General features: G+C 36.6%; 1 long non-coding RNA gene across 1 annotated transcript; it reads left to right on the plus strand.

Annotated features, from left to right (window-relative positions):
- Nucleotides 1–6019: 6019 nt before the first annotated feature.
- Nucleotides 6020–66772, plus strand: LOC110340800. The gene is made up of 3 exons (XR_005880359.1): nt 6020–6063; nt 25200–25288; nt 65094–66772. It is a non-coding gene; the product is annotated as an uncharacterized LOC110340800 (long non-coding RNA).
- The last annotated feature ends 77407 nt before the right edge of the window (nt 66773–144179 follow it).

Here is a 144179-nt window from a genome sequence, read left to right on the forward strand (position 1 = left end):
CTATTTCCACAAACTTCATGCCACCCTTACCTGTTTCATTTCATCTCATACAAAGGCCAGATTGTAGATCAAAGCTTGTAAGGCTGGATCAAGCAATATGCCTTTTTTTTCCTTCTTCATGTTTAGTGTCATGCTTTTCTTTTCTTGTTTTTACATACTGACTAGAATTTTAAGAAGTATGATAAGAGTTTTGGAGTAGAGTACTTCTGCCTTGTTCCTGAATTTAGTGGAAAAACAATGTTTTTTTGTTTTGTTTTGATTTTTGCTTTTAACTGGGGCATGCTGTCTTTTACAAGTTCCTAGAACTTAGGCAACACATCCTTTTGTGAGAATAGTCTTAACAAAGTACTGTAGATTGGACAGAGCAGCAATGCTTGCCTTTAATATCCTAGGATATAGAATTGGATATAGTTGTTATATGCTATGAAGCCTTTGTTCTTGAGTTGCAGTGAGCCATCCAAATGATTTGAATATGGAGTCTGCCTCAAATACTCAAATATTTGCTTCAGGGTCTTCCATGCATGATGCTATAGGGAGTAGAATCTTTGAAAGATGGTCCTGATGATGCTACTGGAATCCGATCTCCTCTTTTTCTCTCTTTCCCTCTTTGCATTCCAGATTCCAGGATGATGTCCTTTGCTGTGGAATCACTCCTTCATTGTAAAGCCTCACTATAGGTCCAAATGCAAGGGCCCTGTTGACCATGAATTGGAAACATTAAAACTATGAATTAAAGCACACATTTCCCTCTTTTCAGCTGATCACCTATGCAAAGGTTGTACTACAGTTGAAGTAGATACAAGAAGGGTCTGCCCAAGATATTTTCATAGAGTTCCTGTCTTGAGAGTTTCTGTGTGCAACCAGTTTTAAGACTCTACTTGTGCCGGGCATTGGTGGCACATGCCTTAATCCCAGCACTCGAGAGGCAGAAGCAGGTGGATCTCTGTGAGTTCGAGTTCAGCCTGGTCTACAAAGCAATTTCTAGGACAGCCTTCAAGACAATACAGAGAAACCCTGTCTCAAAAAACAAAAAAAAGACTCTACTTGTAATTCACCAGTCCAAATACCAGTGATCTTACATTATCCACAACAGCACTTGAAAGATATTTTCTCAACATACAATAATGTTCCTGAGTACTGTGGGTTAGGTAGCTGTGGCTCTTGATCTCTGTTACCAACTGGCATACCTGTGGAAAAAAATAAAACTGAAATTTAGGAATTTTCTTTATCAAATTGGCCTATGGGCATGTCTGTGGAACATTTATTTGGTTTCTGGGGAATTTTATTTAAGCAATATGCTTGAATTTAGAGTAGGAGAGCCAATCCAACTCCAAAGCCAGCTTCAGTTAAATGAATGGGGACTAACATATATGAAGAAACAAAGATAAATGGGTATTAAAAAAACAATATAGAGAGATTTAGACTTTGATACCACATAGTGAGTTATTGTTTGTTTGATGGTCCTCAGGGTAGCTATTCATTATTCTTCAGGAATCTATACATCCAGTATTCTTTCACTGAATTTTCCTGTGAAGACAAGAAAGAAAACACTTCTCTTTCCTTTCATGAGGTCACTTTCCCAGACAGTTGACGAAGCCTTAACTTACCTTTTAATATCAAATCTGAGATATTTTCTATATATGTTTTCAGTTTTTTATTTTGTTTATGTGGCAGAAATACTCATTCTAATATGATGTTGTCCCTCTGCACTAAAATTCTTGAGGGGTATTCTCTAGATGGTAAAAATAACTAGACTACAGTCCAGTTTTGGATCCACATGGTTCACATGTGCTTTTAATATTCTCTTTTCTACCCATTCTAATTCCTTTTCAGCCTCAGCTGATAGTACTTGTGGTCTATTTAGGTTTTTGTCTCCTTTTAAAGCCATTTTCATGTGTTTTAAATCATGCCTTCTATTGAGAGATTTCTCCTAATAGTTTTTGAAGATCATTAAGAGTCTGGTAACAGTCTCTTCTGATCTGTATTTTCTGCAGTATAATTTTCTAAGAGTCTATTTTATAACCTAAATAACTAATAGAATCTCCTCTTTGTATTTTTTTCTTGGGCAATTTGTAATCCCCAGCAAGGCAAAGTTTCCTTTACTGCTTCAAACACCTTTTCCAAAGTATCCTTATTTGAATCAGACAGTAATATGTCATCCATATAATGATATATTAATGAATGTGAAAATTGTTTAAAAATTATTTCTAGAGGTTTATGTACAAAATATTGACATAAAGTTGGGCTATTTAACATACCTTGAGGTAGGACCTTCCACTGGAATCTTTGTACTGGTTGGGAAATATTATAGGTAGGTACTATGAAGGAGAACTTTTCTCTGTTGTTATCTTGTAATGGTATAGTGAAGAAGCAAACTTTTAAATCTATAACTGTAATTGGCCAATCCTTAGGTATTAGAGAAGGTAGTAGCATCTCAGTTTGTAGAGACCCCATAAGCTAAATTACCTTGTTGATGACTCTAAGATCAGTAACCATTCTCCATTTCCCAGACTTCTTCTTTTTTTTGTTTTTTTTTTTGTTTTTATGAGACAGGGTTTCTCTGTATTGTTTTGGAGGCTGTCGGTCCAGCCCGGCCTCGAACTCACAGAGATCCACCTGCCTCTGCCTCTTGAGTGCTGGGATTAAAGGCTTGTGCCACCACCGTCAGGCTCCCAGACATTTTCTTGATAAGAAAAACAGGTAAATTCCATGCACTAGTTGATTCCTTAATATGTCTAGCATCTAGCTATTACTGAACTAACTTCTCCAAAGCCTATAACTTCTCAGATGTCATAGGCTATCGACCTACCCACACAGGTTCATCTGTTAGCCATTTTAAGGGTAGAGCTTTTGTTTGCTCTGTAGGGTTGGCACTAGCATCCTGTTTCTGTACAGCCAGTAATTTTGGCATCTATTTTCTGTACTGCCTTACTATATTCTTTCTACCACCAGGGGCTTGTCTATAATTCCTATCTGATACCAGGAGGAATAATAATCTGCATATTCCATTGCTGTAATAGATCACGACCCCAGAGATTTATAGCAATATCTGCAACATATGTTTTTAACCTTCCTCTCTGTCCTTCTGGCTCAATAAAGTCAATCCATCTAATGCTTTGTTTAACTTGAGATAGGGTTCCAATCCCTACGAATTGAATGTTTACCTCTTTAAGAGGCCAAATTGGGGGCCAAGATTTCTGATTTCTGATTGTGACATCACTTCAAGTGTCTAAAATCCCATTAATCACCATATTATTTACTTTAACTGGTAACTTGGGTCTATGATATTGTATAGAAGTTTGCCAAAATATACGTTTTGTATTTCTCCCTGATATAATTGCTTCATCCTCTGTAGCTAATGTATTATCCAGTGCTGTATTATTTATAATGGGCAGTGGATCTTCTAATTGTCCTGCAGAGGCTGTTCTCCACTGCTACTGGGAATGACTGGACTACCTTTGATATGGGGCCTTCATGAGGCCCCTGTACCAGTTACCCAGCTTTAAAGGTCTACCTTGTCTGTCTGTAGTTGACCAGCATTCCTTGGTCCAATGTTTTCCCTTGCCACACCTCCTGAAAACACCAGAAGGCTGAGGCCTTCTGTCTCAAGCATTCCTGGTAGAAGCATTATTTCTGGGAATGCTTCATCTACAATTCCTACTTAGATGTCCTATTTTACCACAGTCAAAGCAAGTGGCATCTTTATGTCTGTTGAAATTTTTGGAGATTGCCTCCCCTACCCAGGCCTCTCTATTGACAAGGGTAGGGCAGTTGCCATCCTCATGCCTCCTCAAACCTTTAGAAATCGCTTCTCCTACTCAATCTCCTGTCTCCTGACTTTTATATTCAAGGTTAGCTGTATATAGTACCAATTCCTGCAATGGTGTTGATCTTATTTTTAATGGCCAATGTACCTTCTTGCATTGTGGATTTGCATTCTCGTATGCCAAAGAATCTATAAGGAATGACCTAGATTCTGGATTTGTTACTTGTACTTCTATTACTCTGGAAAATCTTTCTAAAAATTCAGTGAATCTTTCCCTTGGACCCTGTACTACTTTGGTATAGGGTTGAATTATATCTCTCCTGTTTCACAAAGCTTATCCAAAGCATTCAAAGTGGTTGTATGGCATGAAGACAACATGTGCTCATCACATGCGGACTGAACCTGCAGGTCAGGGTAGGCACCTTCCACAAGAATCTTGTCTTGGGGTGATTCATAACCATTCTTTAATCACTGAATCTCTAGGGCTTTCACCTCTTGCCTCCATAAAGCTCTCCATTGAATTTGACATGAATTTTCGAACACTTCCAAGGCCAATTGGGCCCACTCTCTTGGGGTTACTCTATTTGCAGTGGCCCATGAGTTCAGGAGCTTCTCACATAGGGAGAATGAAGACCATATGAAACAATGGCTTCCTAGAGATTCCCTTTAGGTCTTTTATCTGTATAGCTTCCCACTGATAAGCAACCAAACCATGTGGGTGCTTTTTTGTTGCTGGTTTTTTGGTTACAGATACTGGGAAGACCATAGGAGAGGCCATAACAACCTTAGGGAGGTCTTTCCAGCATTTGAGAGGTGTAAGAAAACCTCTATCCTGACCTGTTGCCTATATGTCTGATTCTGAAGTAACAGATTGGATGTCTTCTGAGACCTGCAGTCAATTTATCATTGTATCTCTGAGCTCTTGAAGTTCTTGGGTCAAATAATTTTCCAAGGATGCCATGGAATAATTTATTTTTTTGCATTCATTATTTATATGTGATTCCAAATATTTAATATTCTGATCCTTATAAAGTATCTCAATAGCATGTAAACTGCCTTCCAGAAATAATGTTCTATCAGCTAGTTCGTCATTGCTCTCAGACATGGAACAAATCTTTTCTGTTAGCATTTCAATCTTATGTTCCAGTCTTTGTAGTTTGTTAGTGAAATCATCAAACACGGAACAGTTTTGTTGGTTAAACGTTTCAACATTATGTTCCAATTTTTCTATTCTGTCTGTTGAATCAATAGATATAGAACATAATTTTCCTGAAAGTAATTCAATTTTATGTTCTGTCTCTTTAAATCTGTTCATCAGATCTACATTATCATTTTGAATATCTCGAATAATTTTTACCAAAACTTCCTTACTATCCTGCAAGGAATTTTCCATTTTCTGAATTCTTTGTATTAGGACTTCATAACCATGCTGCGATGACTGTATGATCTTTATAAGTTTGTCATTTTTTGACCTATTCTCAAAGTGTTTCTTTAGTAAAATTATATGGATTATCAAACTGATAATCACCATCATGGGTAGAAAGTGCCTTCCAGGTAGGTCCTCAACCCTTTCTAATATCCTATCCATACAAAAACAAGAAAATTCTTAACATCCTGCATTGTAATGTTAGTTGCCATTGTAAAGTAGTTAAGTTTATTACCAGTGGAGTTTTATTCAGGCCAAATTTAGCAGGCTGCCAGTGAAAGAGCATGTGGCCACGAGAGAAACCTCAGATCACTTAACCTTACCAGCAGTTTGAAGGTGCTGTCCTGGCAGTGGGAATTGTGCCTTGCCCAGGAAAGTGATGGGGAACTTAACGAAAGGAGAATTCACGTGTGTCTGGGGCTGGAGGTGGTTGGGCCGAGTAGCAGCTGCTTTCAGGGCGCCTGGATCTGGGTTCTGGAACTTCCGACATGAAAATGATGCTGCAACGGTAAACTTGAGGGTATAGGTAATTATTGTAGAAATTACTCACAAGAGAAAATTGGGCAACCTTGATGAGTCGAGTAGTTTTCCGCCCCCGACCTGGAAGCCGAAAAAGGGTCAGCGCTGTGCTATTCATTTTTTTTAGTCCTTCTTCCATACACATCCCTAGCCATGCCCACAAGTGGGCCTGGCTAGTGGTGTAGTGTTGGGGAAGTCCTGTTATTTGCCTGTTATTTGTCAATAAAGTACTGTTGAGCCTATAGGAATCTAGATAGGTGGGGCTAGGAGTCCAGGAGGATTCTGGGAAGGAGAAACACAAGAGAGTCGACATGTAATGCCATGGGGGTAGGAAGCCTGGACCTATTCTCCGGTAAGAAACATACTTAGATTAACAATTATGGGATAATTACTTAAGTAAGAGGTAGCCAGTAAGAAACAAGCAAGGCCAACAGCTTCATAATTAATATAGCCTCCTGTGTGTTTATTTGGGACTGATGCGGCAGAGCCCAGGCAGCTGGCGGGGGATAAATCAAAGTGGCTAGCAAAGATAAAGCTTCTCTTAACAGTGTAGTCCCGCGGCTCTGTGTCTAGTCATGCCTAAAGTGGGTATGGTTAGCGGCGCCGTTCTGCCCTTTCGTCACCACATCAGTTTGCTTCTTTAGAGTGTCACATGGCTAATGGCAGAGTCCTTAGTTTCCCCCCTATATTACTGTAAAATTTTGCTCTTTCATATGATTGGAGTTGTTGTCTGATTTGTGAGTAGGTTACACCTGACTGTACCATGTAGATTACAGTAAGTGTGGTAAATACTGGTGATACAAACATATGTAAGAACACATTTAGCATTGTGTAAGTGTTTGATTTTGTACTACTTCCTTTGTTTCAATGTACACATTCGGCATTTGTAGATGGAGTTGAAAGATTTCTCTTTTTGAAATTGTATATGTTATATTTTAAAAATGTGTTAACTATGCTGGGCAGTGGTGGTGCATGCCTTAAATCCAAGCACTCGGGAGGCAGAGGCAGGCAGATCTCCGTGAGTTCGAGGCCAGGCTGGACTGACAGTCTTCAAAAACAATACAGAGAAACCCTGTCTCGTAAAAACCAAAAAAATAATGTGTTAATTATTTTGTGTTACTCTTTAGTAATTTTTTTCTTTTTTAAAATTTAAATATGAAATAGGCTTGCTTCACATGTCAATCCTAGCGCCCTCTCCCTTTTGATCTTTCCTGCCCCAACCAACACCCCCAGCCCCGCATCCAAATTCCACTCCACTCTCCAGGAAGCGTGAGACCCTTCATGGGGGATCTCCAAAGTCTGTCCTATCATCCAGGGCAGGGCCTAGGCCCTCCTGTATGTGTCCAGGCTGAAAGAGCATCCCTCCAGGTGGAATGGGCTCCCAAAGTCCATTCTGATGCCAGGGATAAATACTGATCTAGTACCCGCAGCCCCAAAGATTGCTGAGGTCTCCTCACTGACACCCACATACAGAGGTGGATAAGTTGCATGCTGGCCTCTCAGCCATTAGTCCGGTGTCCATGTAGGTCAGGTGTTTTACCTGCCTGATCATGACTCCTTTTTGCTCATCACTCCCTCCATTTTGTGACTTGTTTCCAGGAGTTCAGTTGAGACCATAACTGTGGGTGTCTGCCTCTGCTTCCATCAGCCACTGGATGAAGACTCTAGGGTGGCATGTAAGGTAGTCATCAGTCTCATTATCGGGGGAGGGCATTTAAGGTAGCCTCTCCACTATTGCTTATATTGCTTATATTGCTTATATTGCCAGTTGGTGTCATCCTTGTAGATCTCTGAAAATCTCTTTAGTACCAGATCTCTCCTGAAACCTATAATGACTCCCTCTATTATGGTATCTCTCATCCTGCTCTCCTCCACTCTTCCCCCAACTCAACTTTTCTGCTCACCCATTTCCTCCACTCCCTGTCTCTTCTCCCCCTCACTTTACCCCAGCTCCCTTTCCCCTCCCCGCATGCTTGGAGTTCACTCAGGGGATCCTGTTCCATTCCCCTTCTCTGGGATACTGTGCATATCTTTCTTAGGGTCCTCACTGTATCCCAGATTCTCTGGCAGTGGGATTATGGGCTGGCACTCCCCTGCTTCATGTCTAAAATCCATATATGAGTGAGTACATACCATGTTTTTCTTTTTGTGACTGGGTTACCTCTCTCAGGATGGTTTCTTCTAGTGCTATCCATTTGCCTGAAAATTTCAAGATTCTGTTGTCTATTTTTCCGTGATGAGTAGTGCTCCCTTGTGTAAATGTACCACATTTTCCCTATTCACTCTTCAGCTGATGGGCATCTAGGTTGCTTCCAGGTTCTGGCTATTACAAACAATGCTGCTATGAACATAGTGGAACAGATGTCCTTGTGAATTCTTCTTGCATGAAGATTTCTTATGAGGTTTTAATTAGAAAAAAACCCTCAATTTCTTTAGTAGTTTTGAGACTATTCCTAATATAGCTCTTTCCTTGTTGAGTTATATTTTTGTATGAGCGATGCTTCTAAATTGTACAGCATTTAGGTTTAAGATTACTCCTGGCGATCACTTCGTGTTCATTGTTCTTTTGATGCATGCAAAGTAGGTTATGAATACTCTTCCTCATTTAAATGCTGGTGATTCAAGACTTCTGCCTACCTGTAGCTGTATTCCTTAGATTTAAGTTTTTTTTTCGATTTAGCTAAATATCCATCTCTTCTTTCGACTGGTAGCTGTTACTACCTTCTTTTCATCTTTGCTTTTCTCCTTTCTGTGTATTATTTCCTCCCTTCTAGTTTCTTTGTATTTGACTTATGCTTATTGGATTTTCTGAAAAGAGAATATATATTCTTGACAAACAAAAACATCCTTCAGAATTGTTCTAGAAAAGTGATGCATTTATTTTACCATGTTTGCTTTCAGTTGTTTAATTTCTTTTGCGACTTTGCTTTAGATCTATACATTATTCTCATATTAATTATGTGTTGGTGCATATTTAGAGAATTTTGCTCCTTTCTTTCTGTTAGCCCTTTCTTAGAGCTCACATGTACTGTGTAATTTCAGCCCTCTCAATATTTTTAAGATACAGTCTATAGTGTCGCATATTCACTGCATGCTTAAAATGCACTTGTTATTTCAGTGTGGAAAGAATTTTCTCATGTCAACTCTTTCCTTGTGGCTGCTTCTGTGATTCGTTTCTTTTATCCTGTTTTTGATGATGGGCTTTGAAATCTATCAGTGGCTGAGAGGAGGTTTGAGTGTTTTTAATGCTAACAATTTGTTTGCTATTTCTCTAGTTTTTTCCATATTTTCTCTATTTTTTAAGCCTTTCATTTTATGTATATGATTTTAAAATTTTTAATTGATTAGGAGTGATTTAAATTCTTATAAGAATATATTTCAATTGGAATTAATAATAATACTGTCTGGCACATATTTTGTGGGAATTTAGGGAATACAATCTAAGTCATGTAATAGTCAAATGGAGGCACTACAAACCTTTGCCTAGTAGTAAAATGATTTGTTTGCTTCAGTCAAAATTATTGTATGCAATCTACCTATATTTACATTTATATCTGTATATTAGGGTTTAAAATAATATATGAAAGTATAAAACATCTTAACTCTGTTGCAAAAGATTTAAATTATAGTTCTTTTGTCTAAGACAAAAAATTTCCATGGACTAAATGTTTGTAAACAATAAGTTCCCCACAATCCCAGAGACTTGGATGCCCAGATCAATTTGTCACAGTGGTTGATTTTGAAGAAGGTCCTTCTCCAAGCTGCAAACTATCAACTTTTCATTGAATAGCTATGAGAAGGAAAAAACAGAGCTACTCTCTAACTACATCTTGTAGGATACTAATTGTACTTCTAGTTCTTCTACCTCTGTGATCTGTGATCAATTACACACCTTAGGCACAATGTCCTGTCACATTGAAATGCATATGTACCAGTGAAGATTGTATGTGAACTCAGCAACTTGTAAGATTACATACACTATGTCCATAACCAAGTTCTTATCTATTCAAACCAAGATAATCATTATTTTGTGTGTGTACTAATTATTTTATATGTACATATAGCAGTTTTTTAATAGAAAAGAATTATTGTAATTCATAGAGTAAGCAATAATCATCATACTTTATTTTATTACCTAAGAATCTGTTTCCCACAGATTTACAAGTAACCTTCTTGATCCAAATAGCATAGCATATAAAAACTGCTTTTGATATCAGTTTTCTATATATGTTATATGTTAATATCTGTAATAAATGTATGTTGTCTGTTATTATATGTATCTTTTTCAACAGAAGAATTAAAATTAAGTTGTCCAGTTAAATGATAGAAGCTAGGCTATTTGTATTTGTAATTAACTTTTAAGTAATATAACTCACACTAATTTTTAAAAATGCTGCTGCATGTTAGAATGTGCTTAAGGGAAAAAGGTAATGACGCTTTTATATGCAATACCATGTCCATGAAATAATGGCACAAGCCTGTAACCATGGCATTGGAGTGGCTAGGTATGATATTTATGAGTTCTAGAACAACCTATTCTACAGTGTATGTTTGATCCCAGTGTATAATATGGAACTTCTGTCTCAAAAATTGTACTAGCTTACACACACACACACACACACACACAGATAATCTAGAATTTCATGGTTTAAAACAGTAAGTACTCATTTTTTAACATCAGTCCTTAAGGATCCCAGATTGGAAGTTTTGTGAGATCCACCTTTGGAATGCTGGAATACTGCTTGAGTTGGAACAGCTGTCACCTTTGAGGACACCACTGTGTCACCATCTGGTTGTTGTTCACTATCTGGCTGTTGTTGATTTGCCTTAATTCCTCTCTTTAAGGCCTATATCCACCTCCAATCAAAACATGACAGTAACTTGCTTTCTTTACAACTGAGGGAAGGGCAAGAAAGCTCACACATGACTGACCCAGCCCACTTTAACGCCCTAGTTTTGGAAATGGTAACCCAAATGTTTGTTTTGGCATATTTAGCTACACAGCCAATTTAGGCCTGTTTAAGTGGAGAATCACAGGACACATGATTATAATCATAGAGGGATCATTTGTGGTTCATGTCACAGGCTACCAATATACACAGCATCATTATTAATGCTTGAGGTCCTCAAGTTATTCTTGACATTCCATTTCATTTTTTCCTGAGATATATAATTAAAGAAAATACATACAATACATACAATAATTATGTATGTACAATAACAATTAGTAAGACAATACACAGCAGAATTCTAATTTTGATTGTTGGTATAGGATAGCAAGGAAATTATATAAAATAATTTAATATATGTAAATTCAACATATGTGCTCTCTCTCACTTTCAAAATACCATTTCATTTCAACCTTTTAAAATAGCAAGGGTTTTTTCTAGAGTTTAAATCTAAAATTAAAAATAAGAAAAAGTAACTAGTTTCAATTTCACATGATTGCATAACTATGTCACCTTTGGTTTCCCGAACATCACCATAAGGAAGTAACAATTGTCATAGCCCGTGTTCCAAATAATTGTAAAATTATTGCCAACTATAAGTGATAAACGTTCACATTCCTCTCTATACATGTGATCCTGTTTACATAATTTTGTCTATTGTGTTTGGTACCACCAAATTATAAGGACAAGAGCTTCTCACATGTTGAACAATTATCCCCTTATTCCCTTATGGCATTATATTTGCAAGAGATTTCCAACTTTACAGGTCGTATTTAATTCTGCTAATCAGTTTTTTTTCTGTAAAGGTTTTAGTTTCATGTAGTCCCATATGGATACTGGTGTTTTTATTGCGTGAAGTTATTATTAAGATAATAATTAAATCATAATGGTTTTCCCTGTGCCTGTTTCTAGAATTTTCTATGACTTTGGTCTTCATTGCTAATTCATTAATCCATTTTGAGTTGCTTTTAATGGATGGTTGAATATTGTAGTCATTTGCATGAGAATGGTCCCCAAAACTTCATGAATTTCAATGTTTGATCCTCAGTTCGTTGAAATGTTTTAGAATGTTTAAGAGGTGTGGACATGGTGGAGGTGTGTCACTGGGGATGAGCATGGTGATTTCAAACACCCATTCCATTCTCAGTTAGCTCTCTCTATTCTGCCTCTGTGTTTTTGTTCTGCCTTTTTTCTAGTTAGATGATGCTGATGGGTCAGACATGAGATCTTAGCTCATTTCCCAGCACCAGGAATGCCATACCTGGTGAGTTCTACACCATGATAGGCATAGATTCAGCCTCTGAAATTCTGTTACCCCAATAAACCATTTGGTTTAAATTACAGCATGTTAACACCACAGTAAAAACAGTAACTAGAGCAAATGCAAAATTCACATCCCTTATTTTCAAGGTATTCAATCAGTTTTCTAAATTTGTGGAAGGTACTATGGCTTTTCTCATTTTGGACTCCTGGCCCTTGTTAAGAGGCTCACCAGACACCAGACAATGTGTATTCGCTGTTGAGTACTCCGGCACATTTTATTGATTTATGTTACAGGATTCTTCCCATCAGACTGTTCTCAGAGCCTCTTCAACCACAAATAACACACAGAGACTTTATTAGTTACAGTGCTGTCAGCCAATGTTCATGGCTTCTCCTTTGCTATTTCCTTATATTTATATAAGGACTTATCTTTCCAAGGATACCATTCTGATGTGTCTTCTCTTTCAGAGATCACATGGCGACTCTCTCCCCTTGACTATATTTACCTAATCCTGCTTCATTACTAGTCCCACCTATCTTGCCTACCTATTGGCCAACAGCACTTTATTTGTCAACCAATAAGACAAATATATATACAGAAGAACATCCCCCATCATATTTATGTGTGTGTCTGCTTTTTTCTTTTTGTGACAACACTGCATTTTTAGTGGCCATACTTTTATTGTACATTTTAAAACCAGGAAATATAATGTTACATTCTTGTTCTTGTTCAAATATTCTTGGTACTTTGTGCTTCTTGGGTGACTTGCAATATTTTGCTCTATATTTTGTTTTATTTCTATGAATTTGTTTCAAAAATTTGATTTTGCTGTAGATCATATTGATTCTTAAATGTGTTTTGTGATACGGTTGTTTAAAAGAAGACCTTAAACCCTCAAAACAACACACCTTTGCCTTTACATGTGTTTTATTACTTTATTGGACATATTTATTTACTAAATTTATTCTACTATTTGCTTAACCATATACTTCTAACATTTTACTCTTTAAACTTATCAGTTTACTCTTTGACATTTTATTTTTCTTAATTTAACTTTTGGCAATTTATTATTTTTCTGTTATATATAGGAACACACCTGACCAAAATAATTTGGTCTTTGTAACTTAACTTGATTATATTTGTTGATTTTCTCAAATATGAGGCTTTATTTACAGAGACTTTAAAGTGCTTAGTGTATTTAATGTATTGGTCTAAAGACACAAGCAATATGATATATTTATTTTTGATATGAAGTTTGTGTGTCTGTTTGACCCGTGTTTCTGATGATGAGTGCTGCTATGACATTGGGTGAAACCAGTGTAAGTGAGGGTTCCTGACAGGCACTTGATCACAGATTAAATGTATTACACTTTACAATTATTAAATTTAGTGTCTGCTTTTATTATGTATATGTCTATAATTAGTGAAGTCATTCATATTTTTAACAAATAGGTGTTGAATATTATAAAATATTTTCTTGCATCTATTGAGATTACCACAGCATTATGAGTATTTGATTGTGGTGAAGCATTATGTTCAAATTTTTGATTTATTGAACAGTTTCTGACACAGGGTCTCATTATATAGTTCAGTCTGACATGGCTCCAATCTTATTAGAAAAAAAATCTTGTTTGAACCCCAGGAGTGAAGAAACAATCCTCACTCAGTTTTGATATGGGTTCCTTTTTGAGTTACAATTCTGTGTTGTTGCTGTTGGTGGTGAGAAATTGAGCATACCACCCAATACCTTTCTTTAAACATCTTTATCAACATTAGCACAGATAATATTATATTCTTCAATGATACTAAAAGCATCCACTTCTCTGCAACTATTGAAAATAATTTGAGGTTTGGCATTAAAATATTTTTAAATGTTTCATAGAGTTCATTTTTCTTGAGATTTTATTTCTTGTGAAATTTACTATTATTATTGATTATATCTCCTTATTCAGTGGTCAAAGAAGATTCTCTACTCTATTATTACTTGGCCTAGGTAAAGTTGAAGACTCTAGAAATTTACTTATTTCTCCCAAAACTAACGTGTGTGTGTGTGTGTTTGTGTGTGTAACAATTTATAAAAACTCATAATTCCTTTTATTTCTGGATCTTGACTTGTCAACCTTCACTCATATCTAATTGTATCTGTATGAGTCCAATGTCATTCTTCATTTTGCTAAAGATTTTCCAATACATTCATGTCTTCAAAATAGCAAATCAGCTTTTACAAATCCCTTTCTGTTGTACATCATATATATTGTTCACCTATTCACAATAGCTAAGTAATAAAACTAAATGTCTGTAATATAGATACAAAAGAAAATGTGATGCATATGTGCTATATTTTATGGAACTATAAAAATTAAATTATGACATTTGTAGGAAAGTGAATATAACTGAAATTCATTTTAAGTGAAATAAACTAGACATAGGAAGACAAATTTTGTATATGTGGCTGTTAATCTTATTTGTGTGGAGGTCATGATCCTATAAAAAATATCATAAGAGAGAAAATGATAAAGGGAGAGAATAGCAGAACATATATGATAAAAAATCAAAGGAGCCTTCTCTGGGAAATAAAGAAAAAAACCAGTAGAAGACAAAATCACAATAAATGACAACTGGAGTGAGAAAGAAATGAGAACAAATTATATTCACACATATGTATGGAGATGTCATAATGACACCTATGGTTTCCATCCACCCATAAAAATCAATTAAAGGTAAATGTCCTTTTACTAATCACATTTTTAACTTACAATTTTTTCCACTGTACTATGTTTGCACCTCATTTCTATCATTCCTGTGGTATAAATTTAACTCATATATATAAGACTTTTATTTTTTGAATGACCAATAGAAGGGAAATGCATTCATAATGAGATTGTATAACAGATAATTAAATAGGTATTAGCCCCATGTGACACACAGTGGTTAAGATATTAATGAAAAGATGCTGAAAGTAATCAACATGATGATGAAAATCAAACCAATAGGACATTTCTTCAAGCTTATGAGAAGGCTTGTGGTAGGAGAAAGAAGGTAGAGTTAATGAGCATGCAGAGACAAAATGGTAGAGTCTTTGCCTGACACTGATAGATATTGCGGCATGGCAACAAGTGTGAAAAGACACATTTTCTCCATCACATGAAAACAGAACATTTTAACTGCTATGAACTTATTTGTAAGAACTCATGTCCTTACCTTGAATGACATTCTTTCTCTTTTGACTATAGGACATTCACAATATATATGTCTATAAATAGAATTATAAACAGTGTAAAATGGACTGATAGAATGTAAGATCAATAAATAATTCAGTCTCAAAATTAAGGAAATTCCACAACATGATAAATGACTGAACCTGAGACCTCATCAGTAAATGAATATAGCAGACACAGATGGACAAATGCTGCAGAATTTTCTTTATATGACATTGTTAAATATTACATCTTACAGAAGTAGCAGGTTGGATAGTGACAACCAGAGGCTTAGGAAGATGAAAATGGTGTTGCATTTCCTGGGAAAAGTTTCAGTTCTCTGTAATGAGTGTGTCCTGAGGAATAGTTGAACCTCAGAACTCTTTCTAATTATATAATGAATTAACAAAGAATTAGCAAGATGGACCCTTATCTGTGCTTATCATAACATTCAATAAGGAAGTATTTGTAGGACTGAAGAAGTCTTATTTAGTGAAGTGCCTACTGTGCAAGCATGAAGCCCTGAGTTCAGATCCCCAGCAATATTACAAATAAAATAAAACAAACTATGAACCAAGCTATTTAAACTTAAAGTAATAAAAAAATCTCAGGTGTGATGGGAAATAGATATATGCAGCTCTATAAGCTCATTGGCCAGCCACTCTAGCAATTATTATTTACACTTCAGTTAGTCCATGTTTATACTGTTTCTAAATTTTCTTATCATGGGTGATGCTGCATTTTTTAACAACTGAGTAATATTCCATTGTGTAAATGTGCCACATTTTCTTTACCAATTCTTTGGCTGAGTGGCATCTAGGTGGTTACCAGTTTATGGCTATTACAAATAGAGCTACTATGAACAGAGTTACCCTTAATTGTCAACTTCACACAGCCCAGAGTACTATGAGAGGAAAGTTGCCATTGATAAATTTTCTAGATTTCTATTTTGGCCATGGGCCCAACTCTGGGAAATTACATTAATTAATAAAGATGTGCAAGGTTCTACCCTGTATTGAGCTGAGACATCACATGTGTATGGTCATGAGCTATATAAAGAAGCTCACTGAACTCATCATGAGCCACTGAGATAGTTAACTGGGCAGTCAAGTAGGCAAGCATTACTCCTTCATATTCCCTGCCTCTAAGTTCCTGCATGTGTTCCCAGTAAGACACTAATCAGTTATAGTGTAATCTATAAATTGAAACAAACCCTTTCCTTCCCAGTTGCTTTTGGTCAGAGTATTTTCTTACATCAACAGACGGAAAACTAGAGCAGAGGAAGACAGACATTAATCTTTGTTTTCATGTGCATACAAATGTGCTTATGCACCTGCAAACACATATGCACACAGGACATTATTGTAAACACCGCAGTTTCACACAGAGACACACAAAATTACAATTAAAGGCATTGGTGTTATTTATTTGCTAAATATTTCACACCTACAGATAAATCCAAGGGAATTTCTATTTTAGCTACATCACTCTACCATATCGAAGATTCGGAAAGAATGTGGAAGAAGGACGGAAGTGAACGTGGGCTACACATGCAAAAGAACATATTCCAGCATAATATTCCCCCCACACAAAACACCACTGTATCCAGTTTCAAATGCCAGTTTATTATCAGTTTATTATAATTGTCAAACATTCCCTTACTATGTGTTACATCAGGGGATGGCTACAATTACCAACAATACCCACCACATGTGACACCTCTCTATTTTATGATTTTAGGGTTGAGAATTCAGTATTACACATATTCTGTTATTAGCATTGTGTAAAATATTAAACCATTGAATTCATTCCCTGCTGTACAATTAGATGTGTAGCCATTGTCTCATAATGAATATGCTTCCTAACAATGGGCTGCCTTATAAACATAACAATAAAATTTTGAATTTCATCATTATGAAAGATTAGAAATGTACAATTTAATTCCCAGGGTTTTAACATTAATGCAACACTAGCAAAAATATTTACATTTTCTGTGCCAGTTTAATTAAGCATATTCATTGTTTTGTATCAAAACATAATTTGCACTGGGCTTAAATATTTCAGTATTTTGTTTGTACTGAGTCTAAACAAGTCATAGAGGGTCCTCAGAGTTAATTTAAAATCCCAGCAAATGAGTCATTTTGTGCTAACCCAAGCCTCCTGGTTACTTGCAACACAGCTTTACATTTCCTGACAAATTGAATTCTAGCCAGGTGTCACTCTTAGGAATCCCCAAGGTTTATCTATGCCTTTTTTGCTCTGACATATGCTTTTGACAGACCCAGAAAATTGTGTGATAGAAACCTGTGGAGTGGTAATACCCTCTACAGCAGGGGTCAGCTGTAAAGAACCACTAATGAGGCCTCCCATAAACAAACTGTGCTGAACGGTGACAGTAGCAGGGGAAACAAAAAGATATGATCTGCTAATACATATTGCATAGAGTGCAAGGCTCTCTTCTGACCCACTCTTCAGGGAACTTTTCCAAACGTGAAAATGAGCTAATTTTGTTCCTATCTCCCAGGAGAAAATTATTTGACTTTTTTTTCCTTTTTATATATTTTATCAGATCTATGTGACATTTATCCAATATTTACCTTTAAATTGTGTGTCCATAATAGATGTATTGTATACTTCCCATATCATTACAAATGTGTGTCACCGTTTGAAAAATATAAGAGGAGCATTTGGATAGAAATAAATTACTATTCTCCTAGAGCACAGTGAATTTCACTTGGCAGGTTAATATGGTATAAGAATAGTACAGGACAATAATGAAAACATGTCAACTTACAACATGAAAGCCATAAAATGTTAATATATAGCCCTTAAGTATCCTCTCAGTAAAACCACAGACAAAGAAAAAGTACCCATCAGAAAAGCATCGAGAAATTTATTCAAATTATTCCAACCATCCCGCAATGAAATGGAGGATCAGAAATGCAGAACCTAGGCAATCATTCAGTGACTATCACAATGTAACCTGTTTGAAGAAGTTTCTGATGTTTATTTCTAGTTTGTGTTTATGAGCCCTTAATTTTGTACCTATTGATATTATGTGTAAATAAATTCTGCATTTAAAAAAACAAACTATAGTCATATAAGACATTAAAGTCAAACTTATCAAAAAGCAATGAAACACCCTAAAATATGTAGTACACATATACCTCATAATTTCATATGTGATGTATGCTTTTGCAAGTTTCCATAAAATAAGGTACACATCTATTTTAATACAATCATAATAAAATGTTGGTAGACACATCAGTTATGGAATTAATGTGAGTAATTGGTGAAATGATGTACTTAGTTTATGGAGAATACCTATTAATTAAAAATTACATACATCTGCCCCATGGATTATTTATGTTTTTCTCACTGATCCCAATAGAAATAAAGTAAAGTTAAAAAAATGGAAAAAGGTAGTCTATTTAGTTAGAAATGGATTATGGAGTCGTCCTACTCAAGGAATCTAGTCTGAGACTGCTCCGCACATCACATCTCCTGGCATGCTACAGATGACTTGTCTAGTCCTAGCTAAATTTCTAAGACCCCGAGAAGAACAACTAAAATTAATTGAAATAATCTTCATATAGGCATCTCTCCCACATCTCTCCAGATTCTAAGTCAAGATTTCTCAGGAGCATGAATATGTACCAATGTTCTAAGTCTATTGGGACCATGTACCTGAACCTGACCTTGTGTAACTCTGTGTTTATGCCTATATATGTGTAATGTCTTGGTGTGTTTATATGTGTGTACCTGTGTACGTGTGTGCATGTGTGTATGTCTATGTGCATGTGTGTGTGCATGTATGCATGTGTATTTGTGCTTGTGTGCTTTGTGTGTGTGTGTGTGTACGTGTGTGTGATGGTGAATTGGCTTCTGTATATGTTTATCTTATTGGTTGCCAAACAAAACCCTGTGGCCAATAGGGCAGCAAGATATGTGGGTCTAGGAGATAAGGTGGATTCTGGGGAAGTGTAGGCAGAGTAGGAGATGTCATGTGATCTCTGGAAGAGAGAATGTCAGGAGTTCTCCAGTAAGAGAAAACCATATAGATATACATAGATTAGTAGTTATGGGTTAATAATTAAGACAGACTAGCCAATAATAAACCCAAGCCAATAACCAAAAGTTTCATAACTAATGTAGCGTCTGTGTGTTCATTTGGGCTCAAGGCCCACAGGACCTGCTGGGCCAGAATCTTAGTGTTACACATGTGTGTGTGCATGCATATCTGTGTATTTGCATATGTGTGTGCGTGTCTCTGTGTGTGTGTACACATCATTTTTATTGGCCTATCATTAACTTCATTAACTTATGCATAAGAACAGTCCCATAGATTTTCTACCTTAGGGCTTTAAAATTTTTAATTTATCATTTGTAATAATTACAATATTTTTGGCAGGCTAAATAAACTCAATTCTCCTTTACTCTGTTTACTAATAAAAGCTGCTGCTCACTAACAAGACAATTGGACATATCATTTGAAAGTTTGAAATGACTTTTCTCTGTGTAAAACCAAATCCTTCAGTGCTAAATGGAAAGCTAAGCCCAAGTGCCATGTGAATTCTCTCCTCCAATTAATTTTCTGTATCGTTATAATTAATGTGCTATAGAATGAAAAGAATAGGAATTATCTCTTGACTATTCTCTTCTCAATTACCTACATTGAACATTTCTATAAACACAGTGACAGAGAAAATTAAGACTTTCAGAGATGTCCCTTTAAGGGGGCAAGTAGTCTCTTGGAGAAGGTTAAATATTAATTGCTTACTTTTACTTCATTCCAGGGCAGATACTAAGGAGCATAGCAATATGTTGTCAATCCTGAATTGTATCTGCTAAAGAGCAAATCTGTGGAAATTCACTGAAACTTTCATTTTTAGAATGAAAGTCTGTAAGGTAGAACATTGGAGACCAAATGTTTTGGTCCGTCCTCTTTTATAGGAATCATGATATCATTCATTTGGAGAAATTGATATAACTTTCAACTGCTAGTGTGTGTGTGTGTGTGTGTGTGTGTGTATATGTGTGTGTGTAGATAAGTGGGAGTAGTAAGGAGGTGAGTGTGTGTAAGAAGTAAAGATTTGAATTGCTGTTCATGAAGTTTCTTTTATGGTAGACCTTCTGATTTAAGTTAGAAGTGTTTCCTGAATGTTATGAAAATGAATTTAACCATGTGGGACTCCGAAGTACCCCCATCAGTTCTTTGTCTTTGATTACTCTGTGCTGGTCAGCCTAAGTTAAAAAGACAAGCTATCAGGGTAATTAGTAATTGGAAGAGAAAACGGTGTCTTCTTGCTCTGATTTTAAAGATTTTCTTGTAGGATCTCATGGATGCCTCACTTGGGGCCTGGGGTGGAGATACAGGTTGGGTAGGAAGGAGCAGAAAAGACAGCATTTTCACTTAAATGCCCAGGAAAAAAAAGATGGCACAGTTTATGGTCCAGAATCCCATTCAAAGGCTTACTTTTAATAGCTTGAACACCTGCCACAGCACCTCCCCAAATGTCCATCACACCAGGAGCAGCACTGTGTAGACAGGCACTTTAACACAGGGGCATTAAAGAAATCAGCATCTGTCTCCCTCCCTCCCTCCTTCCCTCCTTTCTTCCCCCTCCCCTCCCTCCCTCCGTCCTTCCCTCCCTCTTCTTTCTTCCCACCTTAGCACAACCCACAGTGAGACAGGGAAAGTTATGCCTTGAACCAGACCCAGCTCTGGTCACATGGATGACATATGAGGAGGAAGGTGTGGACATAAGCATTGTGCTGTGCTGTCAACAGCTATGTTCTGCTCTTTCTTCCTTTCAGAATTTTCCTAAGGTCTTTGTGGTACTTGAAAATATGTTCCATGAGAACACTTATGAAAGTCATCAAACTTAAATCTAAGTATCAGAATACAAATCTTAGATGGATTTTGTCCACTGATGTTTATGGCCATGTGTTGTCATTATTACGTTCTCCTTGCGTAGCTCTCTTTCTCTTCGCTGAAGCAGCTATTAACTGAGCTTATCCAGTGCAAGGGTCACCAAATATACATTCTGCCTGTGGATCTTAATAGTTGGTTTGCACCCTATCTGATCCACTCTTCTCTGAACATGCATTCAAGTTCACATGCATAGTAGAGCATAGTAGTCTTGTGTTCTCCATGGAGAATGAGAGTGACAACAGTGAACTACGAGGAGAAAATGAAATGTTGGTGGACTCAAATGAAACCTTAGCGTTACTATAAGATATAGAGAGCTATCACTAATGTTATCTAGACAGTAAATTATGTTTAAGAAAGTATATTGAGAAAAATGGTATTTCTATTTATAGCAGAAATTTGGAAGATTGTGTAATTAAATTGTGCCACTCAGCTGTTAAAGTTCCTTGCATAAGGCACAAGGTTTGTTTTATTCCCCTATGTCCATCTCTTTGTTGCCAAGATGAAGATCTTATAAATACTTGTAGTTTTGAGTTTAAATGTTTTTAAAATCTGTATAGCATTCATTAATATTTGTTTTTATAAACTTATAAGACACAATAGAACTTGAGATTTCATTTTTACCAAGATAAACATCAAAGAAGAGGGTCTCCCTATTATCCTCATTATATTACACGTTTTCAAATATTGGGGATTCTAGTCCAACCATAATACATGACATCTATATGTTTTATCCCAGTATAGCTTGTATTTTACACAGCACACAATTTTCCAGGGATACATCCTCCTCTCCACAATCAAGAAAAACTAACAATCTGCCCTCTTAGTAACCAGAAACAGGGTCTGAATCTTGTACTTGAAAAAATCAGGACTATATTTCGACTTTCTAAATATATATATTGTGAAATTAATCAGACACACATAAAGTAATCTGTATTAAAACAGTATTTGTGCAATGTTAGTAGTAAAATGAAATTTTAATTCATGGTATGTGAAGCTAATACCACGTTAATCCTTCAATAAAATCTTTTGGAGCCTTTATGCTACAATTAAATTATGTTAGATAATATAGTTTCAATAATTACTACAAATACCCAGAAATATGACTGAAGATTATTGAGGTCAGAGGACATCGGGTACATTGGTATATAATTCTGTAACTTATTCTCTGGAGACAATCTCTCACTGAATGCATCTCTAGTCCTGCAAAATTTCAAAATTCATTTATCTTTGATCTTGAATAATATTCATATCTATATACATATATATGTTTATATATATTCTCCATTACCTGTTCATCTGCTTCCATGAGTCTAGTTATTAGCCACAAAGAATAAATCAGCAAAAGACAGAGAGAGAGCAAACATCTCTGTGGTAGGTTATGGAGTTTTCTGGGTATAAACCAAGCAGTGCAAAGCAATTCAATGATAATTCAGATAAAACATAAGGGTGCTAAGTATTCCAATTCAAATTCTATATGGACTTCAGATTATTTTACTCTTTACTTCTATGTTTAAAGAGGTGACTGTTGTTCTAAGTGCATGGTTGAGAATAAATTGTATCGAAATATAAAGAAAAGAGACCTGAGCTTGCTTTATTAGATTTGACTGTTTTATGTCTAAGAATACGATCCTCCGGAGCTGTGTTAAGAGCACACAGAAGGAAGAACTAACGAAGGAGAGAGTGAAAGAGGGGGTAAGTGGCCAGCAGAAATGAAAACCATGTGTGATGTGTACACAGCAACACGAAGGGAGACAGGCTGCAGTTCCTTATCAAAGTTTAAAGCGTCGCACAGAGCTTCAAACATATTTTGAAAAATGTGGGAGTTTGCTTTGTTAAAGGCAAATTAAATTTTAAGCAAGTGTTCAAAAAAATCTTTCTGATGAGGCAATCTATTTGATTAAGGATTCAGGGATGAAACATTAAAGCCTGCTTGTTCAAAGTGCTCGGCTGGCTCCAAGTGGCTTTGCTCTGAGAGCATGCACGGGCTTCATTCCATGCACCCTTTCCTTCCCCGGTTTTTATGATGTTCATTTCAAATGAAGGTAAAGAGATACTCATGGCAGGATCTTTTATTTGTCTTGATGGAGCATCAGTGAAAAACATAAGCTACCCACTACAAGATTTAAAAGTTTTAAGCATCTAATTGCCTTAGTATTCCTTCCTTTATTTTTGTTTTCTGTTGCATTATCAGAAATGTAAACTTTCCATTTCTTAAGAGAAGCACCTTTTTTGGGTGTAACATATGCTTTTCCTGAAGGAGAAATAAGAAGGGACTGCACTATCAAAGAATCTGGGGTTATGGACCCTATGAAGGTCTCTAGTGCCTCAGTGCTAACATGTCATAGTGTGAATGCCTCTTAAGACAGAACCTATCACATCCCCTCTTCTAACAAAAAGACCCAGAAAGAAGAACAAGGCCACTTTCTCAGGCTGCAGTGAGACGCTTAGGTGCTAATGTTTCTGGATGGAAGGGCTTTAAGTGCAGGGCTATTTTAGGAACATTAATGCTCAAAAAGCCAGTGTATTATTAAGGCTTCAGTGACTCACTTTTAATACAGTTAGTCATTAAACAAGACACGCTTTGGAGTTTTCCATTTTTAAAAGCAATTTATAGCTTGGTCTCTAAAACTGAATGCATTGATTCTGAGAAACCACAAAGAATTGTCTCTTTTTAAGTTTAAATTTTCTATAACGCTGATTAAAACCAACAATGATTTCGCTGGAAATCATAATATATTTTATTCCATTATCAACATAAAATGCCACCTGAGAAAACCAAGAGTATTGTATTGTTGTTTTTGTTTATAAATAGCACAACACCTCAAGTAGCATCCCACCTGTTAGTTACTTTAAATATATTAACACATAATTTTAAGCATCTACTTATAAAATGAATGATGTAAATAATTTATTACTGCTTGTTTCAAAGGCAAGGAATTGCAATCTTGTAAATGCTAAGGATTCGGCCAGTAGGTGGCAGCATAGCTCTTTGATTGCTTCCAAGAACTGCCCCAATTTTAAGGCAAGTAGGAAGAACACTTTTTATAGGTAATAAAAAAGAAAAGAGTTTTTCTGTAGACTTATATACTGCCTTTATTTCCAAAGAATTACAATGCATAGTTGTGTAATATTAAGGCACTCAGTTTGTGGAACATAACCAACCTACAAAGACTTTTCTAGTATTTTTGTGTGATATGTATTCTGTTAACATCATTTTCATTTGAAAATTACACTTTAGAACATATAAGGAAATGCACTGATACTCTACTTCATTCATGGTAGTTTACATATTGACAAAGCCTAAAAGACAAGGCCAAGTGAAGCAATGTATCGTCATTAACCTACAATAATTTCAGAAATCAAATGTCCTTCAATTAAAACTGATATGGTTTGATTTTGCTGGTTCACATACGGCGAGAAACTGAAATACAAAATATAGACAGCTGTTTGCATTTTAGTTTTCGTTTTGATGATTTTAATGTCATTTCCGATCTTGTAAAGTTGTGGGAAACTATCCAAAGGTCATTGATAAACAAGCAGGTACTTTTCTCACTGCTTGGTAAAGTTCTCACCAGAAAAAGGCAGTGTAATGCGCCAACAGGTAACTGGATCACTTTAAATGACGGTGTTTGATCCTGTTCACTCTGGGTCCTTCAAAACACACTGCTCAAAGCAGAAAGACTAAGCTGCCATGCTGGCTGGAAAGTGTGCCTTCCCTGTTCCTCCCACCTTCCTCTGCACTCTCTGCAGTCAGTTCTCTTCCACACACACCCTCCTACTTCTGCACTCTCCTCTGTTAGCTCTCCTTCCCTGCATCTGCCTTCCTGTGCACTCTCTGCTGCCAGTTCTCTTTCCCATGCATTCAGACTTTCACAGCCATGAACACTCAGGGCACAAATATTTTCAAGGATTTCTGACCTCATTATCTTTAAGACTTGACACAAATATCCTCATTGCCGTCAAAGTTCCTGATATCCCTGCTCATCCTCAATTAAATTACAGCTATCGTTCCTTTTGGCCATTGTAGTTGCCTAAGCTCTCCACGTTACTTTCCCCAATACTTACCAACATCGATACAACACTTTTAATCAATTATTTTACTGATTTAACATTAATTGTTTTCATGTTTTCTTTGTCTCCTAGAATGTAACTCTCCGGGGTTCCAGATCTGGTTTCCTTCTGCTTCTTTAATACCTACAACAGCCTTTGGCAAATAACAATAACTCAATAAGGTAATCACTGACTTTTTTTTCTTAATGAAGTCCATGCAGTACTTTTGTGTTGCAGCAAAAAGAAGAGCTGCATTTAAGATCGGAATAGCATATAACGTTTTCTTAAGCTACCTGTAGTTCATGCAAAGTATTCTTATTGTTTGTTCTGATGAGTTCCTATATCTTAGTAAATGATGATCATGGTTCAGAGAAATACACAGGAATATTAATAACACGAATAAAGCAGTATTGCCCTTCCTCTTCCTCCTCCTGCTTCTCTTCCCATTCCCCATATTTCTGTGTTCTTTATTCTTTCTATTCTCTATTCACTTTATAATTTATAATTAAGTACATGAATCTAACCAGTGAATTACAATCTTGAAATTTTATCGACTTTCACTAAGAAGAGAAATAAAATAAAAGATTTGTTTTTAAGCTTGGAAAATTGTCTTGACCTTGACAAGAAAAAGCGATTAATTTACAACCTAGTCTGAGATAAAAATGTCTTATATACAATTTTTTTAAGCACTAGATCATTACTGCAAGTGGGATACATTCATGGATAAACAATTATCCTTGATACCTCATGATTTTTTGATGATAAAAAATGTGCTTTAGCTGAGAAGTCAATGAGAAGGAAGCTAAAATTCTTAATTATAAGACATGGGAAATTCACAAACAAGTTCTCTATCAGCATTTATCTACAAGCCTAACATCAGTTGAGAAGGAGAGTTTTGCTACAATTTAGGTAGAATGCCATTTAAAAAATACAGACAGCAGATCTGAGAAGATAAGGTGACTCAATACTGGAATGATTGCAAACTGCTAAAATCTTTAATATGACTATAAATGGTGAACACCAACTAACTCTATGTTAAGCTCATGTATTTTATGATGTGTTTGTAAGGATACACCACAGGAGCACAAATGATAGACTTGTGTACATTCAAAGACCACTTATTAAAGTGGCTTAAAAACTATGGTATGTGTAATTCAACAATTCTGGTCTCCCGAAATAAAGGCAAATAATCTGGTGTGCTCATTTCAAGAGACTGGATGTCTCTGCACTCCTAATGTGGTCCTAAAGTCCCAAGGATTCTTAAGGAACTATTGATTCAGTATACTGTGGATTTCTGAAGAGGTAGGTTGCAGTATCAACTGAGAAAAATGCCTTGACAACTGAATAGATTAACTTCCCAATGAAAACTAGGGCAAGCAGGCAAAACCAAAGCTTTCTTCTCTTACATTCTTTTGTGTGGGCTGCCACCAGAAAACGTGGCCCATATACAGAATGGGTCTTTGCACCTGGAATGATCCAATCAAGAAAATCTCTTTCAGGTTATCTGTATTTAGTTGATTATATATGGAATGAAGTTGACTACTAAGACATCACAAGAGGTTGCTAGGATTTTTGTTTAGAAGAAAAGAAGCTTCATATGGATATCAACTATGAACAAATCATTTGCTGTGCCTTAGATACTGTTTTATTGCTGTGCAGAACACCATGTCCAAGGCAATTTTTAAAAGGAAATATTTAATTGGAGGCTTGCTTACAGTTTCAGAGGATTAGCTCATGATGCCATATTCACAGTCAAGGGTACACAGAAATGAATGAATGCATACAATTTGCTTCCAGTGCTTGATATTCTCTCTAGCTTTTTGGAGTCTAGGAAAGTCCAGGGAAGAGTGTCACCCAAAATGGCTGTGTCTTTTCACACCAATTAGTATATTAAAGGGAATATATTTTCTGCATAGTTTGGTCTCAGAGGCAACATTGGTCTATAAAAGCCTTCATTGACATTATGTTCCCAGTTGAAGTGTTGTCAAGGTGACTATTAATTCTCATGATTGCTCAGAATAATTACTTTTTAAATTAAGAAGAAAGATGAAAAGATAAATGAATGGGATGGACAATTTCACATCCACATGCAGTATAGATTAACTATTTTAATAATATAGGGAGAGAATACAATATCTAAATATCCAAAAATCACCTATTATGTTGTTCCTAAATAGATCTAGATAGTTTAATAGGTGCTTAATTTCCAATCAGCCACTTACAAGAATAGAATAAGTATGATGAACCAAAATATAAAAGCTAAAGATTTCAATTTTATCAAAAATTCATTTTTTTCTGAAAACTGAAATTGAATTCACAATGAAAATATTTCCATGACAGAAATATCTGAGTTTTATAGTGGTGTTTATGCTGTGAGTGATCGTATGGTATATTTTGACTTTAAACATTTTAATAGGAAGGTCTGTGCAAATCAACCATATAATGAATAAATAAACAAATAAGACACTTGTAGTCTTGTTTCCACAACAATGGGAAGCACATATAATTGATCTCTTGATTTTAGACTTTACAATCTGTGACACCTCTAAACAAAATATGAGTACCTGAAGACAGGCTTATTCAGTTCCAGATATGCAAATGTGGTACTTCGTAGCATCTAGCTCAAATAGATCTAGGACTCTGCATGAATGTGGTTATTCACAGGGCTTCCTAGTACCTCCTGGGTGCTTAAAATATGTTCCTAAGCATGTACTGTGAAATTGTCTCATATATGAAAAATAATGTGTTTCTTACACTGAGAATTTTGACATTAAGTTTCAATATGACAAATCCATACGGATAATACAATTAGATACTTTGTTTTTGAGCAAATGTATAAATAAGTTTTTTTTCCATGTGTGTATTTCTCTGTCATGCTTTAAAGGATATGATTTCCTGCTGTTTTATTTTTCACAGTGACATATGTTTTGCTTCTGTCTTCTCCCTATGGAGTATGGGTTCTTGGCATAATAATGATGATGATATTAGTTTCTGCCATTTTATGGTTTCAATACACAAGAAAATGGCTGATATAATGAATTATCCAATAAGTATTTATTGAATTATCATGTGTGGTATGCATTTTCCCTGTTAAAGCTGTAGGAGTTTTATGAATGAGTGACAAGTTACTATAGACATACACAATATATTTTAGTTTAAGCAATACAGTTTTATAGTCATAAAATATATTTCCTTGGACTTCAACTGCTTTTTTGTTTTTCTCATTATATTAAATGAAATGATAATATGAGGGCATTTTGATTAAGATATCCAGTTTTAAGATTTGCTTTACAGTTGTCTTGAAAAATATGTTTAAAAGCGAAAATCATTATGAAGTATCTCAGTATAGCTCTGGAAAATGAATTGATTATGTAAAGTTGTTTTGATGGAGAGTGAACTCAGGGCCCTGTGTGTGTTAGATATTGCTTGCTAAAATTATATCAATATAAAAATGGATTCCTGTCTCCATTTTCTCCCTAACAACAAGGCGTTCTGTCATGATCCATTAGAACACAAATATCCTGAGTGTAGAAATAACTACATTTCTGAATACATCTACAGTCATGGGTGAAAATAAAATATCTTTTTCTTACCTTTAGTTCATTAAAAAGGTTTTAAGAACAGAGGAGTTTGGGAAAAGAGAAGATAAATAAACCAAACCATTGTGGCCTTAGCCATCCTTTAAAATAGAACCATTTATTTCATTTATTTATAATTTTGTGTGGGTGACCTGTGAGTATATATGCACTATGTACATATAGGTGTCCACGGCAGGCAGAAGAGGGCATTGGATATACTGGGACTGATCTTAAAAACAGGTATGAACTAACTGATGTGGGTGATATGGATCAAACGTAGGGCCTTCTCAAGTGAACTTTCTGCAGCCTCTTTTTACCCATCTTTTGTGGTATTATCCTGTATTTCCCACATTTTAATGCTGTTATCCTGAAAATGTCCCTTATTCTCTCCCTCCTCCTCCTCTCTCCCCACTTTTCTCACTCTTCCTGTCTCTTTTCCTTCTCTCTTGCTCCTCTTTCATTGTATCCAGGAACATCCCTGACTTATGCTTGATAGGCAAGAATTCATCCCCAGAAACACCATCTTTTTCTATATCTGAATCATTTTGACAAGAGTAGTCATTCATGAATGAGTCACAAGTTTCCATTGTGTGACTCATTAGGTAACTTGCATCATTTAAGTCAATTATAGTCTATAAGCTTTAATGATATAGTTCGATTTCCCTTCATTTGGCTAGAAACATGATTGAAGTGACAACATACTTCTGTAAAATCCTGCCAATTTTGACTTACCTAGGATTAATTGAAATTTTTATGCAGAACCAAGTGTAGTTTCTGCATTTTATGTAGATCAACTCTACAACAAATCATTGTAATGTTTATACAAATCCTTAAGAATTAAAAATAGTACACAATAAAAATTACTTTTTCTAAACATACAGTAAGCGTAAATATGTTTGTACATATCTCCGCACTATGTATATTCAGATGTCTTGTAGATAGTCTCCTGAATATGTGTCCACCTCTGTCTGGGTCTGGTGGAATGCACTGTCATTAGGGTTTTACTTAGTTTCTCCTGAATGTCCATCTTTTCTTAGCTCCTGCTTCTGTCCTCATTCGGCCTCTGTTTATCTGAGTTTGGGGCAGAATGGATACGTATGTGAAGTTTGCACATAGCTATTTCAAGACATCAAGAAGAGCCAGGCACTCACTTCTAAATAATTTCATATTCGTATTCCTAGTTTCATTGAAGAAATATGAAGAATTCTAGAAATAATAATAGTACTTTATATTAATTACATCAAGACCTTTATCTTAAAAGGCTTTAGCTTATGTATATTACACTTAAGGAACACAGTATATGTTATAAGGTAGTAACTAATTGTAAATCATTGTTACTATTTTCTTACCTGATTTAAACTCATTTGGTTTCATAACAAATAGATTTTTACATACAAGTTCATACAATGGCAGGTAAGGAATATTGCAATATAGATTTCCAAGTGCTATCATGTCATAAACTGATGCTGTGTTATTTTAACAAAATCACTCCAGAGATTAATTCTAAATGCTTTGTGTATTCATAGAGATAATATGTAAAAATAATTCTGGTATATTATGCCTTTTAATAAATTGCTTCAAGTGCAAGAATATTTAGGTCACCTCTCTTTAGTCAAGGATCTGATTTTGTTTTCAGGTCCCCTATATTTTAAGGGGTATATTTATTTAGTTATTTCATCTTCTTAGTTGGTGTTACATCAATGACTGATTGATGGTCAGTGTGATCTTGTAATTTGCAGATTGTGTCAAGTTGTGTCAAAGGAAATGGAAAGAATCTTCTCATCAGCACTTCACCTTTGCTTCAATGCTGCTCTTATCTGGCTGCCAGTTGGGTTGGGGAAGGCATTGAGAAATACGCTGCCTGCCCTCAAATTACATTTGGAATAAAAGGAAATAAAGGAAGGATGCGTTTTTCTTAGAATAGTGTTTGCCTATGAGCTATAGTTATCCTTAACACCTTTGTTTTCTGTTCAGAAACATATAAAAGAATTATTATTTTCTGCAAAATCCTCTATAATGATAGTTTTATGTTACTAGTATAAAAATGTGATGCTATAGCTAGATTCACAGTAGGCTAAAATAGCAATGGTGCCTATAAAATAGGCAATATTGCTATAAAAATGAATTGAGGCTCAGAAATAATTTACCTTTATATGTTGAAATGCAAGTGGCAGGTATATATATTCACTTTGATTCACTTATTCATTTTCAAGTTTTTAAATAGTATGAAGTAATCAGTTTATTGGGGAATAAATTTACGGATGGGTTAATTCTGAAGTTAATATAATTGCATTAGTTAATAGACACAATCATGCATATTTTCATTTACATATATCAAGTAGTAATGAATGAAGTGAGTCCCAGATTCCTTAAGTCTTTGCACCCAGTTCTGGATACTGTAGTCCAGTAATATTGACACAACATCTTCACAGAGAATACAGTCATGTTTAGCTCAAGGGTAGTGGTTAAAACCCAAGAATCCTGGAGAGACGATTAGAGCGAGGAACTAGAATGTGTAAAGGACATCATGTGTCCATAGTGAAGGGTTTATTTGTAAGTGTGGGTATCTAAGGTATAGGGGAGAGTCTCTTTACGGGTGTTGTAAGCAATAGGAATTATCAGGAATTTTGAAGCTGTGGTAGTTCTAATTGTCCAAGTGATTAATAATGTATAGGAAAGAGAAAAATAATGAAGAAATACAGGCATTATGACTTAAACTTGTATGAATTTAAGTAAATTGAAAAATATACCACATCTGAATATGTGCAGATTGGATACCTGTAAGACCACAGAAAATGCAAAGATAAACAATATTTAAATTATTTATAACCTAAGCACTATCTATATACATTTATATATGATATATTATATATCATGTATATTAGTTATATTGTTCCCAAACACATTTGTTTAAAGTCCCAGAAGTCATAGAGACCATGGAAAAATAATGAATTAATTGTTACCTTCTGTTATTTGATAAACGTTGCATACTTACAGATCCAAGATACTAAATAATGTCCAAACAGAAACAAGAAAGTATAACTCCACCATAAAAGATCATAGTTAAACTGATAAAAACTTGAGATGAAGAGTATCTTTCAAGCAAACATTAGAATTGTGACATAAAAGGGAATAGGTGCAAGAGTAATAGCAGATATTTCATGAGAGTCTACATCAGATACAAACAAACAAACAAAAGCAACAGAATGCCAGTTTTTAAACCTAGCAAAAGTAAACTATCTACCATATATATATATATATATATTTCAGTGCACTTCCTGTTAAATTGTTAGGGGTTATTTTTCAAATCTTATAATTTAAGGCCTATGAAAATGTTCCATAAAAATTGAATAAGAAAATCTAAGTCTATAATAACAGAAATGAGTTTGTTATGCTCTCTGTACACAAACCACTAAATTCAGTAAAGCAGAGAAAACCTTCAAGTTTGCCAAGTTCAGAACACACGATTGCCCCTTTTTCCTGATTTCTAGTTAAGTTTTTAGCAAAAGGAAGAATTCACCATGTCTTCTAACATTCCCTGGTGATGAATCAAGCACAAGTGCTGTCGAAAAATAGAGATTCCATTATTTTTCCAAATTCACTCATGGTATAAAGACACAATGTTGATTTTAGATTGCTTCATATAAAGTGTCCTTAATGACCCTTCATCTTGCTTGGGAGGTGTCAGAGTTTTAAAAGGAAATATAATCTAACACCACAGGAAAGTTCTACCTGCCTATCTACAAAACTTTCATCTCTAAAGTAAAAGTTTTGCTTAGAAAGAAGTCAACAATGTTGTCTTTCCACACCCGCCTCCAAAGTCCTACCACAAGGCTCTGGGGTAAGTGGAATGTTGCAAACATAAGTCTCAATCTTCTTCCATAGAAATCAGTCTCTTTTGTAATCGAGAACAGAGAAGCTTAAATCTAATAGCGTTTTTAACAGCAATGAAAGTAATTCTGGAGAGATATTTGTGGAAGATTGATGCAGCCAATGAATACTCACTCTGTGCTGTAGGCAAATCATTTGCATGGGAGACATGCAGAAAAAGGCTAGGAAGAGCCATTAGAGAAAATGTAAAATACTGAATATAGAAATATAGAAATCACTCCCTTAAGAGTTTAACAGACAAGCAAGTTTCGATGTTAAGCACAAAAAATAAAGATAGAACCAAAGCATACACACAGGACATGCCGTATATGAAAGTCCTGTTTTAACCAAACAAAAATAATCGTGGAACTGTGACACGCCATTTATAATCGAAAAAGATAGGACAGCATCCATCAATGTATACCCAGAAAAGTGGGACCAAGGAAGTAGAGAGGAATGCATTAATAGTGACCAATCAAGCAGAAAAATTCATTTTTAATAATAACAGAAAACCATACATTGTAAAAATAAATGGTGACAAGGAGGGCCCAAAGAAGGATGCATATATTTCACAGGGGAGGGGAATTAAAAGGGATCTCCTGGGTAAATTGGGCCAAGAAAAGAAGGTGTGAACATGAGGGTGTTTCATGGACTGGGGGCAGAATGGATGGGGGAAGGGTATTGAAAGAGATATCTGCATGGGAGGGCATCTCATTATTAGGGAGAAACCTGACACCAGGGAAACCTTCAGGGATATACAGGTTAACTCCAGATAAGACTCCTAGCAATAGTGGAGAGGGTGTCTGAACTGGCCTTCTCCTATTATCAGACTGATGACTATTCTAATTGTCATCAGAGAACCTTCATCCAGTAACTGATGGAAGAAGATCCAGAGATCCAAAGCCAAACACTGGACCAAATTCCTGGAGTCCTGTTGAAAAGAGGAACTAGAGATTATAAGAGACAGGGGAATCCACAGCTACAGCAGACTTGGGCTCATGGGAACTCATGGAGTCTGGACCCACAACGAGGGCGCCTGCATGGAACTGACCTACCACCTCTGCTTGTGTGTGACATCTGTGCAGCTTTGTCTGTTTATGGGACTCCTAGCAATGGGATCAGTACCTGTCCCTGGAGCTTAAGCTGGCATCTGGCAACTTATTCCTCATTCTGAGTTGCCTTGCCCAAACTTGATGCAGGAGGCAGAGCTTGGTCCAGCCTCAGCTTGATGTATCATGCTTTGTTGACTACCGTGGAGGCCTGTTCCTTACTGAATGGAGATGATATGGAGGAAGAGTGGTGGAGTTAGAAGGGAGGGGGTGAGGGTGATGGAATGTGAGAAGAGGAGGGATGGAAACTGCAGTCAGAATGTAATACACATTAAATGAAAAAATTAGCTAATCAATAAAAATGTAATATTAAAAATAACAAAATAAGCCGGGCAGTGGTGGCATACGTCTTTAATCCCAGCACTTGGAAGGCAGAGGCAGGTGGATCTCTTTGAGTTCGAGGCCAGACTGGACCGACAGCCTCGAAAACACAATAGAGAAACCCTTTCTCGTAAAAACCAAACGAAACCAAACCAAACCAAAACAAAACAAAACAAAAAATAAATGTTGACATACTCGTTGTGGAAACTCAATAAATTATAAAAAGTTAAAATAAAGAAACCAATAAGTAGATAAATTAAAGGAAAGAAAACAATACAAGTAGATAAGACAGGAAGATATCTTGAAAGCAACAAAATGAAAATGATTTATTGTATACCAAGAAACCTTAGTGAGAAAACAGCTGACTCAAAACTGTGCACTGAGAAAAGTAGATAGGGCCTCAGCATTCACAGAAAGAATATATGCAGCCAACAGCCCTGTAGTTAGTGGAGATTAAATAAATATGCCAGTCACACCTTTTGATTCTTCAAAATTAAAAGCAACCATATATATATACCTGGTTTCAATTAATTTCTTTTCAAAATTGATGAAGTTAACACTGATAGAAGCAAAAAGAAGAAACACAAAATTCCCAAGAATGTAATTGTCAATTTGAAAAGCATTTTCTCATTAACTTAAAGTAACTAATTTGAAAAAATACATATCAAATATATAATATATATTATATGTATATATAATTTCAGAAAAAAATCTTAGTCATATGAAGCAACCTGAATGCTGCATTAAACAAAGGAGAAAATGCATTATCCTCATGTATGTTGGCTGTTCACCAATATAAAACATATTGTTTATAATAAAATAAATTGATAAGTCGAGAGGACTGAAGTCATGTAAAGTCTAAGTATTGTCGACAGAGGAATTGTTCTGATATTTAGTAACATAAACAGAACTGGAAAATTGCCAAACATGAAGAAATTAATGATTTCTTTTATAAAGTATGTCTATAGAAGGCATTCACAAAGTTCTAGAAGTAGTGTAATCTGAAATTAAATCATGAAATCATGGGGTTGAGATAAGAAGCTAAATAAGAATATGAGTAGAAATTGATAAAATAGAAAAGGGGAAATAAAAATTGTGGAAATTTTAATATTAATAAAATATATAAGCTTCTAGCTCAGTAGAATAAGAAAGAATGTAAGATAATGTAATTTTCAATATTAATAATAAATGAAATTCTGTTATCTATCTATCATTACATCACTAAGTGAAATGTTAAATAAAATTGAAAATCTTCTTAAAGGGAAATTGCCACTGTTTTCCAAGGAAGAAGGACTTATGAATAACCTTCTACATTCTAAAATGATATTTGATATTTAAAACATGAGCAGGGAAACTCCTGACTCAGGTGTGTTTAATGGTGAACTCTACCACACCCTCAACAATGAAGATTAACAGATACAGGAACACATTTAGAAAAGCAATGTGGCAGCTACTCAACATTGTTCATCATGTATCATCATGGGAATAAGCTAAATACCCAGTTCTTAAATCAAGGATGCTAGCAATGAATAGCATCTTATTCACAGAATTCTTAACTGGAGGTTCAGGTACAGACCTGATGGGGGAAGGACTTCTGTGTATATGTTGAAAAATAAAGCTCTGTTGGCCAATAGGGAAGCAAGATAGGTGGGACTAGGAGGATTCTGGAAAAAGTAGTCAAGCGTGGAGAGTCACTATGGGATTCCAGGAAGAGAGGACACATGAGGTTGCCTCCTCGGTAATATAAGGCCTTATAAAAATATATATATTAGTAATTATGGGTTAATAATTAAGTCAGAGCTAGCCATTATGAAACCATAGCAAATGGCTAACAGCTTGGTAATTAATATAGTGTCATGCATGATTATTTGGGACTGACACGGCTCTGGAATCAGGCTGGTAGGAAGAATGCTCGTTACACTACAAATGATTCAATCCATCCTTCTATCTCCTCAGGTCCACTGTTTACTTCATAACCCTGCTAATGAGTATTGGCTTCATTATCAGAACTGCTTTCTTGAAAACAATGTTTTCTGAGCCAAACTAAAATTTCAGTCCAGCTATAGAATCCCATTTCTTGCAAGTAACTCCATTCCTCTCCAAAATTGTTACATCCCTACAAGTGAGTTTACTAACGACTTGTCAGTAAGGTTTGCACACTGCAATCTCCATTTTAAAATTTGTTTTCAGGAAACCCAGTACTAAAACACTCATGAGCAATATAGTGATGCTTGCAAGAATTTTTTTTATGGAAAAGCAGTGTTATAGTTGAAAGGCTAATTATTTCAATAGATTTAATGTTGGTCAGAAGTTTACAGACGAACATGAAATGAGCAGAATGACCATGGACTTAGCTGAACTGCTGAATACCAGTCATAAACACTTTTGAAAAACATTTCTCAAAATTGACTTGAATTCACTAGATAGAAGCAAATTTCTATTGCAGAATGAATAAAATTTAAAAGCAAGTGGCCGATAATTATCTGATTATTCAATACCAAGATGTTGATTGCCAAGTGTGTTCTACTGGTGCTGGCAATGAAGTAAGGGCAAATGTGAAGGGTGCCAATAGAGAGAGCTGTGCCAAGCTAATGCTAAGAACTGTTTAACTTAATTGCTAATGCCAAATTTACATCATAATAAGGCAAAAGTAAAGTTAATGCTCACTTTGACATGATAAACTTGTTATATATGGCAATTATTTTTGAGATCCACATTCATTTTCATTATTATTCCTTTCCATGTTCATCATACATCCTCATGGGAAATCATCTAAACACATAGTTTCTGAAACAAGAGATTTAAAATCTTATTCACAAAATCATTCCATGGATTTTCTAGTGTACACCTGCTGTCTAATACTTATTCACAAATGATTTAACATATCCTTCTATCTCCCCAAGTGCCCTCTTGACCTTATAATCCTATAAATGAATATTGTCTCCTTTATTAGGACTGCTATATTGAAAACAGTTTCTCCAGAGCCAATCTAAAATTTTATCGAAAATGAATGTTCTAAGTATAAGTTCAATCACCCATTTACTTACAAATATATTTTAGTTCCTTCTGAAGTCACTTCTTGGGTTCCTTTATTTTTCATTAATGACCTTCCAAACTGATATCAATTGCTTGTTAGATACTGGTCTTCATACCAGAGCTTGTGTCTTAACTACCTTTCACAACTTTCTGTGGAATTTCCAATTTCCAGCCTATGTGTAAAAATTTTAACGAGATATTGATTGACTATGAAAGCCTTGGGAGGCAGAAACAGTTACTTTTGTTTTCAGAACTCTTTTCATAATAAAACTACAACTCAGCATATTGTAGGGACTGTCTAGAAAAATATACATATAACTCTTCTTTATTCTTTTCTCATATATTATATTTGGAACCCAGTTTTCCCTCCCTCCTCTTCTCCCAGACTCCCAGACGCCCCCATTGCTCCCCTCCCCCAGATTCATGCCTTCTCCATTTCTGTTCAGAAAAGAGAAGACCCCCCCATCGATATAAACCAAACATAGCATATTAAGTTACAATAAGAATAGGCACATCCATTCATATTAAGGCTGGACAAGGCAACCCAGTAGGTGGAAATGGATCCTAAAAACAGGTAAAAGAGTTAGACAACCCTCATCCTCACTGTTAGGAGTCCCACAAGAAGACAATTTACACAACCATAACATATATTCACAAGGCATAGATCAGACCCATGCAAACTTCTTGATTGTTGCTATACATATATTTCTTAATAGTTAATGATATAGAAACAGTAGATCATTAATCTTTGAATAGTGTTTATTGAAGACTGAGTGGTATAAATGGTTAATATTTATCAGCATTCAAATGATTGAATTTGATTTCAAAAATCTTCTCTTAACTAAAAGCTTCTGCAGCTGATACATATTACGCAACATATATGCTTTCAACTCTAATTTGTAGGCATTAAGTGATAGATGAATTAAGCCAGGTATTGTGGTAGGTATCTATAAACCCAGCACTCATGAGGCTTGAGTACGCTGATGATGAATTTGAGAACAGCCTAATCTATACAAAAAGATGGTAACTCAAAATTCAAAATAAAATTTAATTCACAGTCAAATACTTTACCAATAAAGCAAAATAAGAATTATAAGACTATTTGAATATGTGTAGGAATTTATTTGATATGATCATTTTCAATATTAATGTTGACTTCCAAATGAATAAAACTTTACGATAAACTTGTAAATTTAAATAGGCAGAGTCCAGTTGGTTTCTGTCAATTGTAAGAGTAGAGAAAAATTAGCATGCCTGCACATTAAACCACGTGGGAGCACTGGGAAACTCTGTGGCTTAGGCTTTCTCAAGGCCATTTAAGACTGAAGATCTAACTGTGAGGCTTGGCATTGATATTTCTGGGAAAACAATGTCCAGCTGGAGTGAGGAGTAGCCAGATAATCCCTCTGCTCCTGGATATTCAGGCTGACAGTGCCTCCCCACTGTGCCTTGTCTTTACCATTGGCAAAAGATGAACAGAGAGTGAGCAGAAAAAGTAGTGGGAAGTCTCTTCAATTTATATACCTAGGAAGTATGTTCTGCTTAGCCCTTATGAAGTGACCAAAGGATCTTGAAGAATAATTGCTTTCTACATCACTTCATTTGAACTGCACAGCATTTTCCATGTGATACATAAGTATGCAGAATATTCACAGAGAATGAGGAAGCTATCTACTATTATTGTTACTATTATCTTTATTCTGGGGATTACACTTAGGGCATTGTCTACATCAGGGCAGTGCTTTAGCACTGTACTAAATTATAAAAACCTACGTGTTATTTTAAATTTTCCCTGATTGTATAAACAATATCTACTCACTATTGAAAACTTATCAAAACAGAAATACTGAAAAGAAGTATAGATAAATGAACATTTTTTAAAATACAATATAGAACTTTATTTGTCTACAGACACAGGACATGTCTAGGAAAGAGATTGTAATGTTTTGAAGATAATACTCTGTAAAAATAGAAGAAATGATCAATGTGAAAACAACCTAACTTTTCTACATATGGATATACACAAAAAAAAGTATTTGAAATGGAATGAAGAAAAATGAGGTATTTTTGGCTTCCCACACTTTTTGAGTTTAATAATGGATTTTCAGTTAGCTTTTCATTTTCCCCAAATCCCAGAACTCTCTGAGGAAAGCCAGTTGCTGTGCTCTAGGAGTGGGGCATGAGTGCAGGGAAAGGCCCTGTGTTAATGAACAAAGGCCATGGAAGTAACAATTAAGGTGCTGTGATTTCCTCTCAGAGACTATGTAAGTAAGCCATGATGCAGTATAACCCTTCCATCTCAGTCTACCCAATGACAGCACAAGCTGACAGCTGGGGCACAGATATATGGGAAACTATGAATCAAACTACCCAGATATGCTACTCCTTAATCTTGATTAATGCATTCAAAAACACTTAGCACATGTAATATCAGATGACATGTATGCATGCATGGATAAGATAAGCACATAGGAGCAGAGTCCACTTTTGATCTTTTCACTCATTTGATACATATTCTCTGCACCTAGGCTAGATATTTATTCCAATTCTAAACACCAATGCCTACATGGTATAAATCCAGATTTAGAGAGATGGCTCTTCAGTTAACATAGAAATTTTACATGTGTTTTATATATTTATGTGATATATATACATATATATCTCACAGCTAAAATAATTCTTAAGAAGATTATGTAAGCACCCAGGAAAACAGAATAATTATTAATCTCTCCCAGAAGAGGCAATTTTAAACCTTGAGTGTTCTCTCCAAAATTCATGTGTGGGAACCTTGTCTCCAAAACAACAGAGTTGTGGGGTGAAGCCTCACGGGATGTTTTTAATGTTCAATTATTATACATTCCTTAAGGATTAAATTCACTACAATGACAGTTATTTTCCTTTGATCTTCCTGTGAAGAACACTGTGAACCCTTGGGAGCATGGGCAGAGGGTGGAGGGAGGGAGGTGAAAAAGGAGGGGAGAAGAGAAGGGGAGAGGAGAACATGAGGGATCAGGAAGATTGAATGGGGAGAGGAATAGAGGAAAGCAAGAAAAGCGAACATCAATAGAGGGAACCACTATAGGTTTAAAGAGAAATCTGGCACTGAAGAATAATACACAGATCCACAAAGATGACCCCAGCTGGGAACCTAGGCTAAAGTGGAGAGGCTACCTTAAATGCTCTTTTCCTATAATGCCATCATTGAGTCTTTGTCTAGTGTTGATGGAAGCAAAGATCCACAGCTAAGCACCAAGCCAATCTCCTGGATTCCAGTTTCAGAGAGAGAGAAGTGACCAACAAAAGGATCAAGACCACACTGAGAAAACCCCCAGAAACAGCTGACCTGAGAAAGTGTAAACTCATGGACCCCAGTCTGACAGCTGGGGAACCAACATAGGACCAAACCAGGCTCTCTGAACGTGCGTGCCAGTTAGGAGCACTGGGCAGTCTATGGGCCTCTGGCGGTGGAACCAGGATGTATTTGTAGTGCATAAAGGAACTTTGGGGGCCCATTTCCCATGAAGGGATACTCTCTTAGCCTAGAGATACACAGGGAAGGGCCTTGTTCCTGCCCCAAGTGACTTGACAGATTTTGATAATTCTTCATGGAAGTCCTCACCCTCCCAGGGGAGTGGATAGGGGATGGGATGGGGGTGTTGGTGGGGGCCATGGGAGGATGGGAGGGAGAGGGAACTGAGACTGATATTTAAAATAAGATTGTTTCTAATTTAAATAAAGTTTATAAAAATAATTTACATTTGAATTTTTACAATAGTCTTTATCTCAATATTTTGCAAATGCAAACAATTAAATCATCTCACTTTCATACAACTTTTAATAAAATATGAGTAAATTTATTTACTTTACATCTCAGGTAATTTCCCCTTCCTCTTCTCATCCCAGCATTCCCCTTCTGTTCTCAACCCCAATATACTCTCCATTTCTGCTTAGGAAAGAGTATGTATCAACAAAATATGGCATATTGAGTTGCAGTAAGACTAAGCACAGCCCCACATATTAAAGCTGAGTAAAATGAACCAGCATGAGCAATATGGTCCCAAACGCCAATAAAAGAATCAGAAACAGCCCCTGATCCCCCTGCCAGGAGTCCTACATGCAGACCAAATGCCTCTGTGATTGAGGCGATGCCATGTATGGGCTTGTTTCTACTTTCGCATTCCATAAAGACAAAAGAACCTAACAGATGAAGCAAAACTGAACTTTACTTGACGTTCCATTCATCTTATGCACAAGTCCATGCAGCGAGGAAGCCAACTTGACAGTTTAATTCCACATTAGGATAATGCTTGGAAGGGTAATCCTATTCACACTGCAGGATAAGGATGCCTGAGTAGTGGCTTTGGCCTATAAAATTGTTAGCTATAAATTCTGAGCTGGCATTATGAACTTCTTAACTCCTAAAGCAGCCTTTTCTTAGCATCCGGTTGCCAAGAATCTGTTATTTATCCATAAGTCTACCTATCCCATTATATTTTTCTTTTTGAAATCATTTGACAAATACCCAAAGTAATGCAATCTGCATTTAAAACGGATTATCTTAATCTGTACACAGTGGTTGCTTGCATGAAAAAATGGGAAATGAGTGGTGAATTCAAACTTTTCTTTGTCAGTAGATTTAAAGAATATTAAAACAGGCAGCTTTCTTTGTTTATTTAAAAAAACTCATTACTTAGCTTTCCAATTTTAATAAACTAATACGAAGATGAGTGTGCTAAGCTTTGCATTACTGTCATGCCATATATAACAGATATGATAGTGTCTGTTTTTTGATACATGACTGCTATTTCACAGAATATAGGAAGCTGAACTCCAGGGACCTTAGAATGTATCTACCTGAAGTTCTCCTTTGAAACACTCAGAAATTATGTCTTTTTAAATGTTTCTGATAATTACAAGGGGATACCATCCACTATCTAAATATCTGAGGTTCTTAGCAACCACTGCAAATGCAAATGTTATTTCAGATAGATGTTTTTATTCTTGATCTTCAGTTTTAAAAGGTCCATACTACATGAAAGTAGGGAACAGGCCTGAACTGTTTTCCAGCCAACATGAATCTGGTAAGGAAAGAGACACCCACACTAAGGCACTGAGAAGTAGTAGTCCACCACTAAGGCACTGAGAAGTAGTAGTCCACCATATGTAAGTGAGGATTCTCTAGCAGTCACATGTATGCTTGGAGCCTGTCAAAAATAATCTCACTTCTTTATCTGCCAGGGCCACAAGCCTTTCCTGTAGGCCCTTTGATGGGATTCTTTAACTATTCTACTGTGAGTTTTGTCAATATATAAATAAGTATTTTTCTAATAAGCTCAATACATTTTTATTGTGCAATAGTCTCTTATTTTTGTCAGTTCTTCTCACATATATTCCATCTCTGAAGACCACAGTTTCCTCTTCTCCCTGCTCTCAGTCACTGCCTATCTACTCCTCCTCCTTGCCCTTCTGTGAATGCAGCATTAATAATAATAATAATCATATGTCTAGGATCCAAACTTTTGCCTAGATCTTAAATCTCACACTCAGCAGATACTCCATGAGTTCTTGATCAAAGCTGATTGTCTTGGAGAACCAAAGATTCTCAATCATGGTTATTTGTAGCTACTTTGTTGAGGTTTTTCAAGTATTTACCTGTAATTATCATACTACTTTGTTTTTTTCTAGCAACACTCAATAATTCATATATATCTTTAAGGCATATTGGCATTAATTGTGATTTATATGAGTCTCACACAAAATCATATGTTTATATTTAGTCATATTAATAAACAATACTTGCATGATGTCACCAGTAGTATGAATAATAAAATCTTAGAGACAGATGTCGGGGTTTAAACTGAAGATCAGAAAGACAAAGCAGTCAAGCCAACAGAGAGCTATCACCTCTATGAAGGCTGGGGTGATTCTTTGATCAACATGGCTGGAGACTGATTGCCTCAGACTGAATGCCTGCTCTGAGACCCTGGGATTAAAGCATGAGCTCTGTTACTCTTTTGGACTGATTTACTCTCATGTAGCTCCGCTTAGCCCTGAACTCACAGAGATCTATCTGCCTCTGTCTGCTAAGTCTTGGTGTGCCACCACTGCTTGGCCTCTATGGCTGTGTCTAGCTTTGCACTGATCTACAGGCAAGCTTTATTAGATCATAAGCAATGTGTCACCACAGTCACTTAATATATGACTAAGAGTATATTTTCCTACATAGAAGAATTAAAGAAAGCATTAAAAGGTGTGTTGCCTCATACCTCAAGTAAGTAATAATCTATGTAAATTAATTATTCACTCACATTTCTGATATTTGCACTTTCTAACCCTCCCTTCAACTACTGGTATGTCATTTGTTCTTTGAGTCCAGTAGATGCTGGAATTGATAAAGGTCTTATGAATGCTCATCTCATATCAACCAATCTCAACAATGGATTTACATAAAAAGTGAAAACTATACAATTCATATGGTCATCACATGATCATTGTCCCAACTACACCATGTGTCATGATAATTTTCAACACTTTCTCTTACAATGGCTTTAAGCAAACTACTTTCGGCCATGAAATAGTTATCATTTGCTGCATAGCAAATCGATTGTTGCAATGATAGATGAAAAATTAAAGTTGACATGTAAACTGTGCAAATTTTGAAGTTCCCACTAAGAAAAAATGAGAGAAGAAACAAACCAAATTAATAAAATATAATATAAAACTCACTGGAAATTCCACTGGATAGAGATAGAGATAATTATAGTAATTTATTATTTATGGGAGGTAAAATCTGAGATATAGTCAATTCTGAAACAGTATGAAACTGATGTCTCCCAATATTGTCTTCCTTTAAGTAAACAACTTTGATAAAATTTATCTAATATTTGGCACAGTAAGACCAGCAACACATAACGAAATAAAGTAGGTATGATAGTATACAGTTATCAAACTTGTACACAGGTTTTGCTCTCTCTATTTCAAAAATGGTAGTGTACGTCATGTCGACTTCCCGTGTTGTTGATACATGTTTAGCATACATTGCAATAGCATGAGAAACCATTATGTAGTAAAAGAAAGATAACTTGAAAAAAAATACTTAGCCACAAAACAGTTTCTCTGATAAATCCTGCACAGTTTGTACAGAGTCAGTTCACTGAGTTAAGGGATGACGTGTGTCTCAGGCAAGATGATTTTATCTTGCCTTTCACAAGATAGCTTATTTAAATTGTATAAATTGTTTATTTCTGGAAGTTCTCATTTAGTATTTTCAGACTGTGAATGGCAGAAGGTAATAGAAACTTCAGAAAGCAAAGCTCAGAGCAGGAAAATTGTAACTGTTATACTTTCATCTTTATGCAGATACTCAGGTTTATATAGATGCTTCTCTGTAAATTTTACTATAAATTGATTTCTTATCTCATTGTAGCTGTAGACAGCTCCAAGATAAATAGTTTTTATCATGTGCAATTCTTCATTTCCCTTTCTAATTCTTCCAGTAAGTATCAAGGCTGATTAATAAATATGTGACATATGAAGAGTTTTCAAATATTTAAAGTATCTAGTAAAAGCTGATTTATAATTTAGCATGAGTAATCTACTTTGTTTCTTATATCCCTCTTCATGAGGAAACTTACCTCTCACTATGTGAAATCAATAAAGTACTGAATACACTTCATGTAGAATTCATATAAAATTTTGTTCAATTCATTTAATATATGCAAATCATGAAAGAACATTAGCAATGAGCACTAAAAGTCAATAACAAATGCTTGAAAAATAAAATACTCTTCATTCCACAATAACTAAACCATTTAAAAGAGCAACCACAAAATTAAAGATTTTACAAACCCCAATGGCTTCTCAACAGCACAATAATATTCGCATTTTGCAGCCAAGACCAAGCTTGAGAAATTGCTGTTTCTATTTCTAGTAAACTTTTACTTAAGGGACTAAGGCACGAAAGCTGCCAGAGCAGCCTGGGGGATGTGCTGAGGATGGTTCTGTGTTCCTAAGAGCTACTGTGAAACTACAGCTACTTAGGTGACTCCATGAATATCATGAACACTTCCGGATCTCCAAGCTGACAGAGTCATTAGCCCCTCCACAAGGGCACATTTGAAAACAATATCGCTTAATGTAGAAAGCCATACTCCTTGAATGTGTGGGTTCTCTCCCCTACCCAGGTTTCTCCCTTCTCTGTAGGACATCAGCTGATCCTGCCAGGGAGAAACGTTTAAGGACAGCTATGGTGAGGATTACAAATGGTGTTGTTTAGTTTGGTAAAACACACTTAACTCAGTTTGCAGAGAAGACCATAGAGAAGGAAAGCTGTGATATTCCAGTGCCACACAGAAGTAACAGAAGCAGCTTCAGCTACAGAAGCTGCGTAAGATAAGTAATCAAACTCTTTTTACAGCTAAAATTATTTTGTGATTTTGCATTATTATTAAGTATTAGTATTAGTATTATATTAACATCAGTTAGGGCTGAATTCAAGTAAAAGTTCAAATGTGCCATTCACTTCTAAGTCTTCTAGTTTCCTACATGGGATTTTTGTCTTCAAAATGATCCCTTAGCCTGTCAAACACATGAAATTAGCAAGTATCCAACAAAACATTTGAAAGTATTAAAATAAGAGAACATTTTTAAAAATACATAAGGTTATATAAAGCAAATGGTAAACCATGATGTGTGAAATTAAAGCAAGTGAGATAATTCTTTAAAATTGCTAACACATTTTTAGTGCTTTTTAGAATACTTGCGTGAAAATAGGTACATATAACACTTAAACATAAATGTCTTTTCAATGTTATATTGTTGTTTATAATCAGTGTGTAAGAGATTAAATGTGCTTGAGTCTGGGACAGAGGGATTAAGTATAGACTATGAAAGACATAATCAATAAATTTGCTGGGTGATATGTTGACTGGTACAATATCTTCAAAATATATAAATTTCAATTTATATGAAATTGAACATATGATCCCCAAATCATATTCTTACTAATGAAGATGACACTTCATTTTAGAAAAACATTATATATATATGTATATATATATATATATATATATATATATATAGAGAGAGAGAGAGAGAGAGAGAGAGAGAGAGAGTGTGTGTGTGTGAGTGTTTGGGTGTGCCACTGATGACATAAATTTGTATTAAACTATCTGACCAAAGGGTTCACATTAAATCATTTTCTTACTAAAAGATTTATTTTTTAGAACAATTTAGTATTATATCTCACTACACATGAATAAAAGAAACAGCAAGTAAAAACATGAAGAAAATTAATAGGTATGTTTCAAAATACATAAGATCCCATAAGGAAAAGTTTGTAATAGGCTAATTGGTTAAACTTTATAAAAACAATGGGAGAAGCAATGCTGTAGCATTAAATTATACATACACATACATACATACCTACATATATATATATACATATACATATACATCATATAGTTTGAAAAGGACTGGAGGAGGAAGGGAGATAATAGGCAGGAGATCACAGATAAATACTAGGGAGACCAGGAATGCTAATTTTGCAGGCCTAACTCTTCAATATAATGGGTGTATACCTGTTTTCAACCAGAAGACTGGAAGTGGATGTACTTATAGCTTGGTGAGCTTTGTTATCTGTCAAGTTTGGCCTCATTTGAAATGCCCTAGAATATTTATCTCAGGGCCTTACTCCCTAGACCTTAATCTTTGTCTTTGTTTCTCACATAAGAGAAATCATCCTATATACTTTATCTATGTTATCTGAGTCAGATACCACAGATACCACACATGATCCTAGGCCCTTAACTATAGAATATATGGTAAAGGTACCATGTAATTTGCAAAATAATTTCCACATAGCCATACCTTAGGATTATTATGAACATGAGGTTGAGAAAATTGTTACCAGAAAACTTTATTCCAAAACTATGCTACACTGGTATGTCTAAAATAAACTCTGGAAGACTCTCGAAGTTTGAACCAGTTTGGCTAACTAAGTCTGCAATGAACTGAGTTTCCTTCTTTCCTCTATGGTTCATTTCTCTGCCAATAGTACAGTTTGTGGAGACCCCTACCAACACTCTTTAATTAAAGCAATAAGCTAGTCTATATAAGAAATTGATATGGTGGGAACACTCTCAAGGGATGTAATACTTCATTTATGTGGCTTGTAGCATTTTACATATTACATGCATAATATTAATTTTTTTCTTTACAGTCAAAAGACTGGGCAGTAACACTATAGAAGCTGGGTATTCTTAAGGACATATAGATTACATTGCATGTTTCCTAGTCTTAGGTGGCAGAAATCAGCTATGTAGCTTTTTGTCTTTTAATTTTTGCCACACACATATATAAATGTTTACATCAAATCTCACTGATGAGTTGAAAATTAAGAGCTCCTGAGTTATAGGATGCTCCCTGTAATATTTTGCTTGCACTAATATAAACATCCCACATTCCATATGGCTAGAAAAGAAATCTCTAGAATTACTGTAACTATCTATGATGGACTCAATATAATTGCTTTCTTTTTGTGAAAGAGAAAACTGTGTGGATGCCTAGGGTGTATGGATCCTTCTCTGCCACTCATCTTTGCTTTGATTCCTGACCAGCATACAGTTGAATCCCATGCTATATCCAAGGGCTCCCCCTCAGTTTACAGATGAATCTCCCCCATTGCTCCATGCCCTATTTTGGTACTACCAGGACACAGTAAGACCTTTAAGAGGTTGAGCATTGGGTTATTTTTAAGATTTCATCAGTGGAAATTTCAGGATGTGGGTTTTTAAGGTTATATCTCTTTTGCTTCCTGAATATAACATGGTCATTGTTGGTTCACAGTGTATTCCCAACTTAATGTCTGTAAGACAGCCCAAGCATTCCAGCAGTCCATGGGCTGAAACATCTAAAGATGTGAATACCCTCAAATACATTTTTATTTATAGGTTAATTTTCTCAGTCATTTGTTACAGTAACAGATGACTGACTAACACAAGTCATATTTTCCTTTCATTTAATTTCTTATGAGTTCCTTTCTACCCACAATTCAACATCCCATTTCTTTCTAAGGTCCATGGTTCTGTCTGTATATCACAGTAGAGACTGAAACTGAAAATGTCATTGTATAATCACTAGTACAAACAAATCTATTCCTGTTAAGTTTTTGTTTTTTCCAAAATAGCTGCAAATGTTTTTTAGTAATTTGACATTTGAAGTCCACTAACTATTTTCCTTAAAGTCTATAATCACTACACATTTTCAAACTTTTAAAAGTGGAATTATAACTTTTAATTTTCCCTATGACCTACTTATTTTTAGTAAAACCATGACATACATGTTAAATTGTAAATTAGTCATTCCAAAAACTGTGTTGTCAGAGCTTTCTGAACCTTCATATAAATAAATAATCAACACTGCAAGTTCATGATCATGACTAACAGCTAAGGAGAACCAGAGAAATATACAACCATGTAGTAGAATCATTTTATTAAAAATTATAATGTTTCATATAAAATCAGTAAGACATTAATAGTTTTAAAAACATATCTGTGAACAAGTTCTTGTGAACTTTTTAAATAAAAATTTAAATTTACATTATACCAATATTATACTACTAAGGACCATTAAATAACTGTATCTTATTAAGCAAACTTTTTAATATTAAGGTCCATTTAATGTTTTCCTATTTGTTCCAACAGTTACGCTTCTGAGGCTAAATATTTAAGGAAGACTTGCTTCTCTCTGGGATATGCTTTCTGATGGAAGCCAATATAATGAAACAGAAGAAGGAAGTTTTGCTCTTTACCTGTTTGCTCTCACCTTGGTAACAAGCCATTTCCTTTACTGGTATTAGAGCCTACTTGTTGGCATTCTGGCGTATGTCAAAGACCAGCTGAGACATCCAGCCTTTCTTGGACATTGAATTCATAGGCAACCATTTTTGAATAACTGGTCAATAGCCTGTAACTCATAATAATTAATCCCCTTTCTATATACAGAGAGATTCATTCTATAAAATCTGTTATTCTAGAGAAAGCTCACCCATACACCCAGGGAACAAAAACAAAAAAAAATATAAACTGCAATATACAACTACAGCTTTTTTCTCAAAGTTATATGTTCATGAATTCCTGACTTTTAAAATTGTGTCTGTCTGTCTGTATACATCTATATAGATAGACCCAGTATCCTATCTTTACATTTTCACAGAATGTTCAGTTGACATTATGTGCTTAACAGCTAATAAAAGCTAAGTACATTGGCGGCTGGTGAGATGACTCAGTGGTTAGGAACACTTCCTGCTCTTTCAGATGACCTGGGTTCTATTCCTAGAACCCAAGTGCTACTTCAAAACTTACTGTAACTACAATTCTATGGGATTTGAGATCATTTGGCTTCTTATAGCATGAGACAAATGCACGGTACTCTCAGATACATTCAGGTATGGTACTCATATACATAAAAGAAAAACAGCCTTTAAAAGAACCCCAAAGCACATTTTTAAACAGACAGTATTACAACTGTGCCATAGATTCTGAAGTTAGACCACCTGTGTGTACAGTGCCTCTTCAGAGTTTCTGTGGCATGCCTTGCTACATACACCTCCTCATCACTGTAAAATGGGAATGACATTAACACTTTTCAGAGCTGCTGTGATCACTAAATGGGATGATTGATTTTAAGTGCTTTGAAAAGGATCCAGCATTTTCTTAAAGCTGAATCTTATTATCGATTCTTCTCTAACACTTCTATTCAATCAGCATCTGTCTGCTATCTATCACATGGAATGCATTAAACCAGGCCTTTCACAGAGCTAGCCTTGCTTAGCAAAGTAAGTAAGCAAAATAGCAAGCTAGCAAGGTTCTAAGAATTCAGTTTTCTTTTGCATTTTAATTGATAATTTTCTTAATATTATCTCATAAGAATTCACTCATTATTACAAATGATGTTACTATATTAGCTCCAAATATTATGTGAGCAACTGAAAAAATAGGGTAGGAATACTTAACAAGTTCTTCAGTCTCTCATAAGAATTGGAGGCAGTATGCTTGTTATATCACATTAGCAAACAGACTGTTTCCGTGTCAGTTCAACTGTTTTGACTAAGTATAAGTAAGTGATACAACAGTACTTCACGTCAAATTGTAGAAAAGTTTTTCAAATTCTAGAGGAGGGGGGTGTACAATGTAATTCACTCCAAGTTTTCTTTCCATCTATCATTCTTTGGCTAGGGAATGGATCAATAGTAGTACGTACTCCATGTATCTAATAATGGAAATGACTTAATGAAGGCAAAAATCAATCTCTTGTTAAGAAAAACTGAAGGAAGATCATACTTGTGGCCAAAAGCTTGATATGGGTGCAGGTTCATGATTGAAAAATGAAAATACACAAATGTGATGGTTTAAATGTAATTGGCCCATAAGTTCATAGAGAGTGACACTATTAGAAGGTGTGGCATTCTTGGCATAGGTATTGACTTGTTGGAGGAAGTGTTTCACTGTGGAGGTGGGCTTTGAGGTCTCACATATGTTCAAGTCATGCCCAGTCCTTCAGTTCTCTTCCTGTTGTCTACAGATCAATATGTAAGGCTCTCAGCTCCTCCTCCAGCATGCAGCCATGTCCTGCCTTGATTTTAGTGTACTAAATCTCTGAATTGTATGCCACACTAATTAAATGTTATTCTTTATAAGAGTTGATATGGCCATGGTGTCTGTTCACAGGGTTAGAAACCCTAAAATAAGAAACAACAATCTCTTGTAATTTCAGTCTTTAATCAGCATATTTTGTATGTAATTGTCAATCCCAGGAGCCACTATGAAAGAAAATTGTTTAGAAGGTATGTCTAACATGATCACTGATGACTGAAATCTCTATGATGTTCTCATTGATATTTATTACCCATGGCTTAAAAAATAAGTCTTGTAATGCAATTATTTCCACAATGTCCTTGTTACAGTACAAATGTTGCATGGCTTATAACATTTGAAATATGACTATCTTAGGGTTAGCACTGACACATGTGATCAAAATTCTCTCTAACAAGTATTTCAGCAGAGGAATTTTTGATGAAAATTCTGTCTACCCACAGAATGAATACAAGTCCAGTAAAATTTATTACTCATTTCACTGTCACACAATAACTTTATTCACATAGGCAAGCTTTTAAAGTTTGCATACTTTGTGGGAACAAATAAGTGAAATATTTGCTAATATATGTGAAATGTATTAAATCTGCCTTTTTTGTTATGTATCTGTGAGACTGATGCTAAAATGTACCATTCTGTATGTCACTACTCTAGAACGTCAATACAAAAACACTAACCTCAAAGTAGATAAGGAAGGTTTTAACTCTGGAACAAATTATATGTGTAATGTCCCAATAATACATAATTTTCCCCCAAAGTTACAGCTTTAAATATTATAATAATTGCAGGACAGTTTTATAGTAACAGAACAAAGAAAGTTATAAATTAAAACACATTTAAAATCTTGTGTTGTAAACAACAAGTAGAAGGATAGTGGAAAATGAGAGAAATCTCAACTGTTGGTTTCACAAGTCATCAAATGGTCACAAAGATATTAAGTCCCAAACAGTGGTATCAAATACATGGATATTAATGAGCTAAAGATGACCCAAGGTGAATTATAACTGGACCATGGTGATGTTACATTACAACTTCTCCACAATCAGTTAATCAACCTTGCAAAAGGTATATGATGTGGTTCTCTCCAAGAAATTACCCTCATAATAATTTAATGTAAGATCTTCAACAGTGTAGAAACAATTTTCTACTGGCCAAAAGTAAAAACATATTCATGGAGCTTAATTTCAATGAATCAACCTTCATGCATCAGGTAAAAATAACAAAACAAAACAAAAACATTGTTAACCTGCAAGTAGTTCAGAAAATATCATATGTAAAGGTTTCTATGGTTTGTCCCTGACCAACTTTTCATGATTTTATGTTTCCTGCCTCACATAAAGTTGATGTTGCTTCCTCTAGAAATGGAATTTTTGCCCTTAGTTTATAAATCTTTTACAATTATAAGGGAAGGTGAAATAAGTTCTTCACCATTAACACTATAATCCAATAATGCCTCAGAACCTAGAGATAGGTCATTCAAGACAGTCAAGCTAGTATGAGGTCATTAAGGTAGACAGGATTCTGCATGAAATGCTTCCTTATTAACATGGGGAATTGAAGAATAAATACTCTCAAGATGATGTCATGAGTAGGTACAGCAAAGATGAGAATGATCTATCTATAAAGCACAGGACTACACAGTCTTCCAGCAAAGCCATAAGAAGCTAAAGGCTGGGAGCAAATGATTTCTCATTGTCTTTAGGAGAAACCACAACTGAACCTCACAGCCTGCCATACATGGTGTCTGTATGGTTTCAGTCTCTTCAACAAACCAGATGCACAGATGAAATGGAAAAAGAGCATGCCTGGTTTTGTTCTTATTTTGCCTTTCACAAAACCACTTTGTTTCCACTATGGATTCCGTTTCTTAACTTTAAGTGGTTCCCTTCAAAAATCAATTAATGATTTGGGTCACTTCAGCTGCTGCTTAAAATTACCTTCCTCACTTCTTTGCAGGTGGGGGCTGGCAGCCATGCCTCTCAACCTTGTTGACAAGCTCACTAACTGGAGCTTTTGAAGATTAATCTACTCATCAGGTAGACTCCTTCCTGTTCATGTATCTTAAAGGTCTCCCGCAGTTCCCAGCAGCATCACACTAATTCAGTACCCTAGCAAAATTAACAGCAGGAAACAGACCTTTGTAATTTCCTTCCTTTATAAATAGCATTGTTCATCCAGTAAAGGATAGCAGTTCCTGCTGTAATTGCTTCTTCACTGAAAAGATCCTTTCTTACCATGGATGTTTAAAAAAACGAACCAGTAAAAATGAATGTACTTGCAATTAACCAGGTTACTGAGAAAGGCTACATTCGTTTTATTTTTGGATTTTTCTAATTTCAACACAGTGCTATGGGGAGTGACTCAGTGTAGTATCATTGTTTAGGGAGTATACAAGTGTGTTTAGTACACTCTGCTCTTCGAGAGACAACTGGGGACAAAGGACTCGGAAGATTAAAGAAACAGTGCCACTAGGCTTCCCTTCCTTGGTGCCTTCCCCCTTTCCTTGTTTCTCCTGCCCTCATTGCTGTCTTTCTTGCCTTCATTCTTGCCTGTCCTTGTGTCTTCCTGCTTGCTTTCTAGCTTTCTGTCCTAAAACAAACAACTGTTTTCTCTCAGAAGACAAAGGGTGGTGCTCAATATATTTTGAAAGCAAATTTCTTTGCGTTAAGATTTCCAAAACAAATTTAGCAATTGTAAACCAATAATAGGGAGCCATATATAAATATGGTATAGACCCATAATAATCACAAGACCCTAGTGTGCAAGAAGTTGACAGTAAAGGTTCTCTGAATAGTATAACTTATTCAGGAGCAATATAAAACAGAAAACAAGGAACTGACTACCAATTTAAGTACCTTGGATCATAATAATTTAAGAATTTAATTTTTTTATGTTATTGCAAATGTTGTAAGGATAATAAAACAAATAAACTTCTCCTTATTCTAAAGTCCAAGTGAAAACATTGATAAAGATCAAATATATACACAAGGAAAGTAATAAATGTGATCTAAAGAAGTATTTCTTTCAGTTATTTATAATAACAGTAATTAAACACAAAATATTTGCAAATGGTAGTGATTGAAAGAAAAAAGCAACATATAACCACAAATTCTTTCAATTTCCAGTGTATAAGAAATTGCCCTAAAATGTTACCTGTGCTTTAAGCTTACCAGTTTGTGGGGACAGAGAGAGGGTACTATAGTGCAAAGGACATTGGATCCCCAGAGAAATAATTACTCTCTAAGGTACTGCCTTGCCTACAAGACAAGAATTAAAAGTTCCTAGTTTTCCAGTTCTCTGTGTTGCACATTTTCTTTTTTTTGTGTATTTTTTTATTTTAATTTTAAATAGCTTGTTTTACATGTCAATCCCAGTTCCCTCTCCCTCCCCTCCTCCCGCACTCCCCTTCCACCCTCCCTCCCACCCTATTGCCAAATCCTTCCACATAGGGGATGTCTAGAGTTTATCATTTTACTCTTGGTAGGGTCAAGGTACTCCCCTAAGAGTCCAGGCTGAGAGAGCATCTCTCTTTGTGCTATAGGCACATGAAGACAGATTGTATACCAGGGATAGATACTGATCCACAGCTCAGGGCCCCATAGGTTGTCCAGGCCTTCTCACTGACACTCACATTTGGGGGGTCCAGATCAGTCCCATTCTGGCCTCCCCACTGTCGGTCTGGGGTCCAAGAGCACTCCCCTGTTCAGATCAGCTGTCTCTGCTGGTTTTGCCAGCCCATTCTTTGCCAATTTGCTCATCATTCCTCTCTCTCAGTCACTGGGTTCCTTGGGTTCAGTTCAGTGCTTAGCTGTGTGTTTGCCTCTGCTTCCATCAGTCCCAGGATGAAGGCTCCCGGATAGTTATAGACATCAAGTTCATTATTAGGAATGGGCATTCGAGGTGGTCCCTCCACTATTGCTTAGCTTGCCAATTGATGTTATACCTTTAGATCACTCGAGGTCACTCTGGTGCTTGATCTGTCTTCGATCCTATGATTCCCTCTCCCCCCTATTCTACCCCCACCCCCTCAACTTCCTGTTCCCCCATGACCAACTCCCTTCCTCTTTACCCCCTCTATTCTTCCCAGGTCCCACTACCCCCCTCGCCCTGTTCCCCATCCATTCAGAGGATCTTGTCTCCATCCTCTTCTCTTGGGTACTATGCATATATGCATATCTTTTAGGTTCTTTCCTGTTTCCCAGACTCTCTATCTGTGGGAGTGCAGACTGGCACTATCCTGATCCATATCTAAAATCCATATATGAGTGAGTACATACCATGTTTGTCTTTTTGCGACTGGGTTACCTCACTCAGGATGGTTTCTTCCAGTGCTATCCATTTCCCTGCGAATTTCAAGATTCCATTGTTTTTTTCTGCTGAGTAATACTCCATTGTGTAAATGTACCACATTTTCTCTATCCACTCTTCAGTTGAGGGGCATCTAGGTTGCTTCCAGGTTCTGGCTATTACAAACAATGCTGCTATGAACATAGTGGAGCAGATGCCCTTGTTGTATGAACCTGCCTCATTTGGATAAATGCCTAAGAGTGGAATTGCTGGGTCTAGTGGTAGATTAATTCCCATTTTCCTGAGGAATCTCCATACTGATTTCCAAAGAGGCTGTATGAGTCGGCATTCCCACCAGCAGTGGAGGAGTGTTCCTCTCTCTCCACATCCCCTCCAGCATAAATTGTCTTTGGTGTTTTTGATTCTAGCCATTCTGACAGGAGTAAGATGGTATCTCAGAGTTGTTTTGATTTGCATTTCCCTGATGGCTAAGGATGTTGAGCACTTTCTTAAGTGTCTCTTGGCCATTTTAGCCTCCTCTACTGAGAATTCTCTATTTAGCTCTGTACCCCACCTTTCAAGTGGATCCTTTGGTGTTTTGGAGACTTGTTTCTTGAGTTCTTTGTAAATTTTGGAGATTAGCCCTCTGTCAGATGTAGGGTTAGTGAATATCTTTTCCCATTCTGTGGCCTGCCTTTTTGTCTTTTTGATTGTGTCCTTTGCCTTACAGAAGCTTTTTAGTTTCAGAAGGTCCCATTTGTTAAATGTTGATCTCAGTGCCTGTGCCACTGGTGTTATGTTTAGGAAGTGGTCTCCTGTACCAACTCGTTGAAGAGTATCTCCCACTTTCTCTTCTAAAAGTTTCAGTGTGGCTGGATGTATGTTGAGATCTTTGATCCATTTGGACTTAAGTTTTGTACAAGGCAATAAACATGGATCTATCTGCAGTCTTCTGCATACCACTACCCAGTTATGCCAGCACCATTTGTTGAAGATGCTTTCTTTGTTCCACTGTACAGTTTTAGCTTCTTTGTCAAAAATCAGGTGTTCATAGGTGTGTGGGTTAAAATTAGGGCTTTCGATTCGGTTCCATTGGTCTACCTGCCTATTTTTGTGCCAATACCAAGCTGTTTTCAGGACTATAGCTCTATAATAGAGCTTGAAGTCAGGTATGGTGATGCCTCCTGAAGTTCCTTTATTGTATAGGGATGTTTTGGCTATCCTGGGCCTTTTGTTTTTCCATATAAAGTTGATTAATGTTCTTTCCAGGTCCTTGAAGAATTGTGATGGAATTTTGATAGGGATTGCATTGAATCTATAGACTGCTTTTGGCAAGATTGCCATTTTTATTATGTTGATCCTACCAATCCAAGAGCATGGGAGATCTTTCCATTTTATGGTATCTTCTTTGATTTCTTTCTTCAAAGACACAAAGTTCTTGATATACAGGTCTTTCACTTCCTTGGTTAACATTATCCCCAGATATTTGATGCTGTTTTTGGCTATTGTAAAAGGTGATGTTTCTCTGATTTCTTTCTCAGTCACTTCATCATCTGTATATACTAGGGCCACTGATTTTTTTGAGTTTACCTTGTATCCTGCCACATTGCTGAAGGTGTTTATCAGCTCTAGGAGTAACCTTGCGGAGTTTTTTGGGTCACTTATGTAAACTATCATATCATCTGCAAATAATGAAAGTTTGACTTCTTCTTTTCCTATTTGTATCCCCTTTATCTCCTTTTGTTGTCTTATTGCTGTAGCTAGAACTTCAAGTACAATATTGAAGAGATATGGAGAGAGTGGACAGCCTTGTCTTGTTCCTGATTTTAGAGGAATTGCTTTGAGTTTCTCTCCATTTAGTTTGATGTTAGCTGTTGGTTTACTGTATATTGCTTTTATTATATTCAGGTACGTTCCTGTTATCCCTGATCTCTCTAGGACCTTTATCATGAAGGGGTGCTGGATTTTGTCAAAGGCTTTTTCAGCATCTAGTGAGATGATCATGTGGTTTTTCTTTCGCAGATTGTTAATATGGTGGATTACATTGATAGATTTTCTAATGTTGAACCATCCCTGCATTCCTGGAATGAAGCCTACTTGATCATGGTGGATGATTTTTCTGATGTGTTCTTGAATCCGGTTTGCAAGTATTTTATTGAGTATTTTTGCATCAATGTTCATGAGGGAAATTGGTCTATAGTTCTCTTTCTTAGTTATGTCTTTGTGTGGCTTGGGTATCAAGGTAATTGTAGCCTCGTAGAAAGAGTTTGGCAGTGAGCCTCCTGCTTCTGTAGTGTGGAATACTTTGACGAGTATTGGAATGAGCTCTTCTTTGAATTTCTGGTAGAATTCTGCACTGAAGCCATCTGGGCCTGGGCTTTTTTTGTTTGGGAGACTTTTGATGACTGCTTCTATTTCATTAGGGGTTATAGGTCTGTTTAGATTATTTATCTGTTCTTGATTTAGTTTTGGCAAGTGATATCTATCCAGGAAATTGTCCATTTCCTTTAAATTTTCAAATTTTGTGGAGTACAGATTTTCAAAGTATGCCCTGATGATTCTCTTGATTTCCTCAGAGTCCGTTGTTATGTCCCCTTTCTCATCCCTGATTTTGTTAATTAGCATGTTCTCTCTCTGTCTTTTGGTTAGTTTGGACAGAGGTTTGTCTATTTTGTTGATTTTCTCAAAGAACCAACTCTTTGTTTCATTGATTCTTCTCAATGTTTTCCTGGTTTCTACTTGATTGATTTCAGCCCTCAATTTGATTATTTCCTGGCGTCTGCTCCTCCTGGGGAGTTTGCTTCTTTTTGTTCTAGAACATTCAGCTGTGCTATTAATTCTCTAGTATGACTGTTCTCCAGTTTTTTCATGTGGGCACTTAGTGCTATAAACTTTCCTCTCAGCACTGCTTTCAAAGTGTCCCATAAGTTTGTGTATGTTGTGTCTTCATTCTCATTGAAATCGAGGAAGTCTTTAATTTCTTTTTTATTTGTTCCTTTACCCAGGGATGGTGCAATTGTGCATTGTTCAATCTCCATGAGTTTGTAGGGTTTCTGCGATTTGTGTTATTGTTGAATTCTAATGTTAATGCATGGTGGTCTGATAAGATGCAGGGGATTATTCCAATTTTTTTGTATCTGTGGAGATTTGCTATGTTTCCTATTATGTGGTCAATTTTAGAGAAGGTTCCATGTGGTGCCGAGAAGAAGGTATATCCCTTTGTATTTGGGTGGAATGTTCTATAGATGTCTGTTAAACCCAGTTGGGTCATAACTTCTATTCTTTTGTTTCTTTGTTAAGTTTCTGTCTGGAGGTCCTATCTAGCGGTGAGAGCGGAGTGTTGAAGTCTCCTACTATTAGTGTGTGAGATTTTATGTGCATTTTGAGCTTTAGTAATGTTTCTTTCACGAATGTAGGTGCCTTTGTATTTGGGGCGTAGATATTTAAAATCGAGACTTCGTCTTCATGTATTTTTCCTTTGATGTATATGAAGTGCCCTTCTTCATCTCTTTTGATTGATTTTAATTTGAAGCCTAATTTGTTAGATATTAGGATTGCTACGCCCGCTTGTTTCTTGGGGCCGTTTGATTGGAAGATCTTTTCCCAGCCCTTTACTCTGAGATAACGTCTGTCTTTGGTGTTGAGATGTGTTTCTTGTATGCAGCAGAAGGAAGGGTTCTGTCTTCGTATCCATTCTGCTAGTCTGTGTCTTTTTATAGGTAAGTTGAGGCCATTGACATTGAGGGATATTAATGACCATTGATTGGTGATCCTTGTTTGCGCTTGATTTATTGTTAGTGAAGTTATTTTGTGTAGTTTTATTTTCTATCTCTCCCTCTTTCCATGTCACTCTGTGAGTACTATTTACATAAGTTGCATATATGTGTGTGTGCATATATGCATATGTACATATTTATCTGAAGCCAGTTTATAGATGTGGAATTTTTGTTATTGTTGTTGTTAAACTTCCAATGATGAATCTAGGGAAAAGTAAATAGCTCAACATGATATAGCTGAAAGGCCTGAGAAACATCACTCACATGTGGCATATAACCCATGATGCTTTGTCCAAAATTTGGCATCTGAAAGCACAGAATGTTACTGTCGCAGAGAAAGCATCTCCAATTCTGTTGACACACATGCAGCAAAGATGCTGGATCACTGAATAGTTTAGTATATGTTTTAGAAAGCCACCAAGTGCAGAGTGACACTTATCTTCAGAAACTTTCCATGAGTGGTTGCCTAACTGAATAAGTACAGGAAAAAAAGAAAGAAAAAAAGAAAAACAGAGAAGAAGGAAAATATCATAAAATTTTGGATGCAAATAACTGCTCTTTGTTGAATTTTATTTGTTGAGAGTAAATGCAAAGATTATTCATGGGACTTGATATTGTTCTTCATAAAATGGCATCTAAAATTATAAAAATAGACCTACATTCAATAAATGCTAAAATAATAAACTAAAAGGGCCAATAAAGATAGGCATGAAGGATCACTGGTATTATCTGACAACCTTGTATTTCTGAGAGTTATCAAAGCAAGCCATTTATCTTACCTACCTGATGATTTCAGTACCTGCAAAGGGATAATACATACTTTCTCATGATAGCATTGGGTTGTGCATATTTGTTTATTATTTCTCAATACATGGGTAATTGCAAAACTTGATTTTATATACAGTGATAAGTCCTGAATTTGAAATATTTTAAAAATGTGGCTTCTTTTTTATTCAAATGCAACATCCATATTTTAACTGCTGTTTCTTGTCCATTTATAGGTATATAAAGGCAATATTATGTATATTTATGTATTATGTATTTATATTGAATACACTCTAAAGAAAGACAATTTATTTTAGAAAAAATATTACTTAAATACAAATGCTGCACATTTAAGTTATACATATGATAAATCGTAAATAAACCTTTGTAGACTGACCAAAATGGCATGCTATTAATATTGTTCTTATTCCATCTGGTTGGTGCTGTTGAGTTGAGTAAAATGGCATGAATGAGATCCTAGCTGATATTATTTATTCAAGTGAAAACAGAATTAGAAAGGGCGGTGACACATACATCATTGCCACTGTAAGAAACTGCTTTGGAAATTTAGTCTCAGTCGAGTGTATTAAAGTCTATGAATGACTGGGCAGGGAAAATTATAGTCTCCTAGGATAATTACAGTTCACAGTTGTGTCTAATGGGATCTGCATAAATCAGGGTATTGTTTGTCTCAAAAGTGTATTTATACTTGTCAAATGATTGTAATTGGACATTTACAAAAGACCATTTCAATTTATAAACATGACTTTCTAAATGAATATTTATAAAGCACTTGTTAAAGAAAATAAATTTACTCAGGTAATTTTGAACTGTGTTTTACAACATGTAATATAAAACCATCTCTTACTAAGAAAACCTCTCCGAAATGTCTGTTGATGATAAACTTAAAATTAAATAGAGATAGATAGGATGCTCTCAGCTCTTCCAGGCAAAAGAGTTTCACAGAATGTAACTGTGATAACGAAGGAAACAATAGCTTGAGTTCTTAGCTATGCCTCTCAGTTTGGTGAAGTGAATGGACCTCAGGCCACATGGATTTGCATGCAGATATTTAGCTGATACCTGGACAACATACATAAAACTTCCCACACTATTCTATCTATACTGTAGATATTTCAAAAAAAATAAAAAATGATAACTTATTATAGAGTCAGGAATTTTAAACTGAAACAAAGCTTGCAGATTTTACCTTCCTCACCTGAAAAACATCATATTGTTTATTTTAACACTCCCATAACTCAATCAGTAGCATATTTTCATTAATAAATTAGTATTAGACATTTGACTTCAACAAACAATAACAATTAGAGGGCATAAATAATCTCTATAAAGTTGCAGTCCTTTTCCATTGGACAAGGTACCTAGTCCATGGCAACAATCTTTGGTGATGTTTGTACACCTTAAAGACATTTCTGAAAACTACAAATTGTCTTTTATTGCTAGGACATGATACATTAACAATATTGTAAGTTTTTCTCTTCCGTTAAGTTGGAGTAGACCATCTCAAGTAAAGTAACTCCTACGAAAAATTTGTAACAATCTTTTGTGGCATGTCCTTGCCTCATGTGATCTATTACAATTATCCAAGTCACTTCTTTTAAATACTTAGGACACTGCAAATCCTTTCAATTGCTTGAGACGATATAACATCCTGACAAGTGATAATACATAATTTTTATTTCTGTGTGCAATACTTTAGTTGCAAAATTCTGTCTTCCAACCAACACTACACTTGGAGAAATATGTAACTATGTTTTTTAAAATTAACATTTTTTTCCAAGTGCAAACTTCTGCTTAACTTCTTTAGCAGGAGCAGTTTTGAGGATTTTTTGGAGAGTGGGATTTCACCACACGTCATCTTCATATCTGGATTTTATTATCAGTTACTGGCTGCTCACTGATGGGAGCAGGTGTTCTCCCAGATGTAATTAACAACTACTTTCTCCTTAGTCTATCTGCTCCATTGTTTTTGATTGCCTAAATTATTCTAATCAAGATTCATGCAAACCTTTTTGTACATGGTGATAGATATGGATCTATCTGCAGTATTCTACATGCCAGCATCTAGTTATGCCAGCACCATTTGTCGAGGACACTTTCTTTTTTCCAGTGTATAATTTTTGCTTCTTTGTCGAAAATCAGGTGTTCATAGGTGTATGGGTCCATGTCTGGGTTTTCAATTAGATTTCATTGGTCTACCTCCCTATTTCTGTGACAACCCCAAGCTGTTTTCAAGACTATAGTCCTATAATACAGCCTGAAGTCAGGGATGGTGATGCTTCCAGAAGTTCCTTTATTGTATGGGGTTGTTTTGGCTATCCTGGTTCTTTTGTTTTTCCATAAGAAGCTAAGTATTGTTCTTTCAAGTTCTGTGAAGAATTGTGCTGGGATTTTGATGGTGACTGCATTGAATGTGTAGATTGCTTTTGGCAAGATTGCCATTTTTACTATGTTGATTCTACTTATCCAAGGGCATGGGAATCTTTCCATTTTCTGGTATCTTCATTAATTTCTTTCCTTAAAGACTCAAAGTTCGTGTTATACAGGTCTTTTACTTCTTTGGTTAGCATTACCAACAGGCATTTTATGTTGTTTGTGGCAATTGTAAAGTGTGGTGTTTCTCTGATTTCTTTTTAAACACTTTTATCATCTGTATATAGTAGGGCTAACTAACAATCTAAGCAGTAGTGGAGAGGCTACCTTAAATGCCCTTCCCCGATAATGAGATTGATGACTACCTAATATGCCATCCTAGAGCCTTCATCCAGTAACTGACAGAAACAGAAGCAGACACCCACAGCTAAACACTAAGCTGAACTCCTGGAATCCAAATTCAAAGATGTAGGTATGATGAGCAAAGGGTTCAACCTACAGAAACAACTTGACAAGAACAAGGGGGAGCTCATGGACTCAAGATTGATAGCTGGGAAACCAGCATAGGTCTGATCCAGAACCCCTGAATGTGGATGTCAGTTTGGAGGTCTGGACAATCTATGGGGCCTCTAGTAGTAGATCAATATTTATCTCTATTACATGAATGGACTTTGGGAGCCCACTCCACATAGAGGGATACTATCTCATCCTAGACACACAGGGAAGGCCTGGGCCTTGCTCCAAATGATATGAAAAGTTTCGAAGATCCCCATGGAAGGCTTCACTCTCCCTGGAGAGCAGAAAGGGAATGGAATAGGGAGTCATTGGGGGACAGAGGAGGAGGGATGGGAGAGGGAACTGGGATGGACATGCAAAACAAGCTTGTTTCCAAATTAAAATAAAAAAGAAAGTGGCTCAAATGAAATGTTTGTTGATATTCAAAATGTCAAAGATGAGTTATTGATGAATTTAATGAAGAATGATAATGATTCAGAATCAAGGCAGTGGCTCATACAACTTTGATTATGATATTTATGTTTGAAGGGGAGGAAGATCTTTGTGTGAAAAAATAGTTCCAGTAGAAAAATTTATTTTGTCTTTGGTTCAGTTGTTTGTAAATATTTGTATACTTGCATGCTCCATGCAGAGACTTAAAGTAATAGGAGTTCCTTTCTATGAATCTCTGTACGTTTATTCATCTGAGTCATGTTTTCTCACTGAACGTGAAGGTACTAGGTAATCAAGAGCCAGAATCCCTTCTGTTTTGATGCCCATACAACCATAGCTGACTTTTAACTTGGGTGCTGGGAACACAAACTCAGGTCTCAGATTACACAATCTCTCCCTAGTTCAGTTGAAATTTTACTACAGTGTAGGTTATTTACTCTTCAGCACCAGTGTTAGTTTTAAAATTCTCTGTGCTCCTTTTTATCTTGTGCGGTGGCAACCAGTTAACTAGATTTTCCAAGACTCTAAAATGTAGAATCAGCACAGGCGTCATCTATAAAGATGTCTTTCTTCAGTTTTTTTTTGTGTCTTTAAATCCCTATCATTATTTATCAAAAAAATGCATTTTCCTTGCTTATTTTCAGCCTTCAAACTAAAATAGCACCAGTAGGAACCCAGGCTTTTTGTTTATCTTGTTTAGAGTTAGTGTTTTGCTGTTTTTCAGAATCCTTCAAAATTCTACCTTACATGCCTGGAACACGTTCTGAAACAATAGTTTCCCAGTATTTTATGAATGAATGATTTATAAATGAAAGACCATCCAACATAAAGAAAATGTAAAAAAAAGTATCTGACTTTGCATGTGTTTTACAGAGGGATTTTAAAAAAGAGCAAATATCATTTCAATGCTTGAACTGGTAATATATTAAAAATTGGTGTGGCTAAATTTTCAGCTGTATTATTTGGTAAGATTTCAAATTATATCATAGAATACATTATAGAAATCCAAAAATGGGCAAAGCATAGTCCAAGTGGATTTTTCACAATAGCTGTTTCTAATATGAACAAAATTTTTAAGGAAATTATTCACACGAACAACATGTGTCTGTGATGAAAATGTTTACCACCTTTGTCAAAGTGACATGCTGGTTCTGTGTACTTTGCAAAAGAAATAATCAGCTCCTTGAGAGCAATATTCATAAATTAATTAACTTTGTACCTCTTAGGATAGAATGCAACTCTTCTACATAATTTAGGAATATTTTACTGAATTGATTTGAAGGATAATTATTGGTGTATCTCAGTAGCTAGCCAGAACCTTCTACACATATGAAATTTAATTTTATAGGTGCTAAAGCACTTCGACTAAAATCAGGTAAAAATAGAAAAAAATGAAGCTAAGCAAAAGTGTGTATTTTCTAAAAGGCGTCATGATTGGGGAGTGGCTGAGTGCTTCTCCCTGTGGAGACTTTTTAAACATTGCTTTCTGTATTCTACCTTGGCCAAGCACAGCTCTGCCCAAAGATTCATAATTTATTTCAAATGAGTTCAATGAGTCACATCACCCTCCAAAATGTTGTGTGCCATAATAGCAGTGTACAATACTTGAAAATTCTAATAGTTAAAATGAATATGTCCTATTTTAATGGAACTTAAACCTAATATTTCTTATCAAAATTTAATGTTCCCTGTTGGAGCTTTGAATAGCTAAAATTTGCGGGGAGGGGGGCGCGTTTGTGCGTGTGTGTGTGTGTTTGTCTGTGTGGGTGTGTATGTGTGTGTGAGATAGATGTCCTGTTTAAGATTGAGGATTTTCAGTCTCTAGTTCTCTGGACCTAGCTCAGTCTTTGTCAGGGTCCATAAAAATGCCTTCACTTCATTTTTGTTTAATGTCAGAGTTTGAAATTACCCTTTCTCTTAGGAGTTTAAAGACATAAGGCCTAAATGTCTGGGGTGTGGCTACCACATGTTGTTTGTTGTAAAGTATGGATATCTTATCTATATAACAAGAATTTTGGTCTAAGGTGTGGTTGCTCTTAACCCTCAAGGTCAGATAGCATGAGGTTTAATCTACTGAATGTTTGAAAAATTAAGGAAGTGTGATTGTTCCTTGTATCTTGATAAAGAAATCTCTTGCCTTTTCTCCCTTTTTGGTTTGAGTACATTACAATTTTGAAGAATAAACTTGGGGCATTCAGTATTCACTGAATTGTCCTCCTGACTTTATTCTATGTTTCTATCTTTTCCTTAGTGTCTTCACCTGTCATTTTCACAATCCATCCTCCCTCTCCCAAGTACAACCAAGGAAAATAATCTGGATCTGAATGAAGCACTCCAAATATGGGTCCGACAGATGATACCTCAACATGGGACACAAACAAACAGGGGCAACTACAGATTGGTGCTGTAATGTGGGGACACAACAGATGGCAACTAGATTGGTGCCCAACATAGGGCTATTACAGATGGCAACTACAGAACTTGGACATGAGTACACCAGGACAATAATGATAGATGGCACAAATGGGCACCATAGGTGAAATGTGAAGTGAGAAGTGAGTGCTCAGAAAAAAAGTGAAGTGAAATATGGTGAGTCAATCTCAGGATTAAATTGCATATAATTGTAGATATGAAGCAGAAACATATTGGTTAGCTGATTATAAATTTGTTTATGTATATTTTAATAGCCATGAGAACTAGAATAAAGCACAATCTAGGACAGTAATTTTAGAATTTGTAAATTTCCCTTCCCCATGCTAAAGCCACCACTGTAGCTGTCTCAGAGTGTCACTGGGGCTCAGGGAAGTGAAGGTATGGCCCTACACAAGCTCTAGGTCAGCAGGACATGCAGGTTCTGTGGTCTCTGAGATGCTACAATGGCAGCCTTTGACTTTGCAAGGAACCACAGCAACCCATGACCTGTCATGGGGTCAGCCCAGGCCCAGAGGACAAAAGCGAGCTGAGGCCTCCAGGTCACCCAGTCCCTAGTGGGAGGCCTGAGCCATGAAGTCTGCATGCAGCTTTGGGAGCTGCTGTGGCAGTCACCCCCACCCCCAGCAAAGTGTATGTGAAAATGCTAATTAATGTAGCCTGTCAGAAACTGCCTTAAAACCTTTTAGAAAGGAAGCATATATAACTGATTTATTCAAATTTGTTCATATATTGGATACTTATACATTCAGTGGGTAACTATGACTGCTTTATTACAAAGGATTTCAGTTGAAGATGTTTAATTCCAACAAGCTAATCATGCCCTAGTGAAAAGGAGGGCTGAAGGGAACTCGTTGGAATTGCTCAAGTCAAGTGGAAAGATCCTTGCACTGGATTATGGAAAGGACCTGATCCTATTTTAACATGGGTTCAAGGCCATATTATTGTTTTCTGGAAAAAAGGAAATGAGGCCCAATATCCATCAGAAAGTCTGATGAGGTGTGTGGAGCAGAGGAATGCCAGACCTGATGACACTGTGACTGTTGGAGCCCCGCTCCCCCAGCAAAGGAATTTGAATGAGATCTGCTGAATCTGTGTTCCTAACCCTCGGATGTAATCATTATTCAGTCTGAGAAAGGAAGGAGATTATAATGATGGCTAGTGATTTCCAGTTTCTCTACAAACCTGCTGCATCAACTTCCCAGACCTCTGTGAGTTTTAATTATCCTGGATCTGGTTGAGGACTGAGTGTCTATCAGTTTATTCACACTATATCTTGAGATATAGAGCTCATTTTTGCCCATCAAAAATTATTTCTTCTGTTGCCTATGAGACTTCCTGTTGTAATTTAAGTAAAGCAGCTTGTGAGAGAAAGAGGTCATGAGACAGGGTTAAAGCAAACAAGTATTTTATTAGGGAAAGGGATCACAAAACGGCAAAGGGACAGGAGAGGCCAACCTCTGGAGAGGAGTAGCACACCAGAGAACAGAGGATAGAGGAAAGAGGCAGAGGGAGAGAGAGAGGGAGAGAAGAGAGTAAGGGAAAGGGAGAGGGTGATGGAGAGGAAGAGGGAGAGGCAGAGGCAGAGGGAAAGGGAAAGGGAGAGGGAGAAGGAAAGGGAGAGGAAGATCAGAATAGAGAGGGAGAGAATGAGAGAGGGGAGGATGGGAGGTGGGCAGGTCCCTTTTAAAAGAGAACATAGTGAATATGTACAAGTGATGCTCTCAGTGGCTGCAGTTGAGGACCTATCTTGTCAGAACCCCAAAGACAGGCCAGTACAGATGCTTGAATACTAACACTACCCTTTTGCAGGGAAAGGACTCATTTAAACAACTCAACACTATTACAGAGGTGATGTGTGGCTAAAGCCCCTCTTTCATATATGACAAAAATTTGAACAATAGCTTTAGTGCTGGTATTCAGTATTCAAGGACTGTAGTATCTCAAACATATCTTTGGAAATTAGAAGCAGCAAAGCACTGGACTTTAGGAACGGGAAAAAGAAAAGGTTCATAGTTGTAGAGTTACTCGTACTTCACCCACCATGAGAACATTTTATTGTACTTTGATTCAATTGAAGTTAAGAGAATTGTAATCTAGTCAATGATATGTCTATTGTTCATAATAATATTTGCAACCTTTGTTATGCTATGTAATAAGTGTTAATGGATGAAGAATTCTGATAAGAATTTGACATGAAAGCAAAAACAAAAAACAAGACAAGAAAAAAGAATAAAAAGCCTGGTATTGGTGGCATACGCCTTTAATCCCAGCACTCGAAAAACAGAGGCAGGTGGATATCTGTGATTTTGAAGCTAGCCTAGTCTATTGACCGAGGACCAGGACAGCCTCCAAAACAATACAGAGAAACCCTGTCTCAAATAACAAACAAAACAAAACAAAACAAAACCAAAACAAGAATTTGGCATGATGCTAAAAAGTTTAGATACAGTGTAATTAAAAACGGCAGATTTTGATTTTGATACAGGTAAAACTACTGGAGACATCCTAGACCATTTCATCTTGATCATTTTTATTCCTTTAATAGGAGATATTATAACAATAAAAGCATATGACTTAGCATTGTGAAACTTGCATATGAACTCTGAATGAAATGTTGGATAAGCGGTACTAAGTTGGCTATGCTACACACTCCCAGCTAACCTTTATTGCAGAGGCTGGTACTCAAAGATGGGTAACATCTTTTTGCCTCCAGGTGACTTCAGACAAATCACATATGACAGAATGTTTGTTCCAAAGACAACTAAGGCTGGAAGGCTAAAGAAGACAACCTAAGACAGATACAGTCATCTATCCTGTGTCAGAAGCACAGCATTAATTAATTAAATTTAGAAGGGGCAATTCTTGGGGGTCTATAAAAATGGCTTTGCTTCATCTTGGCTTGAGTTCAAAAACGCCAAAACTATTCTTACTCTTCCAAGGTTAAAGTCATAAGACCTAAAGATCTAAGTTGTAGCTACCATAGAATGTTTGATCTAAAATATGGATGCCTTTTCTAAATAACAAGAGACTTGTTTTAAAGTGTGGTTACACTCAATTCTCAAGGTCAGATGGCCAGAGATTTAGTCTACTGAATGTTTGGAAAATTAAGAAAAGTAAGTAAATGTATTTGTTCCTTGTATCTTAACAAAGTCTCTTGCCTTTTCCCCCCTTTTGGGCTTGGGTATATTAGAATGTTGAAGACTAAACCTGGGGCATTCAGTATTCACTGGATTGTCCTTCTGACTCTATTTTGTGTCATTATCTTTCCCTTACTATCTTTACCTGCCATTTTCTCAATCTGCACTGCTCCTCTCAGGTGGGAAGTAGGTAAATCTATTGGATCTGACTGAAGCCCCCCCAAAGACTGGGCTCCTAAAAGTCTTTCTCCATGTTACTTATTGTTGAATGAAAAAGAAGCTCTTCATATAAGAGTTGTGGGATGATCTAATCTGTGAGTGTAACTATAAATCATGAGGAGTCAGTTTAATACAATGTTCATTTAGTAGAATAATTATTAGTAAGTTCTTACCTTGGTGTAACGAGATTTCTGCCTGGGTCCTGTTGCCGCTTTAGCCCCCAAAATAACACATGAAGAATCTATTTGTTACAATACTGTTGGCCAGTGTCCAGGCCTTATCTTTGACTACTTCTGTCTTAAGTATTAACCCATGACTACTAATATGCATTGCTATAAAGCCTTGTTTTACCAAGAACTCAAGACTCATGAGTCCTCTCCTCCTGGGATCACATGGTGACTCTCCACCCTTGACTACATTTCTCAAAATACTCCTTGACTCCTATTCTCATCTATCTTGCTTCCCTATTGGCTATAAGTGCTTTATTTATCTATCAATAACACAAACATATACACAGAAGGACTTTTCCCATCACCTAGGGCTTAATTTTTAAAAATTATTCAATAATGCATTACTCTGTATCTTTGGAGTATACAAATTAATTTGGAGTATCTGTTGACTTATTTATAAATTATGTATAATTCTCTCAACTTTATTAAAATATCTTGTCAAACTAGAGGAATTTTTCAAAAATGATATTCATCTAAGAGAAAAAGCTTAGCTGTTAATAATTTATTGAGTATTAAAGAAATTATGTTATAAATCTCCATCTATTTTTATCTATAAAATATACTTATCTACCTGATTGAGTCATGCTACACACATAGTAATTCTTATTTATCATTGAATCTATCTATCTATCATCTATGTACCTATCTACCTATCATCTATCAGTCTATTGTATGTGGGTGGTATATGCACAGATTAACAATGTATATGCAGTTGTAAATTTCTACTTAAAAAAACAAAATATTTGTGTCGTTTCATGGAGAGGAATAGATGGGTAAGTATATTTGCTTGCATACTTAATTTCTGAAGTCTTCTGAAATTTGACTGTTGAACAAGAAACCAAGAATTTACACTTACCTTGATTTGGTACATGATGTTTAATTTAGAAGGTCACTATGTCATGAATATAGCAATAGACATTTACAGGCAAATTCCATCAGGCCATTGCATGAACTTAACAAGTGATAACTTTGGGACAGCTTCATTTTTATCTGATTAAATGCATTTCTAATTACTATTGTGATGAATTTCAATTAAAATTTTTCAAATTTAAATATATGAGCCTAATTTTGGAGGAAAATATATCCTCTAAATTTTAAGTGTTTAATTCTTCAGTACTATTACATTAAAATGTTGAAAATTCCTTTGGATGCACCTTGCAGCTGACTGATTAATGTGCAGATTTAATCATAAAAGCATTCAAGTGTGTTGTAAGCTATGATGAGTAAGATAATTCAGATGACTATAAAAATAATTGCATTGTGGTAATCTGGATTAATAATCATAAACCACTTGAATTTGGATTGTTCTCTTACAATTTAAAAATATTATGATTCATTTAATACCTATTTTAATTGCAGATTTTAATAATTTGTTCTCTGTGATTGAAGAGCAGCAATAGTATCCTTATGCTCTTTCTAAATCCCCTCTTCAGGACTGACCAAACCAATCACTCTAATTAGAGGAAATTATTTTGTGTCCTACTTGATTTTTTACATCTGGAGAGTCTCTTTCTGCTTTGTACTCTTCCATCCCCTTTAATTTGTATCTACTTGCTTCACAAGTTTGCTGTAGATGTACTTCAAAATCATTCATTCGCAAGGCACTTCTGTTTCTCTGCCACTCTCTTAGAACCTTGTTTTTATTCACTCTTGCTGAAAATCTCTTTTAAGTTTTTCTTGACATCTTAACTTAAAAACATACATACACTTTCTCACATGTGCATTTGCATGTTTGTGGGAACAAGAGACCTTGGCCAGAGGCCCACTTCCCCATCAGCCTGGGAGCAGGCAGCTGTTATCGGTAGAAAACATGTTTACCAAAAACAATATGGTGTCCATAATCACAAAGAAAAATATGTTTACCTGAGCAATAAGTTCCTGATGTTTTTGGAAGGGCTCACCCACAAGAACACCCTGACCCTGACCTTTCCGATGACTAGACTAACCATCTTTTCCTGATCCCCCCACCCCTCCTCTGGTGTCAGGATATATAACCAGCCTGGGTAAGAATAAAGCAAGCCTTCTTTCACCACCGACTTGTCTCTGTGTCATCAATCCTGACACCCTTTGCAGTCTGTGTGGGCACGATATTTGGAGGTCCCACCGAGATCTGAAAGCGAGTTAAGTAAGGCCAGGGACAGATTGGGGAAAATAAGAAGAGAAACAATGTGGAATAGTTCAGCAAAACTTGAATTACAAGTAAAGTATCAAGCAAAAAATTTACTTGAAGGACAGGGGACTACAGTCAAGGCTAAAACCCTAGAAGGCTTTCTAAAAATCTATCGAATGAGTGAGTCCATGATTTATTACTGGGGAAGGCTTAAATGTCCCAGATTGGAAGGAGGTTAGCTGTGATTTTCAGAGGCTGGGTGTTGGTGGCACACACCTTTAATCCCAGCATTCAGGAGTCGGAGGTAGGTGGATCTCTGGGAGTTCCAGGCCATCCTGGTCTACAGAGCAAGTTCCATGACACCCTCCAAAACAATACAGAGAAACCTGTCTTGAAAACAAAATAAAATAAGATAAAAATGTCGCACCGGGCTGTACCCATATCTGCAGCAGGTCTCCAATGTGAATAGCCTCTGGCATGTTGGAACAATGTAGGTAAAGAAAGTCAGCAAGCTGGATCTGTAACTTCTGGCTGAAAATCTGGGGGAGAAGATGTATTGAATTAATCTCCAGCCTTTTGCCTGATCCGCTGAGGTCAGGAAAGTAAAGGGGAACTGAGAGATCGCCCTCAAAGGCTGGCCAACAAGTAAGTCTGTGAGGGTGTATTGGAAAGGGGTACCAAGTTAGGGGTACCAGGTTAAATCTCCAGGCCTTTGCCTGTAACCAAGGTCAGGAAAGAAAGGGGAACATGAGAGATCACACTCTGGTTAAGAGGGTGGATTGGATTAAATCTCCAGGCCTTTGCCTGACACCAAGTTTAGGTAAGAAAGGAGAACCCGAGAGATTGCCCTCAATTGGAGGCTGGATTGAGTAAATCTTAAGGCTTTTACTTGAGGGATCATCCTTGGTTGGAAGATGGATTGAAAAATGGGTGAATTGAAAATTGGTAACAGTTAGTAAACAAGGTAATGGTATTAAGTGAAGGAAAAGGAAAAGCTAAAAGTATGTGGAATGGAAAATACATGGAGAGTCTGGATACTGTGTGCTGTTGTGTTGTCTTTAAATTGTTTAATTGCTAAGAAAAGAACAAAAACTGCTAAAAGACATTTGATTATCAATGCTGCTAAATTAATCCAACTTATGTATTTTGAAAATGCTTTGACTTCTAAATTTAAATATAAGGACAGGCTAGTATGGTTTGATGAAGCAAGACCACCTGAAGCAATGACCCGGGTGATCCAACATCTAAAATAGCTGAGATGATGCAGCCTTACAGATCACAAAACCAACAAGTACTTCAACAGGTTTCTGTTTTTTGTCATGATCCCCCTGGTATTTCAGCACCCCTTAACAGCAGAAGTAGTTTGGAAAGTATGATGCCCATATTCCCAAATATTGTTTAAAATTTTTGTTTGCATTTATACAGGGATCGTTATTGATACCTATTTAAGATCAATTTTGTGAGTCATCTCTAAAAACTTTTTACAATGAATGGGTATGTCTGTAGCCCCTGAGTGTAGCTCAGAACTTCTCAAATGGAGGAATGATGAGGGGCATTCAAGACTTTTTCAACCTTCTGTTTTAATTCAAGGATTGACTGGAGTTGTTCTCTTATAGAGATTTCAATTAAAGAAGTTTCATTTCAACAATCTAATCATGACCTAGGGAAAAAGGATGACTGAAAGATGCATGGATGTTCTGAATGTATGGTGTGGCCCCACTGGCATGTATGAAATGTGATTGTGAATGAGTGAATGTGAACTACTTGAATTGCCTTGGATTTGATTAAAAGGATACTTAGGTTGCTTTGGAGATAGTTAAAAAGCTACCTCAATTGCTTTGGATATAGTCAAAAGGAACATCCAGCCAGTCAATGTCTTAAGAGGAAAGGTTGATGACTTGAGTCCTCAAAGCCAGTCAGTGGAAAAATAGCAGAAGCCTACAACATGGCCTGAGAGCCAAAGAAATCTGTATGGAAGAGTCTATAGAGTTTAGCAGAGGAGAGGATACAGAAAGTCTCCTAAATTTTCATGGTTGGAAAAAGAAATCAAGAGAAAGAAAAGTTTTCTGAGAAGAAGACTCAGAAAAACTGCTGCCCTGTTAGAGTCTACCTACAAAGGAGTCAGTGTAGATTCAAATTAAATGAGAGGTTTACAAACTAGATTGCAGATTGGATTAGAACGAATACTCACAAACTTAAAATAATTTTCAAAAGTTATTTGGGACATAGTATAATTTACAATCTTTGAGTGATTTTCAGAAGATTTTGGGAAATACTTAATGGTTATGTCCTTTTTAAAGGGCATCTACTAGTAATTTAGATAGTGATCCCAATTCACTTAGATAGTTAACTAAGGACCAGCATCAACAGATGTTAGCAAAGGTTTCAAACAAAATTTCAAAAAAATAAAAAATGAGGAGTAATGTCCCCAGTCCCTAAATGATTCATTAAATAATGCACCCCTCATTTTAAAATTTTTAAAATGTGGATGCCAGTGAGCAATCTGCTACAGACAGATTCTGGCATGATGGAACTTGAACCACTTTTGTTCAGGTCAAATGGAATCATCCCTGCACTAGGCAGTGGAGAAGACCCGATTCTGCCCTAATTTGGGGTCGAGGGCATGTTTGTGTTTGGTTGCAGGAAATGAATAAAGTTCAGCAGCTGTCAGAAAATTTGGTGAGATGCATGGAGCAGAGAAAAACTGGAACTAAAACCGTGGGAGCCTGCCCAAGCCAGTTTGAGTCAGATCTCCTAAACTAGTGTTTGTGACCCTTGATGTCATTGAATCTACAGCCAGAGAAAGAAAGGAAACAGTAGTTTCAAGATTTCCAGTTTCTCAACAGGCCTTCTGCATCACCCTCCCGGTCCCGTGAGTTTTCATCTGGAAGCCAACAAAGAACTGGAAGATTAGCAGTTTGCCCTTGACACACCTTGAAACAACAGAATTCATTTTGCCAGTTTTTCCCTTTGGGGAAAAAAGGACCTATTAAAAACAATTGGACACTGGTATGGACCATGATGAGTGGACAAAGCCCCCTTTCAGTATTTGAACAGGACATAGACAATTGAAATATCAGCCTTAGTGGTTCCTGTTTCTGGAGTCATGCTTATACCAGTGCATTTTTTCTGGAGAAATGCAACTTGTCCTAATGTGGCAAAAAAGAGACTTTGGCATGATGGCTGTTGTTGTCGCAGCCATCGCCATATCAGCCACTGTGGCTGCTGTGGTGAGAATTGTCATTGCCCAATCTTCCACCAAAGCAGAGACCATTAACAACCTTGCTGGTAGAATTAGCAAAGCACTGTCCACCAGAATGTGCTCAATTTGCATATTCAGCTGTGGATGCTGACCTTAAATCAACAAACTGCATCACTACAGGAACAAATTGATGCTATGTGGATAGTGCAACAAGCCTCTTGTCCACATTTTTAGCATGCTACATGTGTAACTTCAATGTATCTTTGCAAGTGCAACTTCTAAATGCTTTCCTGAGTGGATCCTGGAATGATATCTTTGTAAACTTTATCACTGTTTTGGCCCATCAAAATGTAACTGTAAACCATACTGGGGTTACCCTTGTAACAGATGAAAGCTGGTAGAACTCTATGGCCCAGATTGGGGAATGGGTATACTGATGGTATACCGATGGGGAGGCACTTTGTCAATGGGGATCCTGGGAGTGGTGGCAGCAGTGGTAGGCATTCTGGCCTTATGCCGAGTACAAATGTGCCTTGTTCCATAGGTAACAGATCAATCACCAATTATTGCTCAGCTTAGCCCATGGCAATCCCGGTAGCCATGAAGTCTGGTTACAGATAATTAAAGATGAGGTTCTCTGATGATGGGCAACCTGTGGGGAAGAGACCTCCCACCTAAGACAGGGGTTCAAGGTCCCCCAAAGCAGGTAAGGGAAGGTGACCCTACTTGACCTAAGACAGGAGTGCTTCATTAGAAAATAAAAAAGGGGGAATTGTGGAAACAAGAGACCTTGGCCGGAGGCCAACTTCCCCATCAGCTTGGGAGTAGGCAGCTGTAACCGGTAGAAAACATGTTTACTAAAAACATGTTTACTAAAAATAATTCAGTGTCCGTAATCACAAAGAAAAACATGTTTACCAGAGCAATAAGTTCCTGATGTTTTTGGAAGGGCTCACCCATGGGAATACCCTGATCCTGACGTTTTGGATGACTAGACTAACCACCTCTTCATGACCTCCCACCCCTGCCTCTATGTCAGGGTATATAACCAGCCGGGGTAAAATAAAGCAGGCCTTCTTTCATCACCAACTGCTCTCTGTGTCATAAATCCCGACACCCTCTGCAGATTCTTGACCCCGGGCTGCATGGGCACGACACATGTTTGTGTGTGGTTATAATCAGTTTCTAGTTATTCCCAAGCCATATATACACACGCATACACACATACATGCACACACATATATGCACACAGATAGATGATAGACAGATAGATAGATGATAGACAGACAGACGGACAGATGGATAGATGGATGTAGAGAGAGTCACAGAAGAAAAACAGATATATAAAACAATGGAGAGAGGGAAGAAAACAGAAGAGAGATAGACAGACACAGAGACAGAGAGAGAACAAAACAGTGAGACAATGAGAAGGAAGAGAAATGCAGGGAGACAGACACAGAGAGTATTTGAGATCACCTTTTCACAGCTGACTTATGACATAAGGCATCATATAAACTGATATTCCCATTATTCTTTAATCATACAATAGAGGGGAGCCGGTGTTCCACAAGAAACTGAATTTCGTCATTGCTTTATTTTGCTGAGTGGATACTAATGCAAAAATGCCTTTTCTCCTTATTCCTCTTTGCCCTCTGTCTATCTACGGATTTGTGCTCCCTGTCTAGAGAGAGTCAGTAGAGTAGATGTTTCTCTTCACACAGTTTTCTCTGTCTTTGGGTATTAATTTCCCCTCCAACAGTACTTAGCCCATTCTGCTTGAACCAGGGTCAAATCCCCTGCAGCATTGTTTTGTCTACTCGGGCATGGGCATTTGTCATCAGCAATCTCATGCATACTGTTTTCCTCCTCTTCCTCCTGCAGCTTTTCCTGGAGTATAATATAAACATGTATTTTGGAATAAGAAAGGATGGAAGGGAAAAGCAATGCTTCCCTATTTCCTTCCATGTTATTTCCTTCTTGAACTAACAGTATACTCTAAAATTCTAATGATTCATAGTTTTTTGTTATTCATAAAGATTATTTGAGGAATATGGTTATTAAAAGCCATATTGTTGCCTCATACCAATGCTTTTCTCTCATGAAGTTTAGTGTGACAGAGAGTTTGGCTGGGTGGTTCCAGGATATTGATCCTACTTGCCACAAGTCAACTCTGATTTGTTAATTCCTCTCTGTCCCTTCTGTCCCATTCATGTTAAACTCACATAAATACTTCATCTTTTTCTGCACAGCATTTAATCCAAAGGCAATTTTACCAGAAAGAAAATAGAGAAGTTGCTTTGATTTCCTCATGAATATTAAATATATACTGCTTACCCAATCAAACCTTTACTAAGAATTTTTTTAATTATTGTTATTTGTAGATAGCTTCTGTAATGGGCTACATAATGGTCCCTTTAGGTAGCTCTTAAATTCTTTTCTTAAATACTTTGGATTTTGCTGTATAGCATATATGAAAGTGAGCCTCAGCATTCAATTTTTATATTCAGCAATATATACAACAGTTATAACAAGTGGATAAATAATTTAATAAAGGCTTATTATTCCTCAAATTTAGCTAACCACTGAAAATTTATGCAAGAGATAGAAATGATTTAAATAATTCATTCATAATTCTTAACTCATTTGGGGGACATTATATAGAACCAATTAATTTTTTAAAGTCTCTTTGCTAAAAATTATATCTTATGAAATATGATGTCTGGCTATTTCTATTCTTTCCAAATCTTAAGAATCCCCATTTAATGTGAAAAGAGTCAAGAGTGACCCCAGTTAGTGTGATTTCAACAATAATTTCATTAATTGGGAAACTGCTGGCAGGAACATTTATAGACCCTGTAATCACTGGAAATAGTTCTACCTCTTATATTGCCAAACTAATTATATGTGCAGTGAAGGGTTACCACATCTTTAAAGTTTAAAAGTAGTCTTGCCACATGATATTACTGAGCAGAAAATTGTTGTCAGAATCTTAAATAGTCACTCATTCCACTGTTGGGAAAATGACAAATCAGGGGCCGCTGGTGCAGCACAAAATGATAGTGGCATTATACAATTATGTGGTGTAGTCCTAGGTAAACCTGAGTGATGGTCAGCAAAAGACCAATATTTGTGACCCACTAACTTGTTTTGAAATGTGAGCTAACAATTCATCCAGCTATCCTCCTGGAATTGTGAAATTACTAATAGGGTTAATAAAGTGATAAATACTAGAACAACCGAGCCAATGATTGGAAATTTTAACAGTAATTATATTCCAGTTACTGCTTTTAACATACCATTTTCACTATTAAAAATTTTATGCATATGTGTGCAATGATTTCCAAATTTCATGACTTTTCCGGATTAAATGTATCTGTTTCTTTTTATTACTTTAAAATTTTTTCTGGTTTGATTTACAACTACTTTTCCATATTCAGTGAAGTTATAACACTTCTAATTTTATGAATGTATACCTAGGTATATGGTCATGAATAAGCAAATGAATCAGGCACAAATATAGTTGTTAGTGCATGCACATGTGGGAAAACATAATCACTACAATTATAATTCCATTGCCTTTCCAGCTTACACCTTCATGTACTGCTCATCTTACCCTCTCTTACCTTGGGAGAACACTTCCATCCTCTGTTTTGTAAATCATATCATAATCTCAGTAGACTTGACATGAAGAATATAACCATTTGAAAAATGTATATTCAAACCAGAGCAAATATAGCTGTCAAGACTGCAGTGGGATATGCCTTCGAATGAGAACCTGCCTACTTCTGTTTGATCATTGTACATATTTAATGAGCGCATAGATAAATGTTTAGGTGGATTTGTATGTTTCCTTTTTACTTTTGAGCTAAAAATAATGCCATGCACTTAAATTATTGAATTGTATCACTTGATAAGGAAAATTCTGTGTACCATATGACAGACACATACAAGAAGCTACTTCTTTGCACTTCCATTTCAGATATTTCCTTATAACAATATTTCCAGTGTTGATTAAAACTCTTTTCTTATATCCACCAGGCTCCTTCATCTTCTGGCCTTCTGCCAAATGACTGAAATTACTGGGGAGTGGGAGAGGGTTGGTAAATCTCCAGTTGAGGAGGAGAATCTAATATAGGGTTTCATAGGTTTGGCTTTCCTGTTCTCCCGTGCTCAATGCTGTGGATATTCTTAGGTAGTAGTACTGGCCCCCATCCCACACTTTTAACACTGCCAAGTCATAGAATAGGTGGTACCTTAACATCCTCCAATGTGACATATGACTTACCCAGATAGAATCTTGGCATGAAAATGAGAATCAACCATTTTGCAGGAGAGACTCATTTTTTGGTAGATGGTTTGTTTCTTTTTAAAATTGAATGAATTTTTATTTTTCATACATATGAATAATGCACCCTGATTACCCTCTCCCCATATACTCTTACATTTCCAAAAAACAAAGAAAAAACTTTTTCTTTTTTTGTTCTGTTATCCACTGACTTTGACCAGGTTTGCTTTGTGATCACTGGTTGACAACCATCAATTTGAAGACTACTAGGCTCACCGTTGCGTATACAACTTAGTACACCAACTGTCTTTGCCTAAGAATCCATCTCTATCCCAGAACTCAAAAGGAGAGGTGGGGGCCCTGAGTGATTAGCTATAGACAGCCAATCTGCACACTCCCAGTATAGGCAATATCAGTAGTTGTGACGTCATTTGCCATTGAACTGGCTGTGCTATGGCCTGAGGATAGCTTTTAACATTCTTTCTTTTTGACTTCTGGTACTTACATCCTATCTTCCCTAGTTCACAAAGGGAGGTGTATGAATATACATCTTCAGAGATAAACCATCAATCATCACATATTCACCGTTTTACTAGAAAGACAATGATCTCTGATTAAAATTGGGAGTATCATTTTTCTATGGGCACAAACATTATTTAGAAGGCAGTTTGGCACCATGTCAATTTATCTAAACAGCAGGATTAAATTCCCCACTAGGGTCTATAACATCCTTAGCTGTGGGGTTTTGCCTAGATTTACCGAACCAGGCATGCATTCCCTCCTGTCGATCAGGTCTCAAATCCAATCCAGGAACAGCTGGTTACCCCCATGCCAGTAGCTCCAAGATTGTTTCAGTGGATATATCAGTCAGAATTATTAAGTATCAAATGGCAAAAGATAGAATTCTTATTCATTGTTAGTGGAGGTATAGACTAATATAGCCACTGTGGAAATCAATGTGAAAGTTCCACAAAAATCTGGAAATAAAACCACTATATAATCTGGCCATACCACTTCTTGGATACACCCCCAAATGCTATATCCTACAAGTACAGCTATGATAAATGCTTTTCTATTTACAGTAGTTAAGAAATGGAAGCAGCAAAGTGTTTATCAGCAGAAATATCAATGATGAAAATGTGGAAAGTATACATGTTGTAATTATATTTAACTGTAAAGAAAAAATGAAATTTGCATGTAAATGGATGCAACTGGGGCTAAAACCCTAAGAGACAAACACCACATGCTCTCTTTCTTATGCAGAGCCTTGCATTGACTTTTTAGACTTGCATATTTGTCTTGGAGAGCACATGTGTAAAATTCTAGAGACTAGAAAGTGTCCGTGAAGGGAAGATGTTTATGGGGCGGGGGTACTAGACTACAGGCTATGGAAAAGTACAGAGTGGGATGCTGGATATGGAAAGATTTATACAAATCAGGGAGGAAGAATGGAAGTCAACAAAAGAGGCTGTGGTAGCTAACCAAAATAAGGGGTGTATGGAAACCTACTACTTTGTGGCCCAGTTAGAAAATATAAGGTAAATAAATTAAGATGCTAATGAGATGGTTCTACAGAGAAAGTATGTATTATTCTTGTAGAACACTTTACTTCAGCTCCTAGGACCTACAAGGAGTAGCTCACAATGAGCTGTGAATCCAGATCCAAGGGATCCAACACTATCTTCTGCCTTCCTCTGGTACCAGTGCACATCTGCACACACATAGGCAGAAACATTGCATAGCACATAATTAAGAAAAAAAGATAACTTTAAAATGTATATGAATATGAATATGAATGGAAATATATATGACTGTAAAGTGCTATTCCTAGAAGTCAATATGTATTGATAAAATTCCAGTGCCAGTTCTGCGATATTTCCTTATGAGTTGTTGATTGATCTGGGAGTACCATTAACATCCATAGCAATGCAGTCTCTTTTGGTTGCCCATTAAAATTAACAGTAAGACCCTACTGCTGAAAATATCACAGGCTTCAATTGGAAATTCAAAGAAAGTTGGAACTGAGCCAGAAGCTTCCAATGTGATTTTCATACTACCAAACTCAATCTGCTGGGGATACGGGGCACCAATGCTTTTAACCCAGTTATAAGCTCTATGGTCTGTAAAGTACGTGAGAATCTTATCTTAAAATCCCACTCAGTTTCTATCCATGCCCTGCCAAATTGCCTGAAATGATAAATTCTTGGAGCTTTGGTTTTTCAATTATCAATCACTAAATATTCAACCTATATTTCACAGCCTTGGATTTTCTGTGGAACTTAGGAAGAGGGCAAATGTAAGGTTATTGAATGTTTCTGTTCATATCCAAATTTCAATGCTTTTTTTTTGGTAGTCATTCTTGAATCTTTTTGACTCATTTCTTTTTTTTCATATTTGAACAAAATTTTTCTTTTTACTTTATTTCCCAGAGCTCCACTGGCACAAAGATGTTGGATTTAGGAAGATTTTCATGAAGTGTGGATAATAATATAGTCATGACTACATGAAACATACAACATAAAGCTTGGTATTGAAAACTAGATATTACTCTTTCTAAAGTCAAGTATGTCGCATACCAGGAATCCATTCTGTTTTTCTGTTTTTTTTGATGCTGTTTCTTGTTCATTTGTGTTTAAGATTCATCATAAGGAACTCTCCTGTTATCTGAAATATCCTACTTCCATTTTCTCTGCTTCTCTTTTTCTACATTCTCTGTGGAGGATCAAATGGAATACACATTGATTAATTTCTATACTACCTAAAAGTAATGTTTCCATAACTAAAAGCTTTATCCTCCCCTTATATAAGTTACCCCTCTCTTTAGTTTGGAATTGCTGTAACTATTTGCATTTCTTCATTTTTCATCCTGCTAAGTTGATATATTATTACCACATAGGATTCCTAAGACAGCACACTCTGATAACAATAGAAACATCAATAGCAAAATTCTTGGAATGTTTTATGCATTTTCAAATGCATTTTGAAACGTGAACTAGAAATATAGATTAAGCAGGATACAGTACTTGTTTACTGCTCTTCTAGAATCTGTTTCTTGTTATCATCAGTACAAAATTGGATAGGAGCAAATCATCCTTGCAAAAATATTGGTAATGGTTGAGTCTACAGTTGCTTTCTTGAAATTTCTTTCTGTCTCATGTCCTTTCCTCCAGCCTCAGAATTTTGTTTCTTACTTTAGGACTCTTGTCTCTGATTCCATGAAGGAAGCATTTTATCATAAAAGTATTCTGAGTTTTAGTCCTTGCAGCTGCAAGATTACAAAAATAATATAAAATGGGAAAATTGTCATTAACATATTACAGACTAGATTTATTGCTCTAATGTGTCTCCTCCTCTAACACATGTATGCATTATGCATGTGTACATACACTTAAACAGATTAATGACTAGAATTTTTTTATTTTTAGATGCTGCAAACACCTCACATTAAAAATACACATGAGGGGAAAATTATCGCAAGGTGAACCTGCATACATTTAAGGAAGGTGTTGGAGACTTTAGTGAAGTCGGCAAATTGCAATAGGAAACACTGAAAACTGTGCATCTGGATGAGTTCACTTGTTTAAAATTAAAAGGACCACTGGCAAGAACAGTGACAAGGTGCTTTAAATAGTGAATGATTTAAATATCAAGTGATGTTGATAGGCTTGAGGAAAAAAAACACTTTTTTCTTAGGACCATGCATTTATGATGTCATTTTTCAGGCAGACATTAAATGAAAATGATCATATGAATGCACACTACAGCATTAAAATGAAAATTATGCATGTAAAATGTTAATAATTGAATCCTTTCCAATCAATCTTAGATTTAGTATATAGCACAAAACAAAACGAAATCTAGGAAATAATAATAGAGACTGGAATAGCACACAGTGAGGAATGAAGAGTGGGGGCAAGAGAAGGTTAGCTATGATTTACACACATGTGACTTTGAACTAACTATTTAGTTTACTACACAACATCACTTCCTCCCCTGGGATGACTTTTTGAAATGAGACAATTCTACCCCTAGGTAGACCTATTGGAGTTTTATGTATATTAAACAACTGTAGCCCCTATATTTCTGTTTGCTTCTTGCATATGACATATATAAATTTACTAAGACTGTCACCTCAAAAATATAAACCTGCAATTCTTTCAAGTTTGTTAAGGAGGTGTTATATGGAAACTTCTAGACACAGTATCTAAATCATAGTAAAAACTCAAAATTTTAGTTCATTTTAGTCAAATTACAATATGCTTGGTTATTTAGTGACTTGGTCTCCATAAGAAATTGATTGAGAACATGGAAATTTGAAGTTCTCAGGTATTTATGGAGGGGAAAGCCAATTAGTGCTCTATTTTTCTCACTTCTTTACTTCTCTCTGTCAGTCAACAACTGTTTCCAAGAGTTAGTGGATGAATCCTCTCTGATGACAATTGTGCTAGGCACCAATCTGGGTACAGGAGACATAACTGCTTGACCTTTCATCATTTCTGTTCAATTTTGGTCTCAAGTTTGTTTTGAGTATGTGCTGTTATGAAATATAACGAGTTAGAATAATTTCTGTATACCTTTCTGTATTGTGGTTATTTTACATTGTAGTTTCCTTTAAATATAAAATTAATTTAAACCATCACTTTAGCAAGCAAATATCTATTGTGAACTGAAGCATTTACTTAAAAGCAATGCAATAATGTTTTCGTGAAAAACATTCACATATCAGAGAACAAAATTCAAAGTAGAGATTAAAGAAATACAGAAAAGCTATTCACAGCAGCAGCGTAATATTTTGTTGTCGTATATTTAATTCTATACAGCAGTGGGAACATACTTTCCCCATTCAAGGTAGTTGGTGTTACAAACCAGCATTTCTGTAAGAGTATTGAATTTGCTAAAAACAAAACAAAACAAAAAACCCCAAACTGGAAGAGTTTCTTCAAGGCACAGATAATACACAAGTTATGTGATAAGTGAAAATGACTACCTGGTTCAAATTGGCCATCTGCTGAAAGTTTTTGCTTTTGATACGACTACCTAGCTATTAACATGTGGGAGATGCATTGAGCTAAATTATCACTATCCGACATCATTTTGGATGGAGTTGATTGTGTTCAGGAGAGACATTTTACAGAATTCATACTTTCCAAAACTGCTGACAAAATCAACATCTCACATCATTGAAAAACTTATGAGATTGCTCTGTGACAAGCTTTGATTGGTGAACCCATTTATTTAATATATGTCCCTTGGTCAATGGGCTTCTTTTGAAATTATAGAGCTATATCTGTTCCTAGTTATTCTTAATAATGTTATGTTGGAGTCATTTTTTCACTTACATGGAGGAAAACTGATCTTATGAAACTGTTCAAATTATTTCAGCTAGATATATAAAATTCCCTGTCATTAATACCTGAGATGATTAAATCCCCCACCTACCACTTCTGTTTAGTCTGAACAACTAGAAATGCTGAAGTCATTTCCTGCCTGTGCAGTATGTAAGCACAACTGAGAACTTTTTCATTTTCCCTTGGTTCCTACCCATTCTGAACTTTAGGACAAAGAGTCTTCTGGAAACCAAACCGGTCCTCTCAAGCATCCTCCCTTCACAAATGCATAGTCTCCGTGCTGAGCTGTAATGGTGCTGAGGCCATGCAAGCACATCTGAGGCATCATGGTCCTCATCTTTGGATCTTTTCCCATGCTACTGGCAATGCGGAATCACATCAACTGTGCTGACGAGCTGGATATATAATGCAAATCCTTCTTCCCTCTTTTCTATTTCCAGTCTTTGGCCTGAACGTGAAGGAAGGTTTTCATAGCACTTCAGCACTGGTAGAAGTTCCTGAATCCCATCAGTAGATGGACTTGGCTTGAGCATGGTCGTGACCCATCAACCCTCTAAAATAGCACTGAATCTCTTTGACTGACAACCATGAGAAATGCAGAAGTTGGTTCCCAATGCTAGATGTTCACTAAGTAAGAAAGTTCATTACCTGGGTGGTGTGTTTACAGTTATAGTTAATCACTGTTTCATGATGGCAGAGGAAACAAGGAGTTTTAGCTCTATTGTTTTCTGGCATCATTTATGAATAGGAAACCCATCAAAATAATTTATTTGTAATTTTTCTATTATTTAAAATATCTTCATTATCTTAACAATTTCTATGCACATTTGGCAAAAACATCTCGCTACTTTGTCATTAATGAATGAAATTGCTTGACTGTGTCATGTTGAAGAAACTGAATTTCCAACTGTTTGCTTTTTATTTTTCCTTGTACTTTGATATGTAGGGGACAATGTTATGTGAATTATTAGATATAATCCTATGAAGTGTCTGAGTCAATGGTATCTTTCAAACTTTCAAAAATAGTAACGTATTTGTAAAAGATACTGATTTTTATGGAAGACAATATTACAAAGTATGGGAGTAAATTGAGTAAACTGTGCCAAATTCCATTCATTTTCACCACAATTTGTTTGAAGGCTTGCCTCAAACTCCTAAATGTAGTTTATCAAACTAACCACTGTTAACTGTGTGGTGGTGAATCGATCAGAGAGAACAGAAAAGTTGAAATAATTGAAACCAGTCACTCAGAAGTCAAAATCATAGACAGTCTGAGAGCGATTGAGCTAGAAAATATGTTTATAAACTTTTCCAAACCTTTGGATGCTTCTTCCTTTAATCTTATGTGTGGGAAGGAGGAGTCAGGATATGTTGTGATGGTAGTAACTGACATCTTTTAGAGCTGAGGATTCATTTTTGCTTCATTTCACCAGGTGAAATGGGGTTTAGAAAAAAAATACCCAAACAAAACAATAACTAACTGAAAGAAAAACTAACTTTTGTCACAGTAACATAAATGAAGGCTGTCTAGAAAATATTATTTAGAAGTATAACGTTAATAGAAACCATAGAACACAGAAAAGAAAGAATAGAGAAACAGGAACACAGAATTTATAGCTAAGGAAGAAAAAATATCTACAGAAACCGATCCCAAGATGACGAAGTTGCCAGTAAAAGAGATGAGCATGACCTACTTAAAATATATGTAAGAACCTGGTGAAAATACGTAATTCATATTTATTTCATGTACAAAGATTTTTTTTAAAGAAAAGGCTACTATGGATCTAAAAATAATGGAAATAATAGAAATTATTTCAAAGCGATAGTTGCTGAGTAGAACTGACAGCAGCACTTATAGTAGTACAAAAAGGATTTTCCAATGAGCTTGAAGACTACAGCAAAAATTACCTATGTCCAGCAGCAGAGACTCACAGAACTATTGGACTAAATCAAATGCTTAAACTTCACAGTAAATTTGGCATTTCGTATTCATGTACAAATCAAAAAGCTCAAGCGCCTGCCAATTCCAAGAATTACTTAGAACAATTAGCCTAACTGTTTAAGTTTATCTGGATTTCTAAATGTTGTGCTTCAGTTTCCATTTGCTTTTCTGGATTTTTGGAAGGTTTCTGTTATTTATTTAGAAAATTGTTAATGTTTCTATGTTTTGTCTCATTAGCTTTCCCTACTCCATGGAATCCTAGGCTCTGCCTCTTGAGAAAGTTCTTGGATGTGTTGGTCTGACTTATTTTTCTTTCCATAGATCTAATTGTTTTTTAGTCAATGAAATTTGTTTGCTTGGCATTATCACTTCATGATGTCATGTGCTATGTCTGATTAGTTCACTCTTTTTACCATTTCTTTGGTCATTTATCATTCTCAGTTTCCTTGCTGCTTTGTTCCTCCTTGCTTTTATACTTTTCCTTCAAGTTGCTGACTTTTGTGCCAAGTTTAACAATATATTTCTGGTAGTTTTCTATTGCTAATGCAGTGGTTGAGGTCATGCCTTCTCATGATACTACCTCCATCTCCCCCTTGCACTATCTCAGCTCAGGTTCACAGCATATACTTCTTGTCTCTTCAACTGTATCTCTCAGCATAGTATACACAACTCCTGGTCATAGGTCATCAGGCCAATCGTGTTCTGCAGTTCACTATTCTCCAAATGTCCAGGTTAGAAGAGATCATTTCCTTGACAATGACTTCTGATGCAACCGTTACAAAGCTCATGAGTGCAGAATGATAGCTACTCCTGCTTCTTTGTAAAAAATATTTCATATAGGCTACTTTGGTTTTTTAAAAAGCTCTTTCCCTTACAAGAGTTGTGTCTGTTGGTTTTTGTTCTCATTCACAGGCCACACAGAAATAGCTGCTAATTTGCCTTCGAATGCAAAAATAACAACTACTGGCTATTTTTGAAAAAGATACAATAATTATGAAAATTTTGTAACTCATATTAATAAATTGAAAAAATCAACCCATAAGAATTTCTGTAGATTTCAAGATGGTTTTCTTCATGGAATCGAACTTTAGGACTGATCATGGTTGCTTTCTTGTACCCCTTGAGTATTTTCAGAAGTTTGAAAGATTCTCTGGAAATTGCATATTCTGAGACAGTAGGAAACACATATCAGATGGCAGAATTCAGGAAGATAACTAATAATTCCCAGGAAGATGATACTTGTCAATTTCCCATCCATTAGTGGATTATCTTTTATTTACATATTTATTTATTTCTCTATTTATTTATTATGCATACAGTGTTCTTCCTTCATGTATTCCTGTAGGCCAGAAGACATCACCAGATGTCATTATGGATGGTTGTGAGCCACCATGTGGTTGCTGGGAATTGAACTGAGGACCTCATAATAAGAGCAGCCAGTGCTCCTAACCACTGAGATATCTCTCCAGCCCTAGTGGTTTGTCTTTTTATAAATGACTTTTATTAGTAAACATCCTGAATATTGATAATAATACTCTTGACCTTAGCTGAGGTATTAACCCACTTAAATAGCATAATTAAAATAAAAATTACTCAACTTGTTAATTTTTAATTATCTTCATGGGGATAAGTTCTTTCTAAACAAAACACCAAAAAAATGAAAACTAAAGACAAAATATGAAGCTGTACTATATTATAAGCTTTTTTTGCCTTTATATATTAGTCAGCTCTTTATGATTACTTTGAAAATTCCCAAACCAGGGCTGGAGAGATGTCTCAGTGCTTAAAAGCATCAGCTGTTCTTCCAGTGGTCCTGAGTTTGAGTCCCAGCAATCACAAAGTGGTTCACAACCATCTATAATGAGATCTGGTGTCCATTTCTGGTGTTCAGGCATACATGTAGGCAGAACACTGCATATGTTATAAATAAATGAATCTTTCAAAAATCTTTAAAGCAAGTTGTAAATTGAGTTCTTAATTGGTCTAGATAATAAAAAGCCCCAGAATCAGATATAGTGGAAACTGCCAAGAGACCAGAGAGAAGGAGCAAGCCACAATATACCTTACCTCCTATTTCAGCAGTTGAAATAGCAATTTCCTGTTTCTCCATGCTTATATCCTGCTTATGTCCAGCAACTTCAGTACCTGTCTGTCTGGTTAGCTAGTGGCCAACTCCTTTCTCTGAACCCAGACAGACTTTATTTGTACAAGCAAGATATCACCACATCAAATTATTGCAAAATTTAATATTTCATTTGTTGAAATTTGTTTTTAAGTTAGTAGTTCAAGTCTTCATTTACTCTATCATATATAGAATACACACACACACACACACATATATATGTATATATAAACAAGTAAAATTATCCTGGATATTCAAGACTTTCAAATTCTCATAATATCAAACTGTATTGGGATAGGATACATTTTTTTTAAGGATGGTTTCACTGCAAGGACTTTTGATTGCTGTCCACTTATTTTTTAATTCATTTTTTAAATTTATTTTTCAGTTTAAATTTAGATAAGAAACAAGGTTGCTTCACTAGTCAGTTCCAGGTCCCTCTCCCTTTCCCTCCCCTCCTTCTGAACTCTTGGGGGAGGGTCTATGGCCTGCCCTGTGTGAAATGACAGACTATGGACACCCCCACGGGGGGCCTCACCCTCTCTGGGTAAATGAGGGGATAATGGGGATTGGGGAAGGGCCATAGACCCTCCCCCAAGAGTTCAGGCTGAGAGTGCACCTTACATTGTTGGATGGGAGTCCAAAGTCCATGTGTATACTCGAGATAAGTACTGATCAACTGCCCAAGCTAAGTAGATTACCTATGCCTCCTCACTGACACCCACATTCAGGGGGTCTTGGTCAGTCCCATGCTGGATTCCCAGGCATCAGCCTGGGATTCAAGAGTTAACCTTTGTCAGGTCAGCTGTTTCTGGGGGTTAAACCAGCCCAGTCTTAACCCCTTTGGTCATCAGTCCTCCGTCTGTTACTGGCTTTCTTGAGTTCAGATCAGTACTTAACGGAGGGAGTCTGCCTCTTCTTCCATCAGCCACTGAATGAAGTTTCTGTTTCCCAGACTCTCTGAGGCTGGCACTCCCCAGATCTATGTCTAAAATCCATATATGAGAGAGTACATGCCATGTTTCTCATTTTGTGACTGGGTTACCTCACTCAGGATGGTTTATTCTAGTGTCATCCATTTGCCTGCAAATCCCAGGATTCCATTTTTTTTCTGCTGAATAGTACTCGATTGTGTAAATGTACCACATTTTCTCTATTAACTCTTTGGTTGAGGGACATCTAGGTTGCTTCCAAGTTCTGCCTATTACAAATAATGCTGCTATGAACATAGTGGAAAAGACATCCTTGTTGTATGAATGGGCATCTTTTGGATATATGCCTAAGAGTGGAGTTGCTGGGTTTTGTGGTAGGTTTATTCCCATTTTTTGAGGAATATACATACTAATTTCCAAAGTGGCTGAAGCAGTTGGCACTGCCACCAGCGATGGAGGAGTGTTCCCCTTTCACCCCATCCTCTCCAGCATAAATTGCCCTTGGTGGTTTTGATTGTAGCCATTCTGACAGGAGTGAGATGGTATCTCAGAGTTGTTTTGATTTGCATTTCCTGGATGGCTAAGGATCTTGAGCACTTTCTCAAGTGCCTCTCAGCCATTTTAGACTCCTCTATTGAAAATTCTCTATTTAGTTCTGCAGCCCACTTTTTAATTGGATCCTTTGGTGTTTTGGAGACTTGCTTCTTGAGTTCTTTGTAAATTTTGGAGATCAACCCTCTGTCAGATGTGGGATTGGTGAATATTTTTTCCCATTCTGTGGGCTTTTTGTCATGCTGACTGTGTCCTTTGCCTTACAGAAGCTTCTCAGTTTCAGGAGGTCCCATTTATTAATTGTAGATCTCACTGTCTGTGCTAGTGGTGTTATGTTCAGCAAGCTGTCTCCTGTACCAATTGGTACAAGTGTACCATCCACTTTCTCTTCCAAGAGGTTTATTGTGGGTGGATTTATGTTGAGGTCTTTGATCCATTTGGACTTACGTTTTGTGCATGGCGATAAACATGGTTCGATCCGCATTCTTCTACATGCCAGACTCCAGTTATGCCAGAACCATTTGTTGAAGATGTTTTCTTTATTCCATTGTATATTTTTAGCTTCTTTGTCAAAGATCAGATGTTCATACATGTGTGGGTTAATATCCGGGTTTTCAATTCGATTCCATTCGTCTACCTGTCTATTTTTGTGCCAATACCAAGCTGTTTTCAGGACTATAGCTCTATAATAGAGCTTGAGGTCAGGGATGGTGATGCCTCTTGACATTGCCTTGTTGAACAGGGTTGTTTTGCCTATCCTGGGTCTTTTGTTTTTCCATACAAAATTGATTATTGTTCTTTCAAGGTCTGTGAAGAATTGTGCTTGTATTTTAATGGGGATTGAATTGAATCTGTAGATTGCTTTTGGCAGGATTGTTGTTTTTACTACATTGATCCTACCTATCCAAGAGCATGGGAGAGCGTTCCATTTTCTCAGGGCTTCTTTAATTTCTTTCCTTAAAGATTCTAAGTTCTTGCGATACAGGTCTTTCACTTGTTTGGTTAGCGTTACCCCAAGGTATTTTATGTTGTTTGTGGCAATTGTAAAGGGTGATGTTTCTCTGATTTCTTTTTCAGCCCTTTTATCATCTGTATATAGGAGGGCAACTGATTTTCTTGAGTTGATCTTATAGCCTGCCACTTTGCAGAAGGTGTTAATCAGCTGTAAGAGTTCCCTGGTAGAGTTCTTTGGGTCATTGATGTAGACTATCATATCATCTGCATACAGTGAATTTTGACGTCTTCCTTCCCAATTTGTATCCCCTTGATCCCCCTTTGTTTTCGTATGGCAATGGCTAGAACTTCAAGTACCATGTTGAAAAAGTAAGGAGAGAGTGGACAGCCTTGTTTTGTTCCTGATTTTAGAGGAATTGCATTGAGTTTCTGTCCATTTAGTTTGATGTTGGCTGTTGATTTACTGTATATAGCTTTTATTATGTTTAAGTATGTCCCTGTTATCCCAGATCTCTCCAAGACCTTTATCATGAAGGGGTGTTGGATTTTGTCAAAGACTCTTTCAGCATCTAGTGAGATGATCATGTGATTTTTGTTTTGCAGCTTGTTTATATGTTAGATTACATTGTGGATTTTCATATGTTGAACCATCCCTGCATCCCTGGGATGAAACCTACTTGATCGTGGTGAATGATTGTTTTGATGTGTTCTTGGATCCGATTTGCCAGTATTTCATTGAGTATTTTTGCATCAATGTTCATGAGGGATACTGGTCTGAAGTTCTCTTTCTTAGTTGTATCTTTGTGTGGCTTTGGGATCAAGGTTATTGAAGCCTCATAGAAAGAGTTTGGCAAAGACCCTTCTGCTTCTATTGTGTGGAACACTTTGAGAAGAATTGGTATAAGTTGTTCTTTGAATTTCTGGTAGAATTCTGCACTGAGACCATCCGGACCTGGACTTTTTTTGTTTGGGAGACTTTTGATGACTGCTTCTATTTCCATAGGTGTTATAGATCTATTTAAATTGCTTATCTGTTCTTGATTTAGTTTTGGCAAGTGATAGCTATCTAGGAAGTCGTCCATTTCCTTTAAATTTTTGAATTTTGTGGAGTACAAGTTTTCAAAGTATGACCTGATGATTCTCTGGATTTCCTCAGAGTTCGCTGTTATGTCCCCCTTTTCATTTCTGATTTTCTTAATTTGCATATTCATTCTCTGCTGTTTCGTAAATTTGGACAAAGGTTTGTCTATCTTGTTGATTTTCTCAAAGAATCAACTCTTGGTTGTGTTGATTCTTTGTATTGCTTTCCTAGTTTTTACTATATTAATTTCAGCCCTCAATTTGATTATTTCCTGGCGTCTACTCCTCCTGGTGGACTTTGCTTCTTTGTGTTCTATAGCTTTCAGCTGTGCTGTTAATTCTCTAGTATAACTGTTCTCCAGTTTCTTCATGTGGGCACTTAGTGCTATGAACTTCCCGCATAGCACTGCTTTCAAAGTGTCCCATAGGTTTAGGTATGTTGCGTCTTTATTCTCATTGAATTCGAGGAAGACTTTAATATCTTTTTCTTATTTCTTCTTTGACCCAGGAATGGTGCAGTTGAGTATTATTTAATTTCCATGAGTTTGTAGGTTTTCTGCAATTTGTGTTGTTGTTGAATTATAATTTTAAACCATGGTGGTCTGATAAGATGCATGGAGTTATTCCAATTTTTTTGTAGCCGCTGAGGTTGGATATGTTGCCAAGTATGTGGTCGATTTTTGAGAAGGTTCCATGTGGTGGTGAGAAGAAGGTATATTCTTTTTTTATGTGGCTGAAATGTTCTATAGATGTCTGTTAATCCCAGTTGGGTCATTACTTCTATTAGACCCTTTGCTTCTTTGTTGAGTTTCTGTCTGGTATTCCTGTCTAGTGGTGAGAGTGGTGTGTTGAAATCTCCCACTATAAGTGTGTGGGGCTTTAGATGAGATTTAAGTTCTAATAATGTTTCTTTAACGAATGTGCATGCCTTTGTATTTGGGGCATAGATGTTCAGGATAGACACTTCATCTTGGTGGATTTCACCTGTGATGAGTATGTAATGACCTCCTTCATCTCTTTTGATTGATTTTATTTTAAAGTCTAGTTTGTTAGATATTAGGATTGCTACCCTTGCTTGTTTCTTGGGTCCATTTGTTTGAAAAAAATTTCCCAACCGTTAACTCTCAGGTAATGTCTGTCTTTTAGGGTGAGGTGTGTTTCTTGTATGTAGCAGAAGGAAGGGTTCTGTCTTCAAATCCATTCTGCTAGCCTGTGTCTTTTTATGGGTGAGTTAAGGCCATTAATGTTGAGAGATATTAATGACCATTGATTTCTCATCCTTCTTCGATTTGCAATGGTTGTTGTTGGTGGAATTATGTGTGGAATTTCACCCCTTTGTTCTTTTGGCTGTTGGTAGAGAGGGATTCTCTAATGTCTATGTTTTCCTGGTTGTAGTTAGCTTCCTTGGGTCAGAGTTTTCCTTCCAAAACTTTCTGTAGGGCTGGGTTAATGGATACGTATTGCTTGAATCTAGTTTTGTCATGGAATATCTTGTTTTCTCTGTCTATAGTGATTGAGAACTTGGCTGGGTATAGTAGTCTGGGCTGGCATCCATGGTCTCTTAGTGTTGGTAGAATATCTTTCCAGGACCTTCTGGCTTTCAGAGTTTCCATGGAGAAGTCAGGTGGAATTCTGATAGGTCTGTCTTTATATGTTACTTGCCTTTTTCCTTAGCTGCTATTAACATTCTTTCTTTATTCTGTATATTTGGGGTCTTGATTATTATGTGGCGAGGGGACATTTTTTGTGGTCCACTCTACTTGGTATTCTGTAAACTTCTTGTACCTTCATTGGCATGTCTTTCTTAAGGTTTGGTAAGTTTTCTTCTATGATTTGTTGAATATGTTTTCTGCCCTTTGAGGTGGTTTTCTTCTACTTCTTCTATATCTATTATTCTGAGGTTTGGTCTTTTCATGGTGTCCCATATTTCCTGGATGTTTTGTGTTAAGGATTTGTTGGACTTCAGGTTTTCTTTGGTTGATGAATCCATTTCTCCTAGTGTATCTTCACCACTTGAGATTCTCTCTTCCATGTCTTCTATTCTGTTGGTAATGCTTGTATAGGTAGTACCTGACTGTTTGCCCAGCTTTTCTATTTCCTGCCTTTCTTCAGATTGTGTTTTTTTATTGTCTCTATTTCAGTTTTCTACCCTTGCAGTGTTTGTATTGCTTCTTGAAATTTTTGGTTTATCTTTTCGTCCATTTGTTGCCTTTTATGAATTTTTTGGTGTGTTCTTTCTTCCATTTCTTGCATTTTTTGGTTTGCTTTTTCTTCCATTCCTTGCATTTTTTGCTTTGTTTCTTCTTCCATTTCCTGCCTTTTTTGGTATGTTTCTTCTTCGATTTCTTTCATTTTTTGCTTTGCTTCTTCTTCCATTTCTTGCATTTTTGCTTCATTTCTTCTTCCATTTCCTGCCTTTTTTGGTTTGTTTTTTTCTTCCATTTCTTTGAGGGATTTTCCTATATCCTCTTTTAGGGCCTCTAACATTTTCATGAAAGTGGTTTTTAGGTCATTCTCTTCTGCTTTGTTCGCATTGGAATGTTGGAGTCTTGCTGGTGTGGAGTCTCTAGAATCTGGTGGTGTCATATTTGTTTTTCTGTTGCTGAGTGTGTTTTTGTATTGTCTCTTTCCCATCTCTTCAGCTGATTTCAGATTATATAGTGTATGGTTTGAAACTCAAAAGCAAACACTTGCTTTTTTCTCATTGAATGTAGTGAGATTAATTTCACATTTTAATTATTAAGCTACACAGTCCTTTATCCAGTATATAAATTCTATGCCAACTGTGTAAGTGGTAGGGACAGAATAATGGCAGTCCTGTCACTTCTAAAGACATGGTCCCTAACAAAACTTCTCAGATATGATTAATCTAAGGCAACTGTCACTTACTCTGTGTACTAAGTCAGAATCCATTGAAAATTATAAAACACCAAGATCAGCTGTCTTCAAAATTAAGAACTTTTATTACAATGTCTTAACATAGCTGGTTGTGCTAGCCCATGCCTTTAGCTACAACACCCAGGAGTGATAACTTATGCTGATCTTGGTGTGTCTGAGGCAAGCCTTTTCTATACAGGAAGTTCCAAGTCAGTCAGGACTATATAATGTGATACCATATAGGAAAAAAAATGTCTAGAGATGAAATTACTGCTACCTTTACCCACATGACTTAAGAACATCATTCGATGTCACTGTTTCATCAGCATGTTGGTTCTTTTTTATTTTGATTCAATATCACAGGTAGCATTCCAGGCATTTGATCCTTACATACCTGTGCAGACATAGACCATCGCTATATGCCTTGCTTGTTACCCAATCACATTTTCCTTACGAGAAAATGACTAAATTATTTTGCAGGCATATAGCATATCCATGAAAATAAACATATAATGAATTCTTCATACATTTGACAATTCTAAATTATAAAATACCTTATTTATATGGGTCTTAGTGTTTAATAGTTGAAGCAAAATCTACTGCTAAAATTTTCTTGTGGTTGATTCTTTCAGAGTTGACTGATTTTTTTAAGCAATTATTTTTGTCTACTTGTTTGTTTTTTGGCATTTCCATGTTGAAGCCATCTATTATTTTTCTATAACTTTTCCTCTTTGGCTATGGGAATATTTTTCTTATTAGTTCTATGGACATTTACTAATATGTGGAGTCTTGAATTTCTCCATGTATAAATTTGAGTATCTTAAGAAATTCATGAATGCCATCTGCTACATTTCCTTGACAATCCACTTATTACTTATTCATCAAACTGAAAGAGAAACATAGATGATCAACAGAGGATCATGACACCCTGACCACAGTTTTACCTCCCTCCCTTCTTCCCAGTGACTCCCCCAATATCCCTTCCCTCTTCAGTTCCCCTCTTAAAAGGACAGGCCTCCCAAGGATATTAATCAAATATGACATATAGAGTTGCAAAAAGAGGGGCTGTGTTTAGTCTAATTGAATTTTAGTATAGGATTTTGCTGTGCAAGAAAGGTGGTTCTAATTAATCAGAGTAAGTGTAATCACAGACATTGGCCACCAAATGGCATATGTCAGCTTAATGTATCACATTTATCTAATCAAAATAAACTGCCTAGATAATAAATATCACATAAGTTTTGGGTAAACCTTTCACTTTGGTTGCAAACTCTAAAATTGATTGTGTATCTTGAATATAACAGGTTAGCTAACAGATACATGACTATACCTAATGTGTTCTTTACAAGACTAGGAAATAATTGATTCAATGGGCATCTGCTCTTTGTTCTTACTAGTTTTAAACACTATGGAAGATGTTTTTTAAATTAATATTTGTATGCTAATCAGTACTAATCACCATTTAAGAAAACAAGAGTTTCAAAATGTGTTTTCACATCTATGACATGATGTTCAGCAAATGCCCTTAAATGTGACTGTTCTCATAGAAAGTGTTGATATATTTAGAGACATTACCAATATCACCTACATACCTATACCTTTATTACTGGTATATACAATCTCACACCGGGTTTAGCTGAAGAGCTTTGGGGTCCACTGTTTCTATGGCATAATTTCCTGAGGGAGTGGTGTTTGGCAAAGTGAAGTGATAGTGATTAGAGTTCCTCTTAACTGGGAATGCAAAATTTACTTTCACAAAAGCACTTACAAGACATTATCTCATTACCTTCATAATATCTCACAGAGTTGGCCAGTGGAATAAAGTCCCCATCTGATTGTTGGATAGAGTTGTGCACATTATTGTTTTATAATTTAGCAAAGCAGTGAGTGTGCCTTGACTGGAGAACGTTAAGCTTTACTTCATCTTGGTAATGTGTGTCATTTATGTCTCCTCATTTCCAGGGCAGACTTGACCATACTGTTCCCAGAAACCAAGTATTTAAGTGGCCATTTGTCCATAGAGTCTTTAATGTATGTATAATTTAACTGAGAAAGTGTTGCCAAATTGTATTTTATTTCATTTTGATATGAAGGACAAATGAAGAGTGTTTTGGATAACAGAGAGCAATTGATTTGTGTTATCAATGAGTAGAAGGTTTTGTTATTATTATTATTAATTACATTTTTTAAAATTAGAAACAAGCTTGCTTCAAATGTCAATCCCAGATCCCACTCCCTCCCCTACTCCTGCACCCCCCACCAGCCCACCCCAGTCCCTTCCCCATAGGGGATATCAAGAGTCTGTCATTTTGTTCAGGGCATGGCCTATGCCCTCCCCCATGAGCATCCCACTTGATGGTATGGACACAAAAAGTGCATTTGTATGCCAGGTATAAATACCGATCTACTGCTCAGGGTCCCATAGATTGTCCAAGCTTCTTCACTGAATCCCACATTGAGGAGGTCTGGATCACTCCCATGCTGGCCTCCAAGCTGTCAGTCTGAGTAGAAGATTTAAGATATTTTTGCCTAAATATCTTCAGTTCATTTACAAATACTTGCTTTTATGAAGCAATCTCATGCAATTCTTCATTAGTCATTTATGGAATTAAGTTTTTGTGTGTGATTTCTTTATGAGACAATGAGAGCTGCAAGTGTTTGATCTAAACCAAACAGGCAATGTCTTGATTACTGACGAGCTTTAGGTGGTAGAAGGGTGTTACAAAACTATTTATTTAATTGATACGTTATTCCTTTGCTCATATATTGCACCCTGACCACTTTCCCATTCCTATTTCCCTCCCAGTCCCTCCTCCATCCCTCTCCCCAGATCCACTTCTCTTCCACTTGCCCCCATAAAATATCAAGCCTCTGAGGGACATCAATAATTCATGGCATATTAAGTGGCAATATGAGGGGCTGTGCCTAATCTAATTGTTTGAATTTTTGAGATAGGATCTTGCTGTACAACTGAACCAAGTAGAGAATGTATAATATTTCTATCTCATCAGTGTAAATGTAATCACAGATATGGGTCACCACAGAGTATATGCCAGCTTAATGTATCATGTTTACCTAACCAAAAATAGACTGGCTCATTAGTTAAGAGCTCTGGCTGCTTTTCCAGAGGACAGAGGTTAGATTCTCAGCACTCACCCACATAGTGTCTTACAACCATCTATAACTTCCGGGGAAGCTTATGTTCTTTTTTTTTTTTTTTTTTGGTTTTTACGAGACAGGGTTTCTCTGTATTGTTTTGGAGGCTATCGGTCCAGCCCGGCCTCGAACTCACAGAGATCCGCCTGCCTCTGCCTCCCGAGTGCTGGGATTGAAGGTGGGCGCCACCACTGCCCGGCTCAGCTTATGTTCTTTATGACTTCTACTGGCAGTGCATATACATAGTGCACAAATAAACATACACCCATAAACTTCAAATGCAAATAAAATGCCTTCCCCTGTATCAGAACATGGTTTTAGAATATGTGTGAGAAAAATTCTGAATTCTTGTGAGAAAACCTCAAGATAACAAGACAAGAACCTTTCGCCCTCAGTCCTCCAAAGCAGAGGATTGGTCTTGGAATGTCCCTTTGTGCCCCTCACAGGGGTAGCTGGTACAAGTGGATTTGCTTCAGTTTACCCATTGAGTTTTGCTAGTTATTCAGCCATGCACTGCTTGGTCTTTGGATTGTGTACAGCTGGAACTCATGTAAACTTTGCTCATAGGACCATACTCAACCCTCAGAATATAAATCGTCTGATGCTCTGAATAAAGTGGTCATTGTGTCAGACTATAGTCTGCCTCATCCATAGGCCCCATTCTCCCAGGCCTCACTGTCTCTAGGGCAGTGGCCCTCAAGTTTAGCCGTGTTGTTTCTATTTTTCAATAAAAATTTAGATATCCAATTAAAATAAATGTTGCATAATGATAATTTCACATACTTATAACAGATAAGATTTCCCTGACAGAAATATTAAGGATACATTACTTAGAAGAGTGAGTTATGAGAAACTTGACAGACTGTTGAACTGGCTGTCCATACAGATACATACTGTGGTGATTTCAAAGTAGAAGGTAGGAACAGAGAATCTCTAGGGCTAAATCTGAATTCCCCACAGATGCGACTCTGATTGGGGTGTAGGTGGCCCCTGTAAATCAAGCCGTTTTTCCCCATAGACATTAGAAAAATCCATGCTCACATATCCTAAAACCTAGAGTTCATGCTGAAAACCACATATATGAAATTAGAACAGTCATGGTTAACATAGTTTCCCCACAGCATCATCAAGGTCTCTTCCTTGCCCCCCTCAAGTGCATGTAGTACAGGATGAGCTTTTATGTGACGCATACATAAGAAACCATATGTCCACAAGCAAACATAAGACTTAATACAGTAGGGCTGGGGAAGATAGGCCAGTGGGCAAAATACATACTGCACAAGCACGAGGCCCAGATGCAGAGGACCATGGTACTATACAGCAGTGGCTATTCACAGGCATGATCCCACTCCTGATAACACAGGAGTTCTGACATGTTCTGCTTCTGACTTGGGCTAGGCCACTCCTCCATAGGCAATTTGGTAACTCCCTGCTTTTGGGAGGTCACCATACTGATTCCAAACTTAGTGAGGACGCTTGATGGGCCTAGTGCACTACAGTACAGAACTTCTGGACTCCAGACATCCTCCTGCTCCTGTCTCAGTCTCCTGAGTAGCTGGGTTTACAGGCATGCTCCACCACATTGAACTGTATAGCTCACGGAGCTCATATGGAAGTACTCACACAAAGCTGTGTCTGCATGCTAGGCTTTCTGTATTCCCAGTTCTCAGGATTTGGAGACAGGCTAAACTAGCAAATCAGAGAACTCTGAGTTCATGTGGGAGACTGTCTTAGGTGAGAATTTGAGAAACATACCCAATATTAACCTTTGATGTTTACATACATATGTACTCACAAACATGTGTTCAGCACATGCATACCCATGTAAAATACAATTACACTCAAAACATAGTGTGAATCTATTCTTAAACATATATGTAAATGCATGTAAATTAGTAATCAGTAATCACAAACTGTAAAAAATAATATAAATCTTCACATAATTTTGCTTCTTCAATTTCATTTCTGTTTATCAGAACCTATTTGGAACCTGCAGGAACTATTAGATGTTTGGAGATAATAGAACCTATAGAAACTATTGCATATTTGAGCATAATAGACAAAATGTAGAATGCAAACAGGTAGAAGACAGTGCCCTCCTTAAAGGTAACTTTGGAGTCTCTTCTTCATGATGAAAGCTTTTTATGGTTTTAATGATAGCTCTGGGCTTCACTAATGTATTACCAAATGCTGGAAGTATTTTAACAGATATTAAATTTTGACAGATAAATTACGATTGAATTCTAAAAACTTTGGGACTTTGATCTATTATTAGAAAAATGTATTCATATTTTTATTTCATGATGCTCAAATTATAATGGATTCTTTTCCCACTTCAGAAAGCCATCCAATTAATGTTTAAATTTCAAAGACAGTTTGTAACATTTTGATTTAGGTTCAAAGTAGGAATATGCAATTGGGTTATTTTAAAAGTCATTTAGAAATAACCATTCAGTATATTTCTCCTTTCTCTTATTGAAAAGGTACACGTGAATTTTTATATTATTAGAAGTACACTCAAATAGATCTAATTTAATATAATTCCAATATGCTAAATATTGTTTTTCATAGGATAAGTCATGTGATGTTGTTTATGGAAGAATTGTTTTTGAATAAACACCACATGAATTCTATAGGTTACTATATTTTTCATTTAAACATTGTCTTCTTTACATTATGTACAGAACAAAATGTATTATTCATTGAATGCTTAAATAGTAATAATAGTTACCAAATATCTTCACTTGAAGGAAATACACAAAGCTCTGCAATGCTCAGTGTGTTTTAAGCTAAGCCAGTTTGAAAGTAATATTTGTTTAGTGCCTGGAGTGTTAAGGCAGCTCAAATCCCTTTTCATACAAGGACAGCCAGGGGATTCCAATGTGACTCTAGCTTCCAAAGTGTAAATCTGGGAGCATTTTGACAGAAGTACTATAGTTCTGACCTTAGGCCTTGCTGAATGTCTTGTTCCTGTGAGAAAAATACCTTTTTTTCCTTTTAACTGTTCAAAATTCATTTCCAAGTTACATTTTCTGCATTCCACCCTGTCAGAAAATATATGCAGACAAAGTTGATTGACAGTTTTTCTGGTTATCATACTATGAAAATGGAAACCATAATGGTGACAGCTCTAATTCACTGACAGCCAGAATCTACACAACCTAGTTTCGTAAGATACATTCTTAAATCTCAATTCATATTCTCAAGAAGAAAACAAATAATGTGGGTGTGGTTATGGTGGTTTGAATGTGAATTTTCTCCCCAGGGTTATATATATGCATTTTGAATGATAGGTCTCTAGTAAGTGGAACTTATTGGGAAGAATTATGAGATGTCTTGTTGGAGGAAGTATATCATTGGAGGTGATATTTAGTTCTATACCCCACTTTTTAATTGTGTCATTTGGTATTTTGGAGACTCACATCTGGAGTTCTTTGTAAATTTTGGAGATCAGCCCTCTGTCAGATGTTTGTCTTTTTGTGACTGGGTTAACTCACTCAGGATGGTTTCTTCCAGTGCTATCCATTTCCCTGTGAATTTCAAGATTCCATTGTTTTTTCCTGCTGAGTAATACTCCATTGTATAAATGTACCACATTTTCTCTCTCCACTCTTCAGTTGAGGGGCATCTAGGTTGCTTCCAGGTTCTGGCTATTACAAATAATGCTGCTATGAACATAGTGGAGCAGATGCCCTTGTATGAATTTTCCTCTTTTGGATATATGCCCAAGGCTAGAATTGCTAGGTCTTGTGGTAGATTAATTCCCATTTTCCTGAGGAATCTCCATACTGATTTCCAAAGTGGCTGTATGAGTTGGCACTCCACCAGCAGTGGAGGAGTGTTCCCCTCTCTCCACATCCTATCCAGCATACATTGTCTTCGGTGTTTTTGATTTTAGCCATTCTGACAGGAGTAAGATGGTATCTCAAGTTGTTTTGATTTGCATTTCCCTGATGGCTAAGGATGTTGAGCCCTTTCTTAAGTATCTCTTGGCCATTTTAGCCTCCTCTATTGAGAATTCTCTATTTAGTTCTGTAACCCACCTTTTAATTGGATCCTTTGGTGATTTGGAGACTTGCTTCTTGAGTTCTTTGTCAATTTTGGAGATCAGCCCTCTGTTAGATGTGGGGTTAGTGAATATCTTTTCCCATTCTGTGGACTGCCTTTTTCTCTTGTTGACTGTGTCCTTTGCCTTACAGAAGCTTTTTAGTTTCAGGAGGTCCCGTTTGTTAATTGTCGATCTCTGTGTTTGTGCCACTAGTGTTATGTTTAGGAAGTGGTCTCCTGTGCCAACTCGTTGAACAGTATCTCCCAATTTCTCTCCTAAAAGTTTCAGTGTGGCAGGATTTATGTTGAGATCTTTTATCCATTTGGACTTAAGTTTTGTCCACGGCGATAGGTATGTGGGTTAAAATCAGGGTTTTCAATTTGGTTCCATTGGTTTACCTGCCTATTTTTGTGCCAATACCAAGCTGTATCAGGACTATAGCTCTAAGATAGAGCTTGAAGTCAGGTATGGTAATGCCTGCTGAAGTTCTGTTATTGTATAGGGTTGTTTTGGCTATCCTGGGCCTTTTGTTCCAGCACCCCTTCATGATAAAGGTCCTAGAGAGATCAGGGTTAACAGGAACATACCTGAATATAATAAAAGCAATATACTGTAAACCAACAGCTAACATCAAACTAAATGGAGAGAAACTCAAAGCAAGTCCTCTAAAATCAGAAACAAGACAAAGCTGTCCACTCTCTCCATATCTCTTCAATATTGTACTTGAAGTTCTAGCTACAGCAATAAGACAACAAAAGGAGATAAAGGGGATAGAAATAGGAACAGAAGAAGTCAAATTTTCACTATTTGCAGATAATATGATAGTTTACATAAGTGACCCAAAAAACTCCGCAAGGGAACGCCTAGAGCTGATAAACACCTTCAGCAATGTGGCAGGATATAAGGTAAACTCAAAAAAATCAGTGGTCCTATTATATACCGATGATGATGTGACTGAGAAAGAAATCAGAGAAACATCACACTTTACAATAGCCATAAACAGCATCAAATATCTGGGGATAATATTAACCAAAGAAGTGAAAGCCTTGTATATTAAGAACTTTGATTCTTTAAAGAAAGAAATCATAGAGGATACCAGAAAATGGAAAGTTCTCCCATGCTCTTGGATTGGTAGGATCACCATAATAAAAGTGGCAATCTTGCCAAAAGCAGTCTACAGATTCAATGCAATCCCTATCAAAATTCCATCACAATTCTTCAAGGACCTGGAGGTGTATTTCTTGTATACAGCAGAAGCATGGATTTTATGTTCATATCTATTATGTTACCCTGTGTCTTTTTATAAGTAAATTAAGACCATTGATATTCAGGGATATTAATGACCATCGATTGTTAATTCTTGTTTGCTTTGGATCCATTTTTGGTGGTGTTTTTTTGTGTGAGTTGTTCCCCCATATCTGACTTCTGGGAAAGTAAGATCATCTGTTGCCCTTGCTACTTTGAGCATAGTTAACTTCCGTGGGTTGCAATTTTCCTTCTAGAACTTTCTGTAGGGCTAGATTTGTGGATTGCATAAATCTGGTTTTGTCACTGAATATCTTGTATTCTCCATCAATAGTGATTGAGAGTTTTGCTGAAAATAGTAGTCTGGGCTGGAATCTGTGGTCTCTTATTGTTTGTAGTACAACTATCCAGAACCTTCTGGCTTTCATAGTTTCCATGGAGAAGTCAGGTGTAATTCTGATAGGTTTGTCTTTACATGTTACTTGGCCTTTTTCCTTTGCAGACTTTAATATTCTTTCTTTATTCTATATGTTTGGTGTTTTGATGATTATGTGGCAAAAGGAATTTTTTTGGTCCAGTCTATTTGGTGTTCTGTAACTTCTTGTACATTCAGAGGCATCTCCTTCTTCAGGTTGGGAAAGTTTTCTTGTATGATTTTGTTGAATATGTTTTCTCAAACATTGAGCTATGTTTCTTCTCCTTCTTCTATACCTATTATTCTTAGGTTTGGTCTTTTCACAGTGTCCCATATTTCCTGGATATTTTGTGTTAAGGATTTGCTGGACTTAAGACTTTCTTTTGTCGATGAATTTATTTCCTCTAGTTTATCTTCAGTGCATGAGATTCTGTCTTCCATCTCTTGTATTCTGTTAGCTATGCTTGCATCTGTACTTCCTGATTGTTTATTCAGCCTTTCGATTTCCAGTTACCTCACTTTGTGTTTTTTTAATTGTCTCCATTCTGTTTTCAGGTCTTGAATTGTATGCATTTTTCCTTCATCTGTTTGATTGTTTTTTCTTGGCTTTCCTTGCTTTCTTTAAGAGATTTGTTGATTTCTTGCATGTTTTGGTTTGTGTTTTCCTCCATTTATTTAAGCGAATTTCTCATATCCTCTTTGAGGGCCCCTATGACTTTCAGTAGGTTGTTTTGAAGGAGGTATGTTCAGGTTTTGCTGGTGTCGAGTTTCTAGAGTCTGGCGGTGTTATACTGTTCTTCTATTGTTGGCTGTGCTTTTGTGTGTGTGTGTGTGTGTGTGTGTGTGTGTGTGTGTGTGTGTGTTTATATTGCCTTCTTCCCATCCCTTCTTTCAGTAGGAGCTCTGGCTTCACTTCCTCTCCTGGTGGTTTTGGGTCTAATGATTCCTTCCAGTGCATTCAAGCAGGTCCAATACGCCAATGGGTGCAGGTGGATCTGAGATACTCTCAAGCATAATGCAGAGACCAGAGGGAACTGAAGACTCAAGCCCAGGGGAGAGGCTCAAGCACAGAGCAGAGAATGGAGGGCACTGAAGACTGAGGTGTGGTGAGACTCAGGGTGATTCTTCCAGGCAGGGCAGGTCCTCTCTAGGCTCAGAGATTGCCCAGGGAAATAGAATCAGAGGGATATAGGGTGTTGGGGGCTCAGAGCAGGGCCCACACACACCTCAAGTACATGGCAGGGACCTGCTAGTTAATCTTTTATTTTTATTGGAAGATACTTTGCTTTGGAATATTTTTTTGCTCAGTGAAAGAGTCAACACATTAAATTCTGTCACCCTCAGGAAGAGAATCCAAATGATAGACATTTGCTCCTTCCCTTCTAATTCTCCGTCTCTCTACTGTCACCAAAATCAGGAAGAATTGAGGGAATCTTTGCAATTCAAGTTTTTTCCAAGATCTCTGAACTGTGAATTATGATTGTACTTCTATTAACTTCTCATTTAGCATTTGGGGAGTGTCTCCCTTATTTTCCATTTGTTTCACAAGAATTTCGTTTTATATTGTTACATCTGGAAATGCCTGACAGGAATATAGAATATTTTTACTGAGCTATTTCTAATTGTTTAGTCAATCTAACAGTGCAACTGACATGTCCTTTTGTACACTGTTAGTCATTTTTAGAGTATGGGGATTGAACATTTACTTACATTTACTTTCACATCTACAAAACCAACCAAGAGGCTAGGCCACTCCAGCTACCACTCAGAGCAGAGGTGAACTCCAGGCCTTGCCTCAAGCCCCACTTCTGCTTTCCTACTCTGGGATCTCCTGTCTTGGGGATTACAGGCTAGTTGTCTCACCCCTGGCTCAATAAGCAACTTCTAGCCTTCTGAGATTGCTTGCTTACTTCCACCCCAACTCATGGCAGAGGTGAACTCTGCCCCACCTTGGGAGAGACTCCAGGCAGTTAAACTCCCCCAAGCAACCTCAAGTCTGCTGAAGACACTGAGCAAAGACAGCTCGCAACCACTGGGAAAGAGTTCCTCAGATCTCCCTGCATCCACCATGAGACCCATCAGAGTAATGGACCTACTTGCAAACACTGGAAGAGAACCTTTGACCCATAACAACCAGGAGAGGAAGAGACTCCACTTGTACACACTGGAAGAGGGGGTGAGAAGATAACAATATAAGAACACATTCAATAATAGATAAAAACCAATAGGCTGTCACCAGTGTTTAGGGGCTTTGCACCAGTAAGACCTGAATATCCCAGCACTGATGAATCAGAAGAGAATGGCCTTAAAAATAAATTCATGAAGATGATAAAGACACAAAAGAGGAAATGAGACAATCCTTTAAAGAAATGGAAGAAAAGATAAGCCAAAAATTGCAAAACAATTCAAACAGTGCATGGTTTGAGAGCTGAAATAGAGATAATTAAAAAACACAGTCTAAAGGAATATTGGAATTAGAAAAGGTGGGAAAATGTTCAGGAACTACAGATGTAAGTGTAACCAAAAGAATGCAAGAATTTGAAGAGAGAATCTCAGGCTTTGAAGATACACTAGGAGAAATAGATTCACTGACCAAAGAAAACCTTAAATCCAACAAATCCCTAATAGAAAATATCCAGGAAATACCAAATATCTTTCAAAGGCCAAACATAAGAATAATAGGTACAGAAGAAGAAGAGGAAACTCAACTTAAAGGGGCAGAAAACATATTCAACAAAATCATAGAAGAAAACTTTCCTAACCAAAAAAAAAAAGGAAAAAAAAGACTTGCCAATGAAAGTACAGGAAACCTAAAGAACACCAAATAGAGTGGACCACAAAAACCCTTGGCACATAATAATTAAGGCAACCAAGCATGCAGAATAAAGAAAGAATACTAAGAGCAGTAAAGGAAAAGGGCCAAGTAACATATAAAGGCAAACTTTTCAGAATGACACGTGAATTCTCCATGGAAACTCTGAAAGCCAGAAGGTCCTGGATAGATATTCTACAAACACTGAGAGACAATGCAAGCTAGCCCACACTACTATTCCGAGCAAAGTTTTCAGTCACTATAGATAGAGAAAACAAGATATACCACACACACACAAAACAGATTTAAACGATACATATCCACTAATACAGCCCTACAGAATTTTCTACAAGAAAAATTCCAACATAAGGATGTTAACTACCCTCACAAAACATAGGCAATAGATAATTCCACTTTATCAAAAGCCAAAACATAAAGCAGGGTAAATACACAAACAATAGCACCATCAACAACATATCAAAATTAAACAAGAATTAACACTCAATGTTCCTTAATTTCCCTCAAAATTAATGGTCTTAATTTGCCTATAAAAAGACACAGGTTAACAGATTGGATAGGATGACAGAATCTATCCTTCTGCTGCATATATGAAACACACCTCAACTTCAAAGACAGACATATTACCTCAGAGTAAAAGGTTGGGATAAGATTTTCCATGCTGGTAAACCCCACAAAGACAGCTGACTGGACAAGGGGGAGCTCTTGAACTCCAGACTTATGGCTAATAGGCCAACATGTGACTGATCCAGACTCCATGAATGTAGTGTAAGTGCGAAGGCCTCAGAAATCTCTGGGGCCTTGGGTAGTAGATTAGTGTTCAGCATGACATACGAATGAACTTTGGGAGCCCACTCTATGTGGAGGGAAGCTCTCACCCTGGATACATGAGGAAGGGCCTAGGCCCTGCTCTGGATGAAATGACAGACTCTGGAGATCTCCCAAGGAGGGCCTCACCCTCCCTTGGGAATGATGTGGGTATTGGGCTGGGGGTGGGGGTGGAGCTGGAGGAGAGAGAAGAGGGGAAGCTGGGATTGACATTTGAAGCATGCATATTTCTAATTTAAATTAAAAAAGAAAAAATAAGAAAGTCAGATGAAAGTAGATGGAATAGATTATGGTACATTCATGCAGATACATTAATTTTATAATATGTTAATATAATAAATTTATGTTCTGGAAAAAATTTCCAATCAAATGAGCCCAAGAAACAAGCTCATGTAGCTATCCTAGTAGCTAATAAACTACACTTCAAACTAAAACTAATCAAAAGAGATGAAGAAGGTCATTTCATAATTATCACAGGAAAAATCCATCAGGAAGAAGTCCCAATTCTGAACATTTATGCCTCAAATACAAAGGTACCCATGTCCATAAAAGAAACATTACTAAAATTCAAATCAAACATAAGACCTCACACAGTTATAGTGCGAGACTTTAACACCACAATGTCACAACTAGACAGGAACACCAGACAGAAACTTAAAAAAGAAACAAAGGAACTAACTGAAGTCATGACCCAACTGGGTTTAATATACATCTATAGAACATTCCATCAAAACACAAAAGAATATAACTTGTTCCCAGCTCCACATGGGACCTTTTCTAAAACTGACCACATGCTTGGCAACATAGCAACTCTCAACAGGTACAAAAATTTGCAATAACCTCCTGTATCATATCAGACCACCATGCTTTAAAATTAGAATTCAATAGCAACACAAATTGCAGAAGACCTACAAACTAATGGAAATTGAACAAAGCACAATTGTACCATTCCTAGGAAGAAATAAAGACTAAAAAATTCCTAGAATATAATGAAAATGAAGACACAAGATACCCATACTTATAGGACACACTGAAAGCAGTACTAAGGAAAGTTCATAGTACTAATTGTTCACATGAAGAAATTCTAGAATAGTCACACTAGAGAATCAAAAGCACAACTGAAAGCTCTGGAACAAAAAGAAGCATACTCACCCTAGAGCAGTAGATACCAGGACATAATCAAACTGAGGGCAGAAATCAATAAAGTCAGAACAAATAAACAAACAAAAAACAATACAAAGAATCAATGTAACAAAGCATGGGTTCTTCGAGAGAAAATCACCAAGATAGACACACTGTTATTAAAACTAGCAAAAATACAGAGAGAGAACATGCAAATTAACAAAATCAGGAATGAAAAAGGGGACTTAACAAAGGACACTGTGGAAATCCAGAGAATATTAAGGTCATACTTTGAAAACCTGTACTCCACTAAATTGGAATATCTAAAGGAAATGGACGATGATTCTCTGGATAGATATCACTTACCAAAATTAAATCAAGAACAGATAAACACTTTAAATAGATCTATAACCCCTAAAGTAGTAGGAACTTCAAAGGCTCATCAGAGTTCACTGTCTTTGGGCTGCCCACCAGTCTCTGCAAAATGTATCTTACTTCCACTGAGTTTCATTAAAACTTCTTTAAATTTGCCTATGATCTGCAGATTATTCTTGGTCTTGAAGGGTGTTTGACTTGATTCCCTTTATCCAAGGACTAGGGTGAGTTTCCAGCCCTCTTGTTAGAAAATAGTACTTGATTTATCTGAGTACCATCACTGTGGTAGAAGTTTGGAATTAAGAACACTGAAAATTTGCCTTTTAAGTTTACAATCTTTTTAGATTATAAACGTCATGTAAGTATCAAAAGGAAGACCTAATATAGTTCCTGAGATGTATAAATACAGTATAATACATTAAGAATTCACTGACTTTCAAGGAGTGAAATCATTTTGCTTATTAAAAATATGTGGGTATTGATTATAGTCATTGACTGCCCTGTGACAGCTGCTTATACAAGTAGCCATGCTTCTTCATCTTCCTTGGGCAATATCCTTTTAAATTTGACATTGCATTCCTTTGCATAAAATGGCAGAATTTATTGCTCAATGTTTAAATCTCAGATGGACATGCAGACTGCTTTTCCCAACATTAATACAAAAGAACTGAAGACGCTCTAGTGTCATGCCTCAGCAAGAAACAGCCTGTGTGCCAGTCTTTGTTCTTTGTGTCCGGTCTCCTGAGCAGAGTGCTTTCAGTCTTCGCTTGAGACCCTGGTCAGTTGTAGCAGCTGAGGCCCTAGATAAGTGAGATATAAGTTGGCAAGACGAAGCTATTCAAAGCTTCCCATACAGCAAAACCAGTTTGTGGATCCCTAACCTGATGAGGCAAGATAAATATTTATCCCTGTTTGCCAAGGAAACTTTGTTGTTAACTAGTAACTAGGATTATATGTAGCAAGTATTTTTTGATGGACCTATCAACTTAGGTCACTGAATACAGAGAAAATCTCTGCCATCTCATAGAAGCTCCAGGGAAACTGGACAATTTATCATGTATCATTCTGTTAGTATTTTCTTATGAGAAAGGGAACAGCAGCAATAGAGTCTGGCTCACGGAATCATTTTGAGGTTTAACCATGTTAATACATCAAACTACACAGTAGAGTGTTTGGCACTTGGAACATGCTAAATAAATTACCAGTGCTTTCCTGTTCATTTAAAATAATTTTAAGCTGTTTCTGTATAATAATAAAACTTTTAAACAGCATCTTAGCATTAAAATTATATGGTATAAACATATTATTATGTGTCAAATTTTTACTTATAAATGATTATTTTAAAAATATGTAACTAAAAAACAGGCTCTACAGTGCCCTGTAATTTTTTCAAGGGTAAAGATGATGTTATAGACAACTTTTTCATTTCTATCACTTAGCATATGTGTGGCCAGATTGTAGGTGCCTTAAAGTGTTTGTTGGATTGAACCTGTGCATAATAACATAGAACAAAGTCTTTATTTTTCGCTGCCATCACATTTCTGGTTGAAGATATAATTAATGCAAGCTAAATAGCAACATTAATTAAATAAACGTATTACCTAACTCATGGTGGCCACTCACTAAGTGTTTATGAATTAGCTATGAAACCAAATAGAAAAACATGCAAAGGTCATAGAAATTAGGTAATTAGCTTTGCTGAGGTGAAGAGGCCAGAATGAATTATTCAACATGGCTTCTGTATTTCTAAATAATTATTACAGGATTTACAGAATATCAGCAAAAAAGACAACTGAAGTTTGTAACTAAACACAACTAGCAGGAAGCTCAGTTTGTCAAAAATTTAAACATATTACAGAAACACTGAAATAAATATGCTTATGTTCTCACTTCATATTTTCACTATCCCAGGAAAGTAAGAAAATAGACAACAACTTAGTATGTGTTTTTCATTTCATGTGCCGGACATCATCACACAGTGATTTTAGTGTGATGTTTTAGTATGTGGTTTTGCTATATGTAATTACAATCAGTCATTGGAAAATTTTTCTTTGAATCAAATATGTCATGTTTCCTCATAATCGTGCCTGGTTATAGAAGAAACTCAATTTTTAAACTGATGTCTGCTTTCATATTCTAATATCTTGAGGGACCTTATTTATTTCCCTCTAAAATAAGAATGAATCATCTATAGATTTAATCAAACACACAACTAAGTAAGCACTATACCCTGGCCATTGAATGGTTTTGTGGTTAGGTATATTTTCAACATGACCCAACCAAGGACCATCAGATAAGAAAGACACCCAACGAAGGGATTGCCAGACCAAACTGACCTGTGGCCATGCCATGTCTATGGAGAATTCTTTTGATTTCTGGTTGGAGTGGGAAGGACCAGTGTACTGAGGGAGGTGATTTTCCTGGGCAACTGTTTCTGACATTTTAAGAACAGGGCCTGTGCATGAGTGAGAAGGGACAAGGCAGTTAGCATCATTCCTCCTTCGTTTCTGTTTTAGTTTTAGCTTGAGTCCCTGCTACTGACTTCTCTCAGTGACAGATTATGTCCTGATATTAGAAGTCTAAAGAATCCTTTCTTCCTCTAAGTAACTTTTGGCTATGTTTACCTTTACAACATGTAAGCTCAAAGGAAGGTGATACCTTGCCCTCTGCCCTGCCCTGTTAGGATGGATGCCTTTTGACATCATCATTTTTTGTTGTTGTTAAACTTTTGGTTCTAAGTGCTACATTTTGATTATTCTTTATTTAAAACTGTAAATTTGGAAACAGTACTTTCTACATGTCATCCAAGACAAAGGCATTAACCATGGTATGTGCCCTTTCTAAAAGGAAGTAATTTTGTGGGAATACCTCTTAGAATAACTTGTAATGAGTGATGATGAGTGATATAGTCCCAATAGCTAATCAAAAGCAACAGTAATATATTTTAAAACATTCCATTTCCAGAAGACTCATCTATTTTAAATGCCCAAGTAGGATTTTCTATCAAAAAGAGAAAGTACCGTTGAGTTATTCCAAATCTTTTGATTCCTGCAACAGGCAATTGTACTCCGAATATTACAATTTAGTTCCATTTCATTTCAGACTTTCCAAAGTCAAAACTTTTAGATTATTGAAAGAATCTTAGTCTGTGTGGATTCAAGTAACTGACTTGGAGCAGGGGAGATAGCTCAGTGAGTAAAATATTTGCTTTGCAAGCATTAGCACTTGAGTTTGGGTCCCCAATGCCTCCATAAAAGCTAAGAGTGACAGCATGTCATCTGTAACCAAGGTGCTGGTGAGGCATCATGACAGGCTAATCCTGGGGCTTCCATGATCATCCAGTGGGATACCTTGTCTCAAAAACAAGTTTTGGCACACCCACACACACACCCACACACAATATTGGCTGCAATGGAGGGAAATTCCCAATATAGTGTTCACAGGTACATATACATTTACACAACACACAGACACACACACACACAAAAAAAATACTGGCGGTCCTTTACTGTTTTCGCAAGGAGAGCTTCCTGCCAATGGAATGGAACTTTGAGGTTTGCCTTTGTATACTGCCATCTTATTTAAATAAATGTTCTTTAACAGGTGATATTTGGGATGTGTAGTAGCCTCAATAGCTGAAAACCATTAAAGCTGCTATATGTACAAATACAGATTATGTATTCTGTCTATCTAAAGATAGTTCTTAATGTGCTATATTCCCCTCAACCATTAAAATGAGCAGATATCTTAGCAGCCATCTCCACTGTCAACATTGAAGACATATATAAATTTCTTCTCTTTAGTTATTTCCATATGATTGTTCACAGGTACCTAAAATTCTGATCATGTTGCAGTGAAAAAGTCCCCTGATAAAAGCAATTTAAGGAAATAAGGGTTAGTTTTGACTCACACTTCGAAGGTAGTCAATCAAGGCAGGGAAGTGAAGGCAGCAGGCCATGGAAACAGCTAGCCACAGTGTGTCATCTGCAGGAAGCTCAGGAAGGTGGTGTTTATCTTACTTTTACTCTTTTCTCCAGTCCAGGACCCAAGTACAGAGAATGGAGCTGCCCTCTATTAGGGTGTCATTTCATCCCTCACTACTCAAGATAATCCCTCACAGAGAGGTGCCTCTCCTGGGTGACTCTAGATCCTGTCATCTTGACAACTGGAACCATCACACCGTCAGCATTAGGTCATGAAAGACTGATTATATAAATACACTCTCTAGATCACTGAATAAGCAAACTCAATCTTTAGTAAGTTTTAGAGATTTTTTTTGTTTTTTCAAAAGAGAGGTAGTTTATTTTCCATATAAATATTGAAGTACCATTCTTTTTATTTTTTATTTTTAAATTTAAATTAGAAACAAGGTTGCTTTACATGTCAATTCGGGGGGGTTGGTCGGAGGGTACCGGAGGAGGGGAGGGAAGGGGAGAGGGACCTAGAGATATTTTTATTATGTGTGTTTTCTGGACATTTTTGTTTGTTTGCTTGTTTGTTTGCTTGCTTGTTCTTTTCAAGGCAGGGTTTCTGTGTGTAGCTCTGGCTGTCCTGGAACTCACTCTGTAAACAAGGCTGGACTTGAACTCAAAGATCTGCCTGTCTGGGATTAAAAACTTGTGATACTACTTCCCCCCCCCAAAAGCAACAGTACTATAATAAAAATTAAAAATGTAATTGGACAAAGTTTTAAATACCATAAGGAACCCTGTATTGCGTCATTTTAACCCTATGAAAATGTCAATTTTTGGTCTACTTTACAAACATGAAGATTTTTATTTGGGTCTCTTTCATGACTGACACTTGCTACTCTGCTGTTATAGAATAATGACACAATGAATCATTTCATGTCCTTGCTTCAACTAGAAAAACAAGCTATTTTAGAATGGAATACTGACATAGAGTAAGCAGTCTTCTTATTTGGTAATTCATGTGATAGAATGTTCATAAAAATGAGTAAACACGCCCAATATTGTGGAACCCAGTACACAGCCTCCAGAAATTGACTGTGGCTTCTGGTAACACTCATAGACTACAACTCTCCAGAGACATACTGCTCACATGGCTGACTTCACAATACCTGCTGTTTGTAAGAAACACAATACAAATCTCTTCTCATCTTCAGAAGGAGGAACCATTGTCTCAGAATAACTGAAAACACAAACAAGACTTGGCAATTTTTTAAAAATTATATATTGAATTTAGAAACAATCTTATTTTATATATCAATCCCATGTCTCTCTCCTTCCAATCTTCCTATGTCCCCACTGACCCCCTATTTTATGCCCATTCACTCCCCAAGGAGGGTGAGGTCTTCCATGGGGGCTGATCAAAGTCTGTCACATCATTTGAGGGAGGACCTAGGCCCTCCTCTTTTTATCTAGGTGGAAAGAGTATTCCTCGATAGGGAATGGGTTGCCAAAGTCCATTTGTGCACTAGGAATAAATACTAGTCCCACTGTTAGAGATTCCATGTACTGCCCAGGCCTCCTAACTAGCACCCACATTCAAAGGGATTGGTTTGGTTTCCCAGCTTTATTACTGGATTCCACGTGCTCTTACTTGGTCAGATCAGGTGTTTCTGTTGGTTTCTCCAGCACAGTCTTGACCACTTTGCCCATTCTCCTCCCTATCTACAACTGGATTCCAGGAGTACTACCATAAATGCCATCATAGCTGATGGAAAAAGAAGTAGAAACCCACAGCTAAAGACTTGCTAATTCTAAGCTACACAATTCAAAGGGTCAGGCTCCTTTAAGTTTTCTGTGTATTACCTTACTATTTTTTTCCTTCACAGAATTAATGCTCCTTTTTGGGTGCATTTGATATACTTGTTCAAGGAATTGTATTTTCTCGCTCATGTTATTGGGAGTGGTAATTTTTGCAGGTTCAGCCAAAGTGCAAGTTAATAGAATCTCCTGCCAAGGAGCTCATTAAGTGATGAGACTGACATTCTTGCCATTCGTTTAATGCCTTATTGTTTACAACTTGTATTGATGCCTTAGGTGAAATAAGCAGTTATGGGACCTTGAGCTTAAGGTGAAAGCTCCATGCTCCAAATAAAAAGAGGGAAATCCTGCTAGTAACAACTTCTAGATGCTTTTGAGACTCAGTGTGAATATTTGAACTTTGTCTTTGTGCAGAGAGCAAAAGTTGGACTTTTATTTTAATTTTAATTTTTCCTGAGAAAGGGTTTCTCGGTAGCTTTGGAGGCTCTACTGGAACTAGCTCTTGTAGACCAGGCTGGTCTTGAACTCAGAGATCTACCTGGCTCTGCCTTGGGAGTGCTGGGGTTAAAGGCATGTGTCACCAATTCCTGGGGGTTGTTTTTAATTATTAATCCACAGATATATTCAATATTATTTGATAGATCCATATTTGATGTCAACAAGTAAGGAGAATATGTATATTCATATATATCCAGAAGAGATAGAGAAAAATAGGCAGGAAAAGAAAAAGGGACAGAAAGTGGCTCAGGAAGGAAGGGAAATTGGTCATCTATAACTTGATATGAAATAAGAGGTAATGGGGATGTATGGTCTGCAACCTCGCAACAACACATGAGAACAGAATTTTAGGTTTTGAGTCAGCAGGCATGAGTTTTACAAATGTCCACAGTATTACCAATGGGATAACTCAGTTGAAAAAACAACTTTCTTCCACATCTAGCAATGTTCAGTTTGATCACTGTAAGTCACATGATAGAAGAAGAGACAAATACTCCAAAGCTTTCCTCCAGTCTATATGGACATGGTATTGTATAAATGCACATGGATGAATGAACACATAGATATGCATGAATGCACACACACAGATAAATAAGTGTAATTTTTTAAAGAAATAAATGGATCATCATCAAAAACTGAAAAGGAAATTTTGACTATTTCATAGAAAGTTTATTTTTTAAGAGGACAGTAATTAACTACCTTATAGGTTTCACAATTCTGAAAAAAAACTATAGCTGGAAGGTTTAAATCTCAATCATTTGAATGGAACTAGTTTGTTTCATGCTCCCAACAAACTCAGGATTTGCCCAAATGACAGCAGTGGATACTATTATTATGAAATTAGTAATTTAAAAATTAAACAAGAACCTTCTAGTCAAATGTTAATCAGAAATGTAAATAACCTTCTGATAAAGTTAAGTGAGCATTATGTATTTATTTAAAGGACATTTCACATCTCAAACTTTATTCAGATATGGAGGTAAACTGGAAGTATGGTCACACGCCTTTAATCACAGCACTCAGGAGGCAAAAGCAGGTGGATCTCTGTGAGTTTGAGGCCAGGCCAGTCTACAGAGCTTGTGTCTGGACAAGCAAAGTTAGTCATAATAATCCTGTGTGGTTCTTTGCTGCAACTTTGGGTAATGAAACAGGATACACCAAGCTCAACAAACCCACATGGAGTTTATGGGGAAAGGCAGGGAAGGGAGGGGTAGGTGTTAGCTGGGTGGGGGCACAGAAATGGAAAGAGAGAGAGAACAGGCTGGAGGCACTTTCTTAAGAAGGGAAAGGAAGCGGTTTAGAACAAGGCTCAGCAGCTGGGTCCATTGAAACTGGAGTCATGGAGCTGCTGTTGACCCAGGTCCATGTGGCCTCTGCATGCAGAGTCCTTATGCAGTTACTTAACACATGCACTGTGCAACCATTCAACCTTTGACAGCCTTTGAGCTGTCATTGTGGAGCAATCACCTTTAACGACAGATCCAGGGACAAGGGAAGTTTGCCTGCAGAAGATTGATCCCAGGGTAGGCAGAGAACCTCAGGATCAGAGAGGCCACCCTGACCAAGATAGTTTTCCTAAGGAGAGGTGCAGCCTGGGAGAGGGCTGGTGCCCAGTGACAGGCTGGTGCTGAAAAGAAACCATGGGGTGGGAGAAGGAGAGGAGTCAGGATAAAGAACAGGGCCAGGTTGCCCAGGACCCTGAGAGAGGTAAAAGCCACGATATCAAAACCCTGTCTCAGAAGAAATATTGGATTATTTTTAAAAATTTAACCCTCAAATATGAATATTACTGATTTGATAACTAAGTATGAACAATGTTGTTGAAATGTTTAAACATTAATAGTGTTCTGGTTTTGATAACTTAAAATAGATTAAATTATACCTACCTCTTAGTTAAGGGTATGGTCAGGTATAAGAAAATAAATGATGCTGGGACTAGGAAGAAGGTTCAATGTGTAAAGATTTTACCATTCAAGTGTGAAAACCTGAGATTGAATCCTTAGGAGCCACATGAAACCAGACTGGATGCAATTTTGTAGATATGTAAACCTAATGCTCTTACAGAAAGAGGGAAGTTGACATGAGAGTCACCAGAAAAATCAGAAGTCCCTGTCTCAGTGTAGAAAGGAAGGAACAAGACTGATCCCCAAGGATGTTCTCTGTATGATGTCTAGGCATACAACTCGGCACATAAGCATGCACACAGTGTCGCATACACATACTGTAGTCATCCTGATCATCATCACTGTTGTAAATTATTGTTAGAGTTCTCCCTGAGTCCTATTTTTCAATTGACTACTCATAATTCAACAATTCACATTCTGATGTTATTTTGATGAGGTATATTTATTTTATATCTGCATCAAAATATCAAAAGAGCAAAATGGTGCAATTGTTATAACAGTTGACCAATTCAGTGAACTGCTATAGGCAAAGTTGTACTTAGAAATGTGTATGATGTCTTCTGTGCTCTGTACTTACATCATGTCACTAACTAAGGGTTGTGTAGTAAGCATGCAGAATAGAGTTAGAAAATAAGTAGACGAAAAAAGTTAATTCATAACTTTTATACAACATATAATATATAATTAAGTATATTATAGACCTTATATGCATATTAGGTAATATTTATATAATATGCATATTTTATATGTAATATATAATAAGGTATTACACATCAGTAAAAGAAAGGCAATTGAAAATTGTTTATATCAGGAATGCAGTACATGAAAATGTATAACTACACCTTCTTGTCATATTTACAGAACACTCTTTTCTAAAAGGACAGGTGATATGAAAACTTTAATTTCAAGGTCCTGTAAATGTGCTTGAATGTATCCTTGCAGAGTTGTCGAACACTGTAGTCTGTAAATGACAGACAGGATGACATGGAAAATAGTGCTTCTGATGCAGAAATAATTGTTTTGAATTGTTTCGAATGCTGAGAAGCCAAAGGACAAAGAGGACAAGGTATTAAAATAAAAATTTATCATTCTAACATGTATGACAAATACTTTTAGAAAGCAGTCAGTAGGAGGCACAGGTGTCATTTCACTACAGAAATTCTTCACATGTTATATAGTTAGACTTAGAAAACAAGAATGTATTGGGCTGTATCATTCCAAATTCTCTATCCCATAGAGGTTCTACTTTATCACAATTCTTCAAAGACAATTTTTCTGCCATGGAACTGGAGTTATCTCATTTATAGAACATTCAGTGTTCATGTGGATGACCTGCATATGGTTTTAGCAACAACATAGTAGTTCCCTACAATCTATTACTGTCATTGAGACTCAGTACTCTGCTGAACTCTGTAGGAAGCATACATTTACACACTTGCAGGCAAAACACTCATGTGCATAAAGTAGATAAGTCTAAACAAATGTGTCTTGTTTATAAAACATGTTATCTGATCCTCAAGAAACATATGTTATGTAGAAGAAAGGCAAATGTCTGTTATGCTTGCATACAAATAGGTATTATTTACAATTGCAGAAATAGATGTTTGCCAATACTTTTAAGTTATTCTCTAGAACAGTTTGAGAAAGGTGCAAATTAAACTTCACTTGAAGTAAATAAAACTGTGCACTTCACAATGTAATTCAATTAATGTGTGCAATCAGCATAACCATGAAGTCCCCAGACTAATCACAGATTGACATTTAAAACTACATGGAAGAAATGTCTCAATGTCATTTCTAGAGCATCGTACTTAAGTTCAAATGAATGGATCTTGAAATAAACCTCACTGAATTGTACACTTTAATTTAGTGGAATCTATATATATTTTTAGTGATTCCACTGTAGGTACAAAGCAGTTCTTTACTACAGCAGATACCAAGCAGATAATCATGAACCAAAGCAAACAACCATTTATTTTTTCAGAATCCAACCATAAACTCAACGATGTGAAAACCAAAAGAACAGCTCCTAAAGTTACAAAGGATTTTGAAGACTTCTAGGCAGCCTAGTTGGTGGAAATGGTTATTCTTCCTATTAAATAAGCTTCTATTTCTTCTCTTCCTCACCATCTCCTTTTATTTCATTCATGTATGGATTTCACACTTATTCTAAATAATTTTTTACTTACCATATTTTACTACTAAAATAATTTTGGCATTATTTATATTTATGGTGATTTGTAAAGTATTAGTGTACTATGAGTTATTTTTAAGTGGCTATCTATAATGCTTCCCCAGTTCCCCACCTAATCCCCAAGCAGCTCCCCAGGGAGGGTGAGGCCCTCCATGGTGGACCTCAAGAGTCCGTCATTTCATTTGGGAACAGGGCCTAGGCCCTCCCCTATGAGTCCAAGTAGAGAGAGCATCAATCTATGTGGAATGGAATCCCAAAATCCATTTGTATGGGGGTGATAAATGCTGGTCTACTACTCAAGGCCCAATAGATGACCAAGGCCTCCTCACTAATACTCAAATTTAAGGGGTCTGGATCAGTCCCATTCTGGCCTCTCAGCCATCAGTTTGGGGTCCATGAGCTCCCCCTTGTTCAGGTGAGCAGTTTATGTGGGTTTCACCAGCCTGGTCTTGACCCCTTTGTGTATAACTCCTCCCTTTCTGTAACTGGGTTCCAGGAGTTCAGTTCAGTGCTTAGCTGTGGGTGTCTTCCTCTGCTTCCATCAGCCACTGGATAAAGTCTCTAGGATGGCATATAAGGTACTCATCAATCTCATCAGGGAAGGGCATTTAAGGTAGCTTCTCCCCTATTGCTTAGTTTTTCAGTTGGTGTTATCCTTGTAGATCTCTGGGAATCTCACTAATTCCAGATCTTTCCTTAAACCTATAATGCCTCCCTCTATTGTGGTATCCCTAGTCCTGCTTTCCTCTATTCTTTCCCCTACTTAACTTTTCTGCTCCCCCATGTCCTTCTCTCCCCTCCTCTTCTCCCCCTTTCTTTTTCCTAGCTCCTCTCCCCAATACTCTCAATCCACTCAGGAGATATTGTCCCATCCCCCTTCTCTTGGATACCATGCATATCTCTATTAGGGTCCTCCCTGTTTCCCAGACTCTCTGGCAGAACATCAAAGTTTCCAATTAAAAAGGGTGGTATAGAATTAAATAGAGAATTCTCAATAGAGGAGTCTAAAATGGCTGATAGATACTTAAGAAAGTGCTCAACATCCTTAACCATTAGGGAGATGTGAATCAAAACAACTCTGAGATAACATCTTACTCCTGTTAGAATGGCTAAAATCGCAAACACCAATGATAGTTTGTGCTGGAGAGGATGTGTGTGGGGGTAACACTCCTCCACTGTCCATGGGAGTGCAAACATATACAGCCATTTTAAAAAGCAGTATGGAGATTCCTCAGGAAAATGGGAATCAATCTACTGCAATATACAGCAATTCTACTCTTAGGCATATACCCAAAAAGCGCACACTCATACAATAAGGACATTTGTCCACTGTATTGCTACCAGCATTATTTGTAACATTCAGAACCTGGAAGCAACCTTGATGCCCCTAAAATGAAGAGTGGATAGAGAAAATGTGGTACATTTACATAATGGAATACAACTAAGCAGGATCTTGAAATTTGTAGGCAAATAGATGGCACTAGAAGAAACCACCCTGAGTGAGGAAACCTGTCACAAAAAGACAAACATTGTATGTACTCATTCATATATGAATTTTAGACATGGATCAGGGGAATGCCAACCTACTATTGCAATTTGATTTCTTTTAGCAGAATAGTTTCAAATATTAAGATTGGAAGACGAAGTTGCTTAATAAGATAATCCACAAGTAGCAGAATGATAACTTTACCAGCAATGGGCAAATCCTGTCACAGAAACAGGAAAACATGAGAAGACAAAGCAACATGATGCTGCCAAGGTCATAACTACTCGACTGCCAAAAGCAAAGGAACCAATGTAGTTAAATTTTCAAATAAATATTTTAAACTTTCTTGGTAAAAATCATCAGTAACCTCAATGGGGATATAAGTAAGCAGATGAAGCCAATGCAGGTTAATATCATGAAAATTAAGGAAAAGTTCAGCAATGTGGGAGAAAATTTCAGTAAGGACAGTATTTTATATGAAAACAGCAAATGAATATGTTAGAAATGAAAAACAAATGAATCAAATACAAATCACAATAGGAATCTTCACCAATAGATTTTACTAAGCAAATGAATTGAGTATAAGGGATAGGCCAGAAAGTCAAGAAAACACTACATGAAAATACTGATAAAAAACTAACAAACAACAAAGGAAGATGTGACCACAACATCAAGGAATTCTGTAATGTAATTTAGACACCAAACCCCAGGAACCCCAACTAGAAAATGTGAACCTTAAAGCCAGAGAGAGACCTGGATAAACTAATTGATAACATTTAAAAAAATTAAATTTAAATTTAAATTTTACTTTACATGTAACTCTCCCCATTCCCTCACATTCCCATAGTTCCATGCCACCGTACGACTTACCCAACACATTCCCCAACCACTCCCCAAGGATACCAACATCTTCCATGGGCGACTGTCAAATTCTGTCACATCATTTGGGGGTGGGCCTAGTCCCTCTTCCATGTGTCTGGGCTGCAATAGAGAATAAGCTTAGGATTGTGCATTAGGGATAAACACTCCACTGTTAGAGGTCCCATAGACTGCCCAGGTCTCCTAGCTGGCATCCACATTCAGAGGGCTTGGTTTGGGCCAATGCTGATTCTACAGCTTTGCACCTGGTTTCCCTTTGCTCTCACTAGGTCAGGTCAACTCATCCCTCCTCCCTCCCTAAAACTAAATTCAGTTCTTAGCTGTGGATGGCTGCATCTGTTTCCATCAGCTACTGGATGAAGGCTCTGAGATGGCAATTAAGGTAGTCATCAATATGATTATAGGAAAAAGACATCAAAGACAGTCTCTCTACTACTGCCTAGATTATTAGTTGGGATCATCCTTGAGGATCTCTGAACATTTCACTTGTGCCAGATATCTCTTTAAACCTATACTGGCTCCCTGTGTTAAGGTATGTCTTTTGCTGATCTCCTCTATTCCTCCCCTGCCTCAGTCTTCCTAATCCTTCTTGTTCTCTTTATCCTACCTCCCTCCCCTCTCCTCCCGTGTTCCCAATTTACTCAGGGGATCCTGTCCTTTCTCACTTAGGGTCCTTCTTGTTTCCTAGTTTGTCTGGTGGTGTGTATTAAAGACTGGGGGTCCTTTGCCTTGTGTCTAAAACCATATATGAAAGAGAACATACCATGCTTGTCTTTCTGTGACTGGGTTACCTCACTCAACTGGTTTCTTCCAGTTCTATCCATTTGCCAGTGAATTTCAAGATGTGATTTATTTCCCAAAAAGTAATACTCCATTGTTTAAATGTACCACATTTTCTCCATCCATTATTCAGTTGAGGAACACCTAGGTTGCTTACAAGTTCTGGTTATTACAAAACATGATAATATACACATAGTTGAACATATGTCTTTGTTGTAGGAATGTGCATTCTTTGAGTATATGCTCAAGAGTGAATTGCTGGATTCTGAGGTAAACTGACTCCCAGTTTCCTGTGAAACCATCAAGCTTATTTAAAAAGTAGCTGCACAAGTTTGCACTCCCACCAACATTGGAGGAGCATTCCCCATTCTCCACATCCTCTCCAGCATAGACTGTAATTGATGCTTTTGAATTTAGTCAGTCTGCCTGGTATAAGATGATATCTCAGAGTTGTATTGAGTTGCATTTTCCTGATGGCTAAAGAAGTTGATCACTTTAAGTGACTTCCAGCCATTTTAGATTCATCTATTGAAAATTCTCTATTTAGTTCTACACCCTACATTTTAATTGCATTGTTTGGTGTTTTTGTGACTACATTTGTGTAGTCACATATATTTGTATATTTTTGAAATCAGCCCTCTGTCAAATGTGGGGTTGGTGAAGATCTTTTCCCATTCTGTGGGCTGAAATTTTTTCTTGTTGACTTTATACTTTGCCTTACAGAAGCTGTAGATTGTTTTTGGCAATATTGCCATTTTTACTATGTTGATCCTATCTATCCAAGAGCGTGGGAGATCTTTCCATTTTCTGGTATCTTCTTAAAGACTCAAAATTTTGCTATATAGGTCTTTCACTTGTTTGGTTAGCATTATCCACAAGGTTTCAAGTTGTTTGTGGCTATTGTAAAGGTCAAGTTTCTCTGATTTCTGTCTCAGCCCTTTTATCATCTGTATATAGTAAGGCTACTGATTTTTTTTTAGTTTATCTTATATCCTGCCACTTTACTAAAGTTTATCTGCTGTAAGTGTTCCATGGTAGAGTTTTTCAGGTCAATTATGTAAACTATCATATCACCTTCAAATAGTGAAAGTTTGCCTTCTTCCTTTCTAAATTTATCCCCTTGATCTCCATTTGTTATTACTCTAGCTAGAAATTCAAGTGCAATATTGATGAGATATGGAGAGAGTGGACAGTCTTGTCTTGTTCCTGATTTTAGAGGAATCACCCTGAATTTTCCCCCCATTTAGTCTGATGTTGGCTATTGGTTTGCTGTATATTACTTTTATTATATTTAGATATGTTCCTGTTATCCCTTATCTTTCCAATACCTTTATCAAGAAGGATTGGGTGTTGGATTTTGTCAAAGACTTTTTCAGCATCTAATGAGATGATCACGTAGATTTTCTTTTGTAGTTTGTTTATATGGTGGATTACATTGATGTATTTTCATATGTTTAACAATCCCTGTATCCCTGGATGAAGCCTACTTCATCATGGTGGATGAATTTTCTAATGTGTTCTTGGATTAGATTTACCAGTATTTTATTGAGTATTTTCGCATCAATGTTCATGAGGGATATTGTTCTGTGGTTCTTGCTAATTGATAATAATATAGTAGTAAATTTTCCAAAAAAAAGAAATTGAATTAGGCTTCCAAACTCATAAGTGATGCAGAATCATCTCAAATAAGCTAATGAAATATTTTACTTAAATTACTTCCAACAAAGATAAACAAATATCCAAAATATAATGGTGAGTAAACCCAAAGGCAGTAAATGGAAAAGTGAAACAAAAATTCAGGTAAAAAATTAATTAAATAGAGCTTTCAAGAAAAATGTAAAGAATTTACTAAAAAAGGCAAAACAATATTGGCAAACCCTTAGATAAACAAATCAAAGGAGAGAGCAAAACAGTAAATAGAGAGTCTATGAATGGTGAGTAACCTATTTCAAAGTTGTGTATTATCTAGATGAAATTATTAAATCCTAGACATATTTGAATTGCCCAAATTAAATAAAGAAGTTATAAATAACTTGAATACATATGAAAGAATAGGCAAAAGCAATAGTTAGTTTTATTTCAAAAGAAACTCCAAGGATGGAAGGATCCACTGTAGAATTCTACCAAAGTTTTACAGATATCTATGCTTCCCAAACTGATCCATAGAGCTGAAAGTGATGGAACATCAATAAATCAATCCTATGTAGTCAGCATTACCTTAATACCAACACAGACAATGACAAAACCCAAAGTAGAAAACTATAGCTCAACTTCAATGATGAACCCAGACACAAAATGGAATTGATCTCATTTCCTAGTTCCTAAAACTGAAATTATAAAGACAATGTGGTGCATACACACAGTGGATTTTTATTTGGCAGAAATACAGGGAAATAAAATCGTAGCATTTCCAGGAAAATGAAAGGACTGAAAATCAGTATGTTGAGCAAAACAATCCAATGTCAAGGAGAAATATACTATTTTATGCTTATATGGTTAACCCACGTTTAAAATAACACACATTCACAACACACACAAACATCACATGGACTCACACACTATACGTACCTTTAAAATAAATAACTTGGCTTTAATATTTCAGGTATTTCAATGTTCCACCTTTTTGGAGAGGAGTTTGAGACCAGACAAGGGCATTCAATTAATGCAGAATACTGTTAAAGCTTGTGATTAACATATTACTCAAAATTAATATTAGCAGAAAATTTGAGCAAAAACATATTCCGCAAATGGAGTAGATCAGCCTCCAGCTACTCTTTGAACTATTTCAGACTACATAAACAGCAACCCAAGGTTTCAAATCTTACTTAAAGACAAGAATAGCTCTTGGCTACAGGGAGTAAATTTATAGGAATCAGGAGATAAAAATGGGTGGGCGTGAAGTAACTATGAAATAGTGAAAAGGGCACTTGTCATTTGGTTTTTCCAGAAAGCATCAGTTCCTCACATGGCACCATGAGTCATCGAAAAGTAAAAGGAAAGTGATCCATGTCTACCTTCAGCTTGTGCCCATTCTCTGCTTGATTCTGAAGGTGAGGCCATTAAACACCCATTGCCTTAAAGCACTATCCACCTTGGGTTCTGGAAAGAACATCTCAAATTCAGAGGACAGATGCCTCTGGAGGATGTAGTGAAGGTGAGACTCTGAGTCTACATTTTTTCAGCTGCCAGAGTCATCTATTTTCCCCTAGAACTCCAGTTCTAGTGACAGATGAGGAAATAGTTATCGGTTTCTTAGTGAAGAAGAGACCTAAGTATCAGAAATGGTTCAAACAGAATCAATATTATCGCTTCTATAGAAACTGATATGCATATGCTAGTCTTATATTAGTGAACTAGGGAAAAGTAAACGCTATATATTGCTTTCTAAGAAATCTATAAACAATGGTACTGTTATTAATGTTCAATAGAAAACATGAATGCAAAGTACCTGAAGAGTACAGTTCTAGTGTGATTTTAGTTGTGTTTCATCCCAGGGACTATGCCTTTACTAGATCTAACCTGTAATTCTAATAGGAGAATATAGAGGCAAGGTTGTTAGGGGCAGGAGAACCTGCCCTGTGAAAGACAGGGTAAACCAGGCAGAGAAGTGGGAACAGGCACTCTAGCTTACAGGAAGCAGCATTGCTTGCATCCTCTCCCTCAGGCTTTCACGTGCAGCATTTGCTATATTAAAATAAAGCAACGGGAAAGATAAGGCAGGAGAAAGATAATACAAAATTAAAAAGTAAAATGAAAAATAGATAACATAAAGGGAAATAATTAAAGCAAATCCTGAGGTGATAAGAAGAAAGTAGGTAAATAAATAATATGAGAACAAAGTAAACACAAGATAAAAGTCTTGTACCAGGGTAAGGAAAGATAAATCAACTTAGAACAATTAACTTTGAGATTATAAAAACAAAAATACTAAAAGATTAAAAGGAAAAGATAAATATGCAGAAAATATTTTACATGAACTAAATAAGAAAAGGGAGTAAACTAGGGCACAAAATGTTAACCAGGACAACATAAATAAAATACATGTGTTCCATTTTCATACATGTGTGCATGTGTATACTCAGAGCTGAAACTGATGACTGTATTAGGCAGTCTCCACATAAACATAAACGTTTTCGCTTGAGAGCAAGTGCATTGCATCACAGTGTTTTGCAATTCCTTTGGGAAGTATCATGTGATATCCTGGCCACTGACTTCCTCTCTGAACTCTCTCTGCATCCCAGCCATGCCATGCTAAGATTCCCTTATCAGCTCTCAGATTGCTTCCTCACCATGTGCTTGCTGGGTACCCACAGAAACACAAATCCATGCATCCTTTGGGGTATTCTCTTTCAGCCAAGAGAGTGCCTTTTGCCAAGAGGAGTTAGCATAATACCATTTCAGAGTTTATCTGAGAAATGCAATACTGTTCCTCTTGGCTCCAAATTGTTGCCTGAATTTTGCTGGGTTTGGGGAGGTTTATTAATAATTCCTGTTGTAAAGTCAATCGTTTATGAAAACAGCCTGTGAAATGACATACTTAGCTATGCATTTGTGTAGAGAAAGAAGAAATGCAAATATGGAAGAATAATGTGGTGTTACAGAAACTGACTTTTTCTTTCCTATAACTTGACTCTCCATGTCTCTCACCTCTAACCTTTGTTAATGAGGCATGAATCCAGTGTAAATTGTCAGAAGGAATTTTAGAACATATGTAACAATCATTTCCCTTCTAAGAGATAATTGTTTATCTATATTTAAATATGATATACTTTAGTGATGAACAAAATAGGGATTAAACTTTACTATGACTACTGTTTTCCATTTCCTAGTTATTTTAAGCCTCACTTGATCCCGAAAGAGAAGGTCTTGGTGATGTACAAATAGGGACATCAATTTTTATGGGGAAACTCTCCAGCAATTTCTTCTGTCAAAGAGGCTGCTTTCCATTTCACAAATGATATACTGCAGAGGGTAGAACTCAAGCTTCAGAACTGGTTAATATATGGGGTATGGAAGCAGTGATTATAGTAGAGAGAACTCTTACTATCATGTGTATGATAATTATAATGTAGAAAATTGCAGACCCAAGAAGACTTCTCTCTGTCTCTCTGTCTCTCTCTCTCTTTCTGTGTGTGAGTGTGTGTGTGTGTGTGTTTGTGTCTTAAATTGGGTCATCCAAAAGGGGCCTTTTCTGTGCTTGTGAGGCTGAGAACCAAGTAGCTTCTCATTACCAGAAAAAAAGCCTCAGCAGTCACATTCTAGCATTGACAGCCTAGAAGATATATGACTTACTGGTTTTCAGTCTATTATTGGAGGTTGAAGATGCTGGATATTGAAGACACTATGGATGGAAACAGGGCAACAATGGAGGGATGCATTCATCAGCACCATGGTGGATACATATGCACACACACACACACACACACACACACACACACACACAGACACGTGCACATGCATATGCACTCAACATAAATATTCCTTAAAAATCAAAACAACATTGGAGGCTAAAAGTATTATATTCAAATATATTGTGCTAAGTCAGGTCTTACTATATTTCTAATAGTTAAATATATGATATTGCTGGAGGTTTGAGAGATGATTCAGTAGTATGAGCACTTACCATCTACTAGAGGACCTGAGTTTGCTTTTAAGCACCTATATAATGCTGTAATTCCAGTTACAGGAGAGCCAGGAGCCTCTCTTTACATCTGTGGGCACATACACACAAAAATTGGCCATATGTATATTCAGGTAAAACCCTCAAGTAACATAACAATACAAAAATAAATAAATCTTTGACTTATACATATATTACACTTTAGTCATCAAAGAAAACATCTTCTATTGGAAAATTATAATATTTATCAAATCTTATACTTTTCAAGACACAGATTCAAGGGGATAAGTGGTAGTAATTTAGTTTAGTTACTCCTAAAAGGGGAAAAATAAAGCCTGTAATTGCATTTTTGGCAACAATATGTAGCATTGCTAGTAGCAGAAAAATAGATTAAAACATGACATAGACAAAAAAATTCCAGCAGAATACCCATTTATTTCTTTAAGAAATCACCTCAAGAGGGATATTTTAGATTGAAATCTTTTGCTGATAATATTACTTGGGAAACCCAAAGATATAATTTATAAATGAACATATTAATAGATCATCTTTTATAAATGTTCTCAATTGGGTTAAAGTAAACTAAGAAATGGGAGATACTTATGGCTATTTGACTCAGTCTGGGAGCCATAGGAGCGGGGGTCTGCCAACAAATTATATAACACATTATCACTTGAGTCACTGGAAACACCCCATGGAGAGGTCCAAGATGCTCCTACTTGCCTGTTTGATATTTAGCACTATTTGATTACTTACAGATACAAGCTAAACACAAGTGCTCAGCTTCTCCATTAACAGAACAGTCTGGGCCTCTCTTGCAGTATGGAGGTGTGATCTGGGTACCATTATGCTCATGGAGAGAATTTTTTAAGGAACTGAGTGACTCAATCCACATAGTTCTCCATGGTAACAGATAAGGCAGGTGTCACTGGGGGATCCAATCATATCTGTTGTCTCATTTTGGTACTGATATTATGTTTTAATATTTTTCTGTGTTCTTTTTTGTTTTTGTGAAAACTTGCTTTCATTTAAAATCAGAAGCTGTACTTCACAGTTAAAATCCCATTTTTGTCCTTATACACTTTAATTTCTTCCTTTGATTTTAATTTTCCTAAGAAGAAAAATCTCCAATAGGAATTTCCACAGAACTCCAGCCAGGTTGGGTAGAAAATATTGCTCCCTTCAGAAGTCAAGCACTTTATCACAAGCAGATACAAATTACTTAACATTTTTATTTTCACTTACATATATATATACACATATATACATATATAATTTTGACTTTATAATTTAATTAAAAATGTCTCTGTTTACTCCCTCCCAATCCTCCTACATTCCTCTTCATGTCATTTTTAGATGTATGGCCTCCTTTTTAACCAATTGTTACAGCATGCATGCATGCATTTATGTATACATATACATTCCTAAATCTATCCTATAAAGTTCCCATGATGTTCCTTGTGTATATGGTTTCAGAAATGACTGTTTGGCACTGGACAAACAATTGGCAAGCTCATCCCCGGAGAAAGCTAACTCTTCAGCACTGTCAGCTTTGCTTGGTGGACCATAGTTCTTTGTGTGGGGTTTAGGCCTCATAGACTCCCACCCCTCCACACACTTTGCCATGTGTAGGAGGAAGTTTGTATGCTGCCATTAAACATGTGACTTATTAGAGGCACATACAGATGAGGTCATAAAAGGGCGGTTTACCACACCGCTAACCACACCCACTTTAGGCAGGACTAAAGACTTATACGGCTGGACGTAAAGACGTATATGTACGTAGGCAGAACTACGTCACTAGCCAGGCCCACTTTTGGGCATGGCTAGGGGGCGTTACAGGGGAAGGTATAAAAGACAGCACACAGGAAGTCTCGGTCTCTTTTCCCGGAGTTCGGCTTCCGGTTCGGCAGCGGAAAACTGCTTGTCTCGTCTGGGTTACTTGTTTGGTATCTTGTGAGTAATTTCTACAATAAATACTTAGTTTTACTTCCAGTAAGTGTCGCTTATCGTTACAGCGTCCTTTGGAGCCTACAGTTTGGTGTTGGAAGCGGGATTGGAATCCGGATCCAGACGCCCAGAAAAGCGGCTTCTCTCGGCCCGACCAGGCACACGTGGACTCTCCTTTCGCTAAGTTCCTCACCACTTCGCTTGGCAAGGCACGATTTCTGCTGCCAGGAACCAGCACCTTCTACCTGCCGGTAAGGTTAGGCAGTATTCCAAGATTTCTCTCACGGCCATGTACTGTTTTACTGGCGGCCTGCTGACTCCGGCCATGTGCTCTTTCGCTGGCAGCCTGTTGATTTTGGCCTGAATTACTCCACTGGTAACAAACGTAACTGCTTTATACAATGTCAACAGCTAACATTATGATGCAGGATGTTAAGAATTTTCTTGTTTTTTGTATGGATGGGATTTTAGGAAGGGTTGAGGACCTACCTGAAAGGTACTTCCTACCCACGATGGTGATTATTAGCTTCATAATCAATATAATTTTGTTAATGAAATGGCTCAAAAATAGGACTAAACTTATGCAGGTCATACAGTCACGCAGGATAGTTTTGAAATCTTAATACAAAGGATTCAGGAAATGCAAAATTCATTGCAGGAGAGTAAGAAAGGGTTGGTAGAAAATATTCAGGATATTAAATATGATAATGTAGGTCTAATGAACAGGTTTAAAGAGACGGAACACAAAATTTAATTACTTTCAGGAAAAATGTGTTCCACAGATAGAATTGAAAAATTGGAACATAATGTTGAAACATTTAACGAAAAACACGGTTCCATGTTTGATGATTTCACTAGCAAATTACAAAGACTTGAACATGAAATGCTAACAGAAAAGAATTGTTCCATATCTGAGAGCAATGATAAACTAACTGATAGAATATCATTTGTGGAAGGCAGTTTACATGCTATTGAGGTACTTTCTAAGGATGAGAATATTAGAAATTTGGAATCACATGTAAATGATGAATGTAAAAAAATGAAAGATTCCATGATGTCCTTAGAAAATTATTAGTCCCAAGAACTTCAAGAGCTCAGAGAAACAATGATGAATAGACTGCAGGATCTAGAAGACGCTCAATCTGATACTTCAGAATCAGAAATACAGGCAACAGGTCAGGACAGGAGTTTCCCAAAGCTTCTCAAATGCCGGAATGATCTCCCTAAGGTTGCTATGTGTTCCCCTATGGTTTTTCCAGTATCTGTAACAGAAAAACCAGCAACGAGAATACAATCAAATGGTCCCATTGCTTATCATTGGGAACCTATACAGATGAAGGATCTAAAGAATATTAAGGAGGCCATTGTCTTGTATGGTCTTCATTCTCCCTTTGTCAGGGAGCTCCTAACCTCATGGGCTACTGTAAATAAAGTAACCCCAAAAGACTGGGCCCAATTAGCCTCTGCAGTGCTCGAAAATTCTTGTCAAATTCAATGGAGAGCTTTATGGAGGCAAGAAGCAAAAGCTATAGAGATTCAGGAATTACAGAACGGTAATGAAGTACCCCAAGACAAGATTCTTGGGGAGGGTCCTTACACTGACACGCAGGTTCAATCTGCATATGATGAGCACATGTTGTCTTTGTGCCATACAGCTGCTTTAAATGCCTTGGATAAGGTTTGTGAAACAGGAGAGATAATGCAACCCTATACCAAGGTATTACAGGGCCCAAGGGAAAGGTTCACTGAATTTTTAGAGAGATTATCCAGAGCAGTAGAAGTACAGGTAGCGAATCCAGAATCCAGGCGTCTCCTTATAGAATCTTAGGCGTATGAGAACGTGAATCCTCAATGCAGGCAGGTAATTTGGCCATTAAAAATAAGATCAGCGCCATTGGAGGAATGGGTCCTACATACAGCAAACCTGGAATGTAAAAGTCAGGATACAGGAGCTTGGGTAGGTGAAGCTATTTCTACAGGCTTGAGGAGGTACCAGGATGCCAAATACCCTACCTGTGATGACATAGAAGCCTGGGTAGGGAAGGCAATCTCCAAGAATTTTAATAGGCATAAAGATGCAACATGCTTTAACTGTGGTAGAATAGGACATCTTAGTAGGAACTGTAGACAACGCATTCCTAGAAATAATGCTTTTACCAGGAATGCATCAAACAGAAGGCATAAGCCTCCTGGTCTATGCAGGAGGTGTGGGAAGGGGTGCCATTGGACTGATGAATGCTTTTCCAAAATAGACAGACAAGGTAGATCCTTAAAGCCTGGAAATGGGGTTCAGGGGCTCAATGGAGCCCCAAAAAGGAAGATTATCTGGTCATTCCCAGTGACAGTGGAGGACAGCCTCTCCCAGGACAATTAGAAGATCCACTGCCCATTGTAAATAATACGGCACTGGATAATACATTAGCTCCAGAGGATGAATCAATTACATCAGGAGGAGATACAAAACATATATTTTGGCAAACTTCTATACAATATCATAGACCCAAGCTACTAGTTAAGGTAAATAATGGGGTGATTCATGGATTATTGGACACCGGAAGTGACGTCACTATCATTAATCAGCAGTCCTGGCCCCCCAACTGGGCTTTAAAAGAGGTTAATGTTCAATTCTTAGGGATTGGAACCCTATCTGAAGTTAAACAGAGCGTTAGATGGATTGACTTTATTGGGCCAGAAGGACACAGAGGAAGGTTAAAGCCATATGTTGCAGATATTGCTATAAACCTCTGGGGTCGTGATCTACTCCAGCAATGGAATACGCAGATTAACATTCCTCCTGTATCAGCTAGGAATTATAGACAAGCTCTTAGTGGTAGAAAGAATATTGTAAGACAGTACAGAAAACAGATGCCAAATGTACAGGCTGTACAGAAGCAAGATGCTAGTGCCAAACCTACAGAGCAACCAAAAGCTCTACCATTAAAATGGCTGACAGATGAACCCGTCTGGGTGGGTCAATGGCCTATGACATCTGAGAAGTTAGAGGCATTGGAGAAGTTAGTTCAGGAACAGCTAGATGCTGGACATATTGAGGAATCAACTAGTGCATGGAATTCGCCTGTTTTTGTTGTCAAGAAGAAGTCTGGTAAGTGGAGAATGGTTACTGATCTTAGAGCCATCAACAAGGTAATTCAGCCTATGGGGTCTCTACAACCTGGGATGCTGTTACCTTCTCTAATTCCTAAGGATTGGCCAATTATAGCTATAGACTTAAAAGATTGTTTCTTCACCATATCGTTACAAAAAAACGACAGAGAAAAGTTCGCCTTCACGGTACCTACCTATAATAACTCCCGTCCGGTACAGAGATTCCAGTGGAAGGTACTACCTCAAGGTATGTTAAACAGTGCAACTTTGTGTCAATATTTTGTGAATAAACCTCTAGAAATAATTCGTAAAAAATTTCCACATTCGTTAATATATCATTATATGGATGACATATTACTATCTGATTCAAATAAGGATACTTTGGAAAAGATGTTTGAAGCAGTAAAGGAAATTTTGCCTCTCTGGGGATTACAAATTGCCCCAGAAAAAATACAAAGAGGAGATTCTATTAACTATTTAGGTTATAAAATAGATGCTCAGAAAATTAGACCACAGGAAGTACAGATCAGAAGAGATAGTTACCGGACTCTTAATGATCTTCAAAAACTATTAGGAGAAATCTCTCAATTACAGACAATTATCGGTGTAGAAGGGCATGATTTAAAACACATGAAAATGGCTTTAAAAGGAGATAAAGACCTAAACAGCCCACGAGTACTATCAGCTGAGGCTGAAAAAGAATTAGAATGGGTAGAAAAGAGAATACTAGAAGCACATGTGGACTGTGTGGATCCAAATCTGGACTGTATTCTGGTTATTTTACCATCTAGAGAATACCCCTCAGGAATATTAATGCAGAGGGAAGACATAATTCTAGAATGGGTATTTCTGCCACATAAACAGAATAAAAAATTGAAAACATATATAGAAAAGATCTCTGATTTGATATTAAAAGGTAAATTAAGGCTTCGTCAACTGACTGGGAAAGACACAGTTGGAATTATTGTGCCTTTAACGAATGAGGAAATTTCCTCCTTATGGAAGGATAATGAGTATTGGCAAATAGCTTGCAGTGAGTTTTTGGGAAGTATTAGTAATAACTATCCCAAAACAGAGAGAATCAAATTCATAAAGAAAACAATTTGGATTCTTCCACGTATCGTGAGGCAAACACCTATTTCTGGAGTTCTTACCTTCTACACAGATGCAAACAAATCAGGTAAAGCAGGGTATAAATCAGGAAATATAAGTAAAGTAGTTCAAAGCCCTTACAACTCCGTACAAAAGGCAGAGTTATATGCCATTCTTATGGTACTTAAAGACTTTACAGAGCCTCTCAATATAGTCACGGATTCCCAGTATGCAGAAAGAGTTGTCTTGCACATTGAGACTGCAGAATTTGTTCCTGATAATACAGAATTAACCTCATTGTTTTTACAAGTGCAGGAAATCATCAGAAACAGGACTCATCCTATATATATAACACACATCAGATCCTATACAGGTCTGCCAGGTCCTCTGGCACAAGGCAATGATGAAATTGATCGTTTATTAGTAGTTAATGTGTTGGAAGCTTCAGAATTTCATAAGAAACACCATGTTAACAGCAAAGGTTTAAAGAAGGATTTTTCTATCACCTGGCAACAAGCCAAAGAAATAGTAAGAAATTGTCCCAGTTGCTCATTGTACAATCAAACTCCATTACCAGCAGGTTGTAATCCTAAAGGTATTTCCAGAAATGAACTTTTGCAAATGGATGTATTTCACTTCCCAGAATTTGGCAGTTTGTAATATGTACACCATACCATTGACACGTTCTCAGGCTTCCAATGGGCTACTGCCCTCAGCTCTGAAAAAGCTGATTCTGTTATTACACACCTCTTAGAGGTGATGGCTGTTATGGGTATACCTAAAACAATAAAAACTGACAATGCTCCAGCATATGTCTCCAGTAAATTGGAACAATTCTTCAAATATTATAATATAAAACATGTAACTGGCATACCTTACAATCCCACAGGACAGGCAATAATTGAAAGATCTAACCGAACCTTAAAAGAGATGCCTCATAAACAGCCAGGGAAAACAAAGACACCTAAACATAGGTAACACAATGCTTTACTAACGTTGAATTTTCTTAATGCTTATGAAAAAGGACAAACTGCAGCAGAAAGACACTGGACTACAGAGAAGACTTCTGAACTGAACCAACCGGTGTATTTTTAAGGATGTTATCACCTCAGTCTGGAAACCAGGATATGTGTTACGTTGGGGAAGGGGTTATGCTTTTGTTTCTACAGGAGAAGAAAAGGTTTGGGTTCCATCAAAAGTAATTAAAATTCGATCAGAACAGAAAACATCTCAGGAGGAGGAAGATAACAGCCCATCTACAAATTCATATTCCACCATGGTAAAGTGACCTCCTAAAAGGAAAGAGAAGTATTTTGTTTTTTGTATTCACAGGTAAACTCAGCAAAGAATACTGGACATATGGATTCCTGTAGAAGAATTAATAGCTACCCTGAGGACCATCAAACAAACAGTAACTCACTGTGTGGTATCAAATTCTAAATCTCTCTATATTGTTTTTTCATAGTACCCTTTTATCTTTATTTCTTCATATACCTCAGTCCCCATTCATTTAACTGAAGCTGGCTTTGGAGTTGGATTGGCTCTCCTACTCTAAACTCAAGCATATTATTTAAATATGATTCAGAGTTTCTGTATTATATCAAAGAGCCATTGATATAAGACAGAAGAAATAAAATGAGGGACTGTTATCTGTGGATTTCTTTTTCTGTAAGGTCTAATTTCCTTCAGGTTTACCATCTTCCCTATTGTCACCTCTTTCGGTATGCATACATATGAAAGTTAAAATATTTCTTTGTTAACATTAATGTTTGAGTTTTCCAGAGAACAAGGGATTTCCTGACAGCAATCTTCAACTGCTTCAGAAAGAGAATGAGAATCCACTTCCTTGCCTTCACCTGATTCGACTGGAGGCATCTGAACTGCCCCACATCATTGATTCCACCTGACAAGCACCATCCTGAAACTGGCTTGAAACTACATCACTCTACACAACTCCGGACCAAGAAACTGAAATAGCACATCTTCTACAATCTGGCCAGAGCTTCCGATGAGAGCTTCGATCAACACTAGAACTCCAGTCAGGAACTTCAATTAAGCATCTCCTGCCATACAGAGACTGTCTGATCTACTGAGATTTTTTTATACTAACATTTTTCTTTTCACAGGTCCCCATGAGATTATCATCGTCTCATCTCAGCAGGAAGTAGTTTTGAGAATTCCACGCCCCCTCTCCCTACTATTGATATTATAAGATAGTTTACACCTGTTAGTGTTAGTTTTCAATTATTTTAGAGTTGGGATTGGAAGGAGGTGTTCATATTTGGGTGTTTCTTTCAGATAAGTTTAGGTTTAGATAGAATAGATGTTTGATACATTTTGTTCATGGACACAAGTTAGTTGTCCTTTTTACACTAAAAGGGGAATTGTAGGAGGAAGTTTGTATGCCGCCATTAAACATGTGACTTATTAGAGGCGCATACAGATGAGGTAATAAAAGGGCGGTTTACCACACCGCTAACCACACCCACTTTAGGCAGGACTAAAGACGTATATGGCTGGACATAAAGACGTATACGTACGTAGGCAGTACTACGTCACTAGCCAGGCCCACTTTTGGGCATGGCTAGGGGGCGTTACGAGGGAAGGTATAAAAGACAGCACACAGGAAGTCTCGGTCTCTTTTCCTGGAGTTCGGCTTCCGGTTCGGCAGCGGAAAACTGCTTGTCTCATCTGGGTTACTTGTTTGGTATCTTGTGAGTAATTTCTACAATAAATACTTAGTTTTACTTCCAGTAAGTGTCGCTTATTGTTACAGCGTCCTTTGGAGCCTACAGTTATGTCCATTGGTCTCGTCCTTGCTCTATTCATGATGAGGCAGTCACAGTGCTTAGACTTCATGGGATTCTGATGATACTAGGAGACAAAATCTCACAGCAAGCTCCTTGATCCTCGGGCTCTCATATAATCTTCCCTTCCCTCTTTTGAACAGTTAACTGAGCCTTAAGTGTGGTGTTGTTCTGTAGACATTGGAACTGAGCTCCAAACTCTGCTGTAGTTTTCTATAGTGGTCTCCATATGTTGTAAAGAGAGGTTTCCTTGATGAGGGCTAAGGACTACATTGATTTTTAAGAAAAACTCTTATTACACAATATTTGCCACCTTATTTCAAGTGCAAAAATGTCATATTCTCATGTGCATTTTCATGTGGCTTGTGAAATTATTTGCTTTGAAGGGCTTAGATCCTCACCTATCCCCCTGCTTTGGCAACTATGATAGGCTGCAGAAAAGAGCCAGTAAGATGTAGGCCTCTGACTCAGCAAGATGAGCTGATACTCCCCACCCACACACCCACACATCTAGCCTGACATTGCCTTAATTACTGGGAAGAAACTTACAGATACCCTCCATGTGGTAAGGAACTAATCAGAAGTTAGCTGGCAGGCTTTGGATGTGCTTTACAAATCACAGTATAATGCAATAGGTAGCAAGTCCCTTGGATGGCCTCCAGGCAGAGCTGACCAGTCAACCCAGGACAGGTATCTCCAGCATGGAGGTATACCAATCCTGAAACTGTTGCTATGCAACTAGCAGACCTCTGCCCCAGACAACCCCCTTCCCCTTCCCTTATCCCAAATATATGCCCTGCCCCACCACTCCTCAGGGTTCCCCCTACTCTACCTGCTGTTAACTGGCAATTAAAAAGACTTTGCTTTTGCATAGGGTCTGGTGTCTTGGTGGTTTGGGGGGCTCAAAATCTGGGCACAAGAGCTGTCACAAATCCTTTGTTCGGCTATTTTCCATCATGAGTATTTATTGAGTCTTTCACATTTTGCATGTCTTTCCTACTAACTGTATCAATATCACAGGCTTCTCTTTTTCTGATCCTGCAATTGTCTACTAAGAGCCTCCTTCTACCAGATGTATGTTTCCTGCAACTATATCCTAAAACGTAACAAACAGTTTCAATATTTACTGCAGATTTCCTCATTCCTGACAGCGGGAGTAAAGGGGAAACCTTCCATAACCCAAGAGGCCTCTGGGTATGTGGGGTGTCTGCCCTCTTGACTCTCTTTGAAACTCTCACATTTCTCTTTGCATTCTATCACTCTAACCTCACTTACCTCATTCTGACTTAGTCTCTCCTTTGTTCACTAATCTCTCTCTGCCATAACTTCTTTCTAATTCTCCTTTTTTATAGCATAATGAGTATCAAATTTATTTTTTCTTACTTTTTAATTTTTTTTATTTAAATTAGAAACATGAATGCTTCACATGTCAATCCCAGCTGCCCCTCCCACCCCTCCTCCCTTGTCCCTCCACCAGTCCCCCTCCGCCCCCCCTTTGAAGTGAATGAATTATGAACCTATTGATCAGCACTCAACCAATGCATACTCAAGATGATTTTCTAACCAAGAATATTTAAGATTCACCTTTACTTTTTGTTGTACTTTACCACATCTCAGAGAACTTTACAAATCCTTCTCCACTGTGAATATTCAAATGAATAAAGAAGCAAGTGACAGAAAAAGACTAAGATACAAATGTATAACGTTTATGTTCCAAAGGAAAACATTGAATTATTTCTCGAATATTTAGTCCCTTAATACAAATCAAGTAGGAATTACATCAATTAATGTCCAAATAAATCACTCAGAAATAAGTAATTTTACTACTGAGGTTTGAATTCACAGAAAACGTATTCTTCAGATGACTAGCTTTCATGATATTTCTGTAATAGCACATAAGTGAAACACTCTTGGCTAATAGAGTTTGTTCTTCTAATGAGATGAGGCAAGAGTAATTGGAAAAAATATCCCTAACCTAACAATAATTTGTGACTTTCTTATCATTTTAATGAACAAATAAGAAATTCAATTATTAATAGAAACAAAGTGTTTGGTGTCTTGTTAGTTATCGTTTCTATGGCATGTTTTAAAATTGTATAATCACTTAAATAAAATCAATTTTACATATTTTATTTTGATTTATTATATGTAACTAAAATATTCATCACTTACTTTTATAGGATACCAGATTTCTAACGACCATATCCATGCATACATACTTATATCTATATATAATTATTTTATTTTGCTTTGTTTGTTATTTGGATCAGTGTCTCACTTTGAAGCTGTGGAAGGCTGAAACTCTTTATATAAACCATGCTATCTTCAAACTCACAGAGACTAGCCTACCTTTATCATTTAAGTACTGGGATTGAAGGTATATGCTACCACATCCAGCTAAGTATTTTAAAAGCCATTGTACAGAAGTAAATTTATTAATTTACTCATTGAAGAAACAAACTCATTGTTCTACAGTTAAGGTGGGACTACGTTCAAAATACAGAGTATAAAACTCTAAAGGAACTAAAAACACCCATACATGATTTTTAAGGAAAATTATTTGATAATTTTTGCTAAAAATATTAAATCTTCATATACAGTTTAACACTGATTTCAACATAATAAACTAACAGGAGTACAACACATGTAAGGCAAATGAGTACATGAAAATTACTTTGGCCTCTGTCATTAAAGGAAATAAGAAAAATGTACCTTTCCCCCTAACTTTACTTTGTTCTCTTCTTTCTTTCCTCTGTCTAGTTTTCCCTTTCTCTTCTACTTTCTTCATTCCTTTTCCCCTTCTTTCCCTTTCTTTTTTCTTTTAATTTCTTCCTTCCTTCCTTCCTTTTTATTCCTTCCTATTCTTTCCCCCCTTCATTTTTTATGAGGCATGTTCTTACTATGTAGCTCCAGCTGTTGTCAAACTTGTGATCCTCCTTCTTCAGGTTCTTCATTGCTAGGATAACAAAATTTGTTTGTCTGATGTCTGATGTCTGATTCTATCCTACTCATCTGATCCATTTGTTGGTTTGACAACAAACGTATTATACCAAAGATAAACTGCCAGGAATTAAATTATAAAATGTTTATAGATATTGAATTTGTGATCATTTTCAAACTGTTTACCAAATTTTACTCAAGTTTTAGAGCAAGAGAAGAGAGAACAAACAGTTCAATCTGTTAGTAAGATTTGTTTTATTTGTTTGGAGTATCTGAGAAGCCCAGCATTCAAGGCAGAGGCAAAAGGAGTACAATAATGCTGAGGAAGCATGATTTGGACATCTAATGTCTACTCGAAAATGTACCAGAGAGAATAAGAAGCATCTTGACTCATAGACTCTTCCTGTGGAACAAATGTCTTTCTTGTCCAGATGTCTGTGTTTTTGAAGGAAATAATGAAAAAAGTAATCATAAAATTGTAAGTAAAAGACAAGGAATAAAATTGGGAAGGCTAGAAGGACCTAGAACTAACAACTCATTCTTTCAATGTTTTAAATTGTTTATTTAGTATTTATTGTTTTTTATGTGTGTATTATGATGGGGTAGTTCACACCATGTGTGTGTCAATCACAGGACAAGCTAACACAGTTGATTTTCTCCTACCTTTATGTAAATTCTGTGGATAACATAAAACTTTCTTAGCAAGAACTTTTATCAAGTGACCTACTTCTCATTTAGCCAACCTTTTATTGTCAAGGGCAACAGGTTCTCTAAATTCATCCTCTAAAACACAAAACAATCTCAAAGATTTGGAAATTTGCCTAATATATTTTAAATATATATTTAGTGCATTTATTGTACAAACAGCAGAAACTTCAAATAAACTTTTTGTTTCTATACTTATATTTTAAAATCAGGTACAATATAGACTTCCAAATTGAATTTGCATAAGCTTATAAGAAGGCAATAAATTTATAAATAACTTGTATCCTTTGATTTTATAAAAATCATGAGGATAGGGAAATGCAGTGTGTGTGGGGGATTAGCTTTTCACAAGAGGAGATTATTCAGATTGTCTTAGTTATTCTTCTATTGATGTGATAAAACACCTTACAAAAGGAAGTGTTTAATTGGAGGCTTGCTTGCAGTTTCAGAGGAAGAGTCCATGACCACCATGGTAGGAAGCATAGTGTCAGGTAAAGACACAGGCAAGGTCCTGAGAGCAGTAGCTGAGAGCTTCCATTCTTATTGATAGCAGGAATCAGACAGTGAGCCAGACATGGCCTGGTATGACACACCTGCTCCAACAAGACCACACTACCTACTCCTTCCCAAATATTTCCAACAACTGGGAACCAAGCACTCAAATATATGAACCCATAGGGGGCAGTCTCATTCCAGCAACCACAGTGTATTAATCATAAGTGATTATAGGCTTTGGGTAATTCTTAACAGAATGGCCAACCAGAGATGTTACTGTGGAATTTAAAGAACATTGGTGTGTCAGCATCTGAAGACCACAGTGAGGCAGCCAGGTAGGCTTTAAAGAATATACACTTGATGGATTTCTGAATTGATGGTAAAACTATGGATAATTGACCTGAGTGTAATCACTGGGAACATTTGTCTGATACAAGATTCTTGTATGTACTACACATTTATGACTTACCAGAGGGCTGCATTGATTTCATCATGGTGGGATTCTTCAGGAAAATTGGAGGAAACAGTGATGCTCAAAAGAAAGAACAGAGGTTATCACTGCACTTAAATATCTGCACAATCATAAGAGGGAAAGATTTGATGAGAAACATCCCTGACTAATCCACTAAGCGCACATACCATCAGCAAATGCAAATGACTGCCCTGCCAGTGGGTAACAATTGGCTTGGATGGACACATAAAAATGAGACTACTATTCATAGTTCCCTTCTCATTATGAATAGTTATGATTTTGCTTTGCTTTGTTTCTGTTATGAGAACACAAATACTGATGATATCATTACTATGAACAGGAGCTACCATGAGATTATGGTAGTAGATATTCCCTACAGAAGAGTTATGCAGTGCTGTGTGATAAGGGCTGTGCTGTGTGCCACTTAAGACATGTTCACTCATATTCTTTTGCTGGACTTTGGGATAGTGTTTTATCTTGTGGTGTTTTTATGCTGTGATTTCTGGTTTAGATGGTTACATGAGGATAATGTGACTAAAACTCAGGTGGCTGTGAACAAGTCTAGAGTCACAGACAGGTTTGCAATTAAAGCTCACATCACCTCTTTGTTGTTTTATGACAGCAATAGTAGAGAAGTCACAGCATTTTATTCCTTCTTTGGGTACAGTCTTTTCTTGCCTATTTAGTACAGGAGTATCGTACTTGTTATGCTAAGTTTAAAGAAAAATATTCTATGATTGAATGCTAATTGGATTGTACTAACTTTTTACCTGTAAGTTCACCTGTGAGTGGAGTCTTTATGTACTGTGACTGCTTCCTAAATAATCAATATGGAGACTTAATAATACTTACAAATTGTTGGCCAATGGTTCAGAGTTATTACTAACTAGCTTTTATGTTTTAAGTTAACCAATATTCTTCGTTTACCCTTTACTTGCATGGGAAGTTCATCTTCTGCTCTCTCTGTATCTGGCTGGTGACTCAAGACTCCAACCTTCTTCATCCCATCATTCTCAGTTTGACTTTCCCACATAACTATCATGTTCAACTATTGACCAGTCTGCTTGTTTATTAAGCCAATTACAGCAACATATATTCACATGGTGTAAAGGAATATTCTACAGCATTCAAGTAATTAAGTTCAGCAGGTAACTATTTATGTATCCACATGTATATATTTATTATCGATATATAGACTCATCAGGTTATATTAATATATGGATTGTATTACTATATTTGCACATACATATACATAAGTAACAATAATGATAAAAGGGCTATCAAGTTGAGAGTTGATAGGGAATGGAGAAAAAGCACCTGGGAGAGAATGAGGTAGGAAAGGGGTTGGGGGAAAGTAATGTAATTCTATTTCCATTAAAAACATATTTTGTATAAATTGTAATTGTACTATCTTCCTTGAGGATAATTACTCTCCTTATGATAGATAAAAATCACCATTCTGAACATGTCTTACTACTTGAAGTCCAAGTTTTCATGGTATGGTGGTCAATGCCTATAACTCACTGTTATGAATGCCAGCCCAATGCTTGTCTTCTTTTAGTAGTCACTTATTGTTCAGTTGTTTCATTGTTCTCCAAATAACTGTGCTATCATTTCAATTGATACAAATAAGACTACACTCCATGGTCTTGATCAAATTTACATCAACTTTAAGAGAAAGTGTCAGAGAAGCCCCATGACACAAGGAACATAGAACCATGAGCTCAGGAAGCCCTCAAATTATATGCTCATAATTTGGTCTACAGCAGCTAAGAACAAGTGGCTAGGTTATATTTGTGGAACATAGATGAGGACAAAGCCTCTCACCCACTTTCTTCCTTCCAGGGAGTAAGTTTGTTTGTGCAGCTTCTTCTTGGACACTAATGCACCACATTTTAAAGCAATACCCCCTTCTTTCATCTAGTTGCTGTCCTTAAAACATCTGCAGCCTTCTTCTTTAATCATGAAGATGTTCTTTCCTTATGTATGTCCTGCTTTTCACCCTGAGTTCTTGAATCCTATTAAAATACCAAGTAGATTTCTAAAATATTGCTACAATAAATCATTTTTAAGAGGTACACTTTTCCTTTCACTTGCAAGATAGGATTTCTTCTTTATCAGACTGTAGTGTATTTCCAGGAGTTCAACTTTATTTTCTTACTCATTATTCATCTTCTAAGAAGCACATATATACCTAAAATTAAATTCTGCCATCTAATCTCTGTGGGAAGTATACAATGCTTTCTCTTCAGTATGCTTCTGAGTTTCAAATTCCTTTCTCTTTTGTATGAAATGGAAGTTAATTAAAAAAATTCAGAAGCAAGTGTCCAGTTGTATTTCTGCCATAATACTTCCTCTTTGTAGCTAAACCACATTTGTTGTTGTTGTTGTTTTAAACATGATTGAACAATTTACCAGTATTTACCTATCATTTTTGCAAGGTCAGTTGGAACCCTTGATCAAATATATCCATTGTTCTTCAGCTGATTCCTTGGTGTAGCTCACTAAGGAGAAGAATGAACAGACATGCTGATAGAGATGGGAAGTGAATATCCAATTCTGGAGAGAATGGAGAAAACGTCAGTGCTGGTATTCACTTAACCTTCTCACACTGATCTATCTTCATTGACTGTCACACTCAGAATCATCAATTCCTGTGGTATTGCAATTTTGCTTCATTCATTATATATTTTAATTGCCTGTATTTTTATTTGTGTGTATGTGTGTGTATGCCTGTTTGTCTGGATGGGTATTACATGTATAGACCAAGGAGAATTTCAGATCTGCAACTGTGGTCCTCCTGCTGTGGGCGAGGAGCCAATATCAGGTTTCCTGCAAAAAAATAGTTAACCATTGAATGAACTCTCTAGTCCTGATGCTGAAATTTTAAATACTTGTACAGACTCTGTTAGTTCTATCAGGCAGTTTGTGCCTTATTTCAAATGTTAGTTTCTAAGCTCAAGACCTAGAAATTTCTTTTTATTAGTTGGGAACATTAATGATATGTCATTTATTCTCATGAAAACGTTTTCCAAATATGAATTTTTTATACTTAAAGAAAATTAAGACAGAACAATGAAACTTCTGTTAGAAATGTATTAAAATAAGGCATAATTTGATATTTAACAGAGACAAAAGTTTATGTAAAGGAACTAATGATAGTGTAAAAAGTCCAAATGAGAAAGTTACAGACAACCACACTATTGATTCCTAGAACTCAGAGGTAGAGGCAGGCAGAT

The sequence above is a fragment of the Mesocricetus auratus genome, unplaced genomic scaffold, assembly GCF_017639785.1.
Source record: "Mesocricetus auratus isolate SY011 unplaced genomic scaffold, BCM_Maur_2.0 Super-Scaffold_100011, whole genome shotgun sequence".
Taxonomy (NCBI): domain Eukaryota; kingdom Metazoa; phylum Chordata; class Mammalia; order Rodentia; family Cricetidae; genus Mesocricetus; species Mesocricetus auratus.